General features: G+C 44.4%; 3 protein-coding genes and 1 long non-coding RNA gene across 7 annotated transcripts; 3 read left to right on the top strand and 1 right to left on the bottom strand.

Moving 5' to 3' along the window:
* Positions 1-10,408: 10,408 nt before the first annotated feature.
* On the top strand, positions 10,409-16,736 carry LOC115776428 (histone-binding protein RBBP7). Its single transcript, XM_030724102.1, has 12 exons — positions 10,409-10,551; positions 12,010-12,154; positions 12,277-12,422; positions 12,730-12,906; positions 12,986-13,101; positions 13,636-13,796; positions 13,878-14,004; positions 14,104-14,181; positions 14,275-14,351; positions 14,591-14,648; positions 14,949-15,059; positions 16,255-16,736. Exons 1-12 carry the CDS (start codon positions 10,536-10,538, stop codon positions 16,324-16,326), a joined length of 1,284 nt encoding a protein of 427 aa, XP_030579962.1. The 5' UTR covers positions 10,409-10,535; the 3' UTR covers positions 16,327-16,736.
* A 400-nt stretch (positions 16,737-17,136) lies between these two features.
* Positions 17,137-28,251, bottom strand: txlng (taxilin gamma). Of its 4 annotated transcripts, none has more exons than XM_030724098.1 (12): positions 28,119-28,251; positions 25,959-26,067; positions 25,460-25,607; positions 24,101-24,192; positions 23,002-23,172; positions 22,722-22,916; positions 22,040-22,159; positions 21,873-21,947; positions 21,709-21,801; positions 21,537-21,632; positions 19,815-20,177; positions 17,142-17,291 (listed from the first exon to the last, which is right to left on the bottom strand). In XM_030724098.1, exons 2-11 carry the CDS (start codon positions 26,049-26,051, stop codon positions 19,839-19,841), a joined length of 1,422 nt encoding a protein of 473 aa, XP_030579958.1. In that variant the 5' UTR covers positions 26,052-26,067; positions 28,119-28,251; the 3' UTR covers positions 17,142-17,291; positions 19,815-19,838. The 4 variants fall into 4 exon arrangements, with proteins under 4 accessions (XP_030579961.1, XP_030579959.1, XP_030579958.1 ...); XM_030724100.1 differs by having other exon boundaries at positions 17,164-17,266; XM_030724101.1 differs by having other exon boundaries at positions 17,137-20,177; positions 22,722-22,913; positions 23,104-23,172.
* Positions 28,252-68,655: 40,404 nt separating this feature from the next.
* Positions 68,656-120,439, top strand: ccdc102a (coiled-coil domain containing 102A). Its single transcript, XM_030724085.1, is given in 14 exon segments — positions 68,656-68,800; positions 68,953-69,137; positions 69,139-69,171; positions 69,173-69,220; positions 69,222-69,377; positions 70,453-70,845; positions 78,937-79,178; positions 80,477-80,587; positions 82,910-83,034; positions 85,205-85,410; positions 110,730-110,870; positions 110,873-110,902; positions 113,589-113,692; positions 117,966-120,439. Coding segments are annotated over 14 exon segments (2,052 nt in total). The 3' UTR covers positions 118,099-120,439.
* On the top strand, positions 98,003-103,623 carry LOC115776485 (uncharacterized). The gene is made up of 4 exons (XR_004019461.1): positions 98,003-98,326; positions 99,620-99,726; positions 101,775-101,871; positions 103,474-103,623. It is a non-coding gene; the product is annotated as an uncharacterized LOC115776485 (long non-coding RNA).
* Positions 120,440-127,783: the final 7,344 nt, after the last annotated feature.

Here is a 127,783-nt window from a genome sequence, read left to right as displayed (position 1 = left end):
CCCCCTTTAAGACAGTTTTCATCTGATTGGCTGCCCCTCAAAAGCAAACAGATTTAAACAGCAGGTGGATGGGGCTTCTGTGATCAGCATATGGTAAATGGACTGGTTCTTATATAGCGCTTTTCTGCTCTACTTTGAGTAGTCAAAGTGCTTTATACAACATGCCTCATTCACACCCATTTATACAAGCTTCTGCAGCTAAGTGCTTTCTATCTAACATTCACACACATTCATACTCCGACGCTGCATCGGAGAGCAACGTGGGGTTCAGTATCTTGCCCAAGGATACTGGCACGCAGACTGTAGTAGCCAGGAACTGAACCACCAACCTTCCAGTTAAGAGGTGACCTGCTCTACCTCCTGAGCTGTGAGGACATCACCTTAACCGGTAGAGCAGAAGGAGCTGTGATAAACTGAGTGTTTGGAGCAGCTTCTGTCTCACAGGGATTACTGTACATACACTGACCTCATTATTAGAAGCTTTGTTTAATATGAACGCCCACCACTGGAACAGGAGATATACTGTAAAGCAGACGACATGAGCGAGGGGATCTAACCTAGAGACCCCGGGGGCGCTGCACTTCTCAGCCACTTTCTGCTTCCTGTTCCTTTCTGACTCGTAATCTCCAAGTTTTATTCAATAAGACCCGAAGTCAGCGATTGAGACAATAAGCACATCAGCAAAGAGTTTACTGACATCACAGATCAGCTGAGCAGGAGGCTCATTTTCTCATAGACTTCATTACAATCAGCCTTCAGAGGGGTCGCCCCCTGGTGGTCATGTTTTCTGTCCAGTACTCTTGAAACCCTCTGAATTAAAGCCAGAGCCCACTGTGGTGTGTTTAGAGGTAAAACCACAGAGCTTGTGTCCAAAAACTTACGGCCCTAACTGTAACCTTTGGAGCAGGAAATAACGACTGTCCACTGCCTCCTCACTTACTGCTGAAAAATGACTGCTTAAATGTACTACTGACTGTAGTTTGTAACATACAGTATTGGTGCATCTCTGCTTGCTCTGTGACTTGTCATCAAAAGGTTCTGAGAGCGGGTCCACGAGAATCAGAAACCTCACCTGAGTTCAGTTTGGCTGATCTGATCCAGGATCATCTTCCTGAGAAATCCTGAACTGTTTCCAGCACGGCTGATATTTTTGGATCTCTGTAGAAGTCCCGTTATGTCCTTTTGTGCTTGGGCCTCTGGGATGTGCTGGATCTCCTGCAGTGTGTCCAAACTGTGCTCCTACAGCCGGATTTTGGTCACGGTGGTGAGTGAAGATTGTGTTGTGAGCGCTGGTAATATCCGGCATGCCTGAGAAGATGATCCTGAACATAAAATCAGTCGACTGTTTAGGTCAGGCGAGGTTTCTTATTTTTATCCTCTTGCTGAGGTATCGACCTGTGTCTGGTCCACGTGTCTTCTGCGTTGGACGAGGCTCTGGTCTGTTTAACTTTGTCTCTTGTCGCGGTGTAAATGCAGCCCACGGCCTCACCAAATATTTGGACAGGTCAGAGAGGAATCCCTCTCAGTGTGGACGCTAAGCTGAGGATCAGCGGGTAATCCAAACCACGCAGTGGCGCGTTAACGACTAGCCTCCTGCTGTGAGTGGATCATCTCAGACGTCCTCTTGGCTGAAGTTTGGTCTGTTTTCATCATCTTCTTCCTGTCACGTGATGCTGTTTGTCTCCGCCCATCAGGGCCCCTCAACATGAACTGTGATTGAGAACGTTGATCCTTCTGTAAGACACTTTCATTGGGGGGGTGAGAGCTTCTGAAGGAGCATTTGGACCCAGAAACAGTGAATGATGTCAGACTGGACCAACAGGTGGACCCATCCTCAGAACCTTCTAATCACACCTTGTATGACAGGTCAGGTGTGTTCCTCCAGTACACGTCATACTCACACAGTGTAGATAGCCATCAGACAGTATTTATACAGACCTACCTGTACGCATCACTCATGATCCCCTGTCACTGTGTATAAATGCATTTGATAAGACCCATACTCCTAGCGTCTATGATGTATGTTGGGTATTGCGGTGTACTGATCACTCTAGTTGTAGCTTGAAATAGGTTTCTGTTTTTTTACCTGGATAATTATGGGAGTGATTTATGGAATATTCAGTGTCAAACATTATCATCGCACTATATGTTACTCTTTTGTGTAACCAGAAAAAGATGAATGGAAATACATAGATAAATGTATGGAGTGTTGTGCACAACCGGGTTACACATTGTAACTCTGTATTAACTCTTATCTGTATATTTGACTTTGGTTGTAGAGTATAGGAGCACTATTCTATCAGACTGCTCTAGGTATCAGCTCATCTTTTTATGGAGAAGTGACACATCTGTTCCTCTGTGTATCTGTGAAATAGATCACTGTATATTTCAAAGCTTTTTATAGTGGCATGCTCTGCTGTTGTTCTCACACCTATAAAGTGTCCATTGATTCTTTGTTTAACCTCTGAACATCCATCAGGTCAGCAGTGACCTTCGCTTCACGTCTGCCCTGAGTTTGACCTGAAAGGAAACTTCTGTTTTCCCCTGAGTGTTTGTGGGTTTGTTTGAGCTACACAGGAACATTTTCAGAAACTAGAAGGTGTTACCTTTCAAATGAGGTCTCACACATTTTGGCACTGGAGTTTCTTTGCTTTTAAATTTGTGTGCTCCAAATAGGTGAAGATCCATCCCTGACCTGCAGCTGAACTTGCAGCTGGTTTCAGGGCCTGAAACTCTTTGAGCCATTTTTTGCAGATTTAGAAGGGAAACCTCTGAAAACCACCAACAGCTCCTCTGGACAGAGATCAGGACTCAGAGATCTGGGTAACAAACGCAGAGTAGATGTCCCTGAAAGCAGCAGGTTTGCTCACAGTGGCTCAGCTGTAGTGCAGTGAACCACGGCTAACAGACAACAGCACCGTGCAGGGAGCAGCAGCACTCAAATCCAGTCAGAGCCTGTAACACTAAAACTACATTTCACACAGCCTTCCTCTGTCCTCACCACACCAATAGACCTCTTCTTCTTCTTCTTTCAGCTGCTCCCTTTAGGGGGCGCCACAGTGGATCATCTGCCTCGATCTCACTCTATCCCAGCATCCTCCTCTGTCACACCAACCCTCTGCATGTCCTCCTACATCCATGAACCTCCTCTGAGGTCTTCCTCTTTTCCTCCATATATCCACCATCCCTCCTCTGCACATGTGCAGACCATCTCAGCCTCGCCTCTCTGACTTTGTCTTCAAACCTGAGCTGAACCTTCACCTCTCCAGTTCCTTTATAAGCAAACTATAAAAAGGTGGAGGAGGAGCAGACTGACAGATTCATGCTGGGAAACAGTTTTTATGATTAAAAATAAACAGCTGAAGTTATAAAAAGTAACCCTAACCACTCAGTTTTAAACTAAACCCCGGGTTAAACTAGAGCGTTTTTAACCCTGTGAGGTCTGAGTGGTCCATTGGTGACGACTCAGACGTCATGCTGTGAAAAATAGGAGCTTATTTTTTCAAGCCAGATAACCCCAAGATGGGTCCCAGATGACCTGGTGGATGTTGAGAGGTCAAAGTCACGTCTCTGTTAGTGAGTGAATTTGAAGGAAACAGAATCCTCTGTTGTCTGTAACCCTGAAGGTAACCTGGACCCCGTTGGTCGTTTTCATACTGGACTGTGTGATATTTCGTTTTGAAGTTGCCAAATCCTCCTTTGTCCCGTGAGTTCACAGCGACTGAATTAAAGAAGACGGCTGACAGCTCGGTCTTTTAACTCTGTGCCCGTTGCCTTTACTTTGCTTCCACTCTTGTTGTCAAAGATACAGACTTTATTTATTTTTTCATAGCTGATGGAGACGTCCTCTCTGCATAAACTTGTCTTTTCTCTGTCGGTGTTTCTTTCAAATCTTTGTTAATGCTCGTATTTGGAACATGTTTTGCATTTTAAAGGTTTGTAATTTACTGTAAACCGTTTTTGCTGTTTATGGAGAAACTTTTACAAAATAAACTCATTGGAATGCAGAGTGAGGCTGTTTCCTGTTTACACCCCCAAATAAAACACCTTACTGTGAAAACCCGTCCTGGATGTGGCGTCACACTAAAGGCCGAGTTACAGGTTTGTCTTTGATTCCACTTTTTTCAGTTTGGCTCCAGAGTAGATTCACTTGTTTCAGTTTAATCGGCCAATCTTTATGAGGCACCCAGGGCTCCAAAATGAAAACATAAATAAATGTGATTGTCCTGCAGTGAAAGCTGTGCCCGTCTCCACAGCAGGGATTAGCCCACAGTGATTTCTTTTTCACAGGCTTTCAGCTGCAGATCAATATTTATGGGCATAAAAATCCACCGTGACCCCCTCAGTCAGCTCATTTTCTTACGTTAGCATGTTTAAGGAAGCCATGCAAACTTTTACCTTCTTGCTAAAAATATTTTGAGTTTCAGGTCCTCAAAGTGCACACAGGTGGGTCCAGATTCTTTTTCCAGCATATTTGATCCTCATAAGTTCAGCAGATGTCCACGTGAATTTTTCAGGGCTGAAAAAGATGTTTAAGCTCTGCTAAAAACTGCAACTGAATCAATTTTACACCCACTGCAAGAGTCAGAATTTGAAGAAAAAGAATATGATGGGATCTGTGATAGTCTGAATAATCTGCAGCAGAAACCAGCGTTGGTACCTGGATGTTTGATTATTTGCTGGAGAAGTGCATTCTGGGTAAACTTTGAAGGCTTGTGGGATAGGTGGCTGGTCAGAGCAGGTGAGAGAGGATGAAATGCCTCCTTTTTACCTTTATTTGATACCAGGACCGTCTTCTAGCTGTGATTTTTGCATGGCTTCATTAAACAGAGGTGGCAAAAGTACTGACATTCTGTACTTAAGTAGAAGTACAAGTACTTGTGTTAAAAAATACTTTGGTAAAAGTCGAAGTACTGGTTCAAGTTCTTTACTTAAGTAAAAGTAAAAAAGTACAGGCTCTGAAATTTACTCAAAGTAAGAAAGTAAAAGTAGCTCTTTGGAGGACGTTTCTACCTGCTATTTTTGTGTAAAGCTAACTGAACCTTATTATATATTATTGTAATAATATAAAATAATACATGAGAACACAAACGTTATTCCAATCTAAATTTTAATTCTAATGAATGTACTCAGCTTGAATCACAAACTGTGAAAGTGAATTTAAACACAGCTCTATTCTCTGTGTCCTCCAGAGGGTGACTGTGCCTCCACCTAAACACCAACATGAGGATACTCAGGGGTTACAGTGGGATTCAGAAGGTGGAGGAACCCTAAGATCAGGTGTAGTGGCTCTGCATGGGGAGAAGAATCACAGCTTTCTATTGTAGCTGCAGTAAATGATGTTGGTGTGCAGGCTGTGATCAGCTGACCTGCTGCTGCTGCTGCTGCTCTGAGGTTTACTGCTCTGTGTGGATGAACTGAACTCACAAAGATGTAACCCAGTATTTCACAGCTCTCTGAGCTGATCTCCATCCCCTACACTGACAGCATACAGGCTGTAGAAATGTTGGATTCAGTGAATGAATCTCAGCATCAGCAGCTTTGATTCAAACTCATCTCTGCTGCACTGATGTAAGCTGTAACTCTGACCATGAACACAGCCTCTGTGCACCAACACAGAGCTTTACTGTAAATACAGTACAACAAGCTAACCTGTTTATTACGTACTAAACTGCAGTATTTTCATACAATCTTTGAATTACACAAAGTCAGCATACTTCAGTTTATTTTCCAGTCCTTACCTTTAACTCTAACCTCTCTTCTTCCTCTCCTGTCCTCTTTCTCCATCTCTGAGTGAACTTCTCTCTCTTTGCTCTCCCTGAAATACAGCAGCTCTTCTTTTAGCTAGCAGACACACTGTGTGACAAACTGCACACACTTTGTGTGTTTGCTGATATTTGTTGAGCATTTAGAAACGTTGCATTTACCTGCCACACGTTACTCCCTTCATGCTCGCTCCTCTTCAGTAGCGCTAGAGCTGTTTATGTCCCGCGAGCACAACTTACGGCTTCGGTCCGGCCCGCTGTGACCCCTGATTATAGCGCTATAAATGATACATTAATTACATGGGTTTGTGTATTTAATCCCTTTGTACCCGATAAGCCGGTGATGGAGGATACGCAGTACGATTGTCTCTTATCTGTTAATATTCCTCCGTTTAGGCTCAGATCGTTTGATGACTGACGGCGCACTGACCGGAAACGCAAACTTCTCCCTGACGTGTTAAAAAGTAACGAGTCTGTTTGAAAATGTAAGAAGTAGAAAGTACCGATACTTATGTAAAAATGTAGGGAGTAAAAGTAAAAAGTACTCAGAAAAATAAATACTCAAGTAAAGTACAGATACCTAAAAAATCTACTTAAGTACAGTACTTCGTTACTTCCCACCTCTGCCCTAAAAAGAGGAGACTGTGAGGGGGTGGGTGGGGCTTGATTTTATGTAGAATGAGATTTCTTAACACTGGATTTCAGGTTTCATCTCAGTCTCGTGGGTACTCACAGCATCATCAGGAGCTTCAAGCTGCGTTTCTGTACAGAAGAGAAGCAAACAGGTGTTAAATGTACTCTTTTTTTTTCACACCTCAGAGTTGCAGGTAGCTAAGCTGCTTCTCAGTTTCAGGATTCAGATTTATGAGAAATTGTGAAGATTATGTTTGCAGTTCAATATTAAAGCATGTCAAACCTGCAGAAACTGCAGCAGCACTCTGGGACCAAACCCCCAACAACACCTGAGCCACCTGCAAACCTTTTTTTAGTTTTCTCTTGTAAATTTTACACATACATATATATGTATGTGTGTGTGTGTGTGTGTGTGTGTGTGTGTGTGTGTGTGTGTGTGTGTGTGTGTGTGTGTGTGTGTTGGGCCTTGGTGAGGGCCCCAGGCACTGATGGAGACCTTCCTGCATGTCTCTGCCTCAGCACACAGCTGTCCACTGCTTCTTGGCCTCTGGTGTAGGTTGCAGCCACTTGGGCCCACTGACCTCTGGTCACTTGGCTTCTTATCACCATCCTGTGTTGTGATGTTTGGACTCTGGGGACACAGACTGCCTGGTCTGGTTTCTGCTAATCTCTTTATCCTTGTTTATGGGTCTGGATGCTGACTTTCTGCATTTTGCTGGTGACTTTCTCTAAAAACATTTTCTCTCATAATGAGTCAAGTTCAGCACTTTCAATTTGGGAAAGATCACATGCACATCTACATGGATACAGGCATGTATGCAGATGCGCACACACAAACACCAAAAAAATAAATAAATAATAATAAGGGGCTAATGTATCAAAACAATGCCAGGTCACAGGTATCTCAACCTGTAGCTGAGTGCACATATGGTATTTCAGTTTCCTACCTGTTCCAGCTACATGACCAGGTACCTGTTAATATTTTTCTGAGGCCCTAAAAAAAACAAAAAGACTACATGAACTACTCTGAAGTACTGTGGACAATCCCTACTTCGCCCATCACTGAAACCAATCAGTTGATCTATACCACGGCAGCAGTGATCCTTAAGATGCTTGGCTATAAGATGAAGAGCCACAAGGAGCAGTACCCTCCATGGAAAAGACAGCTAGAGGGTAAGATCAAGGCAGCACGGAGGGAAGTTAGCCAACTCTCAGAGCTGCAGAAAGGTGAGATGAAGAAAGTGGTGCCTAAGAAATACAACAGGCTGTCCATACCTGAGGCCTTAGAGACTGCCAAGCAAAGACTCACAGCCTCGGCTAATCGCCTGAAGAGGTATACCAGAGAGACAGAAGCCAGGAGAATAAAGCAGATGTTCTCCACTGAACCATCCAAAGTGTACTCTCAGTGGCAGGGGAACAATATGAGAACAGCAGCCCCACCAAGGCTGGAGATGGAGCAATACTTGAAGAGCATATGGGAGAAGGATGTGTCACACATCACCAGTGATCAGTGGCCAGTGGATCTAAGAGCAGACCACAGCAGGCTCCAGTAACCATCACAGTGGCAGACATCCAGGAAAGAGTCTCACATATGAAGAGCTGGACAGCACCAGGCCCTGACATGATACACACCTTCTGGCTAAAGAAGCTAACTGCGCTCCACGAGCTCCTGGCAGCACAAATCAATCAGCTGCTAGAGGCTAAGACACACCCAGAATGGCTGACTGAAGGCCAGACGGTCCTGATCCCCAAGGACCCCCAGAAGGGATAGCAAATGTATAGTCTTGCAGATCCACCTTTCCCTCACAGACAGCAGCCTCCCTGAAGACCTGCCAGTCTGTACATTGAAAACAGTCCTGCAGTACGGAGGCAGCATCACTGGGCCACACAGTGATGGTCATCTGTGTTGATCTGGAGCATCTCAGCAAGGAATGATAGCCCGGGACCAGCGTGATGGAGCTGTGGTCAGGGAGGCCGAGGTGGGGGCCTCTCTATGTGTCTTGTTTGCTGGTGTAAACACGGTCCAGTATGTTATTTCCCCGTGACATGCTGGTGAAACTTTGGCAGAATGTCTGTCAGGTTTACATGGTCAAAGTCCCCCGCTACCACAGCTAATGGTGTTCTGAGCGGGGCCCAGAAAGGAATCGGCAGAGATACCAGGGGAACAAAACACCAGCTACTGGTAGATAGAGCAGTCACTCGAGACTAAGACCAGACTGACCAACCCTTGCACCACCTGGACTGATTACAAGAATGCCTATGACTCAATGCTGCACACATGGATCCTGGAATGCCTAGAACTATACAAGATCAACAGGACCCTAAGAGCCTTCATCAAGAATTCAGTGGGAATGTGGAGAACAACACTAGAGGCCAACTTCAAGCCAATTGCACAAGTTATCAGTTATCAGTTATCAGTTGCGGGATTTACCAAGGAGATGCCCTGTCAGCACTGCTGTTCTGCATAGGTCTGAACCCCTCAGCCAGATCATCAACAAGACTGGCTACGGATACGGACTACAGAATGGAGCAAACATCAGCCACCTCCTGTACATGGATGACATCAAGCTGTATGTAGGAGTGAATGAGATATAAATTTACTGATCCATACCACTAGGAACTACAGCAATGACATTGGAATGTTATTCGGACTGGATAAGTGTAGTTGGATGTTAACAAAGAGGGAAAGTAGTCAGAACTGAAGGGATTACGCTACCAGAAGGCAACATTGCAGACACTGAAGACAGCTACAAGTACTTTGGAATCCCACAGGCAAATGGGAACCATGAAGAGGCCACAGGAGGAAACAGGAGTGAGAAAGAAGAGGAGGAAGAACAGAACCCATCATGGAAGGACAGGCCTCTGCACAGCATGTACCACAGGCAGATAGAATAAGTGGCTGATATAGAAAAATCCTACCAATGGCTGGACAAAGCTGGACTGACAGACAGCACAGAGGCACTAATCATGGCAGCACAGCAACAAGCTCTGAGCACAAGAGCAATAGAGGCAGGGGTCTACCACACAAGGCAAGACCCCCAGGTGCAGGCTGTGCAGAGATGCCCCTGAGACAATCCAACGCATAACAGCAGGGTGCAAGATGCTAGCAGGCAGGGCATACATGGAACGCCATAACCAAGTGGCTGGCATAGTATACAGGAACATCTGTGCTGAGTATGACATGGAAGTCCCGAGGTCAAAATGTGATACATCCCCATGGGTGGTCGAGAATCACAGAGCTAAGATCCTGTGGGACTTCCAGATACAGACAGAAAAATTTGTGATGGCTAACCAGCCGGACATCGTAGTGGACAAACAAAGGAAGAAAGCCGTAGTGGTAGACGCTGCAATACCAAGTTATGGCAACATCAAGAATAAAGAACACCAAGTGCTCGGAGAAGAGCCAGAAAGGATATGGAAGGTGAAGGTAACAGTGGTCCCCGTGGTAATCGGATCACTCGGGGCAGTGACCCCCAAACTGGGAGAGTGGCTCCAACAGATTCCAGGAATGACATCCGAGATCTCTGTCCAGAAGAGCAAAGTCCTGGGAACAGCTAAGATACTGTGCAGGATCCTAAAGCTCCCAGACCTCTGGTAGAGGACCCCAGCTTGGAGGACAAAGACTGCCCACAGGGCGAGCTGGGACTTTTTTTTTTAATAAAAAAAAATTTATAGTAGGATATATAATAAAAGAATATGTGCGTGTATGTGGAGTGTGTGCGAATGGGTGAATGTTTGTAAGTACGAGGGTAAAAATACAATAAAAAGCAGTATTCACAAAGCAAGTATATTTACATTTTCACATATACTCAGGGAGGGTGCCTGTTAAATATGTATTAATAAAATATACGAATTGTATTGCACATGGGTTTGAAGAAAAAGATGACGATGATGGTGATGAGGATGAGGAGGGCGCCTTCGTTTAGCATGCGCAGGCTTTGTCTGCGCAGTTTGTGTGCAGCTCTGATCCTCGCTGCTATGAGCGCGCTCACGCATGCGCAGCACTCCTCCATAATCCGGCGCTGAGAGGGAAGGTTCTGGGTTTCCAGCAGCTCTTCCGAGCAGCAGTTTAAGCACAATTCCCGCCTTCCTGGATCCTCTGCCGTCCGGCTCCGAGTCGTGGGCAGAGCGTGGACCATGGCTGATAAAGAGGGTACGTTTAATCACCGCTTCTCGGCGCTCAAAATGAGCTTTGGCCTGTTTTCCGAGCGCGCCGCTTTGTGCGCGCAGACTCTGTCAGGATCTCGTGTTAGCATCACATGCTAATCTCGGAGCTGTCAGCTCGAGCTTTCCCGTGCTTAAATCCTCTGATGTTAACACGAGAGCATTTGAACACCTGCTCTCTGAGTTCGGTGTGACGTCAGAGCTCCAAACTCACCTGGTTTAACCGTAATGAGCTGTTTACCTGTCGGTTTGCTTCTCCAGCTAGCAGCAGCTCCTCTGTCAGTCACACACAGCTGGAGGCTGATCGGGACAAATCACTCTGGCCGAAGCCTAAACTGCGCAGTCCCCACTGGGAACGCACCTGTGAGGCACGTTCCAGGCAGGTGTGCCTGTGAGCGGTTCACGGTGACAGATAATAAAATGCAGTAATAAGCTATTTAAAATTAATTAAAAAGACAAAACAGAAATTTACAGTGGTGTATGAATGAAGAGTCCAGTAAAAATGAATGTCTGGGTAAAAACGGGGCTGGCTGTAATTACACCAAAGCGTTGGCAGCATCATAAAAACACAGCAACAGATAAATATTAAAACTGCTTAAAAACCAAAACAACAATATTAAATATTAAACCTCGGGAGGAAAAGCCTGAACAGGTTCTAGTTTCAAGATTTCAGCACCTCCAGATATCAAAATCTCCAAAGGTGTTAGTCCTACACCTGCGCAGTCAGCATGTGACCGCATCAGCTCCTCAGAGCGGCTCCCGCCCTCCTTTCGGGTGAGGACATGAAGCTCCTCACCTGGGAGGTTCCATGAGGCACCTGGTCACTGCTCCTCCTCAGCTGGCTCCTTTGATGCAGAAGAGACGGAGTCTGCTCTGAGCTCCTCATCCCATCCCTAACCCCGAGCCCAGACACCTTCAGATGAAGCTCCTTTCTTCTGCTTGTATCCTCAATGATATTCTTTCTGTGACTATCTGCAGCTCGCGGTCACAGGTGAGAGTAGATCAACCGTAAATCGACAGCTTTGCATTCATGCTCAGGTCTCTCTTCCTTGCTGCAGACTGGTCATCACTCAGCAGAGATGCAACATGTTTTAACTCCTTTACTTCTCCAGCCCAGAGGGAGCGATCCAGCATTTTCCCACAGAGGGGAAAAAAATCCCAAACAGCATCCCGCTGGGATTTAGGGTTTTGTAAAGATTTAACAGAACATCTGTCTGAACAGCTGATTCTTATAAACGTGCAGTGTTCGGCCTGTTGTACGCTCTGAATGGACAAAAAAACTTTTTTTTTCTCCTATATTTGCACTTATTTTATTGCTCTTTTCATTAATGTTTTTAAAGCCATCCTAAAAATATAATTGAAAACGAAAGCCTTGGTATGGGTGCAGACGGCTACGCCCTCAGTGCCAGTCGGGATGAGATGATCGGTATCTGTGCTTTCTCTGAAGTGTACGACGATGCGGTGGAGGAGCGCGTCATCAATGAAGAGTACAAGATCTGGAAGAAGAACACGCCCTTCCTGTACGACCTGGTGATGACTCACGCGCTGGAGTGGCCCAGCCTGACCGTGCAGTGGCTCCCAGATGTCAGCAGGTAAAAAACTGCTCAGGTGTTTTTCAGGCTGCTGCTCCTGAAGCGACTTCCTGTTTAGCAGAGGAATCGCGTGAGAGTTTCTCACAGAGCTGTGCGAAGGTTAAACTCCACGCTGTCCACAGGCCAGAGGGGAAGGACTACGCCATCCACCGGCTGGTTTTAGGGACCCACACGTCAGATGAGCAGAACCACCTCGTGATCGCGAGCGTCCAGGTTCCAAATGACGACGCCCAGTTTGACGCTTCGCACTACGACAGCGAGAAAGGAGGTAAGTGAGGACGTGTTCATGCATTTCCTCATCTGTACCGTTACTTCCTGTCTGAAACATGTTAGTAGGTGAGGTTCGTGAGTCAGTCAGCTGAGTTCTACCTGATCTGTGCGCTCATACTGTGTCATTGTGTCTTCCAGCAGGTACGTTGATGGTGTGTTCAGGTGTGCTGAAGGTGCGCTGCTCCCACAGGTAGTATTAGTGTGTTAGCGTGACCACTGAGCAGTTTTAAGGTACCGTAAGTCAGCACGCACGGTCCTGCTGCCATCAGCTGTTTCCTGCCGTCTGAGTGTTGCTCTTCTTCTTTCAGAGTTTGGTGGCTTCGGTTCAGTCAGCGGGAAAATCGAGATTGAGATCAAGATCAACCACGAGGGCGAGGTGAACCGAGCACGCTACATGCCCCAGAACCCCTGCATCATCGCCACCAAGACTCCGACCTCCGACGTGCTCGTCTTCGACTACACTAAACACCCATCTAAGCCAGGTGGGGTCGCCGCCGGGCTGCTCGTAGTGACCTGAAACCAAACGCTCGCATCATGATGAAAAATGTTTTTGTGTTTCAGATCCTAGCGGGGAGTGTAATCCTGACCTAAGGCTCAAAGGTCACCAGAAAGAAGGATACGGCCTTTCCTGGAATCCAAACCTCAGCGGCAACCTGCTCAGCGCCTCCGACGACCACGTAAGTGACGAGAAACAAAACTTGACGTCATCGTTTAGCTTCAGGGTCAAGGTTAAAGTTCAGCATTTACACACTGAGACAGCAGGGAGACAAATGTTTGGGTAAAACTACAGGATGTTACTGGGATGCTTGGATGCCAGATTTTCAAACTAAAAGCTCCCTTACAATAGCTGTCAGATTTCAAAATAAAATTTAAATTTTTTTTTAACGGGCCAGTTTTTCAAAATAAAAGCTTACAATTTCTTATCACAAACTCTGGGAATTTTGAAATAAATGCCCATACTTTGTAAAAGTTTGTCAGAATGCTCAGAAGTAGTTGTCAGAATTTCCAAATTCTCCATGGAAAATATTCCAGAGGAAACTGGAATTGTGCAAAATTTCATCTCCCTGCTGTGGTCATTGGCTTTCTAAAGAAAAAATAAAATCATCGTACCTCAGACAGTGAAAACAGTCGCAGCGACTCCATCAGTTTTAATTCCTTTGTGTTTAATGATTGTATCGAGTTCATAAAAATGAGCCTCCTCTTCCTCTCAGACCATCTGCCTGTGGGACATCGGGGCTGGCCCGAAAGAAGGGAAGATATTGGATGCGAAGACCATCTTCACAGGCCACACAGCAGTGGTGGAGGACGTTTCCTGGCATCTGCTCCACGAATCGCTGTTCGGCTCCGTCGCCGACGACCAGAAACTGATGATGTAAGCCATTAGTAAAGGTGGTTATTCTTTCTAACCATACAATACCCCTGCCGGCTCTGACCCGCCTCCGTCCTCCCTCAGATGGGACACGCGCTCGAACAACACATCCAAAGCGAGCCACTCAGTGGACGCTCACACCGCCGAGGTCAACTGTCTGAGCTTCAACCCCTACAGCGAGTTCATTCTGGCCACTGGCTCTGCTGATAAGGTGAAGAAGACTCACCTGTTTGTGTCCATCGTATAAATAAAGGTTTTTTTTATTACTCTCATATGTTAACAAAGGTATGTGTGCGTTTCGTCCTCTCAGACTGTTGCATTGTGGGATCTGAGGAACCTCAAACTGAAGCTTCACTCCTTTGAGTCCCACAAAGATGAAATTTTCCAGGTAAGACCTCAAAGTGTTTGAGAGCGAGGCTTTGCCTGTGATTCTCACAGGTGAGGAAGAATGACGGCGAGTCCTTCCTGTCCTGTTTATTAGGTACAGTGGTCTCCTCACAACGAGACGATCCTGGCGTCCAGTGGCACCGACCGACGCCTCAACGTCTGGGACCTCAGGTAACGCCGCACCATCCAACTGTGGGTCACTGAGGCTTCTGAGTAGGTGGAGCTTCTGATCAGTAAGGGAAGGGGTGGGGCTTCAGTAAACAAAGGGGAGGTGCTTGTGGGGCAGAGCGCTACAACCAACACATCTTCACCTAAGAGTCAAACCATTAAATAAATGAAGGATGTAGTCGCTGTCTTCTGAAATGATGTTGATGTATTTTTTTCAACATTGATATCTCGACTTGTTCTAGTAAAATTGGAGAGGAGCAGTCTGCAGAGGACGCTGAAGACGGCCCGCCAGAGCTCCTGGTAGGTGACGGCAGCGCCACGTCTTTAATTCAAACCTAAAATGCTTTTATTCTTGTAGTTAGCCTAAAACAAACAAACATGTTTCAGCAGGAAAATGTTTTATAGGTTAAAAAAAAGAATAAAGACAGATACTCTTCATGTGTGTGTGATGTAAGCAGAAGGTTGGGTGTTTCAGGTGTGTTCAGCTTGTGAATATCAGCAGGCTGCCGTGTGCCATTGTTCCTGTCAGAATCAAACCCCGCCTCTGTGATGTCACTGCTCAGTTTTAAAGCTCTCTAACTTATCACTGATCTCCATCAGTTCATCCACGGCGGCCACACAGCGAAGATCTCAGACTTCTCCTGGAACCCCAACGAACCCTGGATCATCTGCTCCGTGTCCGAGGACAACATCATGCAAGTCTGGCAGATGGTGAGCGCGTGCACACGCACACACGCAGAGTGTGACACTAACAGATGAGGTGGTGCAGCAGGTTTTTCCTGTTCAAACTCTGGATCCACAGTGAAAGCAGCAGCTCTGAGTTCCATAATTAAAATGTAATTTCCTGTTATTTCAAAGCAGAAAACTGAAAATATAATTTTGTGTGTACGAAAGCCAAAAACATCACGAAGCTCGTTGGGAAAGATTTTAGAAGCGAGAAGCTGTACGGTGAGTTACGCCACTGCTCGGTAACCATTCAGGTTTCATTGAAGATCATCGCATTTGGACGATCATTGATTTCCTCACAGTTGGAACCTTCAACAGTTTAAATTCAGTTCAGTTTTATTTCTATAGCTCCAGTTCACAGCAGTCACCTCGAGGTGATATAAACTGCAAGGTAAAGAACATTGGAGCCTCGAAACACAAAGATTTCAGCTGAGTGTTTCCAGATGTCCTCCAGCTGCTGTGATGGTATCAGATGTTTCGGACGGGGGCTGCAGGGTTTTTGTTGAACATTAACGGACAAGGTGAATGTTTAAGGACACGTTTTCCACGTTTGGGCTTTTAAGTCACCTAAAATATGAAATCTTCACTGACTTGAGCCGTCTACGTTTTTGAGGCAGGGTTGAATTAATGTGCACGTATTGACGTGGCATGAACACGCGCTTTGCAGCACAAACACAAGAAACTTGACTTCAGCATGAAGTCAAAGTAGCACAGGCCTCACCTGCAGCAGTACGGTCTGTCACGAATGACAGTTTCAGACTCTCAAGGAATCTGTGGTTGATTCCTGACGGTGCTTTTCCTGTTTGGAACTGTGTGCAGAGTAGGAGTACGATGTCTTTGAACTGTATTTTGGAGGGCCGTCACCAAACTTTTGGTTTTGACCATTAAAGTTGGAGTTCTGACTCTCCCGCTATCGTTTTTGGAAGGGGCTTTAAATACCTGCCCAGGTTTGAGCTGAGTTGGCTCTCAGAGGAACTTTGGTTTTTATGCCATGAGGCCCAGCTGACCATCAGGAGAAAAGGACGAGGTCAGTTAATCAATCCAAACTCTCTGGGCTGACGTTCCAAACTGATCATCATCCAGAGCCGTGCGAAGGGGGTACGCTCGTGCGAGCGTTCCCGTATTGAGGCAGGAACTGCAGCTGCTGCTTTCTCTAACAGTCATTTCCTGTTTCTTCCAGGCGGAGAACATCTACAACGACGAGGAGCCCGACAACACGCCTGCGTCGGAGCTGGAGGCTCAGGGATCGTAACCCTGCCCTGGCTCCACTCTCCACCCCCCCTTACCCCACCTGTCCTCTCCCTGATTCATCTCAGTGCAAAACGAACAGTGTGGCGCGTTGGAAGCATCTCGGCCTCCGGCGCCATCTTGCTTTGCTTCACCGCTGCCCGGGTAACTGAAAGCACTGATGCACCTGGAAAAGATTAGAACTGATATCCTGCTCAGGTGGGCGGAGCGCCGACAGGTTGGCTTTGTGTGCACGCTGCTGCTGTGAATCCAGGTGATTTTAAAGGGCTGATGGAAGGAAAATGCAGCGCTACGGCACAGCACAGCAGACAGCTCCTTCTTTGTTCCTCCACCCTTCAGCTCCTGTTCAGATAATCTTGAGTTTGAACAAACATTCCTGCTGCGTTTGCCTCCTGTTCCTTCGGTACTTCAGCACCTCCGTATTCAGCTAATTTCCTGCCTGAGGGAAACTGTTCTCTGTTGTTACATGATGTGAAACTTTAGTTTTTGGTTCCTGCACCTCTGATTGCAATAAAGCTTTTGTAACTTTTACAGAAAAAAAGTCTATTATTTAATATTCTGCTTTATTCCCAACATTCTCACTTAGGATTTAAATCTTTGAAGAACTTCTGTTCAAAGTTAAACGTAAGAAATCCAAATTTTATTTCCCTTGATATCCTGATCCTGGCCTCAATCCAAACTGAAGCTGTGAGAGGATTCACTCCCTTATAACTTGCAGTGTTACGGAAGTAACAGCTGATCAGCATGACGAATAACAGCCACAGACAGACTGAGAAACCACAGTGAGGAAAGAAGCCCAGCGTTTCTGCAAATTCTACAAAATGTTTATTGAAAAGCAAGACAGGATTTTAAGAACATTGTTGGATCAACGAGGGGACGTGGGCTCATCGTTAGTAAAAATAAAGCTCTCCAAAGCTGCGGCGCCTCTTCTTTCACAGTTTCACCTGCAGAGGTAGATTCTGACATTACCTGAGAGTCAGAAACAGGAAACATGCTTCAACTTTTGTCCTCAGCATCACCACCACCACTCCCACAGTCTTTTACAGGTCACAGATGAAATCATAATCACATAATTGTTATCTGACAGATGCAAACATTGATCTGGTCCCGTCGTCGTTACATGGGTGAGGATAAGTAAGAACATCCTGAGCCTGTGATTTTCCGCTTGTTAAATCTGACACCGTTCCCGAGTCTCTTTCAGACTCTGTTTAAAAACGGTCCAAATTCTTTCAGCCCCGATGAAATGATCAGATTATTGTAGCAGCTGTAAGAACAGCCGAAGTTTAATGTTCTCAATGTTGAGGGTCCGTGATGGGCAAACGCCACTGTATGACAGGGAGATGTGAAAAATGGACCAAACTCCAGCCAAGAGGACTGAAATGATCCACCTACAGTACGAGGTTAGTCATTAATGCGCTGCTGCGTGGTTTGGATTACTCGCTGTGACTCAGCTTCACGTCCACACAGAGGACTCGTTTCTGAAGCTTTCAGGTATGTGGTGTCAGGACACCGTGCTGACAGAAAGCTGAAGCATTTTTGGGGTTCGTGCCTGTTAAAATAACTGCAGCACGTCAAAAACACGGGAACCTCGTCCCAACGCTGGAGACGCTCGGAAGCACGGTCGATACGTCAGCAGAAACAAGCGGATAATCCAGGCTGAAGCTGATTTAAAGTGGAACTATCCGGCTGGTGGACCGTCATGTTGAACAGTTTCTAATAATGAGCTCAGTGTACGTGCAGTAACTCCAAAGCTCAGACTGCTCTACACACTCAGTTTATCAGTTTTTTTTTTTTACTCTTGGGTCTGAATGATGTCACAGAGGGAGGATGTTTCAGAGAGGGCATGTCCCTATACGTCGTCATCTGTTTGCGAGGAGCAGCCAATCAGAAAAAAAAGCTATCTTAGACCAGCTTGTTTCAGCTACAGAGGCCCAGTGAGATACAGACGGACTCACGCAGAGCTGCTTTGGTCCCAGAACAAAACCAAGGAGCAGAATAGATCCACTTTAACGATCTGATCAAAGAAAACTGCTGAACGGCCTAAAAGTTAAAAGGGATGTGAGTTTTTTTCTTTTGATGACTTAATCCTACAGAATAACCCGAGATCCAGACCTGGATTTGAACCCTGCTGCGATTTCCTGAACAGGACACACTGAAGGAGGTGTTCCTAATAATATGCATCACTGACAAAAACCAACATTTCTGTTTTTATTCAGATTCATTAAAAAAGAAAAATCACATTCAGCTTTTCTTCCAGTATAAAGGTCAAAGATGACAAAGCCCATCGTTCTGTGATTTTCAAACATAATTTACATCAAATCACCTTTCAGAGGACGAAGGCCTTTGATTCATCCTCACACATTCGGTTTCAATCCGTTCGCCACACAAACCACGTTTGCGCGTTCCCGAAGAATTACTCCAAGAACACGTTTAATGGTTTTTAAAGGACAGGAAACGTGTTGCTTCATAAGCACACTGATCGATCGCGGGGGCAGCGAACAGCGAGGGCGGGAGAGCACAGCCGTCATCACGGCGAGTTAACGTTGGTGGATGAAGCGTGACGATGGCTGATGATTCAGAAATTCTCACAAAAATCATCCACTGCATTTGTGCCATCAATAGAAATGCAGCATGCACACTGAGCAGGTGTGTATAATATACGTGAAGATGGTGAGCGGCCGCAAAAAAAAAGTGACAGTACACGCAGAGGACCGAGGCCAGGACAGCACACGTCACTTCCTGTGTCACAGGACCCCTCGATGCCTGCAGCCTGGACGTCCATCCAAGAGAACAGCGCCATCTATAATCGATTTACTCTTTTCTCTACCAGCCTAGTTAATGATCAGACTCTGTCCTCCATGTTGGACTGCAGGCTGATGGTAACCCTGGTTCTCCTCTGGAGGGTCGCTCTAAGCAGAACCTGCAGCAGGTGGAGACCGTGTTGATGGGGTGCTACCTGAAGCAGAATCAGGACTACCACCTGCAGACCAACATGGAGGAGAGAGCCACTTGCTGGAGACCTAGCAAGTTATTAATTAATAATCAGAAAGCATGGCTGCTGCTCCTTTGGCGCTGCTGCAACAAGCCGTCCAGATGACCTCTGACCCCGATCCCATTTCCTCAGATCACGCCCTGACCATCAGGCTGTGTTCTCAGTGAGCCATGACATCAAATCTGATGACTCTAATCAAAGTAAACACTCAGATGTGTGAAGAGATGAATCAGAGGCCTGCCTGGAGGTTCCCTATGAAAATAAAGATCGAGTAGAAAACGAGGAGTACGAAGAAGTGCTGATTATTAAGTTTTAGAGAATCTGATACAATCATTTATCACACAAAGAGACACAGCTTCAGTTTCTGTGTAGAAATCTGAGGAGGTCTACTGTTAAAAAAAAGAAAAAGAAAAAAATCTCTCTCCACTGAAGATGGTTTTCTGGCTAGTTGTGGAACTAGGCTGGAGCTGCGTGAAACCCCTCCCACCACGCCCTCTCACCTCCACGCAGGCTGTGAGGCGAGCTCAGTCCTGTGGCGTGCTCGCCATCTTTGCGGGCTCACTGTCATCAGGACACGCCGTCGGACCCAATTCAGGTGGTCTGGGAGCTTCCTGGACGTCTCCGGTTTCCAGCCCGTCACCCTGCGCCAAATCCTCTGAATCCTCCTCCTCTTCATCCTCCTCAGCCGGAGCCTCCCGTGGCTTAGCCTGAGGCGGGGCAGCGCTCCCTTTGTCCCCCTGCTCCTGGAGGAGGCTGAGCCGGTTGTTGAGGTCGTTCCTCTCCTTCTGCAGAGCTCTGCACAGCCTCTCCAGCAGCTCCAGCTTCCCCTGCAGGGCCTTGAAGTGGCCGTCACGCAGCGTTTTCTACAGAACAACAAATTTCAGTCTGATTTCATTTTGGAGGAAGACTCAAATGGATGAAGCTCCTATTAACAAACCTTTTGGCCACCATTATGGTGGTTTTCTAGAGCCAGAAGTGACCATATTTGGTCGGGAGAGTGCAAAATAATCAGCTAATGTAAGCTTGCTTAGTTATCAATCTTCATTCAGACTGAATGGGAGTAACACACACGCGCACACACACACACACACACACACACCTTCAGTGCTCAGTACCATCCAAATAAAATCCTAGAATTTCCTTCAGCAGAACTGAACAGAGATTAATAATAACTAGTGATTAAATACAGGGTGGAATATAAACAGATTAAATAAGGTGAATAAAAAGAAACACTCAGTGCATCATGGGAACCCCCCCCAGCAGCCTAGGCCTATAGCAGCATAGCTAAGGGAGGGTCACCTGATCCAGCCCTAACTATAAGCTTGATCATAAAGGAAAGTTTTAAGCCTAATCTTAAAAATAGAGAGGGTGTCTGTCTCCTGAATCCAAGCTGGGAGCTGGTTCCACAGAAGAGGGGCCTGAAAGCTGAAGGCTCTGCCTCCCATTCTACTCTTAAGTATCCTAGGAACCACAAGTAAGCCAGCAGTCTGAGAGCGAAGTGCTCTGTTGGGGTGATATGGTACTATGAGGTCTTTGAGATAAGATGGGGCCTGATTATTCAAGACCTTGTATTGTTAGTACAATTAACTGCACAGCAGCCGTATTATTGGTCAGATAATTGTATTAAAAATGCTCCAAAAGGCTCCAACAGCACAAACACGGTCCAGAGGTCGAGTTCAGGGAGTCCGGTTAGCTGAGCTGAACCCAGCAGAATATTAAAACATCCTCCCCCCGTACAGCTGTTATGAAGGGGGAAATTATCCAGAGACCAAAGCAGTTTCTGTATCAGCTGTAAACATGTTTATTTCTGCTGGAAAGGTTTAACTTGGGAGTCTATGGGGACTGACTCACTGTGGCGCCTCTGCTGGCCTGCAGAGGAACTGCAGCTTTGGTGTGTCACTGCTGGCTTAATTTCTGAACCCCTAAGTTCTGATGAGCTTTGTTTTGCTCTGTTTTAAAGATGGCAACAAGGAAACGGTGGCAGTACTGGAGGAATTAGAGGCTGGCTGTGAAGGTTTTTTTTTTTTTTTTTAAAGGATTCACTCAAAAATGGCGTCTGTGCTCCAACCTGTTAACTTATCTGTAAAAACGTCTCTTTAGCCAAAGCTGACTCCACATCCTGACTCCTGCTCTGCCCTCCATATTTTTACCTCATTAACTGATTTTTTTATTGATTTTTTTCTGCTACCAAAGCAGCCAAACACAAACAGAAGAACCATCACCTCCTCTGCCATCTGCAGCAGGGCCTGGTTGTTACTCTCCCATTTGGTCCTCCACTGAGTTGTTTCCTTCTCCAGCTTCTTGATCTTCTTAGTCATCTGCAGACACACACAGAGAGAGTTTAGAGACAGACAGGTTAACAAGTAACCGCACACTGACACACAGGTGACTCACCTTCTCCATCTCTTGTCTGAAGGTGGTGAAGACCTCGTTGCTTTTAGCCAGAGTGCTCTGAAACTCCTCAAACTTGTCCATGTACAGAGAGAGCTGAGAGACAAGAGCAGTGAGACACCGACACAGAAACCATCCAGCTGAGCTGATGATCTGTGAGCGTTTACCTGCTGCTTCAGCTGGGTTTCCTGCTCCTTCATCAGCTCACACTTGCGTCTGGACTCGGTGGCGTCCTTCAGCAGCTGCAACAGCACAGTCAGTCAGTCTTACGTCTCTCATAGACACGTTAGCTTATTTACTGCTGCGACAAAAACCAGAACAAAGACGTTCTCACAAAGTCTCTCTCGCGCTGCTGCTTCTCCTCCACTTCCTTCATCATCTCAGTGATTCTCTGCAGTTTGGCATCCATCAGCTGCTGCTGCAGCTCCTTGTGTTTGAACACTTTGTCGATGTGCTGCAGGAAAAAATAAAAAAAGGGAGGCACAAACACATTTCCATAAGGCTGTGAGCATTAGAGGTTTTTGGAGACCTCAGGTTCCTGAGACTGCAAAGGAGTGAAAACCTCAGTATTGTCTGACTGTGAAGCAATTAATGACATTCACATGACAGACGACTCCTCCATCCTGGACAACAGCTGCTGACGACAGTCCTGGTTCTGCTCTGGAGATCCAGAACCAGAACCTGCAGCAGGTGGAGAGCTGGTTCATGAGCAGCTATGCTGAGGAGAGCCAGGACCGCCTGCTGCTGAAAAGCACGAAGGACACGGAGTGTGCCCACTCACTGGAGAATGCTCCAACACTTCTGGTCTCTGTGTTCTTATTAAGCTCTTTCACAAAGTGTGGGTGCACCAGCTTTGGCATGCCCTGTTCCACCTCTGCTGCCACTAATATAATCCAAGTCTGTGGGAAACACAGACTACCAGAATCTGTGTTTCTGGCAGAGGCTCAAACACTGACTTCTGCTTTTTTGGTTTTGTGCCACAGCCAACATGACTCAAACTCGGACGGTTTGCTCACCTCCTCTCGGAGTTCATACTGCTCAATGAGCTTCTTGAGCTTCTCGGCCAGCTCCATGTTCTCCTGCCTCAGCTTAGTGTTGTGGGCACTGTGCTGCTCCATCTGCACCTCGATGTCGCTCAAGGTCATCTGGAAGTGCAGCATGGCCTCCTTCCGCTGTTCATCGTACTCCCTGGACCGCTGGGCATTCTCCTCCTGCGGGTGAGGGGAGGAGTGAAACCTGCACAAACTAAAAACCATCCTTTGTCAGATGTTTGACAGCTGCAGAAGGCTGAACTACCTTCAGGGTTTTGTTGTGTCTCTGCAGCTCCCGACAGAGACTCTCCAGCTTGCTGCGGGCCAGGATGGCCTTGCTGTGTTCCCCCTGCAGGTGGACTTTCTCCTTCACGATCTGAGACTGCTTCTTCTGCAGAGCCTTCAGCTGCTTCTGCATGCAGCGGCTCTCCTCCAGCTGCAAGACACAACCACCAACAAAACAATCAAACCGGGTCATTTTTAATCTTTCTTGGAAACATACAGGAAACTGATTTAACCTCTTACCATCTGCCTGTGTTTTTTTTCCTGACATGTTCATATGGAAGCTTAAATGCTTCTATGAGGCTTCATCTGACAGGTCACATCTAAGTTCAAATATCACTCAAAAATGTCCAGTTGTATCTAAAAACTAGATCAAGATTTAAGCCAGGACTCTGAAAATCTCACTTTCTTTATGAGATGTTTCTGTGGTCTGCATCTAATCTTGAGATTTGGAATCAAAAACATCTCCAATTGTTCTCCAATGACCAGCTTATTGGTTTTATTTACTTCTATAGCACTGAAAACACAAACTGAAGCATTTTGTTGACTTTCAAACTTTTTTCAGCATCATTAACTCTGAGCTTCTCCTGCTGATAATTACTCAGTGTGTGTCCACTGAGTAAGATGAGGGAATTCCCTATGATACACTCAAAGCGCTCTGCTGAAACCAAACTGCCCACGGTTACTGCTGAGGGAGGGAAAATGATCGGCTATGACCACGACTGAGTTGAAAGCTGCTGCTGTTTTTCTGTGTGTTCTGTTTACTGTGCCGGTAAATCTGAATGAATTTGGCATTTGTGATTTCTGTAAAATAAACTAAATGACTGAGTTGTGGAGAACAGATCTAACTGTGTGCAGCAGCTCAGACTGAGAAAACAAGTGGCTACTGAACGCCAAACCCCATCAGACCAACTGTTGGTCTAAAGGAACACATGATCACAGAGTTTCTACATTTTCTGACTGATGTAATGGGTTACCTGCTCTGCCTGTGGAATAAATCTCATGGCTCAGGGCAGACTGTCACTCATGAACATAAACCGAGGTTATCTGCTCTGTGTCCGTGTGTCAGATATTTGGCTCACCAGGTCGGCGTATTTCTTGCACAGGGCAGCCAGCTTCTCCTCAGGAGTTGTGAGCGAGTTCAGGGCCTGCATCAGAAGGACCACCTCCTTCCCTGAAACCACACAGAAGCAAAATACTGTCAGCTCCCCCTCAGCTTCCTGACAGCAGAACATTTGGTTGTCCCCTGAAGGACAAACTCTAGAACAAAATTACAGGTCTCAGTAGATCTGAATGAGGAGCACATGACCATCAGTGCCTTTATTCACCACATCAACTCAAAAGCAGATGGCTGAGTAAGAACCAGGAGTGAGTAATGCTAAAATCATAATGAACATAAACCACTTAGAATACTGTCACGGTCTGCCATTGGTATTATTATGGTAAGAACTACAGTTGGACATCATGACCGATTATGACATTCAATAACATGTTAGCCTTTGTGTGTTATCTGCCCCGGAAATAACACAGAGCTGCGTTACCAGAGTGACTGATCGGATGAGCTATTACACACATCCAGCAAATTCTTGGACCCATTTTATCCCCAAAGGCTGTTTGTCACCTGTCTGATGCCATTTTTGCTGGATGGTCATAAAATGAAGACACATTACTGGTATATTAGCTGCAGCATGGTCTTCTTCATCACAAAAAATACTGAAGAAATGTTTTCAGGCTGAAAATCAAAGGTTGGAGGTGATGGAGGTGACGGGGCTGTGTGCAGTAACTGACACCACAGTGCTCCGTGGACTCGAAATGACCAAGCAGTGATTTTTGCTCCCGTTTCTTTCACCTTTCATCAGGTAGGTCAAGATCACCAAAATTCAAACTCGCCTGAGATTTTCAGTAGATGCCCCTGCGGGGTTAGGGTGACTTCTTTTTTGAGTTATCACAAGATTTTCAGAAAACTTGACCTCTGACCTTGAGGTCACATTTGCTGAGATTCAAACTCATGAGAGACTTTTAGTAGATGCACCTGTGGTGTGAATTTGAACATCCTAGGTCACATTGTTTGAGTGATTGCATTCACAAAGTTGGCTGCCCCACCCCACCCCCCCAATCGGCCTTTTTAGGCTGAGGGGTTTTAAAAAAAAAAAAAAAAAAAAGAGAAGAAACCGCACCCGAGAGGGAACAAACTTATTTCTGATTTTTTAACGTTGACATGAAAGAGAAAAAAGTCCTGCTTGGTAAATTCCTCTGATCTAAATATAGAAAGAACTCTAAATACAGATGAATGGATTTTTATTTGATTCTAAACACGTGTAAAAACATCTCCATTACTGGACTGTGTGAAACTTCGTGTGTCTGCTGACTGCATTTAAACAGAAAAATCTGATTCCTGAGATTAGACATGTGTCCTGACTCGGATTTACAGCTGTTCATACCAAAAGCTTTGTCCTCTCTGCTCTTGACATCTCCTCCGGGATCGAGGTCTGCCTCCACCAGATCGCTGGGACTGTCCTCTCGGCCTGGAGTCTCCCCCCTCTCCTCGTTGGTACAGGACAGCCCCAAACCAAACTCAGACACCTCCTCCTGACAAAACAAGTTCATCCATTAGATGAAATCCTTTTGAAAGCCTTTGAACAGGTTCTCTCACCAGTTCTCTTTTTCAGGAGAGAAGTGTGTACAAAAGACACCCCCCTCCTAAAGGACAACTTGGAGGAGAGGAAGTCTGTCCACTCACTGGAGAAGCAGCTGATTATATTGGTGCATTATTTACTGTCATAAAGTATACGTGGGATTATTTATCAGTTCATTTAAGAAAACGCTGGGCGTCTCCTTTGACATCTCACTGCTGCCCTGAATACGATCGACCTCTGCGGGAAACACTGGATGAAGAAACAGGACAAGCAGCAAGACAAATGATGAGCCGTCAGTGCTCACCTGAGATGGGCTGTCCAGGTCGGGCGGAGAATCGTTGCCTCCTACGATTCGTCTCGTTGCAACATCGAGCTCACAAACTCCCGACGTCTCCATCAGTGTTGGTCACAAGCTGGAAGTTCAGAGCAAATATGAGATTACCATGTAATGGATGCAGAACTCAAAGCACTGAAAAACAAATACAACTATCTGACCCAGAAACTCAGTCTGAATGATGCATCTGTACAGCTTATCAAACATTATTTTACACTTCTGGGAGGTTATAAACTGCAGTCATTTTGATCACTGAAGACATCGGTGTGGCCAATATTTAGTCAGTAAGGAGGATAAAGTGGAGTTTTACATGCTGGTAATCCTCGTGTCTCTAATTCTGGCTGAGTGTCAGTCATTTCAGATTAGGTCTGCTTCAGTGAGTCCAATATAGTGTCATCTCTCTTTCGATGGCATCGTCTTCCTGCTGAGAACATCTTTACTTCAGTGACCTCAAATGCTTCATTTAATGTGAAGACAGCAGATTTCCTCTGTGGTGGAGTTCACCTGTCTCAGGTGTAGAAAAGTAGGCTGTGATTTACGGTCAGGCTGTGACTGGTCTGTTGTTCACAGTCAGTCTCTTACACACGTCTGTTTAAGCTTTAACTGGCGTTCTCAGATGTTTATGGACCCGTGTTGGCGCCTCATGTTAAGACTAAAAAGGTTGTTTTATCCCATCAGTTTTTAAATCATGGAGTACTGGCTTTGATCCTTCCCCTTATTTAAAGTGTTGTTCTACAGATACAGCAGCCTGCCACAGATCAGCCTGCTGTCAGTGTCATCATGTAACAACCCCCACTAAGAAACGCGCAGATTTTCAGCCCGGCTACAGCCTCATGGCTCACATGGCATGAAGAGGACGAGGAGGATGAAGAGTTCCTCCTACTCCAAAAAGCAACAAGACTCTATTCACAGCCGAAGTGAACCACATGTGTCCAGCTGCAGCAGCCCGACCTGTGAGCTCAATAACAGCCTGGTTTCAGTCGCATGTTGTGCAGTCCCAACCTCACCGAGTACAACCGAAACTCGGGCCTACAAACACAGACCATTTCGGTAGCACTTTTCCACTAAAACCAACAGCCTATAGTTTGGAAGCCCGAAAACATTCAGGTGAACTCGTTTAAGAAGGTTAAAAATCCCTAAAATTCCCACTACAAAGTGTTTCAGCAGCGCAGAGACAAACTCACGGAAGTTTACCACAGGCTAGCAGGCTAGCACAACCAGCTAGCTGCTGTGCAGCAGAGAGGAGCAGTTAGCTTTTAACTGACCGAGGCAGAGTGAGTGAACCTCAGTGAGGAGGCGACGCCTTCGACCTCTCTCCCAACATCACAGCCAACACTCCTGTTGGCTAACCGCGGCTGACAAGCGTGCAGCTAACGCAGAAACATTAGCGGCTACAGCGTTAGCTGCTCTGGTGCAGCACGACGCGAAATACCTGAGAGACTCCCGCTCAACAGCCCCCGAGCACCCACACACAGCCTACCTGCTCCGTTTAATGCCCGCTATTCAACAATACCTCCTGTTTCTCCCCGCTCGGCTAAAGTGTGTACAGTAAATACTGCGCGCTAACTAACTTAATCAAAGTCTGAAAAACACCACGATAACATGTTAATTCAAGTATAACACCAGAGCCGGAATACAGAAGATCATATTAGGTATTACAAGCCGTCCGAACAGATTTATTATCAGCAGTGTGGCGATCCGGACCAGCACGGTAACCGTAAACCGCACAGATTTTAAGGGGAGTCTGGTGTGACGTCCATCGGCGCGGACGGCATCCTGCTCATGCTAAGTGCTAAGCTAGCATCTGATTCTGTCTGTGACTAACCGCATCCTTCAGCTGTCAGGTGTCACCTCGTGGATCAAAGAGCTCAGGTGCTGAACTAACACCGCGCGGACGCGTAACGCACCTTTGAAAATTAGAGCCAGCGTCAGTTTACTCCTGTTAGCACGGCTAACCTGTGGTAGTAGCTAGTGCTGCCAGCTAACAGTACAGCACAAACTTTACTCCGCCAAATGCTGAATGTTTCTCTCTGCTCGTTAAAACTACACAATCAGGTTAATAATGACACACCACACACGAGTTTAAGTCCGCTCAGAATGGTAATATTTAGGTGAATGTCGCTGAAATACCTGGAGCGGCTACCTGTGCGTCCTCACTGGAGATGAAAGCAGGAATAAAGCTAGCAACAAAGGGCAAGCTCAATGTCCGGTTAAATATTTTCAAAATAAAACCGTCCAACGATTAAGCGTTCTGCGGGCAGTCAGCACACCTTCACCTTGCTTCATCAGATCTGCTGTCCCTGTGGCACAAAAGCTCACAACTGTCCTTAGCCGTCTCAAGATGGCTGTCGACTGGCAAAACTTGCTTTAGAACCACTTTGGTGCTTTTTTTTTGGGGGGGGGGGGGGGGGGGGGGGGGGCTGCTAAAACGCCACTTTTCTCAAGAGTTTTTCACATCACATTTTAATTATAAATAACAAAATATCAAATCAATCATGGTCTCCTCTATTGTTTCTTTTCTCATGTAGTTTTATAGTTCACAAGAGTTTTTAAATTAAGTGCACAAATGTCAAATCTTTAATTTGAATGTGAGGGTGGCGGTTTCCGGTTTTAATTCAATTCAACTTGATGCGCTGAAGTCGAAACCAAAAGCAAAAACCCCGAGAGATTTTTCTTTTCCATGGAGGGAGGAATCCAGAGCTAAAAACACAAATCACAACAGGAAGCTGAAAACTCTTTACAGCAACATTTTATACAAATAAAATAAGAAAAACTCTCTTCTTGTTAATTAAAACCAGTTTTTATGTTGGAGTTTTTCACTGTTGACTTTTTTTTAAACCTTCCTCCTCTAAACATAAAACCCATTTTTCATTCACAAAACCTCAAAAAGCAGCAAAACACTTTAATCTCTGATTTTAAAAAAAAACTGTGTCTTTACATCATCCGTCCATCCATCCATCCATCCGTCCGTCTTTTTAATCAGTTTTAGTGGGTGGGTGTGTGTGGGGTTACACAGAAATAACCATTCACACTCACATCTACACTTAAGACCAGTTTAGAATCACCTGTTAACATACACGAACTGTGGGAGGAAGCCGAAGAACACGGCAAGAACCCATGCAGACACGAGCAGCACATGGAAACTCAATCCAGATCCTACAGTGCCAACCGCTGCACGCCTGCGCTGTCCAAACACTCACCCAACCAGTCAGAACATTAACAGCACTCAGCATTTATTACACACAAGTGTGTGCAGCCCCGTATATGGCTGCTTTATATAAAACTGTCCACAGCCTCCTTTATATTCACACAAAGCTCCACAGACATGAGGGCAACTTGTTCACTTTGTCCTGCTTCCCTCCTTCGCACGACACACAAATATAACAAAACTGTATTATATGTGTTATAAATCTTATCAGGCTTATGCTTCCCACAAATTACAATTTCACATTTTTCTTTTCTATATCCAGAGACGTATATCCAATATTTTTCCTTCAAATATGACACAATTTCACAAAACTATAATTTGGTATTGGTTATTATTGACAGTAGTAGTGAAGCTTCAGCTCAGGTGTGCACTCTGAAGCAGCTTTGATCACTTTATGAGCAGCCAGCGTGAACACTTTGCTGTGTTAAAGTAACCGAGCCTGTGCTGTAACACAGGGTTTGTGTCTCCTGTGGTTGGATCTATGCAGCACGAGCAAATCAGTGTTTCAGTGAGATCTGTAGATTTTCTCTGGTTTTCTCTTAAAGACGTACAGATTCAATAAATGAGCTTAGGACACTGCAGGTTTGGTCCAGAGAAAGGGAGTCAGTGTTTTACCTATTCAATAAAACTCTAACTGTGGGATTTATTTTCTCAAATTTACTAAAAAACTCATTGAGGACAGGAAATCTCCTGACTGAGCACGTGCAGAGTAAGTTCACCCCTGCAGCTTGTTTCTGATTGGTGTGTCTACCGCTCTACTGTTTTAGAGTTGGAGGAGTTGGGGGCTTATCAGCTGCCGCTTTGACATTAAAGCAGAGGTGAAACCAACTGTTTACATGTGAGGATCAGTCAATGGGCTCACCATCAGGGGGCGCTACTGCTGTTCTAGTGTCCTCATAGTTCACACAGTCTCATGTGACTTATTTAGGCTGATGATGTTAGTCCACTGCAGTTTTTCTGAGATAAGGTTCTGTTTTTATGACCTTCATCTGCTGCTTTGTCAGGGAGACTGATTCAAACTGTAAAAATGTAAAAGGACATGCAAACACACTGACTGATATTCCACTAAATCCTGCTCTCTGAATCAAATCTTCAGTTTCCCAAATCTGTTACTCCTCCAGCAAAACCTCAAACTCTTTACATCTAGTGACTTGGGCAGTAATTTCAGGTTACATTCCAGCTGTTTAGTTCATGGACTTAAAACCCAGAAGAAAATGGAACAGAAAAAAAGTAAAAGTATTTTCTGTCCTGATGTCAGACCTCCACCTCCTCCACCTTAATGTCCATGGTAATATGCGATGCCTGCATTCAGAGGGCAGAGGAGAGGCGGAGATGCTGCTGGCTGAGAGCTCACCACTGTGTTTAAAACGAGTTTCCATCTGATCACTCAGAGGTGGTCTGAGCACATAATTCATGATCATGTTGTGGATGTTCACAGGAAGCCCAAATGACACCAAAGCACACAATAACTGCCCGCGAGGCTTCAGACACTTCAGTTCACAAGTGTTTTTTCTACTCCTTGCTCTGTATGATGTCACAGACAGAGGATATCCTTATGTGGTCATGTGACGCACACAGATCCTCTGCATGGAAAGGAGCCAGTTGAGGTGGTTCAGCGTGCGATGCCTCCTGGACTCCTCCCAGATGTGGTGTTTCACATTAAGCTGAGACCTGAGGCAGACCCAGGATAGGCTGGAGAGGTGATCTCCCTCAGCTGGAGGAGGTGGCTGCAAAAGGGAGGTCTGAGCATCTCTGCTTAGATGAGACTGGACCTGGATAGACGGTAGAAAATGGATAAAAAGCAATAATATTAGTAAAGTTTTAGTTGTTTTATTGTTCTAAATAAAATCGACGCTATTACAGGTCGTGATTGTAAATGAGAACTTGCTCTTAAACATTTTTCCTGGTAAAATTAAGTTTTTTTTTTAAAAGCATGATTAGCAGAGCATGATTTATACTTATAATATTAGGCCGTTGTTTACAGTACTGTATAGAAACCCCTCCTGCGTGTGTTCTGGGTGTTTTCCGACGTTTCTGGTATTTCTCTGCTTTGTTGTGCATCTCTGACTGAACTGAACTCCTCTCGCTTTCAACCAGGAGAGCGTTCTGCTCAGGCAGCCAATGAGCGCACGGCTGGGACCCGGGCGCGCGATCCGATTGGCTCAGCGCTGTGCATTGTTGTGATCCCCATGGCTGATTGGCCGGCCCGGTGACGACCCGCCCCTTCTCTTCCCTCAGAGCTTTCCATCCAGCAGAAGAAGAAAAACGGGAGAAAGACGCGGAAAGCTTCCCGGGGCTCGGCTGCAATAAAGGGGGACCGCGGAGCTTCTTCAGCGGCATTTAGAGATCTGTTCAGGGGGATAACGGCGACGCTCACGGGCTCACCTTCACGGTACGTCCTCCTGTGCTGCTCCTCTTCCTCAGGCTGAGTTTGACTCTGAGCGCCGCTGGTGTCAGATATCAGAAAGCAGAGCTGCTCCTCCCGTCTGCTTCCACTGTGGAGCCACTTTCAGGGTGTTGATGAGCGGATATCAGATCCGTGCACTGTTCTCTGTGTCTGTGATACATTGTTACTAAAAGATCAGGTCGCTCTCTGACTGCTCTGCCTAACTTCTGACTGCCCGCGCTGGCAGCGGGGTCTGTGGCTCCCTGCAGGGTAGGTGACTCCCGGACCTTGCTGAGCACAGCTGGGTTTCTGGATGTTCACTGTGATCCTGACCTAGATCTGCAGAAATAATCGTACCTGCAGCAATTAAGAATGAAGCCTTCACTCGGAGCTGCAGGAGGGGATTTAGTGGAAAAATCCCAGAAGGTGGTAGCCTACTTGAGTGGTAACCTGAAGATGGAGTCACACTCTGTAGGCTCGGCAGACCACCTGTAATGATCAATATATTTATGAAGGTATTCAGCTGTGGTTTGCGACCAGCTTCATGTCAGATGTCTGCACATCCAGGTCACAGAGTTAAGAAGACCTTTAAAGTAGACCTGTTCTTCTTTCCTATCATGTATCTCCTGTTGATTCTCATATTAATTTTCTAAAATGGAGCTCAGTGTATGTTCAGGAATCCTTGTGAGCCCAAACTCAGGCTGCTCCAAACACTCAGTTTATTACTGCTTTTTTCTACTCTTGGCTCTTTAAGAATCAAGAATCAAGAATCAAGAATGCCTTTATTAGTCCCACAAATGGGGAAATGATGTCACAGATGGGATAGAAGCTCCACCCACCTGCTGTTCAGCCCTTCTGATTTAGTGAAACTTTTCTTAATGTGGAAGGAGTTAAAGCGGCTTGTTTCAGACAGAGGATGAGCCGAGGGGCTGCACAGAATCAGATACAGAGGGATTATTTTGAACTGTAACATGCGCTATAGTAGAGTTCAGGAATGGAAATATGGAATTGAATAGAATATATCCTGCTTTAAAAGCAAAGCTGCTCGGTTACAAGTGTGAACGTTTTCAAAAATGTGTTTTGAGTCTGTTTCCTCACCAAACAGAGATGATTGGTGGGTAAGAATCTGCAGCTTTCCTGATTTGTTCTACCAGAGCTTAAAAATGTCACGTTTGCTTTGTTATTGAATATTAATAATCAGTGTATGTGTGTGTTTACATTTAAGTGATGATATCTGGCTCAAAGACTGGGAAACTTATTACTGCTCTTACATGCGTGATGAATGCAGTCAGGTATTTTCGGAGCCTTTGGAGTTACCTGTGAAGGAAAGGTTTGCACCTGTAGAGCCAGGTGTTTAATCAGATTAAATTTTCTAGCAATTATGAAAACAAGTCCAGGATTAAAACAGTTAGTTATGTTTATTATTACTACAGAGATCTTGGTTTTTTGTGTGTTATAAATCTAGCACGCCCCTTTCCTTTGCAGAAGTGCGTTTGCATCCCTCCGTTCAAACTCATGCTCACTCGCTGTTTAGTTCAACTCGAGCCAAAATGATAGAAAGAGGGAGTTTTGTTGACAGGATGTATCTAGAAGAAGTAAAACGCACACGTTTCAGTTGGTGAAGGTGGTTATAAACAGCTGCCTGCAGCTGACTTCATCTTCATCTGTCTCTCAGCTGGTCCACCTTTGGCTTGAGCTCCCTGTGCTCACCCTGCCGTCCTGCACCTGCAGATATCCCGCAGCAGTGGAGCTGATTGGCGGTTGCCCTTTTGAGACTTGTGATCGAATGCAGCAGCTAGTGTGGACTGAAATGTCGAGTAGCTTATAGTTGTGCTTCTATGGGAATCTTTTGGCTTCATAAATCCTTCATTCAGACACGCGTAACGTTGCCGTCGCCATCAGTCTGTTAATGTGACGGCATTCAGTCATTCAGGTATTGATCCCTTTCCTTCAGGCAGACGCTCGCCTGTGACGGATCCCTGCAGGAAGAGCTGCTCATGTTTCTGACGTGAGGACAGCTGATTGTGCTGAGAGCTGCTGTCTGGACCGCTGTGAGGCTTTCTGCTGTTAACAGGTTTTCTTGATGTTCACAGCTCTTCTTGGAAGTAATGACTCAGTGCAAACCCGTAAAGCTGTAGTAGGTGTAAAAACTGGTGTCTGCTGTGTTACTCTGTGCAGCTGAGTGAGCCTCAACCAGACAGGAAGCCGGCATGCTCAGATCCATTAGGATGGGATTATTTTATTTTTATTTTATGATAATTTGTGTTTTACATTTTTTCTGAGACAGCTATCTGGCGACATGTGCAGCACTTAATTTGATTTTGCTTTGAAGGAGGCTCAGGAATGGATGTTCAGGGTGTTTAAAGGAGAATATTAGATGTGAAGGTGTGAGGCATCATGGGATGTCCCTGCCTTTCTCTCCCTGAGTGTCACCGTGATGTGTTCGGCGCTTTCACGCAGCAGACGGCGCCATCTGTTCGGCTGCTTCCACCCTCTGCTCTCTTTGCGTTTCTACCTCAGGCATCCCCTCACAACCGCTCCTGCATCTCTGCACCTTCCATCCGCCCGTTTTCTGCCTCTGGACGATGAATCCGATCCATCCATCTCTCCTGTAAACACTCCCAGAGATCAGACACGCTGTCTGAACCAGCGGCACGTGGCCCTCCTTCTTCCCTTTTGCCTTTTTGTTTCCATGACAACCACACACAGAAATCACCCTTCAGTTTGTAGTGTGTGTGTGTGTGTGTGTGTGTGTGTGTGTGTGTGTGTGTGTGTGTGTGTGTGTGTGTGTGTGTGTGTGTGCAGTTTTAGCCATTGATGGCTGGCTCTCTGTCATGCCTTACAGGGATGCTTAACTGTGATAGAGCCATGATTACAGTTGTTTGAAACATCTGCACATTTCCTGATGAGAAGGAAAAAGACCGACCTGCACAAAATGTTTTCAGAGATCAAGTATCTCCCAAATAATCCTTCTTTATGCTTTGTGATCAGCTGTCTACATCCTGGGTGGGAACATCTCAATACCTGCAGTTCCTCTGCCGTCCAGCAGAGGCGCCACAGTGAGTCAGTCCTCATAGACTCCATGTTAAAACTTTGCAGCAGAAATAAAAATGTTTACAGTTTCATTGGACTTTTGATGAGTGTGTGTGTGCGCGTGTGTGTGTGTGCAGCTTCATAACAGAACAAGATAGCATTAGCTGGTCATCTGTGGCTCCTAAAAACCAGCATCAATGCTCACGTTGAGGCTTCAGAATCGTTTGTGCTGACACGATGTTATTAAAATGATTCTTGAACGCAGTGATGTCAGCGACTCCACCCAGCCGACCACACGGGGAAAACTGTTGGCCAGACTCTGGGTCATTATTGTGTATTGTTTGCTTTAATTTTAATATAAAATATTGTCACTGTTTATTGTTTTTATTCAGATTTGAACTGTAGTTTTTCTCGTGAAAACGATGGCAGGCTTTAGAGCACCGACACTCAGAATCAGCCAGCGTTTTCAGTTTGTGGCTTTGACGCTTTGCAGCTGGGGGGGGGGGTAAACAGTGCAGAGCTTCATGTGGAATCTGGTTTGGTTGTTTCTTTCCAGTGCATGGCCTTGCTCCATCCTGCAGATCTTTTGTTTGTCGGTCTTCCTGTGTGGAATATCAACATCCTCTCATTTGTCGCTCCACCCGCGAACGTCAGGCCAAACCAGAGGAGCCGAGTCTCAGTCTGCTTCAGCACATCTCTGCCTGCTCGCACTTCTTCTTCCTCTGTGAGATAGCTGCTCCGGCAGCAGCTCTGTGCTAATAACGCCGCTGTTTGCTCTTGTTGGTCTGTGTGCCCGACTGACGGCGTACCTTCTCTCCCCAAACGCATTCCAGCTTCCTCGCACTGTTTACTTTCCTCTCCATCTCCCTCAGACCGCTGCTTTCTTTCTTTTTTAAACTCTCTCAGTCCACTCTGCCCTTTCTGTCTTTACTTCATCCATCACTCTCTGCTCTGCTCTCCCTCTCCAGCTCTCTGGCTGTTTCCCTCTCCTAGAAGTTACTTTAATGCCACAACAAGTCAAATTGGATTTGTACAGCCCAGCGTCACCTGTAAAGGTTTAAAGGGGCAATAACAAGTAAGAAAATCACAACATATTCAAAACAGACAAATGATATCAAAGACAGAGATGGAAAGAAAACACATTTGGAAACGATAGAAGCAGAAGAAAATGTGCATCTGCTCTGGATCTGCCTCCATTACCAAAAGTGGCTGACCCTGGCGGTTAGTAATTTGTCTGTTTTAAATCTGAATTATTATTAAAAAAGACACTGTGCCTTTAAAGGTTCCCATAAAGTTTGCCTCCTTAATAATTGGAGGTCCTGCTCCAAAGTTTGGAGGCAAAAAAGGCAAAAAGCTGCATCCCATCTTCTCTGTGAGGAGCATTAGTCTGGGGGTGGAGGGGGATCCAAGACTGCGAGCTGGGACGGAAAGTGACAGGCTGTCAGAAACGTAAGACGCTCCAAGATTTTCCAAGGCTTGGAAGTAAAGCGTTCCTGCTACTTTTCTGCCTGGGATCGATTACAGTGATGCTCTGCGTATGCACGCCGCCTCCTCAGTTTCACTGAGGCTCGATTCAGTGAAGCGTCTCTGACTCACTGCTGATCACTGACCGGAAGCAGACTGATGTATCTTTGATGTCTAAAGTGATTTTGAGGAAACTTCTGAGCACCAATAGTTTCCAGGTGCGCTCCTCCAAACAGCTGCTTTTTACGAGCGCGGGCTGTGACACATTTTTCTTACTCTGCACCTCGGACGTTTCATACTCTGCAGAAAGCTCTGAATAAGCATGATTATATCTGCAGTTTAAATGGCATTTCAAACACAGAAGAGGCTACAGATTAATCAGCTACAGATTTCTATAAAGACTGCTGCATAAAGCCAGTAACATTATTAAAGGGGCAGAGTGACAGGAAAAACAAAGCCTCTCTGACACTGAAGGAGGGGCTCTGAATGCAGCCACATAAGCTGATGATGGTGATGCTTTTCATGAGAGCCCACTGGTGTTTTCTCTTGTGTGTTTTTATATTTTGTACATTTATATTGTAAATGCATATTCTTTGTATATCGCACATCATGTTGCATTTTCAGTATGCTTTGAGTTTGTGTGGCGGCTTCATTAGCCACGCCTCCCTCGTGAAAGGGGTTTGACCTCGTTGGGACTTCCAGGTTAAATAAAGGTGCAGGTCCCTCTGTGGGACACTGGAAGCCAGTGTAACTCTGTTAAACTGCAGTGATCTGCAGGGACGTTTAGCTGCAGCTAAGACCTGCTAGTTGTGGTTTTAACATTTGAATGAGCTGCTCAGAGTTTCTTTCAGAGCAAAGTGAAAGAATTTTGTCCTCACATCCAGACAGCCGTGGAAATGGCGCCGCCTTTCATTCTGCAGTCCATCGAGCCCTCTGCTCCTTCACTTGTTCGATACTGGGACAGATCATCACTTCAGCACCGCTCTGAGTGGAGATTATTTCACTCCACCCAGCACTCTGCACACTGCTCGTGCATTTTGGGTGACAGAGTGTGCAGCAGGTGTGTGATCAGTGTGTGCCGGTCATTTTATCCATTTTCAACTGTCAACTGTAGATAAAAGATGGATGTAGCCACTGTGACGTCACACATCGGTTTGTGGATATCTGTTCTGAAGCTTGAACTTGCCAACTCTGACCGTCGTCGTCCTGGTGTTTTAAAACAGACGTGTCTGTTGAGATGGCTGAGACACAGAGGCACACGTGGCCAGAATCCTCCCCTGGTTTCTGCTCCTTCCTGACCCTAACAGGACCGTCATTTTCAGAATTAACTTCATGTTTTATTCAGTGAGACCTGAAACTAGTGACTGAGACCACAAACCCATCAGGAAGGTGTTTACTGAGCTCAGAGATCAGGTGAGCAGGCGGCTCATTTTCTCACAGACTTCTGTACAATCGGACTGCTTTTTACAACCAGAGGAGTCGCCCCCTGCTGGACATTAGAAAGAATTCAGGTTTAAGACACTCCTCACAACCAGAAGCTGCCTTAAACTTTTATAAACTTTGTCCTCCTTCTCATGTTGAAATATTACTTGTAATGCAGCTTTCATAGTTGATGAAATTAACACGGGATCGAGAGGTCGTTCCTTTGCTGTGTGATGACATTTAGCTCTGTCAGGGTGATGGTGAGTTCAGCGCAGAGCTACGTCGCATGAATGTGGATGTAGAAAACGCTGCGAAGCAGCTTAAAATCCAGAGTCTTCTGTCTGCAGGGTGAAAGTATCACAACCAGCGATTCACCTCAACACACCATCAGCAGCTACATGTTAATTACTCTGTGCATAAAAGCTTATCAGACTCCAAACAGGAGCAGAGCAGAGCTGTGTGTGATTGTAGGCAGTGTTTTATTCTTGGAGGGAGTGTGTTTCCATCACAGTGTGTGTGTCTATGTTTAGCTGTGTTTGTTTAGGGCTCAGTAATTATGGCTGGCAGCAGAGTTTCAGTTCCAGCAGGCGGAGGAATGCCTTTGGTCTGCGCCTGTCCCTGAAACCAACTCCAGAGACTCAACCTGCATGTTTGTGCGAATGCATTTTGTGACATTCTCTGCATGGGTTTGTGTTTGAACTATCGATGTCTCAAAATTAGTCAATCCATTTTAGTATGAAGACTTTAGGGTTAGGCGCTCCTTGGAATGAATGTAGGTCAGTGTCATTTCATTTATGTGTGTGATGTTTTTGCCAAAGGAAGTGTTGACCTCTGAAATTTTCTCTTTCCTGGCTCCTGACGTGTCCCATAACACACACACGCACACACACACACACACGCACACAAGCACACAACCTTCCTGTTTGGGTGAAACCTCAGCATGTCGTCAGTGACCGCCTCTGGTGGCCTTTAGGTGATCTGTCTTCCAGATGTGGTGAGTTGAAGGAGGAGCCGTGTGCAGAGTGCTGGGTGGAGTCTGGGGACTCCTCTGATTCCTCTCGCTGACAGTCGGGGGTCACAGCGATCACTCTGAGAACAACTTGGTCATTTTTACAATCAAGTCGAGGGAATTACTAAAATTGATGAGATGAAAATATTTTATTTATCTCATATTTGAGAAATTCTGTTGTTACAGCAGTTGAAAATTTTTTTATGTGTGTGTGTGTGTGTGTGTGTGTGTGTGTGTGTGTGTGTGTGTGTGTGTGTGTGTGTGTGTGTGTGTGTGTGTGTCTGTGTGTGTGTAGAGGTGTAACGTCTGCAGTATAGAAGCCACGGTTTGGAATGAATCATTTGGTTATTGTATCGAAGATAAAATAAATTTGAGTTCTGTCTGTTTTAACTCTCTGTATCCCATAACGGCCACAGCCGGTGTTTCTGCCACTGTTTGTGTGTACAAATGTTTTTGTCCTGTTAGCTGCTGTTAGCTGCTGTTAGCCACTGTTAGCTGCTAGACTGCTGAAACTTTCTTCGAGGTGGATCTAACGACTCGGACACTTGGCAAATAATCTCTCACATGATGTGAGAATGTAATCAAACTGTTTAATAGGGAAAAGTGGGATTTTAGGACGCTCCAGCCTAACATTAGCTGACATAATGTTAACTTGTAAACCAGCTGCTGCAGGTCTGATCTGCTGAAAATCAGGAACTGCCACAATATTGGGAATAAATAAGCATGAAGAAATGATAAGGTGATATGTAGATACTGTAGATCATGAATCTCATTAGAAGAGGATTATTTTGTCAGCTTTATTTTCTGAGGAATGTTTTAGTAGTGAAACAGTAACACCTCTCAGGTGATCTGTAGCAGATGCTGATCAGTTGATCAGCTGTTTTTTTGTTTTGTTTTTTTTACTCAATTGTTTTCTAGTCAAATGTGGCTTTTGTGTTCATTTTGTATCCATCCATCCATCCATCCATCCATCCATCCATCCATCCATCCATCCATCCATCCTTCCATCCATCCATCCATCCATCCATCCATCCATCCTTCCATCCATCCATCCATCCATCCATCCATCCTTCCATCCATCCATCCATCCATCCATCCATCCATCCATCCATCCATCCATCCAGGAAGTGTTCCAGGAATAAAGAAGTTCTAATTTATCCATTTGTTATAGTAACATAAATCATCATTTGATCCATAAATAACTATTTCATGCAATATGAACTGAGCCATTGAATTTGGTACCGTTACACCCCCAGTATGTGTGTGTATATGTATATATTGAAATACAGCATATAAGGCAAAAACAGAGTCAGTGCACGTCTGTTGTGTGATGTGGCATACCCCAGCCTTTCCTCCCTGTTTCCCTGCCTTAAGAATGGCTTCTTTTGATTTCTGATGAGGCTTCAGTGAACAGTAGATGGATCAGCTGAATGTCCAGAGTCATTTCTCAGGAAATAATAAAGACCTGACGCATGACCTGTTTCTTAAGGACGAGACTTTCAGATACTGTTTGTCTGCTGTAGGTTGTTTTCTTTTGGGCCTCACACTCTTCGTTTTTCCTCCACCTGTCCATTTCTCTCTCCTTACTGTTTTATGCTGTCAAACTGTGTTTTGCATTTTTCATAGATTAAAAAAATGATGCGTTTTTCGTGACAGGCTGCAAATAACAAAGAGCCTAATGATGCAGTTTAAAACTGGTTCTTTGCTAAGTTGTCTGTTATGTGCAGACCCAGCACTGGGTCATGCCTTGAGTTCGGAGCCTTTTTATGCTTGAATGAAATGGCTTAAGAGGCGCACTGAAAATGAGTGAAAAAGCAGCCGATGTCCAGAGAAAAGCCCGGAGAGCTATTGCTCAAGAGCACTTTAAAATCAGAAGAAAGTCTGACTCCTTGGAAGAAAAAATATAAAGAAATGAGGGTGGTTTAAGATTTTTGCACAGCAGTATGAATCAAAACCGCTGCAACAAATCTGCTTTGCTGTGTGACTTTTTGTTTTGGTGGTGAAGTTCAGCCAAAATGATGATAACAACAGGGAGAGCAGATCCTTAACTGACAAAGAGGCGGCTGAAACAGCAGTTGTAGACAGACTAAAGCGCCTTAAATTGCACCCCCTATATGACACTTGGTGATCAGAAGGGTAACAACTGAGCGGTCAGCTGATGTGGGCTGATACTGAGATCAGCTGAGCTGCAGAGACTGTGGGTTGAGGATGACCTTGTGGCCTGCATGAAACTTCTGCTTGAAACGCCCATCGGGGGAGTTCTAGCTCCAGCAGGAACTTTCTGTTGTAATAAAGTTTCCCCTGAACTTAATTAGGTGGACACACTGAGTTCCACCAAAGCTTCCTGCTGCCTGCTGATGAAGGCTCCTGTGGTGGAAATGTGGTGTTAAAGATTCGTGTGGCTGCGGTTGGGCAGATTTGAGCTTTTCTTTATCATTCAGATCCATGAGCGGTCAGGAGCCTGTGCTGCCTTTTAAATGAATTTATTTCTGGACCCTTTATTGGAGTCCACTCCCCGTCAGCAGCCGGCTTTGCCATCGGCCTCAACCAGATACTAATATTTGGCGCCAGCATGGCTGATCCTGCCATTAAAACCAAGCCTGTAAAACTGCTCTGTTTCCTTTTTACAGTATCCATACATGTTTAATGTGTACATTAAAGAGATGTGCATGCATGTAAAGAGGTTGTGTAGGACTGCTGTGTTTTCAATGTACTTTTTCCTTTAATTTTACTGTGGAGGCCGGCGGCTGATGCAGGCGTGTTGGAATGGATTGGTGCCTGCAAAAATGTGGGTACTTTGTCTTTTTGGACTGAATGATGTGGAAAAATGAAAGGATTCATGTTCTTCTGCACTAACTACATTTAGAAAACGGTGCTGAAGCATTCAGGCAGCCGCTCACTGTTAAAAAGATGAATGAATCTAATAGATCTGCAGAACACTGACGTAAAGATGCCTGTTGTCTGCAGTCTGCAGCAGGTGTCTGCACTGCTGGAACGCTGCTGTACAATCAGTGTTTCTGAGTGTGAAGGTGAAGCTGTGTTCCTACCCTCACCTGGCCATGAGCTGCAGGAGGTCGACCTTCATGGCTGGGCGTCAGACACATTCATGGGCTGGATTAGACTTGGTATCACCTGGAATTAAGAAGAGTCTCTTTGATTTATTAAAACCTACGGTACCTTCCTTATCTCTATGCACAGTGTGTGTGTGTGTGTGTGTGTGTGTGTGTGTGTGTGTGTGTGTGTGTGTGTGTGTGTGTGTGTGTGTGTGATCCCCGCGGTGTGGTCGCAGACAGATTTACTTGGCTTTAACACTCGGCTGCCTCTGCTGCTCCCACAGCTCGAGCCCTCATGTTTCCAGAGTATCTGCCTCAGAAATCACACACAGTCTTATCGACTCCTGTTTAACACGTTTCTATCCTTATCTCAGTCTGCGTGTCTTTCGAGCGCCCTCACACACAGTCTTTACACCTGTCTCTCTCCTGTCTTGTAGCCTCATAAACAGTCTGGATTTTAAGGACATGCTCTGGGATCCTGGATTAAGATTGTAATGGGACTTTAGATTAGCAGCCATGCCTGCTGAGTAAGCTGCCATGTTACGTGATGCAGGGCTGTCTCTGGTTACCAGCATCTTTTCTCACTGCTTTTATGAGTTACTGTTTGAAAAATTCAGAACAGGACTGTAATGATGAGATGCAGACAGACAGGATGAACAATGAACTTTGTGCTTTTGCAGCTTTTTAATGACCCTGACAATAATCTGTGATTCATTTCATCCAATCCAGCTTCTTTTTGAACCGTGTCGAAGGCTGTTTGTTCGCCCGGGCAGCTTACATCACCGCCAGTATGTCCCTGCGGTTGAATAAATGAATTTTAAATGTTCTCAGTGGGGCATTAGTGTTTCTCTTCTGCCCTCTTCTGTCAGCACCTATCACATTTGGTATTCATTGTTTCCACAAAGGTGCATGAGCCCGGTCCTTCAGCCTGCTCTGGCAGCTTTGCTGTCCTGAGGTTGTTGACTCACCATCCAAAATTTTATTCCTCGTTTCCAGAGTAGCCTCATCATCCTCATCTCTGCTATAGCTGCTGTAACTCAGACTTCATTGGATTCATTGCCACTCATATATTATACTCGTTTCTCAACCCTGCTTATTTCCATCTGCTTCGAATGTTATTTTCCCTTTTTTTTTCCTTGCTTTGATTTCACCATCACAGAATCCAGAAGAACAGTTTGCTCTTAGATTTCCACAGACGTAAAAGTCAGAATTTGCTGTAGAGTATACGTCTTACTAGGCAGCTGCTGTAACCACAAGTCAGTCCATCCTTCAGTCCGTCCGTCCATCCACTCATCCATCCATCCGCCCGTCCGTCCGTCCATCCACTCATCCATCCATCCGTCCGTCCGTCCAGCCACTCATCCATCCATCCATCCATCCATCCACCTATCCCTCCATCCATCCGTTCGTCCGTCCATCCTTCTGCCACTTAGGAACCCAGACCTCCCTCTCCCTGCCACCACCTCAAGCTCATCTAGGGGGACACCGAGGCATTCCCAAGCTATCCAAGAGATCTAATCTTTCCATTGTGTCCTGGATCTGCCCCGGGGTCTCCTCCTGGTAGGACATGCTTGAAACCCCTCACCTAGGTGCCAGGAGGCCAGGTGCTGAACCACCTCAGCTGGCTCCTGCTGCTTGTAGCTCCTTCTTTCGGTAACTAGCGTGTGGTCATAGGTGAAGCTGAATGTGTCAGATAAATAAAGACCATGCTTTGAGACAAGTAAAAGCATTTTTAATGTCTGAGTTTGGGCTGAGATAAGAGGAACCGTGTTTGTGAAGTCTTTAATTTCTGTTAAATGGAGCTCGAGGAGAAACAGGCTGGACAAAAAAAGAGGTGCACCCTGAACTCAAAGTTCTCTTCACATTACAGCAGAGTAAACACACCGCTCAGCATCCTAGTGTTATATACACTGTTGCATTCACACTGTGTTAGAGTTTCCATAAATATGCAGCTACACTCATAAAAGCTCAGTCATCATCCTGGTGCTGAGTGAGTGTAAAACACGAGCTCTGTTTCCTCTCTCATGAAATAAAAGTGCATCTGTTTTATAGTGACTGCTGTGAGCATCACTTTCTTCCACTTTGGAGATGAACCAACCAGAGAAGTCAGAGCTGGACCCAGGAGGATCCTGCAGGTCTTTCAGGGAGTCGGCTCATGGTTTTAGTCAGTATGATAAAAATCAAGAGCAAAGACAAACACGAGCTGCAAAGAAACATAGTTAATATTCAGAAGAGACGGCCTGATGTTAACAGTGGGTGGAATAAAGAGGAAGTGTTTCTTGTGATGTGCGGCTCCTGTGACCTTTCTGCCTCACCTACTCGAACGCTTAATTAACCTTGAAGCAGAGTGTAATTCATAGCTCCTCAGAGGGCCTTCACGCACTCAGCACGACAGCAGTTTAAGTGTTTACAGCTCAGCCGTCTGTAAACTCCTCTGTCTGCAGAGCTCTCCGTGCCTTGGCTCTCAGAGCTCCAGCTTTGGGTGGATGATGTTTTTGTCTGTAGCTCTGGTTCCCTCGACACAAAGCCAACTGGACTTTTCCACAAGCTTTTGGGATATCACAGAAAAACAACTAAAAGTTTATGACGGTTACACGTTTTGTTCAGCATGAAAATCTTCAGACTGACACCACGTCTACCATTCTTGAAGTGTAAATGTAATTGTAAGGAGTAAAACATTACCTTTGGGCCATAAATGAATGACCCCACGGTGTTCAGCATGGGGTCAAGTCCACTGTAAAGTTCCCTAACTCTAACCAGGAGGTGTGCGTGTTGTGTTAGTGGGGACTGACCGAGTGGGAGAAGCTAAGCTGTTGGTGGTAATAGTGCATTGCACTGCACCTTTAAAAGCAGGGGAAATATATTCAGATTTGATTTCTGCATAACTTAATGACTGGTTTGAAAATCATCACCTGAAGTGTGTTTTATACTTAGGCTCATTTCACAGCTGCTTGCAGCTATACCAGCATCGTTCCCCTTCTGATTTGCCATCTTCACAGCTGTTTAAGGCTCGGCTGAATCTCTCTGTGCTCCTGTTGGAAGACTCAAAAAATCCTAACCGGCTCGTCTTTCTGAGGGGAAGTCATGCAGCGTGGGTTTGTGCCCACTGTGAAACACAACCAGCGCTTTACGTAGACCCAGCCGGGCCATACAGTGGGGGAAATAAGTATTTGCTCACTTACACTTAACCCTGGCTTTACTCAAGAAGCACGCATTCTTTAGCTGGTTTTACGGTGACGTTAAACCAAGCGTGCGGATTTGGTAGCAAAGTGCATCCTTCATTTAGAGCCTTTTTGTGAGTTAAAGAGGGAACTCCAGTCTTGTGTTAAATATTTAACTGTTCTGTAAATGTTAGTTTACCTGTGGAGGGTTTAAAAACTCTGAAGAAGGAGTGTTACGCTGCACTTCTGCTGTTGTCACAGAACTTTTGTATCTGTGATGTTCACATGTATGAGACACACACGGGCTGCTTTTTATAAATAACAAGGATGTCTTTGACATGTAGCATTGTTCAGATTTTTCCTTTCCTCTTTGTCTCTGAGGTTACTTCCATGTTTTGACTGAAGCAGCCTTGTCGCCTACACAGTTACTAGAAAGCCCACTGTGGTGGAGAATATAACTCGGCTAACTCAGAGGAGATGTTTTGTGCTGAAGGCCACAGCGATGCAGCGAGTGTGGGGACTCAAACGACCTTTTTACGTTGTACCTCATAATATCGGTGTGTCTGTGTGTTGCAGTGTGAGTCTGTCGGGCTTTGATCCCCATTAGGGCGCGTTAACTCCTTCCAGCCCTCAGCGCCCGGCTGCCCGCCAAGCTTTGTGTCACACCGGCTGTGAACTCCGCCGTCTGTGTGGGAAAAGATTAGAGGCAGACAAATTCCTGGTCACCTGAGGCTGTTCAGACAGTATTAGAGCGCAGCGCCGTGCCCTACTGCTACGACTCCAGCCCAGTTTATCTCATCCACCCACTGTCGCACTATTCATCTGTAAAATCATTCTCCACCCATGAAAAAGTTTTATAATTTCAGATTTCAGGCCCAAAGGTGTAAAAAGGAGGACTCCCATTTTGGCAGTCGGTATGGAAGATGTAATGTTTTATTGTGAAGGTGTAACCTCCTTTTTACCGGCTTGGCCTCGGTATCTTTCCATCTCCGACCTGGGATTTCATCATCTTCCTCACTAATGAAGCCTCCATCTATTTACCTAATTGTGCATGTTATGCAAATCCCTGTCAGCTTTTTGGAGTGGGAGAAGCTTTGAAGCTGCTCAGCCCTGCAGTGATGCACCTTTTTAGCTCTCCTGAGCCGCGGCATGCTCAGAATGCTTCAGCAACCTTACATAATGAGGAGGAGGATGATGAAGATGATAGTGAGGTCAAACGGGATGAAATATGAATGAAACTTTCGTATTTGGGGTACATTTAATCATGTGAAAAATGCGTTTCAGCCATGCTTCAGTGACACAGATGGATCTGTGCTTCCAGAAAAGTCGGTTACAGCTGGTGCAGGAGGACAGATCATCTTCCTCCTGATTTTAAGATGATTTTTAAAACATTTCATGGTCACGCCTGCTCTGCCTCATGTCCTCTGTGGCATTTCAAACCTTCATCTCAGTCCAAAGACTGTGCTGCAGTCAGATTGAGGACCTGGCAGCAGGTCAAAGAGCTGATATCAAAGCCAACGCTGAAGCACCAGAAGCTGCAGTTCCTCTGATGGTCTCTAGAAAGTGGCTCCAAGAAGGTGCACGAGAACCAGCGCGGCAGCCAAAAAGCTAACGTCAAAGCTGCGAAGTGAGACCTCACAGACAAATTTATCTTTCATTAGAATCTTTTCTGGCCATTAGTGTCTCACGTTTGGATAATCTTTATATTGTCTTTCAGCCATTTCACAGTTTTATCTTTTTAAACCAGTTGCTCTTTCTCAGGTTCTGGTTTTATTACATTTTGCTTTCAGCACCTAAGTAAAAATTCAGAGGTTGCAGGGTCGATTAAGAGATCACCAAAACCTGAAAGGTCTGTTAAAGCCGTTAAGAGCTTCGTGTTTACTGTTCAGAGTGATTTGATATTTAAATCTGTCTCCAGGGTAACTTTCTCCAACCTTTTCTGTGGTGTGTTTATAAACATTATGACTTTAAATTGTTCCTCAGCTGAGCTGAAATGTGTCAGTGTGACTGCGTATCTTTGTGTGAACGTCACACTGGTCCACATGAACGTCTGATCCCGTGAGCACGCTGGGTGGAAGCTAACAGTGCTGAAGGCGTTAAATCCTATGAAGCAATCACAGCCAAAGTGCCTCCCTCTGTTCCATCCATCCATCCTCCTCTTCCTCTACCACGCCATCCATCGCTCCCCCCTGCTCCTCTCTGTCCTGCTGAATAAATGATGGCTCCGGCCTGTGCCGAGCTGGACATCGACCCCCCTCACCTGGGAGCACGATGGCAATTGAATCTGGACTCTGTCCTTGACTTCACTCGCTGCTGCTCATGTTGGCTGATTTTAACTCTTTGTAGCATTAGTAAGCCGAGCCTGTGTGAGACTGTGTGTGTTGGCATGCAGGGCGTATGCTGCGTGGGACCGCAGTGTGTGTGAGTGTGAGTGTGTGTGTGTGTGTGTGTGTGTGTGTGAGAGTCATGGTTCAGGAATGTGGTGTATAATTTACTACAGTGGAAACCTCTCCCTGCAGTAACACCTGGGGCCCCATGGGACATGAAGTTCTCCTGTTTGATAGTTTTGCAGAGGCGTAGGAGAACTGGTGGAACCGTTTTATCCAGAGCGGTTGTGTCTGTAACCCCTTCCACCCTGGAGGTTCCTCTTACCCCAGTCTGGCTGGTTCACTGAATTTAAGGGTGTTTGTGTCAGGCGGCAGTTTGAAATAACTGCTTTGAGTTTGAGGACTTAAATTCTGTGTTGAGTCTTAAACAGAGTTAATAAAGTTATCTAGAGCAGCCGTTTGCAGTGAAAAGTCTTTGATCCGTTAGATTTCCCCCAGTTTAACCGTCGTCTTAATTCGCATCATCGTTCAGATTTAATCACGTGTAAACACAGTACACAGCATCGTGTCATCGATTATTTCTGTCCATTTGGTCTGTAAGGATGCTCTGAGTAAAAGAGAAAAATGAGTTTTTCTTTGAATTATTCCAAGTTGTAAATATTTTTCATCAACATAAAAGTATTTTCTGGGCCTCCTGGGTTCTTCTCGGGTGAGTTAGTATCTGTTAGTTTGGAAGTGTGCAGGAGGGCTGCGCCATCTATCATAATAATGCCAGTATAAATTTTTATGTGATTAAAAGCGTGTCATATTGTGATATCAGTGATGGAGCAGCACCATGCACTTACTTGGACAATGAAACTGAAACACCTGGTTTTAGACCACAATAATTTATTAGTATGGTGTAGAGCCTCCTTTTGCGGCCAATACCGCGTCAGTTCTTCTTGGGAATGACATATACAAGTCCTGCACAGTGATCAGAGGGATTTTAAGCCATTCTTCTTGCAGGATAGTGGCCAGGTCACGATGTGATGCTGGTGGAGGAAAACGTTTCCTGACTCGCTCCTCCAAAACACCCCAAAGTGGCTCAATAATATTTAGATCTGGTGACTGTGCAGGCCATGGGAGATGTTCAACTTCACTTTCATGTTCATCAAACCAATCTTTCACCAGTCTTGCTGTGTGTATTGGTGCATTGTCATCCTGATACACGGCACCGCATTCAGGATACAATGTTTGAACCATTGGATGCACATGGTCCTCCAGAATGGTTCAGTAGTCCTTGGCAGTGACGCGCCCATCTAGCACAAGTATTGGGCGAAGGGAATGCCATGATATGGCAGCCCAAACCATCACTGATCCACCCCCATGCTTCAACAGTCTGGGTGGTACGCTTCTTTGGGGCTTCTCCACACCGGAACTCTCCCGGATGTGGGGAAAACAGTAAAGGTGGACTCATCAGAGAACAATACATGTTTCACATTGTCCACAGCCCAAGATTTGCGCTCCTTGCACCATTGAAACCGACATTTGCCATTGGCACGAGTGACCAAAGGTTTGGCTATAGCAGCCCGGCCGTGTATATTGACCCTGTGGAGCTCCCGACAGACAGTTTTGGTGGAAACAGGAGAGTTGAGGTGCACATTTAATTCTGCTGTGATTTGGGCAGCCGTGGTTTTATGTTTTTTGGATACAATCCGGGTTAGCACCCGAACATCCCTTTCAGACAGCTTCCTCTTGCGTCCACAGTTAATCCTGTTGGATGTGGTTCGTCCTTCTTGGTGGTATGCTGACATTAACCTGGATACTGTGGCTCTTGATACATCACAAAGACTTGCTGTCTTGGTCACAGATGCGCCAGCAAGATGTGCACCAACAATTTGTCCTCTTTTGAACTCTGGTATGTCACCCATAATGTTGTGTGCATTGCAATATTTTGAGCAAAACTGTGCTCTTACCCTGCTAATTGAACCTTCACACTCTGCTCTTACTGGTGCAATGTGCAATTAATGAAGATTGGCCACCAGGCTGGTCCAATTTAGCCATGAAACCTTCCACACTAAAATGACAGGTGTTTCAGTTTCATTGTCCAACCCCTGTATGTTCCCTGGTGCTTACGAGACAAGCCCGGACATGTCTGACAGTGAGAGCGGCGCGTCGGCCTCCGATGAAAAGGAGCGACTCCATCATCCTCCACCGAAGAACAGCGCTCTGCAAACGAAGCCCGAAAACTGTTTCTGCTGAACGTGGAAACAACACGCCTGTTTCATCAAGTTCAACCAGGCTGCAAAGGAGGAGATGCTATCAGCTGGTGACGAGTGACCCCAAAGTCTCGACTCCGCCGAGCGTCGTCGTGAGTTACACTGTGGGGTTACATAAACGGTTAAAATGTTTGAGCCAACATAAAACATCCCAGGTAGAAAATATTGTGCACTCTGATTCTACTGCAGAGTTACAGGCTCAGTTACTTCAATTACTGCTAAACTGAAGTGGTAAGCAGTTATTTTATACTTCTAAATTCCAGGGAAACATTACCCCAGCTACGTTTGGGCTCACATTTGACTTACACTCTGCCACCTAGTTTCAGTATTATTTATATATTATATTTAGCAGTATTATTTCAGTAGTTTGAATCAGGTAGAAGGATGAAAAATGACCTCATTTGTTTGCACTAATAAATGCTGCTGCCTCCAATCACCGATGAAACATTTTTCACTATTTTTTTTTAGATATTGCCATAAATATCATTATTGCAAATGATAAATATCATTATTGCAAATTTTCTTGAACTACTGTAAAACAATTTTGAGGCCCAGCCTCAGTGTCCAGTATTTATCGGCTTTCCAGCAGCAGCAATCGATTTCAGCCGAGCCGCGTGACTCACATCACGGGAACTCCTCAGTTTGATTTTTCAGTATCGTGTAAGTGATGGAAGTTTGGTCATTCCAGCGACATTAAAGAACAGCACAGACTTACAGCGGCTCTCTCACACGAGGTTATCGGTAACGTCACCCAGGTTTGGATGACAAAGCTGATAATAGGTGAGTGAGTGATGCTGTGCTCAACAGTTCCTGGAGACTACAAGATGTTACCTCTCTAATGAAGTCTCATGCAGACATTTTGGCCTCACGGTTCTTCTGTTGTGAGCTTTTTGGGTGAACAGTAGAAGGTTTTTATTGAGCCAACAGGAAAGCTTTGGCGGGTAAACAGCAGCTCGTGTGACTGATGGCTGTAATAACAGTTGGCAGGGCTGACCACACCAGCTGCTCACCATGGCACTGCTGCTTCCTTGACTCCACCACCTCTTCGCTGACTGTACTCTCTTTAAAACAGATTTTTATTGTCCTCGTTTCAGAGGCTCAGCTCACAGGAGGCTGGATTCAGGCACACCTGATGGACTTTCTTAGATGGTCAGTAAATACGGAGGAACAAAGACATGCACAGAATAAAAATGTTAAGGCATGCAGTCAGTAATAAAGATAAAAGCCTCTTTGTTGAGCCGGTGGGAGCCATTTGATTTAACCAGATATGCAGTTAACAAATTAGTGGTGAGGACATCTTTAGCCAATTAGACAAGCGTAAGGACATATCCCTCCCAGACCTGATACCATAACTGACCCTCGGCCCAGAGAGCTGCTCGCTGTGCTGGAAGCACTGACATGCTGCCATCAGATCGGTGAGAGTGGGTTCACACCTTTTAACCAAAGTGTCTTACAGTGAAGCCGTGAGTCAGGCACATTACACAACAAACATGCTGCTGGATTTACCGTAAATTATTGAATAAGGGCCAGATTAAGACGTCTGATGTGACTTTGTAACCAGATACTTGGTGTATGAAACTTTTCAGATGACTTTTTCAGACAAAGGGAAAAAGCTTTGGCTGCTGTCCATGGATTATGAGTCTCTCTGGAAAGGACAGACCTCAGTACTGCAGCCAAGTAAATGCAGTTTCACAGCTGCTGTCTGCATCCACAGCTCTGCACTATCAACATGTACAAACAAAGCACTACGCTTCGAATTACTGTCCTCAAAAAGGAAACGGCCAGATCAGCGTGTGCCTGTAAAATATGATGTTATACCGTGCTGAGAGAGGTGGACGCTGAGCCATTACCTCATACATGACATGGACAAAAGTAAGCAAAAGAACAAAGCAGTTAAATATGAGCCTGCAGATAAATCTGTAAACACACACACACACACACACACACACACACAAGCCCCTGTGCCAAAAAATGTGATAGCTAAATATACAACACAACCTGGATATGAACCCAGAGTGTGGATGGTGTCACTGCAGCTCCTGTCAGGAACTTTCAGATCAACTCTTTTGCTTCTGTTATAACATTTTCCTTTGAATATGCAGTATAGATGAAATTCAATATGTGAATCCAACTTGAACCCTTAAACGGGTCACTGGTGACCTGGTGGGGGTTAAAGAGGTTAAATGATGAGCTGATTTAATTTTGGTGGTTAATTAAGTGGCTGCGGTGGCAGATTATTGAGAAAAATGAGAGTAAATTCAACACTTTTGGGTTCTAACTAATCTCTGGGCAAAACCAACTTCCAGGTGTCGCTGTGGGCTCTGCGAGCTGAGATGGTATCTTCCATTTTTTTGTTAAAAAAACACCCAAAATTTCTTAAACTGCGGCGCCACTGCAGGTGGAGCGTGGACGACCATGTGAAAAATACGAAGCCAAACTAAATTAAACGAATGTGATTCTTTTCTTTTTTTTTAAGGGAAGATAAACGAGAGTCTCGTGATGCTGTTGGACAGACTGTTAAAGTTTGCTGGTAATTGTTGAGCACGGGGGGAGATCTTTTCTTTTGTATTCTCAAGTGCAGGGAACCGAAAAACTTTGAGAAACACTGTTTTAAATCAATGGATTAATTGAATTAACAGATAATGTAGCACTCCACCTTCTTGTCCAAACATGGCCACTTACAGCTGCAGAAAAGCAAAGGCGGCGGCAGCCATGAAGATGACGTTGATGTTTCAGAACGTCCATAAACCAGCCGGTGATGTGTGCCTACGTGCTTTCACACCAGGACATCAGTTATTACAGTTGGGGTTAGATCACACCAGTTCTCTGTGAAAGCTCAAATTAGTCTGCTCTTTTTCTTTGGTGGTGCATTTTAGATGACTCTGCTGAATGATGAGTCTCACACAGAAGACTCTGAGATGATCTGTTTTTTCAGTTGGAGGCAAAAATAGGAGAGAAAAAAATTTGAAGCTCTGCTTTGAAGTCTGGAAATCTCCCACTGGCTCCATTTCAGGAACTCTGCGACTCCAAGTGGGAAAAGGTTTGATGCAGGAGTCTGGAGCTGAAGCTGAAATGATTAGTGCTGCCTCAGAGCCAGAGAATCGCACCGTCAGCCATTTTTAATACAATGGGAGAACTTCTCGCGGCTTTTTTCTGTTTATTTAAAGAAATAGACTGCTCAGAGAAATGAAAGGAACCCTTTAATCAGAGTTCAGCATCACTCAGTAAACCTCTGTGATATTGATGAGGTCAGTAAGTATCAGAGGGGGTCGTTAATCAGTTTCAGCTGCTTTGGTGTTCATCAAATTACCAACAGGTGCACTAGAGGGGCAACAATGAGACACCCCCCAAAACAGGAATGTTTCACAGGTGGAGGATGCTCACATTTTCCCCTCCTCATCTTTTCTGACTGTTTTTCACTAGTTGTGCATTTGGCTAGGGTCAGACTCACTGCTGGTAGCATGAGGTCATACCTGGACCCTACAGAGGCTGCACAGGTAGTCCAACTCCTCCAGGATGGCACATCAATACGTGCCATTGGCAGAAGGTTTGCTGTGCCTCCCAGCACAGTCTCAGAGCATGGAGGACCTAAATCCAATCGAACATCTCTGGGACATCATGTTCCGGTCCATCCAGACGCCACCAGGCTGCACCTCAGACTGTCCAGGAGCTCAGTGATGCCCTGGTCCAGATTCTGGGAGGAGATCCTCCAGGACACCATCTGTCATCTCATTAGGAGCCCCAACATCGTCAGGCATGCATACAAACACGTTTCATTCCTAACATATTTCCCAGTCCATATCGGGATAGATATCCAGCAGGATTTTGATTTTGATGTGTTTTCAAAGTGTTCCTCTAAGTTTTTTGAGCATTGCATTAAGATGGTGTTACTCTCTGTGATGCTTCCTCTGATATGACAGAAATCAGTGGATTCATCTTTGTGCTCAGTTCACAGACACGTGGATGCATCAGTGATTCGAGGTGAATTCAAGTGTGAAATCTTCAGAGTGGATTTTTATTTCCTCAGACTGATCCAAATATGAGCCCTGAAAGTTTATCCAGCATTTTTGCAGCGTTTCCTCCAGTGAATCAGCAGAAAACAGATCAAACACTCGGGGTTATAGAGGGCCAGGAGTGCCCAAATGAAATAAACAATAAACTAATTAATTATTTTGTGGTTCCTGTGCTGCAGTGCATCATGACATAACCACCATATGACTGACACTGCGTCAGTCTGGGATCAATCTGTCCTGACTTGCTGTGCGGAGTAACCAATCAGATGTTAGGGTTTGTTAACGAGCTGCAAGTTTAAATTCTTTCATGATCTACTGCTTTTATGAAGTTATTATGGATCAATAATAATAAAAAAAGCCAAATTTGGACCCACATATGTGGACTTCTGTGACCTGTAACTCTGAAGGTAAAACTTTGCATGGTTTCATTAAAATTACTGACGTCATTGTACATAGATGACCAGCTGATTGTGAGGGGGTCGGGTGGGAGGCACCGATTGGTTTTTCATAGCCGCTGATGCTCTCGGGCCTCTGTTCCTCACACTGAGACGTGCATTCCCTTCTCCTTGTATCATCCACACTGATGCAACTCAGCAGCCTTCAGACAGAAGCACGAGGGAGGAGCAGGAAGAGGGGCGCCCCACCTTTCATGTGCAGGACGATGACGAGCAGCCACATTCGATTTGCAACTTGTACTTTAGAGTTTAAGTCACAGCAGGAGCTTTCAGTTTGTGCCTCTCGTGTTGAAATCACGATGAGAGAGGACAAGTGAATGAAGCCTGTGAGCGTGATCCCAGCACGCTTCTTCTTCTTCTCTTCTTTCGGAGCGCGGTTTCAGGGCCAGAGAGCTCTGGTTCTCATTAGAAAAAAGAGCATACGCGCTGACTCACTGCAGAAACTTTGGCGAGCACTGGGGGAAATCCTTTGTAGCGGCGTGCTGTATCTTTTTACGGTCACATTCACATAAATCAGCTCAGTGAACACACAACCCCCTCCACCCCCAAATTCCTCTGTCGCCTCAGGCTCGTTTGACTTCTTCTGCCGGCTGTGACCTCCTCAGCCCTCAGCCTGACTTCTGCTGGTTTCAGAAAGATAAGCAGACGTGGAATAAATGGAGGTCAGTCAGACACAGAAGTTCAGCCTGATTGTTTGTTTATAGTGTTGAGGTTGTACATCAGTCAGGGTTGGATTGTGTAGCATATGGTCAACGAGGACAGATGCTCTGTCAAAGAGTTTATTACCCTGTGGTCTCACCCTCTGGCTGGCTGTTTTATGGGCTCTGTGATGACAGAGGGTGGGGTTCACATGGAGGTTGGGCAGAGAAGGAGGCAAACACAGAGTCCGGAGGACAGTAACGAGCTGGGAGAAACGCAGACTAAAAGGGAGAAAAGTGAGAACAGTTTGGAGTGCCAGCAATAGGTGTGTTTTTCTGAGCTGTCTGCCGCTGTAACAAGTCTCAGAGGCTTCTCAGAGGGACGAATGAAGGTGGCCTCACATGGGTCCCATGTGGAAACTGCAGCCCGAGTTTAACCTCCAATCTTGTGGGTAAACTGGAACTAAATGAGGTTTGTGGAACTGGCTGCCAGATGACAATGCATTTAGTTTTGGGAAGGTCTGGTCCTTTTAATTTTGGAGTATAGTCACTTATTAACATGCAGATGTGTCTGTTTCTGTGATGGCGTATTGATTCCTCTGTACTTTATTACGTACGGTCTAAAACCTTTGTTGTCTTGACGCGCTGCAGTACCATGATCATTGTTTTCTCATTGGTCACTCTTACTCCCCTCCATTCATTTTCTGCTGCGTATCCAGGTACAGGGCACGGGGGACTAAAGTGGTGATTATTCTGTGTTACAGACAGCTGAAGGCACCACGGCCATGTTGTCATTCCTTTTACGCTTTAATTTTTCCTGAAGGGTGCACTCAAAACTGGCAAGAACATGGACAAGTGCTCAGAACCTCACTCGGAAGTCGCTTGGAACCACGTGGGGTTATCCTGTGCACGAGAAAGAGGGTCAGACACCAACTAGGGAGAACGGAAATGACAAAAGGAACAACGCTGTCATTCCTTATGTGGCAGGCTTGGCAGAGAAACTCAGGAGAATTTTCTCCAAGCATGAAGCATGGTGTGCTTCAGACCCAGCCACACTCCAAGGCAAAAACTGGTTCATCCCAAATGCAAGCTAAGCAACATAGTTTATGCTGTGCAGTGCAGCGAGGAGTACTCGGACCGCTACACCGGAGAAACCAGCTAGTTTACAAACACACGGACAGGACAGGACTCAGCTGTACATCTGCACCTAAAGGTTAAAGGTCACTCTTTGAGGACTGTGAAGGCAGATGGTTTGAAAGAGGAGTTAAGGAAGCATCTATGTCCACTGTAAATGACCATCACTGACCAGAGGAGGTGGATTACGGCACCAACTGTCAGCCACCTCCAATGCAGTCTTGAGATCCATTCCCAGGCAACTCAACCTCCACCCACACCTTACTTCAGGTGACCCCGATAGGTCACATGATAGGGTGGGACGAGGTCTCACAGCAGCTTCACTTGAAACCCCTGATGGTAATGACCCACACCTTGGCTCATGTGATGATGCACATGATTGATATTGGGTCACAACCGGGGACGACCCCCAATAGGGTTTAAATGAGACTGAGACTCTCCACCTTTTGGTTTTAGAACTGAAGAAGGCTTTTGGATGAGAGGTGAAACAGCTTGAGAAAAATTTAAGTCCAGTCACCTTTTTTTCAAGCTCCAGAGACTTCTATAGATCGTCTGGCTGCACAGATACCTGCAGGAACTCACTGTACACATGGGCATGAGTCCAGTTTTAGCAGGCGTGGGAACATGTGGTCTCACTGATGTTCTTCTAATGTTTGGGGACTCATGAGAAACACATTAGTAATCAAATAGTCCAGATTCATCCATCATCACCCAAAATCTCCCATGATGCAACATCTCAGTAAGATTTCTAATTATTTTTAATTCAGCACATTTCAGTGAAAGTAATGTGGCTCTTGCTGTGTTTGTGCTGCGGTGCTGGTTGCCTCCTCCATCTCTGAGTGGGTCGCACAGATGAAAACGCTCCAATTGGCTGCAGCTCAGCTTTGTGTACCGCGGTCCCATCCATCAGCTTAACGATCAGCTGATCCAAAATAAACGGAGACTTGATTACTCAGTCAGAGACATTCGTCATCTGCTGGCTGGAGAAGGTGACAGCGCCAGAAACAGGGAGACAATTTATAGGAAGTGTTGATGCTGCTAATGATGGGGTCCATAATAACGTCTCCTTTAAATCGAGGAGAGACATCCAGTAAGAAGAGACATTGAAAGTCTTTTCTTACTGGACATAATGTAACTCTATGATAATCAGATTTATTAGAGTGCGTTTGCAGCTTAGAAGAAGCCCCGTCACTTCAGCCAGCCAGTGTCTCTGATGGGAATGCAGATGTTTGTGCTAATAAGCAAAGTCAGCTGGTTGCAATTAAAGTCTGAAATATTCTCAAACCTAAGTAATAATTACTGCTGGGAACATTTAGTATTATTTAACACCTCCTTGTATATAAATCTACAGACCAAGTGTACAAGTTTAAAGATGAGTTATCCCGTTATCATGGGGCTGATTTCTCCCTGCTCGGCTCGCTGTCAGACCCTCTATATGAGTGTTTTATTGACAGAGCAGAAATCAGCCAGTTTTTGTTTTTGAAGCCTAAAAATGGAGAAAAAGTAAAACAGCAGAAATGCCAAACATGCTCTGGTCCCAGCTTCTCAAACGAGGATTTGCTCTTTTCTGTATTTACAAGGTGAAGATATTTGGATGGTCAGTTTTTTAAGTTTATAGACTGAACATATTATTAGAAAAAACATATTGAAAGGCTCACTGTTTGACCCCCTCTTGACCCTAGCTATTGCTAGCTTTCATCTGCAGACTGTATGTATCCAGACAGATATCTGCTAATTAGTAACATGAATCTCACTCAGCAAACTGGAGCGCCACCTTCTTGTACAGTCTGTTAGTCCAATGAAGCGACAGCAGCCATATTATTGGTCAGATAATTGCATTAAAAATGCTCCAAAAGGCTCCAACAGCACAAACACGGTCCAGAGGTCCAGTTCAGGGACTCCAGTTAGCTGAGGTGAAGCCTAGCAGACAGCTAGCAGCTACAGCCGCCTGTGTCACCATCCACCTGTCAGTCAAATAGGCCACACCCCTAATAATGCAAATTTTATTTAAACAGGTGAATTATAGAAACATTGAGGCTTCCATGAGCTACCCTGGGTTGGTTTTCTCTGCTTGTAAAACAGATGTATTACGTCTTCTGTGTCTCCTGCAGAGCTGTGGGATGTCACTGTGGTGAGCTGTTATTCAGTCTTTGTTCAGTTGTTAAGACTTAATGAGGAATCCTGAACAACAGATCACGAAGGGCTGAAATCATGTTTCATTTAAACCAGAACACTTGGATCCTTTCAGTGAGATACAGACGCTGGGACTGAACTATGGTGGACAGAAACACGTCCTGAACTTGGCGTTTGGTTGTATAGATAAAGGACTTCATTGCACACAGGGGTAGAAAATAGTTGTAGCAGGGTGGTGAAAGGACGGAGCTCCACCACAAGTCAGTACAGGCCACCAGTGAGCGGCACAAAGTCTGGCGCATGGATGGAAACAGATCGATGTGCTCATTCCTGTCAGCTGTACACACAAAGGTGCGCTCCTCCTCTATGCTCCTCCTTCATCGAGGAGCTGAATATAAATCGGGTGTGTGTGTTTGTGTGTACACAGGGTTTTTCCTGCATGGAGGAATGTTTGCACCCCCACCCAAAGAGGTTTTAACCAGCTCCAAGTCCAATGGAAAAAGCAGCACCAAATAGTGCCAGGTGATATGGACCAAAAGACATCTCGATACATTCTTAGATTGATGGTGATGCATGTCATCTGTCTCTGGATATTCTGATAAAGCAGCACATTAGAGCTTGCATGCAGTTTTATGAAGAACAATGAAATGGCTCTTCATATGTGGTGTTTAAAAGCAGTTGGTTTGCATTTTCAGGGAAGCTTATAGCTATTTTCCATCTTTCTTCCTGCTGGTTTTACTCAGTTTGGGATTGTTCAGTTCCTTTGAAGCTTGCCTGAGGTTCTGATCCACAGTCAGTGTGTTACCGGCAGCAGGTGACAGAAAGCCACGCCCTCAGATATCACAACTCCTGGCACTCACTGTGCTCTGGTATATTTTTGGCATGTCAGTTTTTGTAACCTGGTGCACAGAGCGGGGCCGGCTCGGCCTCAGATTAGACTTTACACTTCATCAAAATCCATTGATAGAAACAGCAGCTTTACAGCTGCGAGTTTCGGGTCCACTTCTGTCTTAGCTGATTGGCTGGTTTGTGTGACTTTGGTGTTTTAATACATTAGTTTGGATCATTTTCTGTGAGGCAAAAATCAGGGTTTTTTTTTGTTGATGATGCTTTGAAAGGAGCAGATTCTTTACTATCATGATGTTTGTGCAAACAGCCCCAAACTCTGGTGGTCTTCAGAGGTAGAGTGGGAGCGTTGAAGGTAATGTGGGAGGAATGGTTCAGAGGGAGATGCAGCTGTCACTGACTCTCACAGAGGCCTGAACTCTGCAGAAGGATGTTCAGATTTCAGTGTTTGGCCTGCACTGTGCGCTTGCTGTGTGCACTTACTGTGTGTGTGTGATGCTGACTGTTTTTTGTTAATGATGGACTCCTGTTTGTGGTGACCCTGCTCAGTTCTCTCATTGAAATGACTGAGTGGGTGCTGTGTGGTTCCTCACTGAGGGCGAGTTTGTGATGAGAAAGCCAGATCGAGCCAACTGACTGACATGAAATTCTGATCCTGCTGCTGCTTTGCCTCTTGAAAAATTCATGACTCTTTCTCACCGTCTCCTTTCTCTCTGTCCTGCAGCCGGGCAGCTGCTTCATCCCCACCATCTCTCATTACTGATGACACAACATTACAGCAGCACAGGCACACAGTCACACACGTCTGCTTTCAGCTGTTTCCATGCTTTCACAGATTAAAGCTGCTCTCACGCTTGTACTCAGCCCTGAACCTTCCAGGTATTACCTGACAAAGGTACGTATGAAATTGGACATCAGCTGAACTTTAACCTGCCAGCTCACTGGTCCAAAGTCAGACTCGGCTGATGTGCTGTGGAGATGATTCGATTTGTCATCGTTTGATTTGATAAGGTGGGAGGATCTAAACTGTCTGCAGAGATTTGATTAGTTTGGTTTGGGAGAGACTGATGAGGTGAGACACTTTGGTAAAGAGCTGTTTTTAATTCTTGACTTGGTGATTTTTTTATTTTTACTTTTTATTGGCCTGAAGAGAACATTTGCTTTGTGTTTGTGGCTCTAATGTGTTTTTATTGAATTTTGACATGTGTGCATTTTCACTCAGTTTATTGTTCAGGGACTTTTATTTTGGTGGTTTGGAGCATGTGGCTTCATGCTGGAGTGGAACTCCATGAATCCATGTGAGGCACTGACCCTGTAATGCAGTGTTAACTTTGGTGGGTTTTACCCCAAAAAGGCAAACAGTGCAGCTGATATTCTGGTGCACTGACTGTGTGTGAGTGGTCATCAGGTGTGCTGCCACCTGCAGGTTGTATCCAGGCAGCTCCCTCGTCTAATACCTCCTTGGAGAGAATAATCCAACCTGAAAATGTTTCGGAGCATCGTCACAGCGGCACGCCTCTGTCATTTTGTCCAGATCAGTCTTCTCAGCACTATAATATGAATATGTTGTCCCTTCAGACTTGTGAATGATTTTTTTACATTATGTGCCTCCTGTATGAGTCTGTATTTCACCTGTCATGTGCATCTTTGTAGCACGTTTTTATCATCAGATTTCAGGTATTGAAAAACCACTTCTCCAACATGCTCGTCTCTTTTCAGAGCTTTCCCCTGCACTAATATTTACCCTCTCTGTGTGTTCACTTCACCCCAAGCAGGTGATCTCCTGGCCTCAGACCTCCATGAAGAGGCTTCTTTTTGAAGCCCTCACAGAAGTTAGTTTGCATGACTGCACTGAAGCGTGACGTTTGCACCGAAGACCTTTGCTGCTGCTGAATTTCTCACTTCAGATAATCTGACTTAAAAAATGCCACCCTTGTTCTTGGTGGTGCAGCAGACTGCAGTGCTTATATGACTGAAGTCAGGATGTACATGATTGGATGTCTTTTGTGTTGAAAGCACACCAGAGGAAGCCAAGAAATTCAGGGCACACCTCATTTGTACTTCTGTCTGCCTCTGTGTTATTTGATCTTCTTATTTGGATTCTGTTGTCTGAGGCAATTTTCACAACTCATTGATGGCATCTGGAACTGCCACACAGCTGGATTTTATTTATTAATTTTTTTTGGCAAATGTAGCCACCCCATTAACATATACCTGAGGGATAAACTACGAAGCTAGTTCAACATATCCAGGCCTTATTTGCCTCAGCCGGCTTGACAAACCTAAGACCCCAGACAGAGATAACAGGTATTATCAGCTTACTTTGGTAAGCCAGGCTTTCTGCTTCAGGCTCTGAGAAAAAGGGACGTTTCATGAACCATATAACCCTTTTTCCACACAAAATGAGTGCCACCTACTCCAATCAGAGACCTCATCAAGTGATGATGATAAAAATCTATGAAGAACATAAAAATATAACAGTAAATTGCAACACTGCTGCAAATAACACAGTTCAATTGAATTTCAGTACTGTTCTATTTATATAGTGCCAGTTCACAACAAACAGTCACCTCAGTGCATCATGGGAACCCCCCAGCAACCTAGGCCTATAGCAGCATAACTAAGGGAGGGTTCAGGGTCGCCTGATCCAGCCCTAACTATAAGCCTGCCATGGTGATTTAGCCAGGTAAAAAGACAACCACTTTTACGACAGAGCAAATTGACTTTAACCTCATCATAGCTCACCATCTCATTAATCTAGCTTCGTAATGCACCCTTCTGCCTTTAGCTCAGATCCAGGACTCTTTTGAAAGGATTTTTGGTTTCCAAGTGCATTTTCAGCTCACCTGGCATCATCTTAGTATATATTATTAATATATTTTAGTATTTATGATTGTCAGAAGAAAACATGAAGCTCCAAAAGCTGCAGTTCCTCTGCCGTCCAGCAGAGGCAGCAGTGAGTCAGTCCCCATAGGCTCCCATGTTAAAACTTTCCAGCGGAAATAAACATGTTTACAGCTGATACAGAAACTGCTTTAGTCTCTGTAGATAATTTCCCCCTTCATAATAACTTAGAACTCACCTGTTTAAATTTGATAAAAGTTTTCATTATAAGGGGCGTGGCCTCTTTGACAGTTTGTGCTGTTGGAGCTTTTTGGAGCATTTTTATTGAATTATCTGACCAATAATAGGGCTATGGGGGCTTCATTGGACTAAAAGACCATCCAAGAGGGCTGAGCTCCAGTTTTGCTGAGTGAAATTCAGGTATTTGTTTTTTTTTTGTTGCTGAACACTGATTAGCAGGTATCTGTGTCTGTGTGGAGCCCCCATACAGTCTGTGGATGCTGCTTGCAAGTGTCGATAATATTCAATAGAGAGAGAGTCCAGAAGCCAGCGGCTTTTTACAGTCTTTGTTTTGTGCTGAGAGTACCTACTCAGTCTCAGCTCAAGAGATCACTCAAGCAAGAACCAAAAAGAACCGATGAACCAGGTTACAAGAAGTTAGAGTTAGCTCCTGCAGTGCAGACACACGGAGAACGAGGGCCGTCCTCCAGAAGTTTATTAGAACAACAAAAAGGATCCTAAAAGTGCTAATGCTTCATAAATAGATCTCCTCCTTTCAAAGTCCTCATCAGCTGCCAGCTTCTGGAATTCATCTTCTGTCGTGTCCTGCTTCAGGTTCTTAAATTTTTTGAGATTCAAACAACATGTTGACGTGGTGGTGTGTGTTTCTCCTGCAGGAAGTTTTCATCAGTATGCTTTCAGCTCACTCCTCATGTTTAATCTGTGCTCGGCGGCCCGTGTCACCACTCTCTCAGCTTTGATTGTGTTGAAATCCAAACACATCAGCGTTTGATTTTTCTTCCCTTTTCATTCGATGGTTTGTCTTCCTGACCCTCGTCGCCCCCTCATTCTTCTTTCTCTCCCACACTTCGACCCAGATTTGGGTTTGTCCTGAATACACTGCTGGGTTTTGGTGTTTGACTGGGAGATGAACTGGGGGATGAGATTTGGAACTGGAGGCGCTGGATCAGAGTCAGTGAGGGATTTTGGCTTTTCACATGGATTTAGAAATGCAGCTTATCGGGGGCAGAGATGGGAACATGCCGCGGCTTTTCTGCTTTGCTGCTCTTTGTTTATTTTGCGGTTTGGATGGAAATTTTGGATTCATCTTTAGCCAGCGTGCTGCGGTTCTAACTGTTGATCTCTTTTTTGTTTACGCCTCGTTTTAAGAGGATTGTTAGTGAAATACTAAAATCTGCTCAGTTTTCAGTGTTGTGTTTCTTGTACTTGGACAGAACATAGAGCACTGCCAGTGTGGATGATTGAGCGATAAATGAACTGCTTTTTGTTCTCTTTGGCATTTTTTTTCTTCTTCCACAAGAAAAAAAAGTCATGCATTTGATATTTTTGTTCGAAAGTCCAGCAAAGCTGGCCGGCCAAAGTTGGGAGGTAGGGGTTATTGCAAACATCATAATCACAGTATTGAGATCAAATTTATTTGTGTATTTCCCCCTACTCTTTCATTGAGCTTAGTCCCTTCAGTGTATACTTTCATTTGTTCAAGCCCTGTCCAGGACTGGTGGTTCCACTTCCTCCATCCTGCTCCCTGACTGCCACCATGGCTCATTGGACTGGTACAATCAGGCTGCACCATCAGTCACACCACCTCCTCAACAATCAGCTAAACAGGTAGTCAGAGCAGTTTGTGGTGCACTGGGTTTGTGTGGCGTTAACCACACACACCTGTGGTTCATTATGAAGCGTTTGCTGTACCGCATTAATGTACAAGTTTCTCTTTTGACTGGTGAGCTTCCCAGTGTACCTGGAGACTCGGCCGAGGAGTTCTCAGTTTTCTGGTTTTGGCACTTTATTTTTATTTTTTCACAAATATTTTTATTGGAATTTTCTTCTATTATAATGACAAACAAAACAAAACAAGAAGTAAAAACAAAATTAAAAACAAAAGGAGCTCACATTGTTAACAAAATTATATAATTAAGATTGCGTGTCACTTTGTTTAACAAAATTTAGAAAGGGCAACCAGATATCTTTGAAGTCTTCAAGTGTCCCTTTGGCTATGTAAGTTAGTTTTTCCAGTGCCAGGTTATTACACATTAGTTTAATCCATTGATTTAACTTAGGTCTTTCTGAGTCCTTCCAGTTTAGAGCAATCACAAAAACTAACAAGCTTCCTTCTCTTTGTATGTCCTTTAAAACCTTCAGGAAAAATGTGTAATAAACAAAGTTTACAGTCCATTAGCACAACCTGTTCAGTCAAACGAGAAATAAACATAGTGACGTCCTTCCAAAAGGTTTGAAGAACTGTACATTGCCACATACAATGAAAAAGAGTACCCTTATCTGCATTACATTTAATACAAACATCAGAATTATTTGAGTTGAAGTGGTGAAGTTTTACAGGAGTGATATAAGTTTTAATAACCATTTGTATTGTAGTATTCTGAACCTTGTGTTAATAGTTTGTGTTTGTGCCAGTAGACATGAGTTGTTCCATTCATCCTCAGAGATTTCTGTTTGCATATCCATTTTCCATACTTGTAGATATGAGAGGCTATTGTCTTTTAAGGCTAACAGTAAGATATTGTAAAATTTGGAAAGTAGGCCTCTACTGTGGTGATGGTGAACAGCTAAGTACTCTATGGCAGAAAGTGGAGGTTCAGCTGTAGATTTCAGTGAGGTAGTGATAAAGCTTTTAATCTGTAGGTATTTAAAAAAAATGATTTTTGGGCAAATTGTATTTGCTAACCAATTGTTCAAAGGACATTAAAACTTCTTCACTATAAAGGTCTCCTATTGTATTCAAGCCTTTATTCAACCACATTTTGAACCCCCTGTCTGCTCTTCCTGGTTTTAAAACTGTTATTTCCCCAAATGGGTGACAGACAGGAGATCTTGGATACTTCGCTTAAGACTGTATGTGAATGGTGCTGTTTTGGCACTTTAAGGTTTTTAGATTGATGCTGTGTTTGAGAATAGTGGTTTGAGTCTACACATCACTGAAAAGACAAGAAAACTCACTCACCAAATTTACTACAGCACATCCTGCTGTTTTCAGTTAAGAGAATAATCCGACGCCCAAAGGCACTGTTGTTAATTTTTTGAATATTCATATTCAGGCAGAATTCAGACGCACTCAGCACTGAGGATGAGAGCTCATGTCCTTCTGTCACAGCCACAGCAGAGCTGCTCTGAACATGGACTGTTTAGACCTGCACCGTCCATCTTGCACCCTCCTCTGGGATAAAACCATGGTGCACTTTGGTATGGGGTCTTCTGTTAGGAGTGTGATAGATGTGGTGTGTTTTATTGAGGCCATCACAGAAGGGGAGTGAATTCAAAGTTTTATAGAGGAAAAGAAAGGAAAGAGATGGGCTGGAGGGAAAAGCAAGAGAATTATTGCACAACTGTGTGGCAAAATAATCAAATATCTCAGTTATCTTGTTTTGATAATCAGCTGAAGCCTAACATTAGGTCTCTCTCTTCTAAGTCCCTGTTAGTGAATATTTAATAATTGATCAACATATTGATTTATTCTGCCTTACAGAAACCTGGTTACAGCAGGATGAATATGTTAGTTTAAATGAATCAACACCCCCGAGTCACAGTAACTGTCAGAATGCTCGAAGCACAGGTCGAGGAGGAGGAGTAGCTGCAATCTTCAATTCCAGCTTATTAATTAATCAAAGACCCAGACAAAGTTTTAATTCTTTTGAAAGCCTGACTCTTAGTCTTGTCCATCCTAATTGGGAAAATCAAAAACCTGTTTTATTTGTTATTATCTATCGTCCACCTGGTCCCTACTCAGAGTTTCTGTCTGATTTCTCAGACTTTTTATCTGATTTAGTGCTCAGTTCAGATAAAAAAATTATAGTGGATGATTTTTACATCCATGTAGATGCAGCCTCAACACTATATTTAATCTACTGTTAGATTCAATCGGCTTCTCTCAAAATGTAAAGGAGCCCACCCACCACTTTAATCATACTCTGGATCTTGTCCTGACATATGACACAGAAACTGAAGACTTAACAGTATTCCCTGAAAGCCCCCTCCTGTCTGATCATTTCTTAGTAACATTTACATTTACTTTAATGGATTACACAGCAGTGGGGAATAAGTTTTATTACAGTAGAAGTCTTTCTGAAAGTGCTGTAACTAAGTTTAAGGATCTAATTCCTTCATTGTTATGCTCTTCAGTGCCAACACAGTGCAGAGCAGCTACCTAAACTCTGCTCCCAGTGAGGTCGATTATCTCGTCAATAGTTTTACATCCTCACTGCGTATAACTTTGGATACTGTGGCTCCTCTGAAAAGGAAAGCTTCAAATCAGTAGTGCCTGACTCCGTGGTATAATTCACAAACGCACAGCTTAAAGCAGATAACCCGAAAGCTGGAGAGGGAATGGCGTCTCACTAAATTAGAAGATGCTCATTTAGCCTGGAAAAAGAATTTGTTGCTCTATTAAAAAAAAGCCCTCCGTAAAGCTAGGACATCTTACTACTCATCATTAATTGAAGAAAATAAGAACAACCCCAGGTTTGTTTTCAGCACCGTAGCCAGGCTGACAAAGAGTCAGAGCTCTGTTGAGATACCAGCACTGCTGGTATTTGTTTCGACTCTCTCTGATTGATCTTTTTGGAGTTAACTTCAATAGTTATTTCCTCCAAATCATCAATGTGTCTATTAGACCCCATTCCTACTAGAGTACTCAACGAAGTCCTACCATTAATGTGTTGATCTTAAATATGACCAATCTTTCTATAATAATGGGCTATTTACCACAGGCCTTCAAGGTGGCTGTAATTAAACCGCTACTTAAAAAGCCATCACTGACCCAGCTGTCTTAGCTAATTATAGGCCAATCTCCAACCTTCCTTTTCTCTCAAAGACTCTTGAAAGAGTAGTTGTAAAACAGCTAACTGATCATCTGCAGAGGAACGGTTTATTTGAAGAGTTTCAGTCAGGTTTCAGAATTCATCACAGTACAGAAACAGCATTAGTGAAGGTTACCAATGATCTTCTCACAGCCTCTGACAGTGGACTTAACTCTGTGCTTGTCCTGTTGGACCTCAGTGCAGCTTTTGATACTGTTGACCATAATATTTTGTTACAGAGATTAGAGCATACTATAGTTATTAAAGGTACTGCATTGCAGTGGTTTGAATCATGTCTATCTAACAAACTCCAATTTGTTCATGTAAATGGGAAGTCTTTTTCACGCTCTAAAGTTAATTATGGAGTTCCACAGGGTTCTGTGCTAGGACCAATTTTATTTACATTATACATGCTTCCCTTAGGCAGTATTATTAGAAAGCATTGCATCAATTTTCATTGTTATGCAGATGATACTCAGCTTTACCTATCAATGAAGCCAGATGACACACATCAATTAGTTAAGCTGCAGGAATGTCTTAAAGACATTAAGGCCTGGATGACCTCTAATTTCCTGCTTCTAAATTCCGATCAAACTGAAGTTCTTGTACTCGGCCCCACAAATCTTAGAAACATGGTGTCTAACCAGATACTTACTCTGGATGGCATTACTTTGGCCTCCAGTAACACTGTGAGAAATCTTGGAGTCATTTTTGACCAGGATATGTCCTTCAATGCACATATTAAACAAATATGTAGGACTGCTTCAGGGTTATAGCCAGAAAAATTTAACAGGTCGACACTATTGGACCGGGGGGAGGGGGTCCCCTTTTAGTACTGACCGACTGCTTGCTAGTGCTAATGGCTGTGCTGCTGTGGCAGCCATCTGTTCCGATAGCTAACAGCTAAAATTGAGCCTGGCGGGACGGCACCTGGAACCCTGAGCTTTCTTCCATTTCTGCAATTTCTCTAAAATTAGAAACATCCTGTCTCAGTGATGCTGAAAAACTAGTCCATACATTTATTATTTCTAGGCTGGACTACTGTAATTCATTGTTAACAGGCTGTCCTCAGGTTTAAAAAAACCCCTAGCCTGACTGATGATGATGGAGTAAGAGAAGCCAAACAAGGGAACAATATCCTGGATAGGTGAATATCCAGGATATGTCTTTAATGTAGCAGTTCATTTGAGACATGATGACGTGTCAGTTGGTTTTTGCCCAGTTAGATATTTTCAGACTAAGTGCAGTATGTCATTAACTTCATGCGACCAACAGCTTGCCTGATGTAGCACAGTGACTGTGGGGAAATATGGGATACTACTCTGCTGTCACTTTGTGACCTTTACCTTTAAAGGTCCACCATGTTACCTGTTTACACCGGGGGCAACAGAGGCAGAAGAAGAGTTTGCATTAGTGGTTTTACCCTCCACTAAGTCCCCAGCTGCTAATGCTAAACCTGCTTCATTTCCTCTCCTCCTCTGCTGCTTCGCTGCGAGTTGTTCCCACAGTCCCACAGCTCCTCAGGAACTTCCTCTGGAGGAGGGAGGGCGGCAGAGGCAGGGGGCTGAGCGAGGGGGCAGGAAGGACTGGAGCTTTTCTTGGCCCACAGTCTTAGAGGCCAGCTTCACCACAGCCAAAGACGGTGTGTTTTTAAAAAGATTTTTTCTTCACGATTTCTCAACCCAACCTGGCACTGACAGCGGAGATAAGATCACAGTTCAACATCGGCTCCCTGAAGGGAGATTCAGACGTTACAGCACTAATGTGTTTTATTAAGATCCACCAAAGAAATATACTGAGAGCCATTGGATATCTACAAGTGATTATTGGAACATCAGGAGTAAAAAAATATGAATCTATCCTCAGAGCCCTGATCTGAATGCAGTGGAGTCACTATGGGTATCAGTGAAGACACTGAAGAGTTGTGACCACATATGCAAGTAACTTTGCACCTCCCGGCACCTCCTGCTAAGTTTACTAAAAATTAAAGGGGAGGATTGTTTCACCCTATGTAGGTGCTGCATCTCTCATTAGATGAACTTATATCCTTAGGCTTCTGCTGTGGAACAGTACCATCCAAAGATTTTTCATTAGGAGCTCAGAGCAGTGAAAGGCTGCTAAGTGGAGATGATGGCTCTGCGAGGATCACTGCTGTGAATGAGAGAGCCGTCAGGCTGAGGTATCCAAGTACAGCCTCATAAAGCCGAGCTTTAAAAATGACTCGTGTCCATGTGGATCGGGGCTCCGTCGTCCCTGTGGGGGTTTCTGGTTGAGATCTCGTGGCCGTTTGTTGTTCTTCATGAATGGAAGCAGCAGAGTGAGGCTCAGTCTTGTGCACCAGTTCCAGCCTCTCTGGATGTCCATAGGTTTGAATGTAGGTTTGGGCTTTTCCTCTGCAGGGTGCACTGCGCGACTGATGTTTCTCCTGATCAGCCCAGCAGTGATTTATTCTCAGATGAAGCTCATTTTCAAATCGCAGATGAACTGACTCATCTGTTTCTGTGTTTCTGTCTCCAGGTTGATCAGGGCTTGCAGAAGATGATGCTCTCCTGATTCTCTGTGTCCTTGTCCACCCCATTGTCTCCATCATGAACCACACTCCCAGCCCCCACCTGTCCGAAGGCGGGAAGTCTGCCGGAGGCGGCCTGCTGTGCAGCTTGGGTCTGGGATCCGACAGGGGGATCCGCTCCCCGGACAGCCTCACCCACACTCCCAGCCCCACAGGAGGAACGCCGAGCTCCAGCCCCCCGCTGCTGCTTTCGCCTGGGCTGGGGGGCCTCGGGCTCGGCTCCCTTGGAGCCATGGGCGAGGGAGCCGGAGCCGACTGGGAGAGCAGGGAGGAGCTGAGGCTCAGAGAGCTAGAGGAGGCTCGGGCCAGAGCTGCCCAGATGGAGAAGACTATGAGGTGGTGGTCGGACTGCACCGCCAACTGGAGGGAGAAGTGGAGCAAGGTGGGATAAAATGAGCTCTGTAAGGGTGCTCTGAGCATGCAGTGTCTGGTTTTTGGCCCCGGTTTCATAAAGCAGACCAGGCTAGGGTCTTTTTTTCATACCTTCCTGGCATTTCTCGGGGATGAGCTTAAATATTTGTGTTTAAAAAAGATTTTAAACCATCAGTCGGTGACAGAAGCTACAGATGGACGGGATTAGCCGGCTAAACTGAAACTTTGCTTCCCTCAGTATTTGAGAGCAGAACTATTAATTCGTTTTACTAATTTAGCCTCCCAATGTACTAGTTACACATTTAGTCTCTCAGCTCTCGTTCCTCCGTGCTCACAGCTCACAGCTTTTTTCTTTTTGATGTTAAAACGGTTTTATTACTTCGCCCAACGACAGATGGAGGGAAGTCGTGTTTTTACCCCGTTTATTCGTTTCTCTGTCTGTTAACAATATAACTCCAAAGGGTTTGAACCAAAACTGATGAAACTTTCTTAGCAGCCCAAGAACATATTATTTCATTTTCAAGGTCAAAGGTCAAGGTCACCAAAAATGTTCAAAAACGTAAAAAATCCCTCTCATCGTTGGCAAAATTTAAAATTCATATCTCTGTGAATTTTACGATGAGATTTGGTACTCAGGTATAAACAATTACTGCGCATAATTCAGTATCTTTATCTATTTTGAATTAAAATACTCACAATAATGCAACGTGAACTACAAACCCTACAGAAAAATCACACACACACACATATACAATTCATATCTCAGCAGATGTTTGTTTTTTCTCCTTCTTGTTTGATTTTAGAGGATGCTATTAGGGTGCATAAACTGCGTAACATAAATCCAGACTGTATATTATCTGCTCATGTGGATCTCATTTTTAAATACAAATATAACATCATATTTTACAGTGCTTTTTACTACTTGCAGTCACCATGTTTTACAGCTCACTGAGCTCATTTGGGCTCCTCATTTATAAACCTACCATTTTCAGAAGTCACCAGACCTCCTCTTTAACACAAGATTGTGTATTTGTGACTTGTAGAGGTTTAGCAACCGTTGTCCGATCTTTGTCTTCATTTTCCAGGTTCGTGCGGAGCGAAACCGAGCGCGTGACGAGGTCCGTCAGCTCAGGCAGCGGCTGGACACCCTCACTAAGGAGTTGACCAGCGTCCGGCGCGAGCGGCAGGAGCTCGCCTCGGAGAACGAGACACTACGGCAGGAGACGCTGCGTCTGCGTGGCGACGCGGCCCCTCCTCTGTCCGCCACGTCTCCCTCCTCTTCACCTGCACACCCTCGCGGTGCTTCCTCCTCATCCTCTCCATCCATCCCCCCGTCCTCCCCAGCTTCCTCCTCCTCTTCCTCTCAGGTCCACGCTGACAGCAAGCTGGACAGGGTGGCAGAGGGACCACCAGGATCTCCAGAACCAGAACCAGTGAGGGATGTGGACTTGGACAGGCAGAAGATGGGTCAACAAAAGGTGAGCGTGCATTCAGATGAGATTTTATTGTATCAGCTGGTGTTTTTCTTCTATATACACCTGCAGAATTAAATTGGTCAACTTTCTGCTAAGAGTTCCCATTATGCTTTTTATCTGTACGAGCTTGAGCTGCTCGCCCTCTGACATTTTATTTCTCCTTTACAGAGCCGCTGATCCTTAGTCTCATGCAAACTTTAGATTCACATTTGCTGTTTTAAATGAAACATCTTGGATGGATTTCCATGCAATTTTGTACACATCTCTGGTGCTGCTGAGCAGATGTTAACCTGTTGACCTCTTGGCCTAAAATAAATGTTCTAAATGTCAGTGAACAGTTTGCTTTTGCTTTTATGTTCTGGCATTTTGCTGCGAAGCGCTTTGTGATGTTCATCTTGAAAAATGAAAAGTAAAGTAAAATGAAAATGAACTTTTACTTTACTTCGATCCCGTGTAAACAGACCTGGGCATTATGCGGGCCGCGGGCCACATGTTTGTTGTCACTGACCAGCTTCTGAGAGATCAGTGGGAAATTAGGATTCAAATGTAAACAAGTATAAATCATGCAGTTTGTCCCATTTCAGCCACCAAACACTCTGTTGGGATCATTCACTCTATTTTTCTTTATTAAATTTTCACGCAGACAGCGAATGCAGCTTCTCTTCTTTTACGAGAGATGTGAGTTTGAGAGCCCTGAAAGACGTCAGCTCACATTAAAGGTCTTTTTTGGCCTTTCTGTGTGTAGTGAAGAGCGACAGGAAAGTAGGGAGAGAGATTGGGGAAGACGTGCAGCAAAAGGTCACGGGTCAGGCCTGCACCACGATTGCCTGTTCGCCCACTGAGCCACTGTGGCACCCAACATCAGCTCACATTAACAAAAAAGGCAATATAGTTATTAACAAGACATGGACTTGTAAGCAGTTATTTACTGAAGCCGGAGGTAAATCCTTGTGCTTTGTTTATGGGGAACAGATTGCTGTTTTTATGGATTAGAGTTTGGATCCCGAGAAATGCAAGAACTGACTCAGAGTGGGAACCTCTGCAAAAGGAACAAGGACTTTGTTACTAAGCTTTACGTCCAGGTTGGTTCTCTTTGATCCACCTTCATGTGTGAACAAACACCCTCAGTGATGAAGTTTAACACAGATCCTCTCTCAGTGACGCTCGCTGTCCTTTGGGGTTTCCACCTCAGACATGACTTTAATGCACTTGTTGAAGCCCAAACAGGCTTGATTTCTCTCTGAACAAGAGAAAAGTCAGGCCGTTAGAGGTGACAGTGCGCTAAGCTGAATGCAGGTGCAGATAAAGAAAGGTGGGGAAGCGCTGATGTAGATCTGAAACAGAGTGTCCCTGTTCCTCCTATCAGTGAGCTCCAATCCTCGCATGTGATCTGAGCCTCAGTGAATGTAGGCCACTCCAGCTGCTGTGTCTCCACTATGATAAAATACACCCCTGTTATAGCACCAGAACTCTGTGTGTGTGTGTGTGTGTGTGTGTGTGTGTGTGTGTGTGTGTGTGTGTGTGTGTGTGTGTGTGTGTGTGTGTGTGTGTGTGTGTGTGTGTGTTAGGATGTCCTATTTAAGAGACACTTGGAGTATGGGTACCCTCTGGCTGTGTACATGAACACTAATCATGCCCGCTTTTCCCAGAGGGCTCAATGATACTGCAGTACTTCTTCTCTCTCAGCCCATTGATACAGAATATCTCAATCTAAAGCAAAGAGCTGACTTCACCCTCATGAAGAATTAAAGCATTAAACATCACAGGATGAAATTCACCCTTTCATTCACTCTGAAATGCTCCATGGAGCCGCTCTGTACTAAAAACCTCTGATCTCTCAAATAACATAAACTTCTGCAGTTATGATATGTTGCTGTTTTTGGGGACTGATGTAATGTTCAGGCTTTAGTGGTGTTGTAACCCAGTCAAAACAGAAGAATACATGCACGGCCTCACCAAAAAACTGAGACAAGTAATGGTCCAAAAAACAAGTCAGCACTGCACGTCAAAGGATCCACAGCTCAGACACTGCAGGACTCCAGTTTTGTCTCTTTATTGCACCGTGAAACCTAAAAACACCGGCTCACAAACCCTAACCCTCAATATCCAATGTTGTTCTTTAGCTTTGGTAATTGTAAAATTACTTCTAAGTGGCATTAAAACATCCCGATTTGGCTTATTCTATCAGACTTTGCTCATATCATACAGAAATTGAAATTCTTCATATTTGATAGTATGTTGCCAAAGGCGCTCCACACTGTGAGACTGGCTCTGTCCTGGCTGCTGTTCATTGTTTGATAAACAGAGTGTTTTCCTGTCTATCCAAAAACATTTCCCTTTTGAATTTCACAGCATGATTTCTTGTTTCAAACTGAATTATTGCAAAGCTCTCCCTCTGATCTCGTGCAGTCAAAGTGCTGCAGGCTGGGAATCCATTGAAGACTCGTCTCTTAGGAGATTTGCACCCATGTGGAGTGCATCCAACCAGCTGTCACTTGTTACAGTGAAATCCAGAAGCAGGAACAGAGATCCCAGAGAAGAATTTTTAATCAGCAAACAGAAGCAACTGTAGTGTGAGGAGGAGGAACAAAGGAAATCTGTATGCCTGTGTAATGTACTGTTACCATCCATCCATCCACTTCCTCTTATTCAAAGATGGCAGCAGTCTAAGCAGGTATTCCAAACATTCTTCTACCAAGAAGCATCTTTTAGTTGGTCCCGGGGGATCCTGACGTCCTTCCAGAGCTGATCAGATGAACCGTCTCTCCGGTGAGTTCTGGGTATGCCTTGAGGTCTCCTTTGAATTAGGAATACCTGTAAAACCTCCAGGCATCAGATGCCAGAGCAACCTCAGCTGGCTCCTTTTAACATGAAGGAGTAGAGACTTTACTCCGAGCTCCCTCCAGATTCAGAGCTCTTCACATTATTCCTCATCCTGAGCTGGTACTGTAACTGACTCGCTTTGGGGAACAACATTTCCCTAACCTAGAGGGAACAGTGCACTGAAATCCATGAAGTTTCCATCACTCAAACCTCAGCAGACCTTCAGAGACTCAGGGATGGTGATAGTACAACACTGACTTTAAAGATGGGTGAGAAGCTCAGATATTTAGTGAGAGCTCAAAGTACCTTCTTCTTCATGGTGGAAGGAACCATTTGAAGTGGGACTCATGGGCACCTTCCTTTGGAGGTTTTCCAAACACATCCTGCTGGGCAGTGGCTCCAGAGTAAACCCAGAACAGGCAGGGATTCCTTTAAATGAGTATGCGTGTCCTGCTGGCCTGGCATCACCTCCAGATTCCTAACAGAGACTGTAAAATGTTGCTGGAAAGAGGGACGTCTGGATCATCCCGTGACCCTACCTGATATAAGTGGAAGAAATGGATGGATGTCCTTTAACCCCAAATGTCATCGTGTTCCATATACAGATGCAGAGAGGTCCTGCAGCATCACGTGGAGGTTTTGTTTTCTTTGATATAAACCTTGGGTGATTTTAGGGTCTAATCGGTGATGAGGGTCCGATTTTCACTGAGGACAACAGTAACCTTCACCTTCACCTTCACTCACATTTTGTCCCACGTCCCACTGCAACATGCGACCGAATTAAAAAGGCTGTCCCATCCATCCACTCACACATCTCTCATTTATAACTTGATTTCTTTGTTTTCATATGGGACAGAATCATCAAACCTGGGGGTCTAAATCAGTTTTACTAAAGGCCGCAGTGAGAAGCTGGGACCACATCAAGGTCTGGACAATATCTCAGATGGTGTTGCATAAAGTTGCTTTGCAGTTATGCCTGCACGGTTCCTGGCAATGTGGGGGCAAATAATCAATCTTTGATTTAAGGTTTTCACCTGCACCATACAGCTGACCTTTCTGGTGTGAAACTGGCTGCACATAAAAACCTGCAGGTCGCTAACAAACTGCAGTGTTTGAGAACCTGAAATGATCGGTGGGACAGGTTTGGCCTTGAGTTTGAAACGTGGTGTAAGGGATGATTTTTGGCCTCCTTCGGCCTCCTTAGTATCATCAGAGCATCATTTAAGCACCGCAGCCTTCCTGAGTGTTGTTGCATCCATGCGTGTAGGTTTGAGTTCATTAAACTTGGATCTAAGTTGATCGTGAAAAAACTGAAGGCTGCAATCAAACGCAAGATTTCTGCGGTTTGTCTGCTGTTTATGGCGGCGGTGGGTCCCTCTGTTTCTTTGCGCACACACACACACACATGTTTGGGCTGTAGGGTTGCATGTAAACCATGATTATGTGTCTGTCAGCAGGCAGCAGAGGTGGTCTTGGAACAGTGGCTCACTGTTGCTCACACACAGCTCAGCCTCATTTCCTGTCTCCCTCCATTGTTCTGCTGCTCTCACTCACTGAGTGCTTCCACATGTGAGGCAGTGGCTTTGTCTTACAGACATGTGCTGCACAGTGGGGCCCTCTGTTGGGAATCACCTGTCACGGCAGCAGCAGCATCACAGCTCTGTTTTCCATTTGGCTGAACTCGTCTTTCAGAATTGATAACATGTAGTCTGGAAAGAGCGTGCTCCAGGATGTTCTGTCGCTTTTCGCTACACAGTTTATGTGTGACGCTGTTTGTGTATGGTCATCCACACTGGATTGTTTGTCATCATCTTAAATAGTCCAAACTGTAGCTCTTAGTGGATGTGAAAATATTCCAAAGGTGTATAACCGTCATATCCGAAGCGTCTTTTCTGTCTGCGGCTGTTCAGTGAGTCTTCCTCGATGGATTTGTGGTGCTTTCTTTCCAGAGTTTGACCTTTGATCAAAGGGCGGTGCTGTCAAACATGTGGCCCCGGGGCTCAGCAAAGAGTCTAATTTGGGCCCCAGGTGGCTCTGCAAAGTGTGAAACCTGCACTGAGGTTGCTAACTGCTCTTTGTTTTTTAAGGTAAAGTCTACTGTTGGTCCTTTTTGTGGTGATGCTACATTGCTGCACAGAAGTTAAAATGCATGGAAAGTGAAAAGCTTTTCTAGTTGTTGATAAATTAAATAGTGTTTAGTTATAAAAACTCTAGATGTCAAGCTTGTGTGCTTTTCCTCTGTGGTGTGTAAATCAGTGAATGCAGAAAAATATTGTGGTTGCAGTTTTTCTCAGACGCGTTCATTTAGAGGCCGTCTGGGGAAAACGCCTCCATTAGTCAGATGATTTGAGTTTTGAAGCACATGCAGCTCCTGCCAGAGGACAACAGGTCAAACAGGTGGTGGTTACAGTGTGAGTTATGCACACATGCATCAGCTTTATGTGGGAAATGTATTCAACTTTGTACAGTACATATACCATAATTAAACTGTGATAATTAGTGTTTTGTGCCCAGAGCTCTCTGTCTAAAACATGGATCTATGCAGAGTGGGTGGGTGTGCTACTTCGGTGCATACCAGGTTGACCTGTTGAGGTCCTGTTGAGCAGATTTTAGCATTGCTACAATTTCCATTTTTCAGTATTTGCGGTTCATGGTACGGGTTTGCAGTACTGACAATTTGGAGAAGAGGAGGGAGGGTGGATATACTGGACAAAGGATGAGGAAGATGGAGCTGCCAGGCAGGAGGAAAAGAGGAAGACCTCAGAGGAGGTTGATGGATGTAGAGAAGGAGGACATGCAGAGGGTTGGTGTGACAGAGGAGGATCATGGGATAGGGTGGGATGGAGGCATATGATCTACTGTGCTCCCTAAAGGGAGCAGCTGAAAGAAGAGGAAGATGCCGTGTATATATACAGATATTAAAATTATATTGTCTCTGTATGAAAAGTAACTCTTACAATACAAATTCACAAACATTTTGATCCTGATTTTGTTAAACAAAAAGGCTGGGGTGCCCGGGTGGCGCAGTGGTGGAGCAGGCGACCACAAGCATATGCTGCGTTGCGGTGCAGGCGGCGCGGGTTTGAGTCCCGGCCTGTTGCCAATCTGCTTGCGTGTCTTCCCCTGCATCTTTCCCCCGTTTCCTGTCTTCCTCCACTGCCGATAAAAGCTTCTTTGCTTCTTTCATTTTCTTAAACAACTTCTCCTCCTTTCATTGGTTTGGGATGTTACTGCACTGTCTCCACCTAGCTAGGCCTTACCCTCAGCAGGGTGAGGGAGAAATGAGCGCAGGTAAGGACTCTAAATCATTTTACTTTGAAAAATATATAGGCACGTTTTTAGTAATATGTGGTTTCAAGACTAAAAGGTTAAGAAATTGTATTGAGGTCATTTATTTGCTTGATTGGTTTGTTTCCTGCTTCTTGGGTGGCCCCCGACTGTGTGTGGGCTCCTGGTCCCGTGCCCTGAATGCCCATCGGATGATCAGGTCCAGTTCCAGCACAGTACTGTACAGTTCATCTTTTCTCTTTCAGTAGCTACTGCAGCCTCAGTCTTTATGCGGGACTAAAGGAAGGTGACACCTGCTTAAAGCGTTCAGTTCCTGTGTTTCATGAACCAGGAGAAACTGCTGGGCTGGATAGGGGAGAGGGAGGGTACACCTGTACAGGTCGCCAGCCTGTCGCAGGGCTAACACAGAGAGACAGACAGCCACTCACATTCACACTTATGGGCAGTTTAGAGTCACCAGTTGATCTGACCCCACTAACTGCAGTGTTTGGACTGTGGGAGGAAGCTGGAGTACCCACACAGACACGGGGAGAACTCCACACAGAAAGGCCCGGGCCAAGGTGGATTCAAACACGGGACCTTCTAGCTTCTAGCTCTGCATATATCAGTGACAGTTATTCTTACCGGTGAAGCTGGGTTACCGTCTGCCTTTGCAGGAGCAATACTGAATTCAGCAAATAAACAAAGTTGAGGAGATATATCTTGTGATATTATTAATAATCAAGAATATTTTTGTCCCTGATAACTATGTTGTGACCTGATATTGTGACTAAAAACAGTTTTTAGCTGATGAATTAAAATCTTAAGCTCAAAAGATGAATGACTGGAAATGACGTCTGGTTATTGATAAATCACACAGATGGAGGCTGAATTATCATCTGTTTAATGGCTTAGAAAGTAGTTTCATAGAGACATTCCTGGTCTCCTGTATCCAGCTGATTCGGGTAATCCCCTCTTTTCTTCAGTGCTGCCACCGCCTGGTCTAATGGTTCTATCAGTTTGATTGATTGGCACTGATTCAATAAATCTTAGCTGATTCAATTTATGGCCGAATACCTGCAATGCTCTTGGCTTTCATGCCAGAATTTCCTTACTTTTGAGGAGCTCCTGAAGGTAGCGTGATGGATATCTTAAAGAAACACGCAGAGTTATGAAGCCTGTGGGAGACGTGCAGTTTTATTTTACATCTGGCAGATGCTGTGAAGGATACGGGGAGGAGAAACATTCAGATCTTTACTGTTTGAGTGCCAAAGGGGACAGATTTACTGTGCGGGGAGGAGGAAAAGCCCCACGCTTCCAAATTAATTTCTGTTCAGGTCATTAAAAAGTCCGCTGTGAAAATGTTTGGCCAGGAGAATCCAGTCAGAGCTGTGCTGTGAGAGCATGCCGGCAGCGACCTCAGAAAACCGTCCAGTGAAACGGTTCGATTCGGGGCGACAGAGGAATAACACGACCGCCTGAGCGTCAGCTGATCTGTGTTTAGTGTTTTTAATGAAGCCAGACAAAATTTGACCTTCGTACTGTGACTTCTTTCAGTTACAGATTTGCTGCTTTTTTCGTGTTATTTTCCATCATAGCTTCATAAAAAACACATTTAAGCTCCGTTTAAAACTGCAGCCGAATCAGTTTCACAGCAGACTGCAGAGATGCTCCACAGAGAGACAGCTCCTTCATGAAAAGCTAACACAACAGACAAACATCAGTGAACGGTATATTAGATTCTGCATCCCTCTTATTTTTCCATCCAAAGTGTCTCTTTCATGAATTGTGATACTAAAACCACTTTTCCTGCCAGTGTGTATTTCCCTGCAGTATCTGTGTGGATTAGAGGATGAACTGAATGATATCGCTGCAAAGACACAATTGTTGTCTTTCTCTGGGTTTTGTAGCCTGTCAGTATTAAATCTGTGTGTAGTTCAGCCTTTTGACCACCAAACTGGCCTCCTCGTCTCATTTTCTCCTCTGTCTTTGTCTCTCTGTCAGGACCTGGAGCTGCTCGACTCAGTCCTGCGCTCCCGAGCTCCGGGCGCCGACGCTCAGGAGGCCTGGGACGGCCGCGGCGGCATCAACCCGGCCGGCTCGCGCTCGTCTTCCTGTCTGAGCCGGCAGGAACGCAGCCGGCAGCTGTGGGAGGACATGGGGACAGCGGAGGAGGACTCAAGCAAACTGAACGCCCTGCAGCTTCGCCTGGATGAGTCCCAGAAAGTCCTGCTGAAAGAGCGAGAGTAAGAGACGGGAAGTCCCGAGCGATGCAGAAGCATCAGTATGAAGGCTGAAAAAACACAACTTCCATTTATAATGTTGTCATCAGGGAAGCTTTGTGTTTACATGCAGTTACATTCTCTCAGATTAAACTGCCTCAGTGTGTGCATAGAAGGTAAATGCAGCTGCGGCACTTCCTGCTCTAAATACATTGCTCCATGCATCACAAATGGTTATATAGTTATATTACGTTCTTACTCCGAGCCTCATTCACCCATTGGAGATAACTCAGGGTTCAGTTTCTTGCCCAAGGGTGCTTTGGCATGCATGTTGGAGGAGCCAGGGATCAAACTACCAACCTTACAATTAATGGGCGAGCCACAGCTGTACTGATAGTAATGTACTTCAAAATAACATAAGTCTGAATAATGAAGACTTTTATTTGAAGGACGTTTCAGTGACAGTGCTGAAGTCACATCAGTCAAGTCTTCATTCTCTTGTCTCCTCTGGAAAAAATAAGCATAAAGAAGCTCTCACGTCAAAACACCAGCCGAACGTGTTCGATCGGTCACACTGGCTGTGGTACCTTCCCCCAGAATTATTAGGCTGCTCTGTCTTTATAGTTGTATTTTTATATCCGACACCGGGTCCCGTATTCCTGGGTCGACTCCTCTGAAAGTTGGTATGAGTGTTGACTGGGTGAAGCTTTACAGGATGCTGCAGACAGATTTCAAATTCTCCTGCAGAGGAATTAAAATCTGGGTCTGGGTTTTTCTACATGATGAAGAAATCGGCACGATTCTTTGGGCTTAAATTGTGAGAAATAAATGCGTACAATGATGGGAGAGGCTCTGGTAGGTCATTGACTGGCAGAAAATGCCTCTTTATTTTTTTACTGTGGAAAACACAGTTTGGTAAAAACACAAACACTAAAAACATTATTTATGTGCTATGTCATTACTTTGGTGTAGTATGAATGGGGAGGTCTTTATCAGCAGGAAAAGCTGTAAAACATGAAAACACAGTTAAAAAAACTGATGCCCTCCTTCACTCCACAGATCGGCCCATTCTGGCCCCCGGGCCTTTGGTTTGAGCTCAGTTTGGGAGACATCAGCCTTCTCGTGGCCCTGATGGGCGCTCGGCCCCGTTAGATAAACTAACCCCGTTGTGAGCAGTTTTCTGTGGGGACTATTTTCTTTCTACCGTCTGCATCCACCAAATGAAGCATGCAGCTGGCAGACCTTACAGCTCAGCCGAGGTGGGGCATAAATAATGGGAAATGTAGTGTGACTTATTCATGCTGTCTGTGGTTCCTCTGCAGAGACAAGCTGGCTCTGAGTAAGAGCATCGAGAGACTGGAGGCTGAACTCAGTCAGTGGAAAGTGAAATATGAGGAGCTGAGCAAGAGCAAACAGGAGGCTCTCAAACAGGTGAGACACACCTGGGGCAGGCTGAACACAGCGGGCCCCGGTTTCACCGACAACCATCCCGTGTTTGAGGGAACATGTGCGCTCTGATTTTTCTGCTAACAGACGACTCCAGAGGTTTTTGCTTTAAACACAGGAACATGTGAGCTCTGCGGTTCTGCTCATTAATCACTGTAATCACTAATCTGGCATTTTACAAAAGAGGCATTTTTCACTGCTGTCCTTCTTTATTTTATGTAACAAGAAAGCAAATAAAGAGAAAACCAGTGGAGCAACAGCCGATCCACATTCACAACGAGCAAGATTAGAAAAACAGGAAATTATTCAAACACAAAACAAACTGCACGGTTTGATTATTCTGGTGGTCTTCCTGTGAGATGAGGGCTCAGCGTCGCTGTGGGCCCACGCCAGGACCTGCACGGTTTACTGACTGCTTTAATCACGCTCTCATTTCACCTTTTTACCTCCAGCACGGTCAACATAAAGCCTCCGAACAGTCCACGAATAACTTCATTAGCCTTTATCACATTTAGTCAGGCAGATGAATCCAAACAGCCTGTTTCACAGCGTGAGTATGAGAGCGGCTGGCAGTATGAGGCATTTAATGAAGCATCCTGAACAGCAAAATAATAAATCTTTCATTTTGTTCTTTTACATAAATCTGCACTTTTTACCTCGCAGGCGGTGCAGTTAATCAGATTTTAATTTCATTTACAATTTTGGCTCCCGGTGATTATTAAAACAACAAAATTAAGATTAAAAAAAGATTATTTTGCATTCTGTTTATCTGCAGTAATTCTCTCACTTTGCCTCTCAGCGTCCTTCTTCTGAGTCTGAACACCTCCATCTGCAGCAGCTTCACTTCATTTATTTATTCATTCGGTTTTGTTATTTGAATTCAAATTAAAGCTGAAAGAAATAGTTTTTTATGGTTTAGTAAGTCCACAGTGTTTCTGAGTTCTGTGTTTAAAAGGTTGCTTCTGTCAGGAGTTGTTCCACTTTCATACCTGAAGTTGCACCTTTATTGCTGTGGTGGGAGATGTGAGCACATCTGTACCATCTAACCTCACGCACCGATCACACTGAACCAAGCCGGTCACTCTGGGGACCGCGCAGCCTGTTCGGTGCAGTCGCTCGACATTGTTCCTGAACCCGGCGGTACCGGCCCGAAAGCACCTGTACCGCCTGCCCAGCAGCACGACCGTGTGAAAAGCCAGAGAGCACAAATACCAGCAGAGGAACGTAATCAGCTACCCTAAACCCTGCAGCCACGCTCACACCCACAGACACACACACCATAAAACCTTTGTATGTTTCAGAGTCCTCACAAAGAAATAAATGTATTCAACTAAAAATACATTAAAAAAAAAAAACGCTTTTAAAAACTTTGGAATTGACTGAAAGACAGAAAGTAGGATTTTATAAATCATTTCGGCAACATTTATTAAAAAGTAATTTATCAGACAGGCTTTAAAGCAGGTGCCAGATGCCTCAATGGCCCCCCCTGCCAGTGAAATTTTTCTGATATTTATTTGGGAGTGAGCTGCAGCAGCCCTGCTGTATACACATCCCTCATTGATCGGATCAATGTATAAGCACAGTATGAAAATCAGGATGATTATAGGTACGTTACAGGTGTGATTAATGCTGAGGAGAACTAATCAGTGCTTTGTCTTTGTTCAACCACTTGGGGGCAGTGCAGGCCTGAAGAGAGCAGGTCTCATGAAACAACTTCACAGTGACAAAATGATTTTGATAAAAGCACTAAAGGGAGAATAGACGGGGGTGGGGGTGGGCCAGAAGATGTGAGAGAGGTGTAGATGATGATGAAGATGACGGGGTTTGAAGATAAGCAGGTTCGAAGATGCAGACTGAAGCGGGATAGGGTGAAGTGCTGCAGGTTGGAGGAGGCGGATGAGATGAGGCGCAGGCAGAGATGAGGAGATAGGACTGAGGAGGGATGAGAGGGGATGGTGGAGGAGATTGGGTCACGCTTATCTCCACACATGTTGTTTCAGATCCCTCAAGATCACAGGAGGCGTCTCAAGAAGTGTCCGCATTTAAAGAAACGCGTCTCCTCCTAAAAGTTTACAGATAACACCAAATGTCAGACGGCTTAAAGATGAGCCATCGACTGATGACGTTTTATGTTTCACTGTTTCCACCAATGGATGATTTATTTCAACACCACTTTCTAACATCCGTTTGAATGATGGGACGCTTAGAGGGTTTAATTCCTGAAAATCACTAAAAGACAAAATGATAGAGGTGAAAGACCCAGGCCTCTGATTGCTGTTTTCTGTCCTCTGTCTGACATCCTGCAGCTGAAACCTGCTGAAGGAGATGCACCAGGATGAACTCGGCCGCATCTCCGAGGACTTAGAGGATGAGCTGGGAGCTCGAACCAACATGGACAAGAAGCTGGCTGAACTACGAGCTGAGGTGAGGAGACGCGGGTAACCCTGACAGAAGTGGAAAGCCAATAAAGACGACTTTTTCCGATTTGATCACAGAGACACAGACAGACAGCCTCCACGTCTAAATGTGGTGTAGAAGTGAAAGGACTTCTCCTGCTCTGCAACATCTGCAGACTCCTCATACAGAAACAGCACAGACTTGCTGTTTAGATTTTAAAAAAATGGCCCCGACAGTAAACCACACACTGTGTAGATGTGTGATCAGAGCCACTTCACAACCAGCTGGAAAACACACGAGTTCACCCAAACTCACGGGACCGATCAGAACCTTTTAGAGCTGCTTTGTAGGGACTCAGGCTGGATTCAGGTCTTTGTAACATCATCTTTCTGATGGCTGGAGCTGGCTGATCAGCGTCCTCGGGTGTCCGCTCTTTGGTGGGTAGTTTATCGAACAGGTTTGAGGAGTTGTCCTTTCATATGACCACTCAAGCTGCTTTTGCTTCTCTGTTTATAAAACTGACCATTTAGAGGTTTTTCCTTTGGTTAGCATGACTGGTTCAAGAGGTTCAGGCTCTGAGTCTGTGTTGCCTAACCTTACAGCTTATGGTGTGTTACAGTGTTGGTGACTCAGCTGGAGTCTGAGTGACATCAGCCGGTGAGTGCGAGGGTCTGTGTGGACTCATCCATGGAGACTCAACACTAAAGTGCACCAACTATGCAAGCACCCTTCTACTCCACCGTGGTGCCTGCAGTATAGTCTGTCTTACTCCACAGAAGGCTATTTTATGGCTAAATAAATAAAAGCAATCTTTGTGTATTCCTTTGGGGGAAGAAAACCCTCTTTGTGAGGATTTAGAGGTATAAGAGAGATGGGATATAAAGTTTCTGCAGCTCAGTTCAATCCTTCAGAGTTTGAGAGACAAATTCTCTCTTTGTGTTGGCCTTGTTTGATCAGACGCTAACAAAGCCTTACGATCACGACTGGCTCATGAATCAGCCTGAACCTAAACCACACACCACTTCATTAACAGGCATAGAGCGCTACATGGCTAACTGGTATATGCCTACATAATGTACTTACTTCTGAGCCTGTAATTCTGCACATGCTGTTAACACCAACACAGAATGTGAAGCGAGGGAGCCGATACTGGAGCTGCTATTTATCAGAGAGCATCGTCACTGAAATCAGCCAAATGTTATTCTCAGACTGGCAACTCAGATTATTTTGAATTAAATTTTAAAAGCTTCTTCTGCATTGAATATCTGCCACAGTACACACCGAGGACTACACTGTTTGTGACATGCTCCTCTACAGAAATGAAATTAGCAAGTTTAAATTCAGTTCACTTGTATTTAAGTGCTTTATATTGTAAGGTAAACACCCTACAATAATCACAGAGAAAACCCAACAGCCAAAATCACCAATCAAGCACTTGGTGACAGTGGGAAGGAAAAACTCCCTTTTAACAGGAAGAACCCCCCAGCAGCCTAGGCCTATAGCAGCATAACTAAGGGAGGGTTCAGGGTCACCTGATCCAGCCCTAACTATAAGCTTGATCATAAAGGAAAGTTTTAAGCCTAATCTTAAAAATAGAGAGGGTGTCTGTCTCCTGAATCCAAGCTGGAAGCTGGTTCCACAGAAGAGGGGCCTGAAAGCTGAAGGCTCTGCCTCCCATTCTACTCTGAAGTGTCCTAGGAACCACAAGTAAGCCAGCAGTCTGAGAGTGAAGTGCTCTGTTAGGGTGATATGGTACTATGAGGTCCAACCTTGGGCTAAAAAAATAGAGCCAAAAACTGGAGCACCAAGCTGCAGTTCCCCTGCAGTCCAGCAGAGGCAGCAGTGAGTCAGTCCCCATAGACTCTTTCCAGCAGAAATAAACATGTTTACAGCTGATACAGAAACTGCTTTGGCCTCTGTGGATAATTTCCCCCTTCATAACAGCTGTACGGGGGCGGTGGGGGTGGGGGGGGGGTGTCTATGACTCACCTGTTTAAATTGGATAAGGCTTAAAGCTTGCATTATGAGGGTCGTGGCCTCTATGACTGACAGGTGGATGGTGACACAGGTGTGTCTGCGTCACCACCCACCTGTAGAAGTCTATGGGTGCAGCTTGCTATGGAGCCATCAGTGTCCATTCTGCTTCCACCACCGTTTGTTTGTGAAATCTAATGGTGTTGGTCGCTGCGTGTCTCGGGCAGATGGAGCGGCTCTGCAGGTGGAGAACGCTGCAGAGTGGGGGCGTAGAGAGCGCCTGGAGACGGAGAAACTGGGTCTGGAGAGGGACAACAAGAAACTCCGAGCTCAAGTTGAAGACCTGGAGGAGCAATTAGCCAAGCAACGCCGGCAGGCCGCCTCTGCGCTTGACACCGACCTCAAGGCCATCCAGAGCGAGCTGTTCGAGAGGAACAAGGTGGGTGGGACATCACGGTGTCATGGCCTTGTGCTCTTATAGGACTCCTGAGTGTCTTCCTTTTCCATGTGCCTCCTATGTCCAACGTGACTGCATCCCACTTCTGTCTGTGTCTGAACTTCCTGCTTTTTGTTCCTCATGGGGCTTTCAGTGTGTTAACTTCCCTCTGTGTTTCCTTTTCCCTTGCTTTGTGCCAGGGCTGAGTTCACCTGTGCTGCACACATCCAGGTGTGTGAGATCTGAGTTAGCGGTGTCGTGTTTTCCATCTATCTCTGTGCAGAACTTTCTGTGGGAGTTTTCACTATTTATTTCAGGTCATTTATGTTTCTCTACCACTGTGGAAATCCACACCACAGATGTAAAAATAGATGAGTCATCTATTTTAAGGTGTGTGTGTGTGTGTGTGTGTGTGTGTGTGTGTGTGTGTGTGGTTCTTTTACACAGAAATGGTGCATAAAATAATTTTTTTTCAGTTTGTTTTTCAGAGATTTTATAGTTATAGCCTTGATTTCTTGTCTTTAATAATGCTGAGAAGAGAAATAACAGACTGAAAACAAAAATCATAAAACTAAAGAAAATAAAATAATAGTTGATCAAAGCTTAATGACTTCATGACCCTCCAAGAAGTCTGTGCTCCAGTTTTTCTGAGTGAATTGGGAGATAAAACAGAGTTTAGTGAAAAATTCATGACTTTCTGAGACATCAGTTTGTCTTTTAAGGGATGATTATTGTCCATCATGGAATACATGGAGGTTAACCTGTCGCCCTCTAAAGGAAATCCATTAGCAGGCAGAAGAGCAGCTGCAGGACCATTTAATGGTTTTCAAAGGTTTGGAGATAGAAAGAAAATGAAATTCATGTTTGTAAGAAGACAAAGAAATTTCAGCTGCCTTTCATTTATTTCAAGAAGAAGATGGAAGGTCGCAGTGAGATAAAATACCGTACCCGTAATGGGTACCCTTTGGTCCGGGGGTCTTTAAAGGCAGACAAACAGTCATCCGTTTTCTGCCACATTTTCCTTTGTTGGTCGCCTCAAATACAGCTGATTAATTAAGTGATCAATGAAAAAGAGGAAAGATTTCTTTGACGGTCGAGCCTCAGGTCAGAGTTCATCTGGGTCTGCTGCGACGGTTGATGCGATGCGGCCGCCTCATCCGGTTGATTCTCTTGAGTAGCTAAAAAGAGGACAAGTGCCTTCCTCCTGTAAGGATTAAAATGTGTTGCCTACATCCAGAACGAGTCTGGAGATGTTACTTAGGCAGACTGTGGGTCAGGAAAAAACTGGAGGCACAACACAGTGGAAAAATCTCACAGTTGTGTTTCCCCTGTGGCTGACGCAGGTCACATGCAGCCACTGGCTTTCTTCTGTGTTTGGTAGGAACATTTTACCCACCGCGGGGGATTTATTTCCACCGCCAGCAGCTGCCTTTTCCCGTCTTCAATCCTTTCAGCGACTACAACAAAATTCCCACCTCAACCGGCCTTTCGGAGTTTCCGGTTCTCGGAGTTTTGTTCTCTCGAAGTTTTCTGAATTACAATAAACCAGAAACGAGGATTAAAATTCCACACCAGCGAATGCACACTGATACGATCTGTGTGTGTGTGGTGTGTGTGTGTGTGTGTGTGGGTGTGTGTGTGTGTGTGTGTGTGTGTGGGTGTCTTTTCAAAAAAAGAAAGATTGCTTGTGTTTTGTGTTAAAACCACAGTATTGATCCAGACAGCGAATTAGAACGAACACACACACACACACACACACACAGATAGATAGCAGAATCGTTTTCAACCACAGTCAAGGCTGTGGGCATCACTACTACAGTGCAGATTGATGTTCACTGTCACTACTGCAACACACACACACACACACACACGAATAATGGGGTTGAGAGGGCAGAACTGTATTTGTTGTGTGGACAGTGTGTGTTGATTATCATTTCAGCTGTGTGTGTGTTTAATCTCCTGTGTGGTGTGTGATGCTGAGACTCTTCTACTTCTTTGTGTGACTGCTGCAGCGCACACACACACACACACACACACACACACACACACACACACACACAGATTTGGGTGCAGGGACGCTTCGTTTCACAGGTCAAAGTGTAACAAACCTGACTGAAAAACACCCAGAGTCAACAGGATCGTCCCATCGCAGATCGTGTTCGTTAGCTGTCGTGTTTTTTCACCTTCTCCACGGTGAGGCGGACAGATGAGCAGGAGGTAGGTTGAGGTGCAATGGAGGAAACATCCTTTAAGGTCAGAACGTATCAGCAACCAGGCAAGCAGGAGAGCTTGGCCGATTTCATTCCAGGTAAAATGTGCTGCACAGAGTGTAGGCGACCACTGAGGCTGCAGCCACGGCGTTATACAGATGATCCACACAGGAAGCAGCAGCGTCGTTGAGACCAGAGACCTTCAGATGTCAATGACTTCAGTGACTTCGACACTGGTGATCCAAAGTGGGCGACTACCAGCAGGCGTGTAGAATCGCACTGATTTACAGAGGGAATTGCTTCCTCGTCTGACAGATGTAAGCAAGTGAGTTAGTAAAATAATTAAGAAAAGCAATCACCAATAAAAAACCCAAACAAACAAAACACAGTAAAGATGGTAAAAAAAAAATAATCATTTAAATAATGAAGTAGAAATCCAGTAAGAAGGCAGCTAACACCAACAGTAGGTCTGTAAAAATGATAAAACCCAGGAATTAAAACCACTAAATAACACAAAATAATAATTAAGAGAAAATCATTAAACCCACCAAACAGAACTCAATAAAAGAAGCAGGAATGAAATAAAACAGTAATTAAGGTGAGAGACTTTTGAAGCTTTTTGTTGGTTATGATTCAGCCGGCTTTATCTGTGGAGGGGCCGGGGCTGACCCGAGGGCTCGAGCTGCTTCTCAGCTTATCTGAGCTCTCAGACCACGCAGGGCCTTAAAGACGAACATTAAAATATTAAAATTAACTAACTGGCAGCCGGTGTAAAGACCTCTGTACAGAGTACACAGCTGAAATAGATTAAGGTGATTCTTGTGAGCACTGTGTGATACTGGATGAAAAGACAATTCTTGAGTCAGTCTGAGGTGTGAAACAATCCAATCAATGATCGATCACAGCTGAACCTTTATCTGATCACACCTGGTCTATTCCCAAGGGCGTGAAACACTCACTTTGTCAACATGTTTAAATAAGGCCTAAGATGCTGAAAGAAAGTCCAGTTTGAGTCAGAATGTGTTATGATTGTGGCCAGTATGGCCCAAATGCAGGATTTAACAAAAAACAACCTTTACGTGGAACCAACTGAAGTCCAAACTCTTCCTGAGCTCCAGAGGAACAAATCAGCAGGAAAGCTCACCAGAGTGCAGACTAAGAGACCAATAAACAGGCTGGAGACACAGACACAGGAAGCTTATATACTCAGAAGGTAATGAGGGCAGAGTGGAAACACCTGGGGAACAAAACACACCTGAACTAGATCAGATAACGAGACATGTGGAAGTAAACTAAAAACAAGGCACAAGAGACAAATGACTATCAAAATAAAGCAGGAAGTAATGTGAAAGAGAAACAATATGGAGACAAATGCTTGACAAGATACGAGAGGGATACGGGGGAAACGAATAAACTAACACACAAAGACTCACAACTCCAAAGGCTAAGAACTCTGAAGACCTGATACATAACATGAAGAATACAAGATGAAGTCTGACATCATCATCACCACACAGCAGGCCGCCTCCAGCCAACATCTCCCGATGTGTGTAAGTGGTGGGATCAGTGGTCAGGTCGGGCCTCGGGTGTCGATGTCATTTAGAAAAAAGACATGCGCGCATCCCAGAGTTCAGCTGGATGGATGGTCTGCTCAAAGAAACATCTGGAAGATAGAAAATAGATCAGCTGATACACCAAACAGCTCCCACGAGAGTTTATTTAGGTTTTCCTCAAAATTTCACAGCAAATAAACCCTGATACAGTCTGCGAGTGTAAGCCACGTGTGAAGGGAAAGATCCGCTTATTTAGAGTTCAAATTTGATTTAAAGAACAAGTCTGCAGTGACTCACGATGGCTTGGTAACAAAAATAATGCTAATCAAAGAGGTTTAACCAGTCAGCTAAAACAGGAAGACAGAGAATACGGAGGAATAATCAGCAGTGGTTTTAAATGGTTGAAATGCAGTCAGGTGAAAAAAAGTTTCACCTTGCAGTCACTGAGTGGACCGTGAACTCCTCTGTGTAACCTAATTCACAGCAGTGAAAATCGCTTCGCTTTTCTCCTGTAATACACCTGTAAATATGGTAGAAAACTTGATGTTGAGATGGCAGAGTCACGCCCTTCTGCCGCTTGCGTCACGCATTCTCGGTTCCAGACATAGGCGTAGAGAAACCGGTGCAACATAGCTTCATGCCACTGCGCTCCCCCGCCCCCTCTGAACGGCTCCGAGTGTTTGGGAGCCGGAGAACAGCAGCAGGAGTCAGAAACAAGAAGTCAATTGAATGAATTTCAAATGAAAGGCAGAAAAATCATTTTGGCTCTTCTGCTTAGACCAATGTTTTTAACCTTTTGTTTGGCTGAATGCAGGGCTGTAAAGAGGCACACAGCTTGTCTATTAAATGTGAGAGGTATCACTTTTATTTATTTCTTTTGGTTATTATTATTTTTATTATATTTATTTGATTTATTAGAGTTTCAAACTGAATAGGCATATTTTAATAGCTGTTTTTTTTTAACTTAAGGTTGATATTAAAAAGTTAAAAAGTGAATAATTAGTTTCATTACATTATCTGTGAGGATTCCTTCATGTCAGAACGTTGTTTAATTAAAGAACCAGCTCTGTTGCCAGGCAGCCTACATAATGCATTTTTGACCATTATTAAATGTTTTCGACCAATAAACATATCAAACTTTGCACTTCTGTGCGTTACTAAATTGTTTTTGTGCTACTGAAATATTTAGCTTGCTAGTATATGAAGGAGTGTGAGGGCCACATTGAGAAAAAAGAAATCATTTTGTGCATTTTTGAGAATAAAGTCAAATAGTCAAAGTCGTCATTTTAAGTCAAATAACGGGCACAGCTGCTACTCTCTACAAAATGCCCTTTGGGTAGAAACAGCTTGATCAGCTGTGTATTGTGTCTTGTGGTTCTACATGTCCCCTCTGTGCTGTACGAAGGTGCAGCCGTCCTTCCATCTAACCGTTGCAGATGCAGCTTTCTGCACTCTCTCTTTAACGTCCTCATACTTATCACTACATCGTGTTCATGTACTAAAGAGAAATCATTTCCTTGTTACTAAAACCAATTCTAAAGTGTAGTTTCACTAACTCATAGTACAAGACATCCTGGAGGGGATGACAGACGTGCTTGTGCAGGTGTTTGACTTGAAACAACTTTAATCTGCATATTTCGACTTTTTTCTCAAAATGTTGAATTTATTCTCAAAATGCACAATTTATTTTTTTTCTCAATGTGTCCCTAATACTCCTTTGTACTAGTACCAGTGCGGCCAGCTGATAAAGTAAGCCCTACAGCCTGGAATGACATGGTCATACGCTTCATAAAAGACTCAAGCCATTTTGGTTGGTGGTTTGTCCACGTCTTATGATTATAAAACATATATGTGTGTGTGTGTGTGTGTGTGGTGTGTGTGTGTGTGTGTGTGTGTGTGTGTGTGTGTGTGTGTAAATTATACATGCAATAATATAGGTGTACACAACACTATTTTTCCAAGAAACATTTGAAAAAGAAGAAAGTAAAAGATCAAATAGCATTTTTTATGCTTTGCTCCGAGTATTTAACAATCTGTCAGGTTTCCGATATGTGTCCCCCCCCATTAGTAAACTCCTTCCTACGCCCTTGGTTCCAGACCAGCTAGCTTGCGGACGATCACTGGGTGTGTTCGCGGTGGAAAAAACGCTAAACGGTTCGAGCACTGGCACCCGGGTCGGTGGAAAAAAGGCCTCCGTGTCTCCTGTTACTGACTCTGATGCTTTGGACTTCATGTTTCTTCCTGTGGCTATTCTAGGCATTGAAAACTCTGTGTGTGTGTGTGTGTGGTGTGTGTGTGTGTGTGTGTGTGTGTGTGTGTGTGTGTGTGTGTGTGTGTGTGTGTGTGTGTGTTGACTTAGACTAAAATAGGGGACATTTTTCAGAATACACACCAGTTGATTGGGGACGGCTTTCCAATTGGGACAAAAATCACCGTCCCCAATCTGATTCCATTATAATCGTATTCTACAAGCTCCAACATGCATTTCGCCTCTAAAATCTCCATTGTCCCAAAAAGTGACTTTTTTCAGATTCTTTGTGTAAAAGTGTGTACACCCCCCCACCCCTCACTACCCCCCCACTCAATTTGTGTATAATCTGACACAGTGCCCCTTGTGGAAGTGTATGGAACTACATAATTCATGTCCCCGATTTGACTATAAATTTTCTGACAAAAATGTGTTACCTCCTCCTTTGGTAAAATATAACAAACCTGTAGTTTTTAAAAGTTGTCAGTCAAGGAAAATACAATCTAATATATAATAGATTTGAATTTATTTGTAACTTTGAGTGTACAATCGAAAACTAGCGGACTACTTTTATTTCTTAGGAACTGTATCACAAACAATAACATTAGCATTTAGCTAAGTTAGCATTTAGCTAAGTTAGCATTCAGCTAGGGTTAACATACATATAGAACATGTCCCCAATATGACTATAATTTTTCTGTCAAAAATGTGTACCTCCTCTTTTTTTGTTAAATATAACAAATCTGTTGCTTTAAAGGCTGTCAGTCAGGCAAAATGCAATCTAATATATAATAGATGTGTATCAATTAGTAACTTTAGTTTGTGTGTTCAACTGAATGCCAGTAGACTACTTTCATTTATTAGGAATTTCATCACAAGCAACAAAGTTAGCATTTAGCTAAGTTAGCATTTAGCTAGGGTTAACATACAAATTGAGCATAGCGTTCTTTATTATTTGCTGGCTATTAAAATTTACTTTATTAATTTGTTATATATTGAATATTGTATTTTATAGTAACAGTATTGAAAATTAGGGTTCAATTTCTATATTCCAAGATTTGTTTGAGGGGTTTTTTTTTTTTTTTTTAGGTTATTTAAACAAAAAATAGAGGGCTTGTATATAAAAAAAAGAGCATACCATTAAAAATTTTATAATTGCCAAATACAAATAATCAGTGTTAGTGTTGTCTACAAATATGTCCAAAATCCTTCATTTTCAAATGAAAGGTACAAGAAAGTAGTCAGCTTTACCAGCTTCCTAATCACAGGATATGTTAAAAAAAGTAAAAAATACAAAGAGGCATACATACTAGATTTTTTTTAATAGATTGTTTACTATGTAGAATTTGTACCAAGTGTTGCTATGTGATGCCTGCTACGGCTGCCTGCCGTTTTGTTTGTCTCTCTCTCTCTCTCTCCCTCCCGCAGGGGTGTCTCCTCCTAATCAGGCTGCAGGATAAAGGGAGGCAATGTAGGAGGCGGCACGGGGAGAGAGGAGTGTGGTGGCGAAGCAGTCTGCGGAGTTGGTGGTTTGAGCAGCTGTAGAGTCCGTGTGTCTGTGGTTGACTGCAGACGTCCTCCGTGGGTTCTGGAGGTGTTAGAATGGTTGCTTTGGCGGCCAGGGGCCAGTGTGCTCCACACGTTCAATCCTCGAAAGGAGTATTCCAGCGCTTAACAGATGCTTCTCTAACACTCAACTTCACAAAGTGTGAGTTTGGCAAAGCCACCATAACCTACCTAGGCAAGGTGGTCGGGCGGGGACAAGTGCGCCCCCTGGACGGTAAGTGGTTGCCATTCTCGCATTCCCAGTGCCGAACACTACGCGGCGAGTTGCGGAGGTTTTTAGGCATGGCTAGTTACTACAGAGGCTTCTGTAGAACTTCTCACAGGTGGTTGCCTCCGCTCACCCGCCTGTGCAGCCCGAAGCGATCATTCCTGTGGGATGACAGCTGCCAGCACGCCTTTGAGAGCGTTAAAACTCTTTTATCTAACTCACCTGACTTTAGCCGCCCCTGATTTCGCCAAGCCCTTTGAACTCGAGGTGGATGCTAGTGACGTGGGTGTCGGTGCTGTGCTGCTGCAGGATGATGAGCATGGGATTAGTCATCCTGTTTGCTACTTTTCGCGGAAGTTTAATAAACACCAAGCCAGGTATTCTACCATCGAGAAGGAAACTCTTGCCCTGCTGTTAGCATTACAAACAATTCGAGGTGTATGTTGGTTCCACCCACAACCTGTCGTAGTGCATACCGACCACAACCCGTTGGTTTTTTTTATCCCGCATGTACACCATAACCAGCGGTTGATGAGGTGGGCCCTCTTGTAAAACACAAGAAAGGGGTGTGACAATGTGGTGGCCGATGCCCTCTCCAGAGCCTAGGGACGGTGTTTACCTGCCTATGTGGTGTTTATTTTTATGGGTGGGGGCCTCCCCGAATAAATAAGTTTATTTAAGCGAAATAAACTGAAAACCACTACAACTCAAAACAATCTCCAAACGGGAGATGAGAAACCTACAAGGGAAAAACACAAAACAATCTCCAAACGGGAGACGCCACAAACTTGTTAGGGGACCAGAAAAAAAACAGGAACGTGTTGGAGCACACTGGCCCTGGCCGCCAAAGCAACCACCCTAACACCTCCAGAACCCCGGAGTACGTCTGCAGTCAACCCACAGACACACGACTCTACAGCTGCTCAAACCACCAACTCCGCAGACTGCTTCGCCACCACACTCCTCTCTCCTGCCACCTCCTACATTGCCTCCCTTTATCCTGCAGCCCTGATTAGGAGGAGACGCCCCTGCGGGAGGGAGAGAGAGAGAGAGAGAGAGAGAAACTAAACGGCAGGCACCCGTAACATGTCAGAAAACTCATTAAAGACAAAGAAAAAATTTTTCCCCTAAGAGTTTCTGAGTAAAAACTCTAATTTGAGTGACATTTAAAAATCCTGAATTCCAAGCTGCCTGGAGCTTCAGCAAGTTCAGATCTCAAGGTAAGTTTACAATAATTACATTTTAAATTAACTATTAATTATTAACTATTCCTGCTAATTGCAGGAATAGAATAATCCTGATATCTAACTGGATAAATTCTCAGCCCAGCCCAGCGCAGGACAGCATCAGCATTGTGCACTGCTAGGTGATCAACTGCTAGCTAGAACCCTGGAGTGTCAAAGTGAGCTACTGATATACAGGTGGTGATCATAAAATTAAAATATCATGAAAAAGTTGATTTATTTCAGTAGTTTCCATTCAAAAAGTAAAATTTGTATGTTATATTCATTCATTTCACAGACGGATATTTTCAAATGTTTGTTTCTTTTAATTTTGATTATTATAACTGACAATTAATAAAAAAACAAAAAAACAAATTCAGTATTCAATATTATGAAAAAGTTCAATATTGAAAACACCTGGTGCCATACTCCAAACAGCTAATTAACTCAAAACAACCTGCAAAGGCCTTTAAATGGTCTCTCAGTCTAATTCTGTAAGCTACACAATCATGGGGAAGACTGCTGACTTGACAGTTGTCCAAAAGATGACCTTTGACACTTTGCACAAGGAGGGCAAGACACAAAAGGTCATTGCTAAAGAGGCTGGCTGTTCACAAAGCTCTGTGTACAAGCACATTAATAGAGAAACGAAGGGAAGGAAAAAATGTGGAAGAAAAAAAGTGTATAAGCAACAGTGATAACCGCACCCTGGAGAGGATTGTGGAACAAACCCATTCAAAAATGAGGGGGAGATTCACAAAGAGTGGACTGCAGCTGGAGTCAGTGCTTCAAGAACCACCAAACACAGACGTATGCAGACATGGTTTCAGCTGTCGCAGTCCTCGTGTCAAGCCACTCTTGAACAAGAGACGGCGTCAGAAGCCTCTCGCCTGGGCTAAAGACAAAAGGACTGGACCTGCTGCTGAGTGCTCCAAAGTTATGTTCTCTGATCAAAGTCCATGTTGCATTTCCTTTGGAAATCAAGGTCCCAGAGTCTGGAGGAAGAGAAGAGAGGCACAGAATCCATGTTGTTTGTGGTCCAGTGTAAAGTTTCCACAGTCAGTGATGGTTTGGGGTGCCATGTCATCTGCTGCTGTTGGTCCACTGTGTTTTTCTGAGGTCAAAGGTCAATGCAGCCGTCTACCAGGAAGTTTTAGAGCACTTCGTGCTTCCTGCTGCTGACCAACTTTATGGAGATGCAGATTTCATTTTCCAACAGGACTTGGCACCTGCACACAGTGCCAAAGCTACCAGTACCTGCTTTAAGGACCATGGTATCCCTGCTCTTAATTGGCCAGTAAACTTGCCTAAACTTAACCCCATTCGCTTAAACCCCATCTATGGGCAATTGTGAAGAGGAAGATGTGATACGCCAGACCCAACAATTCAGAAGAGCTGAAGGCCACTATCAGAGCAACCTGGGCTCTCATAACACCTGAGCAGTGCCACAGACTGATCGACTCCATGCCAGGCCGCATTGCTGCAGTAATCCAGACAAAAGGAGCCCCAACTAAGTGTTGCATGTTGTACATGCTCATACTTTTCATGTTCATACATTTCAGTTGGCCAACATTTCTAAAAATCCTTTTTTGTATTGGTGTTAATATTCTAATTTTCTGAGATACTGACATGGCACACGTCAAGACCACAAACAGCAGTCATGACCCTTAAAAGCTCAATGTCACAAATGCGCAGTATGCCAACTGTTCAATGACTGATTTTGATAAAAATGATTTCATTAGACTGGCATAGCACCCAGTTATTAAATATGTGGCAAGATTTATGTTAAAAAAAAAAAAAATAGACATCATGTAGAATTAAAGTACATAATGTCCACTCCATATAAACAGTCAATAGAGCAGCACTTCTACATAACATAAGCTAACACATATCTTGCATATTAACAACTTACTGTTTGATGATGTCATGTCTTGACAATGCTGGTGCTGAAAATCCCTTTAAAGTTCTGTTTCTGCTTCAAATTAATATCATAATCCTTTCTGTGTAGGCGTTTATTTGCAGAAAAACTTCAAGGCTTCATAAAAATTAATCCAAAAAAACAGCAACGTCAGAAGTGTGCTGCTGAATCCTCTTCGGTAATCCTAATAGACTGGCTTCAGGCCTGGGAGAAACTTAGCAGGCAACTCCAAGACTGGAGCTTGTGATTGGTTCCATCAAGGAAAAGACAAGCTCCACCATGAATGCATTTTTTTTTTTTAAATGTCCTACTTTCTTTTTTTTCTTTTTTAGCATAATGTGTTTTAATATGCATTATTAATTCATAATATTTAAAGTCAATGAATCTTATACAAATATTTAAAAAAAAATATAGACATCATGCCATCCACCCCCCTCCTCCCATACGTGGTTTGATCCAGAAGATCGGGACACACCACAGCACTACAACACGGACTACAGCTGAACATGACAGGTAATTGTGTTTGAAATAATTATTGAAGTCATTTTGATTTTGTTCAATTAAATTTAACGAGTTATAAATAATTTTTACCTGATATTCTTTGCTGAATTACCTGTTAATTATATTCACATTTTCACTCAGTGTGGTTTTTGGGAAGTGAGCTTAGCTTAGCTCTTAGCCAAGTCACTAGCAGCATAGCTTCTTCTCCCGTCCCTCCTGCACTTTCCTGCTCTGTGTCAGATGTTTAGTTACTCCCACGGCCTCCTTTACAAGAAAAGATACTTGTAATACATGTAGCTTCGAAGGCCAGGCTCAGTAAATTGGAGACTCAGCTCAGCACTCTGAAAATTCGGTAGCTAGTGAGGCCCCTGTAGTCGGTGAAGACCAAGGTAGCTTAAACACTGTTAGCTTCCCCAGCAGATCCTGAGCAGCTGGGAAAGCAGGCTGGCTGGGTGACTAACCCATTCTCTATCCGTTTTCTACACTTGGCAACACACCCACCGAGGAACAAACTCTTGTTGTTGGTGACTCTGAGAAACGTGAACCTAGCGACACCAGCAGCCATAGTGTACACCCAGGGGTGTTAGCAGGCCACATTCAAGGAAATGTGAAATTTGATTTTAATAGCAATATTGACTCCAAACGATCACAAACACATTATAATCGACAAAAACCCCCGATTATTATTAAAATGATTTAGTCACTTTCCATATTAGCCCTGATTTATTGTGCAACTGTCTTTGCGGCCTTAAAACGTTACGTAAGTGGCTGGCAACATGCCAGCACTTATGCTTGAGCATTGTGTTAATTACCATTAATTATCAAGCGGGAAATCTACACTGTAACCTGACCTGCACCTCCCGTGAAACATCAAATGACGTCTGTTATGTCCCTACCAATCACGGGGCATGATTAGAAGGGAAATATCCCTACCAGTATTTGCTCCACAGGTGCTCAGCGCCACACAAGACCCCTGATTGCAACCATCTTGGAAACACTAAGGGGCTTGACACACAGGGAGTGACATCGCGCCCGCTCCATTCATTTCCTATGGAACTTGTGTGATGAGGCGACAATTGCTTGGCACAAGTTCCATAGTAAATGAATGGAGAGCGAGCGACGTCACTCCCCGTGTGTCGAGCCCCTAACAAGAACGTGTCAGCTGTCATTTATGCTTGGTACAAAAACAGTATAGTGTTCACATTATAGTGCATCTTTCTTTTGATGTTTGGAGCTTACAGTATGCTGTCATTTTAGGGTACCTTCACTCACGTAGTCACAGAGCATCCTTTACAGAACCGATCGATGAGACTTTAATCATGTGTACGTCTTTACTGGTTTTTGGTAGGAGTGTGTCTTCATGCTATCCCTTTGTTGAACTGCAGGTTTCTGCTTCAAATGTGGACATGACATTGCTGATGTCTCAGGCGCCACCGACCAGTCACTACTTCCTGCCTCGCACTTGATACCACTGCCCTCCACTGCAAATAAGGTACGTGACATTGCAACTACAAAGACAAACAGTTTATGTACTTACATATACTTTGGTCAGATGCCAACAAAATACATTCTCAGTACAAGCGTAGTTATTGTCCTCTTATTCATATTCATAGCAGAAATTCAGACATCTGAACTACAGAAATCATCCATGTGGCAAACGCCTCAGGATACAAAACTAGTACAATTATTACCTCTTCTAGCAGGCACAGTTCTTGGCCTGCTTCTGAATGTATGAATTCTTCAGTGTTCAAGTTGAATGCTGTTAATTGTAACTTATGGATCATAGTTGATCATTTTGTTTTGTCCCTTAGTTTATGCTGAGGTCACCGCCTGAACAGTGAATGTATGAGTGCACGTTGTAACCCAGTGGGTTTCTCGTGCCCACGTAGCAATATCCTGACATGATCTGATATTATAGACTTCTGAATATGGATGGCAAAGAGGTTCAGTCACACAAACGTCCCCATTTTGGATCATGGACTTTGTGTGTGTGTGTCGAGTGTCCCCGGTTGTATGGACAGGATTATTCATTTTGATAAAGCAGTTCAGTCACACAAACGTCCCCATTTTGGATCATGGACTTGTGTGTGTGTGTGTGTCGAGTGTCCCGTTGTATGGACAGGATTATTCATTTTTGATAGAGCGGCCCAATCATGTAAACATCCCGATTTTGGATCATGGGCTTTGTGTGTGTGTGTGTGTCGAGTGTCCCGTTGTATGGACTGCTTTATGGCTTAGTGTTTGAGCATGTTTAACTCTAAGGGGCTCGACACACGGGGAGTGAGCGACGTCACTCCCCGTGTGTCGAGCCCCTAACAGGAGCATGTCAGCTGTCATTTATGCTTGGTACAAAAACAGTATAGTGTTCACATTATAGTGCATCTTTCTTTTGATGTTTGGAGCTTACAGTATGCCAGGGGTCTTCAACTCCAGGCCTCGAGAGCTGGTGTCCTGCAGGTTTTAGATGTGTCCCTGATCCAACACACCTGAATCAAATGGCTGAATTACCTCCTCAGTATGCAGTCAAGTTCTCCAGAGTCCTGCTAATGACTTCTATATTTGACTCAGATGTGTTGAAGCAGAGACACATCTAAAACCTGCAGGACACCGGCTCTCGAGGCCTGGAGTTGAAGACCCCTGCAGTATGCTGTCATTTTAGGCTACCTTCACTCACTAGTCACAGAGCATCTTTTACAGAACTGATCGATGAGACTTTAATCATGTGTACGTCTTTACTGGTTTTTGGTAGGAGTGTGTCTTCATGTTATCCCTTGTTGAACTGCAGGTTTCTGCTTCAAATGTGGACATGACATGGCTGATGTCTCAAACGCCACCGACCAGTCACTACTTTCTGTCTCACACTTGATACCACTGCCCTCCACTGCAAATAAGGTACGTGACATTGCAACTACAAAGACAAACAGTTTATGTACTTATATATACTTCGGTCAGATGCCAACAAAACACATTCTTAGTACAGGGCAGTCATTGTCCTCTTATTCATATTCATAGCAGAGATTCAGACATCTGAACTACAGAAATCATCCATGTGGCAAACGCCTCAGGATACAAAACTAGTACAATTATTACCTGTTCTAGCAGCACAGTCCTTGGCCTGCTTCTGAATGTATGAATTCTTCAGTGTTCAAGTTGAATGCTGTTAATTGTAACTTATGGATCATAGTTGATCATTTTGTTTTGTCCTTTGGTTTATGCTGAGGTCACCACCTGATCAGTGGATGTATGAGTGCATGTTGTAACCCAGTGGGTTTCTCGTGCCCACGTAGCAATATCCTGACATGATCTGATATTATAGACTTTTAAATATGGATGGCAACGAGGTCCAATCACACAACGTCCCCATTTGGATCATGGACTTTGTGTGTGTGTGTGTCGAGTGTCCCCGGTTGTATGGACAGGATTATTCATTTTTGATAAAGCAGTTCAGTCACACAGACATCCCCATTTTGGATCATGGACTTTGTGTGTGTGTGTCGAGTGTCCCCGGTTGTATGGACAGGATTATTCATTTTTGATAAAGCAGTTCAGTCACACAGACGTCCCCATTTTGGATCATGGACTTTGTGTGTGTGTGTGTCGAGTTTCCCCGGTTGTATGGACAGGATTATTCATTTTTGATAAAGCAGTTCAGTCACACAGACGTCCCCATTTTGGATCATGGACTTTGTGTGTGTGTGTGTCGAGTGTCCCCGGTTGTATGGACAGGATTATTCATTTTGATAAAGCAGTTCAGTCACACAGAAGTCCCCATTTTGGATCATCAACTTTGTATGTGTGTGTCGAGTTTCCCCGGCTGTATGGACCGCTTTATGGATTAGTGTTTCAGCATGTTTAACTCTAAGGGGCTCGACACACGGGGAGTGACGTCGCTCCCACTCCATTCATTTCCTATGGAAATTGTGCCAAGCGATTGCCGCCTCATCACACAAGTTCCATAGGAAACTAGAAGCACTCAGAGAGCACAAACCTCCGCCAAGACCATAGGGTCACTGACGCTGCAATACGTGTATCTGAATACTGTGAAATAATCTTTCATCTTTCCCAGACAACAATAACCCCCTATGCCGCATAGTGTGTTACCCTCGACCAGATCGCGGCTCCCAACCGTAGTAGGGAGACCTCTGGTTTCTACTTCGCTTGGCTCGTGGCTGGTAACTATCTTGCTCATCCATGTGGGTCAGCTTCAGCAAGGCGGAGAAATGCAGCAAGTCGAAGGATTTTAGCAACAGAACTTTTATTCCTTTTTCCACCGCCACCGAACACACTTTTTCCCTCGTGCTTGTCTACCGCGCTAGCCCGCATACACACACATACACGGAGCAGAGAAAAGTGGGCGGTGTCTCTCAGCCTACAACATACAACCTGTGCCTTGAAATACATTTCCCATAAGGCTACATTCTTAAAGGGGAAGGCTCTGCCTGTATCCCGCAATAGTGAAGAATCTTTAAAAAAATTCCTGGATCCAGATCGTGATCCGGATCACACGCCAAAATTTAATCACTTCTTCCTCTTGTCATTTCCAACCACTCCACAAAATTTCAGCGAAATCCATTCATAACTTTTGGAGTAATCCTGCTGACAAACAGACAGACAAACAAACCAACGCGACCGAAAACATAACCTCCTTGGTGGAGGTAATGAATGGAGATCGAGCGACGTCACTCCCCATGTGTCGAGCCCCTAACAGGAGCATGTCAGCTGTCATTTATGCTTGGTACAAAAACAGTATAGTGTTCACATTATAGTGCATCTTTCTTTTGATGTTTGGAGCTTACAGTATGCTGTCATTTTAGGCTACCTTCACTCACTAGTCACAGAGCATCCTTTACAGAACCGATCGATGAGACTTTAATCATGTGTGCGTCTTACTGGTTTTTGGTAGGAGTGTGTCTTCATGTTATCCCTTTGTTGAACTGCAGGTTTCTGCTTCAAATGTGGACATGACATGGCTGATGTCTCAAGCGCCACCGACCAGTCACTACTTCCTGTCTCACACTTGGTACCACTGCAAATAAGGTACGTGACATTGCAACTACAAAGACAAACAGTTATGTACTTATGTATACTTCGGTCAGATGCCAACAAAACACATTCTCAGTACAGGGCAGTCATTGTCCTCTTATTCATATTCATAGCAGAGATTCAGACATCTGAACTACAGAAATCATCCATGTGGCAACGCCTCAGGATACAAAACTAGTACAATTATTACCTGTTCTAGCAGCACAGTCCTTGGCCTGCTTCTGAATGTATGAATTCTTCAGTGTTCAAGTTGAATGCTGTTAATTGTAACTTATGGATCATAGTTGATCATTTTGTTTTGTCCTTTGGTTTATGCTGAGGTCACCACCTGATCAGTGGATGTATGAGTGCATGTTGTAACCCAGTGGGTTTCTCGTGCCCACGAAGCAATATCCTGACATGATCTGATATTATAGACTTCTAAATATGGATGACAAAGTGGTCCAATCACACAAACGTCCCCATTTTAGATCATGGACTTTGTGTGTGTGTGTGTCCAGTGTTGAGTGTCCCCATTGTATGGACCACTTTATGTATTAGTATTTGTGCTTGGTACAAAACAGTATAGTGTCCTTGCCGTTCACAGACTTTCAGCAACAATTACTTTAATAAGCCTATGTTGGGTGAAGCACAATTTCTCAGCTTTCAGAAAACGTTTGGATGTTTCAGATTGGAGAAACATTCGTGTAATTACCATAATTCAAATTACGCTTGCTCTGACATCTAAGCCGTGATATGATCAGTGTTAACCAGCTGTTCACTGCAATTAAGAGCAGGTAACAGGTTAATTGGCGGTGATCACCTTTGGTTAGAGGGTCAATCTGTTGAACTGATAAAATGAGTTTTTGTGCTGGACTGAATTCTAATACAGCGCCTGTTTTTGTCCATTGTGCACTAATTGGTTGTGTGTGGCTGAGGCTCGGGAAGTAGAGCAGGTCACCTAGGTTGAAGGTTGGTGGTTCAAAATCTGGCTGCTCCGGGCAGCCAGGAAAAGGAATTGCAGTCAGGAATTGAAAGTATAAGTTGCTCTCGCAAGCGTTGGAGTATGAATGTGTGTGAATGTTAGACAATTAAAAAATAAAAGCCCTTAGCTTAGTTACATAGGGAAGTGCTTGTACGAATGGGTGTGAATGGGTAAATGTAAAACGTGTTGTATAAGCGCTTTGAGTGCTCAGAGTAGAAAAGCGCTATATAAGAACTAGTCCATTTACCATTTATATAGTGGGTCACTTGATGCTTTATGTTGTTTTCCTCTTTATCTGCCCTGTGTCCACAAAGCTGCACTAATGCTATGACTGTAAGCACATGCTCAAAGTAAATCTGGCCCTACAGCTGTCATCTCAGGGTGACATACAGTTCATCCACACTTTGGCAATCACCCGCAAAATACTTTCTCTGGATAAATGTTCCTCTTTCTCCCTGAAATAACGTTTCTTTGAGATTACTGTCAATACCATGATATTCCAATACAATAGATCCCATTTTTATTGGCCAATTTTATGGTTACATCTGTAATTCTGTGTTTATTGATAATGGCTTTATCTGCATGTGTTACAGATTTATTATATAAAGCTGCATTTATTTTCTTCTTTACAGAATGAGTAGAAAAGCCCAGACACAAATGGACGTAGGAGAAGTGAATGCGGTTGAGAAACACCTGATGAAGTTCATCAGAACATTCATGGTTCTAGGCAAGAGCGACTGCATGGGTTTTTACAAACGGAAACACTGGCATTAAAGGATCGAACATGGGCGGATGTCAAAAACTATGTCAGAACAGGATCACTACCCTAAAAAGACAGACAAGCCTCTAAGTAAGGACTTTGCTATCTCTGCTGTCTCCCATGTTCATAGTATTAATGTTCTAAACTAAGTTCAGTTAAGCATCACAATGATTTCTTGATGTTTAAAACAAAGTTTATGTAAGTTATTACATCACACATGTTCAAATTGTTTTGGCTTACAGGCTTCTTTTGTCTTTTTCTCAGTTTATTTTGTAGTTTGTTTTGCCTTTTGTCAATAAAAGACAAGTGAGGCTGCAACAAAGATCATTCTCCTCAAACCTTATTCTCAGTGTATCTGCATGTATGTCACCTTCTTTTTGGGTGTAACATTTACTTGTCATAGTGCAACGGTTTGCTTTAAAGTAAGGTGCCACCCAGGTCTCCCTACTGATGTAAGATTTTACAAACCTGACAAAGCATGTAAGTAACATAAGGACTTAACAACCTTAAATACAGAATTAAAAACAATCTAATTCAGTCAGTTCAAACAAAGCGACCCAAAAAAGAACCTCCAATCTGTGTTTCCCAGTCAAAGCAGGCTCAAAACGAGAATGTGTGCCCAGCACTTCCAAACAACTTGTGCTAAAATTCCAACAACAAACAGCCAGCCATCCAGATCCACCAGGTTTAGCCAGCTGGTCTGACTTACTACACCAGGGTTAGTTTTAGGGTTTTCCACTTCAGGGAATCCTCGTCCTGGCAGTTTCTTCTCCCGGCTGGGTTCCTGACATGAGGTTAAACTACCTGTGGAATTACTGAGTGAGGAGGATAAGTATGCCACATGTCAGGCTGAAATATGCTGTAAAGGACAGTTCTTTCAACTCCTATACTGGTATTTTTGTATGGCCCATAAGACAAGCAATACAGGGGCTGAACTCGAAGTGCCAAATCCATGGAATCCCACTGGTCTTCACATGGCAGGATGTGGGGGTAAGCTATAAAAAACAAACAAAACAAAACAAAAAAAAAAAAAACCCATGCATGTCTTAAAGAAGGGCCATTGGGCTGTCACAATAGATTAAACTGTCATCACGTTTTGTATATATTCAGTTAGTTCAGTTAAAATGATATCAGGTATATTTGTCCCCTGCAGTTCAAATAATTCCTCTTTGGGGAGGTAAGACCAAGCTCAAGGTATTGATTCTCTGAATTGCAAAGCACAAGACCCCAAAGATGAGTTGTGTCAGATTTGTGTATGACCCAAGTCCCCTAAGGTTGCTTAAATATCATATGTCCCCAATCTCAGGGTGAAAAATCAGACTGGACAAAACAAGCTCTAATCAAAAAACTAGTGTGATTTTTGTAATTGTCACATTCATTTACATGGGGTAAAGTTGTCAGTTTCTCTCTAAACCATGTAGAAATAGGTGCATCCCCAAAGGTGGGGTGTTGTGTCAGGTGACCCCTAAGGTGGCCAAAGTACGTATGTGTGTGTGTGTGTGTGTGTGTGTGTGTGTGTGTAATGATCTCTGGTCTTCTTAAATGGCCTCATTAAGCTGAAGGTTGGGTGGCAGAACAAAAACCACCTGTGAGTGTGTGTGGAAGTGTTTGTCAATGTAAATGGCCTCCATTACCACCCATCCCACAAGGTTATTTATGAAGATGTCAGGTTTATTTAATGTTGCATTTAACACACAGACACACACACACACTCACACACTCACACACACACACACACACACACACACACACACACACACACACACACACAGAGTAGAAATTCGACATAATGAATCAAAGGAAGTCAGAGAGAGAACAATAATTACAGACATTATGTTTGAGCAGAACAACAGCTTGAATGAGCTCATAGTTTCAGAGGTGAGAGGATGACTGCGGTGATGAAGAGGAATATTAAAGAAGAAGAGGGAGAGGAGGAAAAGACGGGAGAAGAATAAAGAGTCTGCTCTTTTGTGAAATGAGTGTTTTTCTGAAAGTAAAAATTAAATCTAAGGTTTAGTAACATCAGTCAATTTGTGTTTTTTCCAGTTGAACTTCTGCTGGTTTGGTGCATAATTTAAGAGTGAGAGGTGGCGCTGTGCTGCGTTAGGCAAACCTGGTTTGGCCAGAATTGATCGAGTTAAGCCACAGAGGCCAGATGAAGGTCAGCGGCTTAAATGAACCATACAGCCTGTTGGCAAAGACATGAACTGATATCTTAACAAAGAGCTTTAATTCAACCTGAATCAGTCATAAATTAGACCAACATTAGAAAAACTGTACACACACTCATTACTGACCCTGACAAAAAGCAGTGGTGGGACACATTTCAATCCATGTATTTAAACCTGAAAACTCCACAATTATACTGAGGAAACAGATAAATGGTCAACACAAAATGATACATGGTTAAATGATACACAAATACAATTAACTATTGACACAAGATCCAAATATAAAGAAGCAAATCAATGAAAACGGGTTCAGACCAGCCATCAGCCTCCAAAAATGAAACCAGTACTGAAGCACCACTTTCAGCGTTTCTTCCACTGCGAACTCACTCAGTGCTCGACCAAAAAACGGTTACAACTCCAGCACCGCAAGCTAGCCGGTCTGGAACCAAGAACACGTGACAAAAGCGGCAGAAGGGCGTGACTCTGCCATCTCAACGCAAAGTTTTCTATCACTATTTCACTGCATGGTGTCTATTACACAAGAAAAGTGATGCGATTTTCACGGCTGTGAATTAGGTTGGGCTCTAAGGCTGAACTTGTCTCGCTCTTTACTGAGACTACATGGCTGAGCTGCTGTGGTTCCTGAATGCTTCCACTTTGCAATAACACCACCACGCTGATCCAGGAGGGAAGAAATTTCACAAACTGACTTCCTGCAGCGGCGGCATCCAGTCACAGCACCCCCTCGGTCACAGCACCCCCTCGGTCACAGCCCCACCCTCGGTCACAGCACCCCCTCTTTAGAGCGACCCATTCTTTCATATGTATTTGTAAAGGCAGACTGCAGGCTGGGTGACTGATTTTATACACCTGTGGCACTGGGACTGAACACTTTTGCTGAGATAGACTTTTGTGAAGGACCTGGTCAGCAAGCCAACTGATGGAGAAAACATGGGACAGGAAAGGCCGGTGCGTGCTGGTTAGCAGTAATAGAACTGCTAAATAAGAGCAAGGGGATTGTCTGACTGGTGTGGTTCTCTCAGACCAAATAAATAAATAAAAATTAAAAAATGAGACATATTTGGGCTGCCAGTGTTCCAATCTGTGTATGTCAGTGTTGTGACAGGTAGATTTAGGATATCATAAATCATGTTTATAGATACTAAAAATTGCACCTTTAGAAGCTTATCTCTCTCACTCACTCACTCACTCAGACACACACACACACACACACACACACACACGTGTTTAATTTACAGAAATCTCGGTCTGACAGGATGTGTGAGCTGCTCACTCGTCCTCCATTTGCATGATTGTTCTCATTTTTCTAACCTTTCATGTTATTATTTTTTTCCACCCTCTCTCTGTCTCTTTACATTTTCTTCCTTCATTGAGCTGATATCATCTAACCAATCCTGAGAGCCGCACACAAGCCCCTCCCCCACTGTACGACTCCAGGACAGCCCTCATTATAAAACCAATTCTCCTCTTCATCGTCTGTGTGTGTGTGAGAGAGACTTTACTGTCTAAATTAATGCTAAATTCACCATGACAGAGGGGGAAGGGAGAGCATATCCAGTGTGTGTGTGTGTGTGTGTGTGTGTGTTCACGCCAGTTTAAATGAGCTGTAGTGATTTCTACATCGGGTTCTTTTTCTTTTCCTCTTCACAGTAAAGCAACGTTTTGTTAAGGTGATGCATGTGTAAACACATCTGTGTGTGTGTGTGTGTGTGTGTGTGTGTGTGTGTGTGTGTGTGTGTGTGTGTGTGTGTGTGTGTGTGTGTGTGTGTGTGTGTCTTTGTTTTATGTGAACAGATGTAGCAGCAGACTTCAGGGTCTTTGCAGTCAAGGAGAAACATTTAACAGGCAGTGTGGCGTAACACACAGAAACACACACATTGTGCTTTGATGTTTTGGCACAACACACAACGCACAAAGCAAACATTCCTGCTCGTAGACCGTCCTGTAATCCATGTTTAATGGAGTCAGGGACTCCCAGCCCCTCGCCCCCGCCTCCTCCCCTCTCAGACAGTCATAGTCTGGAAATGATGAGCCTGTGGAGAATATTGAGGTTTCTGACCTGCTACAGATAAAAGCAGAAAATCCTCACACTTCTGTGACTGCAAATATTAAAATTAAATCACCTGCAATAAATTAACTGAGTTCAAATTGAGTACAGGTAACTGAAATAAGCATGGATATTGATAAGATTTTAGTGATGCTGATATCTTTATGGATTCTGCTCATAGGTCCAATTCTTCATTGATTTCAGAGCAGTTTTTGTGAGGAGAGCTGCAGGTCTCAGCAGGTTTTCAGCCTCATTATATTATCTGAACAGAGGGCAGAGAAAAGGCTGCTGGTGACCCAGCAGTGTAAGTGTCTTTGTTCTGCACTTTCAGAAAAACATCACAGAGAAAATTCAATTCGGTTTTATTTAGTTATCATCTTAAGGCTCTTGATATGGTAAGGTAAGCTTCCTGCAGTATTAGCGGGAACCCCGGCAACCAGCCAATCCCCTGTGAGCAGCACTTGGCCAAAGTGGGGGGAAAAAATTGCCTTTTTAACGGGAAGACCTCCAACAGATTCAGGCTCAGGGAGGGGCAGCAATTATGTTTTTGAGTTTGGTTATTCTCCATTTCCAGTTTTATTTTGAAAGTATTTAATACCTCCTGTGTCTTTATTATTTTAATATTAATGTTATTTAATATTTTACTTCTGGTCTTCGTCTGTCTTCCACCTTTTGTAATTTAATCCCTGTTAAAATTGGATCTATTCTGTTTTTCTTCGTATTTCTCCTATACTACTGGTTTTCATATTAAATATGACCAAAGTTTCTAATTGGTTTATGTACAGTAATCTCTACAAGCCAAACGGTCAGGCTGCTCTAAACACTCAGTTTATCACAGTTTTTCTACTCCTGGATCTGGATGAGGTCACAGAGAGGAGATAAAAAAAAAAGATCTACTGGCATATTTTATGTTGGGGAACAAAACATGCAGACGTCTGAAGCTTTATGTCAGGCATTTTGAGATGATGGAACAGGAAGTGCAAACTGCACAGTCTTTTCTGGATTTGTTGCACTGTTTACTTCAGTTTGCTACAGAATAAAGGAAACCGTGCGTTATATTTTATAAGACACTACTTTGTTGTGGCCTCTTTTTAAAGATGCCACAGGGCGGTGCCGTCAGAAAGTTATCCCTTTACGAGTAAAGAGCTCACCAAAGCAGAGCAGTCATGTCAGACGTGTTGCTGACCTCGTGAGTTTCGGCCTTGCCCGACTTCCTCGCCCCCCTCTCCTGCAGACAGGCTGCGCTCTGCCAGTTATCTTTGTTCTTATGCTTCACCTTTCCATCCTGCGAAATACCACCTCTCCAATTACCACCTGCCACCCTCCACTCCTCATCTGCCCCCCCATCCCCATCTCCAGACCCCACCCCCTCTCTTTTAATCATCCCCTCTCCGTTCTCTTTGTTTGATCTGGCTCTGAGCTTGCACTTGTATTTGTGCACCGTTCATCATTTAAATATTCGCTGAGGGGGGGAGGGGAGGAGGACTGTGTGCAGAGTCTGAAGGAATTTGTTATTATTTGAACAACAGATTGATCACAAATTCCTCCTCCAATCAAATAGTCTCCGTGTGCCATCTCAGTGAGAATATATCAGATGGAGGAGATAGAAGTTATTAATAAAATAATAATTTAATACCTAATAAAGCTGTAGAGCAGAAATACAGATCTAAATAAATAAGGATGTTCCCACTCCTCGGTCTTTTATTATTACTGTACGCATCTCATTTCTCTCCATCGTAAGTTCGGAAAAGCTTCTTGGAAGCTGCTCTGTCTGGGGAGCCATTAGCCTGCAGAGAGAGGGGGGGGCTGAGTCCACACCATTGGACTACATGAAAGTGTAATGAGTGACAGTGGTGCATTATTAATCATGCTATTAGCTCCAAGTGCCGACTTTTCCAAGTGGAAGCCAGTCAAGTGGAGCTTTTGTTGTACTAAACCTGACCATGACCACAACTACCTGCAATTACACCCTCACAAAGAGATGATTTTACATTGTGATGCTCCTCACAGATGCTGTGGGCTGCTTCTGCCCGCAGCTGCAAAGCTTCAGAAAGCTGGAGTGTGTGCTGTAGAGCACATGATTAGAAAATTCATGCTTTAAAGTCTTTCAGAGTTTCATGTAATCCTCATGCCAGAGCTTCTGAACTGTTTTTGTAAAGGTGCATCAATACACGGCTGATATTTATTTATTCAAGCACTCATGACTTATAGATTCTTTTAAAATATTCAATAATCAGCACACTCAGCTCAATATGTTTTTTTTTTAAACTAACTGAATTTGATTTTCTTTTTCATTTGGATTTTTTTTGTCTTTTATGACCCTTTATATCACAAGGTCGAGCAGAAACTTCACCATCTATAAAAACCGAAACCACTGCTGATTTAAATTTGGTCAATAATTCCCATTGAGCTCATCTCTCTGTGCAGCTTGACAACATTAATAGATATCCTGCTACACGGGGATGTCCTGTTCTGCCCTCTGAATGCAACTGGATATGCACTCAGCAGGATCACACATAGTGATGCAGATGGATTAAGCTGCAGCAGCTAGATCAGGGGTGGGCAACTCCAGGCCTCGAGGGCCGGTGTCCTGCAGGTTTTAGATGTGTCTCTGCTTCAACACATTTGAGTCAAATATAGAAGTCATTAGCAGGACTCTGGAGAACTTGACTGCATACTGAGGAGGTAATTCAGCCATTTGATTCAGGTGTGTTGGATCAGGGACACATCTAAAACCTGCAGGACACCGGCCCTCGAGGCCTGGAATTGCCCACCCCTGAGCTAGATCATGGTCGTGGTCAATCAATGACAGAAGAGCTGGTGAATCAGCTCTGCGATTCTGTGGTGGAAATGTCAGTCTCTGAGTCTGTCCTCTTTCTTTGTCCACAGGAGCTGGCTGACCTTCGCCACATCCATGCTAAGCTAAAGAAGCAATTCCAGGAGAAGACGGCAGAGCTCGCCCACGCCAACCGGAGAGTTGAGAGCCATGAGGCAGAAGTTAAAAAGTTACGACTGAGGGTGGAGGAGCTTAAAAAAAAGAACTGGGACAGGCTGAGGACGAGGTAGGAACATGGCTGTATGGGTGTTTGTATTTGGGCGGTTCAAAATGAAAGTCACGGATTATTGTTGCTCTTATCTACTTATCCAGCTTCTGACTATTGACCTAGCCCAAATCTCCACGACTCATTCCAAATAGTAAGCCGACCGACTGACAGACCACCCAACCCATCAGATCTTACGCTAACCATCAGACCAATCAACAAACAACTGTCCAACCAATCAACCAACCAGTTGTCACTTCCAACAAACCAATTGAGACCAACCAACCATGTCACTTCCAACAAACCAATTGAGAAACCAACAATACACAAGCCAATCGATCAACCAGCCATCCAACTAACACACCAAGCAAACAGATAACCAACCATCAATGGACCAACAGAACAGACTAGCCAACCAATCAGACCTGAACCCTACTAATCATTCCAAAAAACAACCAACCAGCAGCCAAACATACTAACCAATCAACCAATCATCTGACCTACAGACAACCAATTCAATTCAATTCAGTTTGATTTATATAGCGCCAAATCACAACAACAGTCAGCTCAAGATGCTTTATATTTTAAAGTAAAGACCCTACAATAATACAGAGAAAACCCAACAGTCAGACGACCCCCTATGAGCAACACTGTTAAAACTCCCTTTTAACAGGAAGAAACCTCCAGCAGAACCAGGCTCGGGGGGGCAGTCACCCCCGGCTGGGCATGAGGGAAGAGAGACAGGACAAAAGACACTCTGTGGAAGAGAGCCAGAGATTAATAATACCTAATGATTAAATGTAGAGTGGGGTATAAACAAAGTAAATAAGGTGAATGAAAAGAAACGGTGCATTAGGGGAACCCCCCAGCAGCCTAGGCCTATAGCAGCATAACCAAGGGAGGGTTCAGGGTCATCTGATCCAGCCCTAACTATAAGCTTGATCAAAAAGGAAAGTTTTAAGCCTAATCTTAAAAATAGAGAGGGTGTCTGTCTCCTGAATCCAAGCTGGGAGCTGGTTCCACAGAAGAGGGGCCTGAAAGCTGAAGGCTCTGCCTCCCATTCTACTCTTAAGTATCCTAGGAACCACAAGTAAGCCAGCAGTCTGAGAGTGAAGTGCTCTGTTGGGGTGATATGGTACTATGAGGTCTGTGAGATAAGATGGGGCCTGATTATTCAAGACCTTGTATGTGAGGAGAAGAATTTTAAATTCTGTTGTAGATTTAACAGGGAGCCAATGAAGAGAAGCCAATATGGGAGAAATCTGCTCTCTCTTTCTAGTCCCTGTCAGTACTCTAGCTGCAGCATTTTGGATCAGCTGATTAACCCAGCAGACTAGCCCACTGACAAATCCACTGATCACCCAACCAACATAAATTTCATAATTTTTTGATTAAATTGAATATATGATGATATGATAGAGCATCACAGTTAGAATAACATCTGAAAGCTCTGGGTTCGATTCCACCTTGGCCCAGGCCTCTCCCTCTCTCTGTGTGGAGTTTGCATGTTCTCCCCGTGCTTGCGTGGGTTTCCTCCGGGTATTCCGGTTTCCTCCCACATTCCAAACACATGCACTTACTGGGGTTAGGTTAATTGGCCACTCTAAATTGCCCATAGGTGTGAAAGAGAGCGTGAATGTGAGTGTGAAAGGTTGTTTGTCTCTCTGTGTTAGCCCTGTGACAGGCTGGCAACCTGTTCAGGGTGTACCCTGCCTCGCCCTATGACAGCTGGGATAGGCTCCAGCCCCCCAGGATAAGCGGAAGCGAATGGATGGATGGATTCAGTATAATAAAGATATAAAAATGAAGCATTGGAGATTTAGTTCAAAGGGTTTTCAGAGAGAGATAATCTCTCCAGTGTGTCCTTGGTCTGACCTTGGGCTCTCCACCTGGTAGGAATGAATAGCTCATACCAACAGATCAGACACCCCATACGCCCACAGCACCCCTACAGCATGTCCACAAAACACATGTGGACTAGATGGGCAAACTCCAACGCACACTCAGATATCTTTGAGAGGATAAAGAGCTGGTCCAGTGTTCACGACCAGGACAAAAAACGCATTGTTCCCCTTGAATCCAAGGTTCAACTAACAAACAAACCCTACTTTCCAGCACCTGGCATGGTGGAACATGGTCCATTCAAACTCAGTGTCCTCAGCCTCCCTTAGAATTGAAGTTCTCTCAGAGGTGGGAGTTGAAGATCTCATGGACTGGGACCTCTGCCAGGCAGAACCTCCACTCTCATAGACGTAATTAATTGGACAGTTGATGGATAAATAGTTTCATGACGATGTGGTTTATATTCATCATTTCAGGAAAAATTAAGGTGTTGAAAAAAGGTCTTGTTGAAGTGTTGAACTAGCATTTGGAAACTGTTCATGATGATTCACAATGTACCGTCCTCAGAGATGTTAATGTAAGTGAGGGAGGCTCACAGTTAGATGTCATGTGCAGAATATTTTCAGTGTCTCTGAATGGTTGACCACTCTGTGCTCCTATTGGTCAAACTCACACATGTGAGGGAACTATAGTGGCAGATTTAAAAACACCTAACACGCTAGCTGGCACAAACACGGTTTGCAAGATGAAATGTTGTACACGAGCATTTTTGTTTCGACCCAAAGGAAACAAAAATGTATCCGATCCGGGCTGACATTGTGCAGTCTGAACCCAGGTTTATCCATGTGCTCTTTCGTGTTTCCAGTTGGATGAGTCTCAGAATCAGACCAGGAAGCTGCAGAGGTCTCTGGATGAGCAGGTGGAGCAGACGGAGAATCTGCAGGTGCAGTTGGAACACTTACAGTCAAGGTAAGATAAGCATAATGTGCTTGTACTTTAAAGCTGAATAGAACCTGGTATTACACACCTGTGTGACATTTCTACTTGATATTTCATGTCAGGTCAAGTTGTAATACAAAGTTATTGAATGACTTACTTGTAGTAGATGTTAAAGTAGACTCAGTTCAAACATGGCCGACTGCAGTGCATCATTACAATCTTTGTAATGTTTCCCGGAGCAAAAGGTCCACATGGACGTTTCTGATTTATATTTGTAAGATGTTAGAAAGAAATGACGTAACAAATTCTAACAAATTGTGACTATGAGTCATGTTTTTGTTAACAGCTCTTTAAGGTTGTACAATGACAGTGGTGGAGTTGTTTACTTTAGTCTTTAGTGTGTTTTATCCAAGCAGCAACATCTGGCCTGAAAAATGAAGCCAGTGCTGAAATCCCTGAGCTGGGATGTCAGGGTGCAGAAATCAGCAGGTGACCTCACCTTACGGATACAGCTTACTGTAAAAAAAAGAGAACGAAAACTAGATACTGACAGCCAAAATACCAAACTCAGAGTTTCAAAACCCTACATACATAAAACAATGGGTGATGTCACCGCATGGCAAGATCTGTCTTTTAGTTACAGTTTGTTATCACTCTATTTTGCTGCTACAGCTGCTGCCCCCATTGCCCCCCCCCCCCCCCCCCCATTTCAGTCTTTAAGACAGTGAAAGTGCAGTTTAAGATTTACCACAAAGTGTTCTGGATCTTACAGAGAGACTTGTGCCAAGGAGGATTTTTTTTCTACGCACAGCAAGAGTGGCGTCATGTTTAGCAACAGTTCTCACACTCCTGAAAAGCTCTGAAGGCTCTTACTCAAAACACACCACCTTTAGGAGTGTGTGTGATGTGAAGCTGACAGCCTACTTGTAGCTGCCAGGCTCACTGCGAGGCTCGGTGCTGCCTTCACTTACTGTTTAGAGATTAGCTTCTGCTGCTCTGTGTGTGTGTGTGTGTGTGTGTGTGTGTGTGTGTGTGTGTGTGTGTGTGTGTGTGTGTGTGTGTGTGTGTTGCCTGTCACTCTGCTCAGCGCTCACACTCTATCAGCTTTGCACAGTCCTCTGCTCCTCTCTGCCTCTCCCTCCACGCTCTCTCACTCCATTTTCTCCACGATGTTGCTCCAGCACCCAGCAGCCAATCACTGAGCTCCCAGTCACCGGTTGCCGTAGTAACAGGGAGCTCTCTCTCTCTCATTCCTCTGCTCATGTTGAGGAGTGACAGGCATGTCGGCACGGCAGCAGCTTCAGCAGACTGACACAATCTTTGTGTTTTCTGGGTTTATTTGAGGGTGCAGCTGAAGCTTCTCTTCATTCTGGCTTTCTGTCAGTTTGTCAGAGGCACTGCACACACTGCTGTGTCATCATAGTCCAGGTCTGAAGAGCATCTGAAACCTGCATCATTTCTAATGTCCAGCAGGGGGCGTCTCCTCTGAAGTCTGAGTGTATAGAAGTCTATGAGAGAATGAGCCCCCTGCACAGCTGATCTCCCAGCTCAGTAAACAGTTTCCTGCTGAGTTTACGGTCTCAGTCGCTGGTTTTTGGTCTTACTGAATAAAACGTGAAGTTCATTTTGGAAATGATGACCTCACTAGAGTTACAAAGGAGCAGGAAGCAGGGGAGGATTTACAGCAGGACTACCTTGTAACTGACGAATCACTACCCTCGCTGCAGACATCTGACCAAAATACCGAAAAGTAGTCACACGATCTGTGTTAAAGTCCTTTTCTGAAGGAAGTCTTGCCACTTGGCAGCCATCTTGGTAACGCCTCCAGGAGGGAGCACTGACTTTAATTTCAATGGTCACCAGAACAAACTCCATGAATGAATAACCTCCATTTTCTAAAATGGAAAAATCCTTCTTACCAGCAACGCTTTCCTAAGGTGCTCCTGGGCCAGATGAGATATATCATCTCTCCAGCAATTTCTGGATCTAACCTGAAGTCAGATGTACTCAGTAGACCTCCAAAGTGTGATCATTTTTCTAAAGCTAACAAACAGTAATGGAAACAAAAGGAACTCGAAGGGCGCATGCCTCGCCCACCCCAAACTTTCCACTGCAGTGGGTACCACCAAGTGCTGTCATACTGCATCATAAATGACTGGATCACAAAGACTAGAAATTTATTTTATTGGCTTTTAAAAAACTGTAAAATATGATTTATCTTTAAAAAATGAGATCCATATAAACAGATAATGGCATTCTGAGTATATCTTATTCAGATCTATTTTATTCAGTTTATGTATCCTAATAGCATCATCTAAAAAATGAAATGAAAAAAACAAACATTTGCCATGTGGAAGTTTGTTTCAGCCACTGAAAAAAGAAAAAAAACAATTGATTTAGCTCTGCCAATCAGGAGGCTCCGTGAAGGCACTTCCTTGTTACCTGGAAGCAGCTGTCCAGAAAGGTCGACGTGAACACGTTTAGAAATTTTGACTTAACTCCAAATTTCTAGCTATAGATGGCAATTTTTTTTTTCAGTGGCTACAAACCCTGCACAAAAATCACCCACATGTCTACAATTCATATCTTGGCATGTGGGTGATTTTTGTGTAGGGTTTGTAGTTCACTTTAATTTAAAATAGAAAAACACACTGAATTATCAGCATGAACTGTTTATACCTGGGTACCAAATTTCTGCGCGACAGATGAAAATTCACAGAGATATGAATTTTAAAATTTTGCGAATGATGAGAGAGGGATTTTTTTAAATATTTGAAATGAAATCATATGTTCTTGGCCCCTAAGGAACATTTCCACAAAGTTTCATAAAGTTTTGATCAGGGTTTTATTGTTAACAGACAAAGAAACAAAGGAACAGGGTGAAAACATGACCTCCCTCCACCTGTCGGTGGGCGGGGCTATAATAAAGATATATTTGATTTGCAAATATGAAAACACTTAAACGTGTCCTTGAGAGAGTCGCTGTCAGTCGACCTGTGCTGTGTTTCAGTCTGAGGACGTGCGGCAGTTATCACACACTGTTTACACATGTTGTGGTGATCCATGTTAGGAAATCATTTCTGTATTGATTTCCACACAAACACACGCGCTGCCTCTCAGTCAGCGGGCGCTCGTGTCTCTGTTTGTGCTGCTCAGTCCTGCTTTCAGACCACAAACAGCTGCACTCCATTCTCTACGGCCGGCCGCGGCTCAGACCGAGCGCGCCCGAGAGCCCCGAAAGGCTCTGATCCAGCTCGTGTCGACTTGTAGAAACCAGCCAACAAATAATCACACAGCAGCTGGCTCTGTGCAGACTGTAGGCAGAAAACTGCAAACTTCAGCCATGTTTCACATATTCAAACAAGCAGCATGTAGATTATGCACAGAGACCAAAGAGGTTTCTGTATCAGCTGTAAACATGTTTATTTCTGCTGGACAGTTTTAACATGGGAGTCTATGGGGACTGACTCACTGCTGCCTCTGCTGGACAGCAGAGGAACTGCAGCTTTTAGCACTTCAGCATGTTTTTGGTGCATGGGCGCAGGCCGTGTGAAGGGGGAGAGGACCCAAAAGCAGGACGCAGGAGTAGACAGTTCAAAAATGAACAGAAATTAGCCTTTATTTTGGCAGCAAACATAGAAGACAAAACCGAGGCAAAAAAATGGACCAAAAACCTGAACTGGAGAGACAACTAAAGGATCCGGAGAGCACGGGAAACCACAGCCACAAGATAACAAGCCTCTGACATCAGACAAGGGGAAAACCGAGAGGATAAATACACAGAGGGGACGAGGGGTGAGTGGAAAGAGCTGGGGCAAACAGGTGAACAGAATGACACTAACCAGACTCAGGAAGTAAAACAAAACACAAAGCACAAGAGACAGGGGATGTCAAAATAAAACAGGAAGTGATAAGACAGACACACAAATGCAAACTTGACACCACATAAAGAAGAGGCAGACACTGTGACAGTTAAACAAAAGAAACTGCACACAGAGGGGAAACACTTAGGGATGGAACACAGGAAGAACTAAAGTGTAAAGCAAAGGGAACTAACTAAGAATGCACAAGAGGAACACAACTACAAAAAAACCATAAACTAAGAAACAAGGACCGTGACGCATCACCCTCTTTGTGACAGTGACTGCCAACAACCACTCGCCAGTCAGTCGGGGAGTACAGATGCTGCTATGCAGGTCTCGGCCTGTGTGACTGAGGCCTAATGTGTCTGAAGTTGAACAGTTGTGTTACATTTTCTGTCATTGCAGCATTATTTTAACACTCTGCTCTCGCTTCCTGTCAGACTGCGGCGGCAGCAGCAAAGTCCTGGTCTGTTCGGGAAGATGCGATCGGCTCGCTTCAGTCCCGAAAACCCCGACGGTCCAAGCAGCGACGTGGACGAGGAGGATGAAGAACTGCAGCTCCAGATCCCTTGACACACAGACACACACAGACACACACCAACATCAGCAGTTACATAATAATGGTGAATATTGTTGCTCTCGGGATAAACGTTTTGCAACACAAAGCAAATCCCTTCCAACCAGAGAGCAACATTTGAGCCTGAATCAGATCAATCAATCAGTAGATCACCTTTACAGTGTACCTGTGCATGCGGCCTCGCTGGAAGTTCAAAGCCTCGGCTGACGGGGCGATATCATCGTCCAATCATCATTTACCACAAAACAAAGCAAGCTTCAAATAAAGGACATACGTGTCTCTGCTCAGACAGCAGTGTGATAATTCCACATCTTATCCTTCTAAATACACAAACACACACACAGACACACACACACAGACACACAGCAGCAGGATGAAGCCCGGCCGGAGTTTGACAGGCATGAACAGGAAGTCCGGATCATCTGATCCTGATTAAAAGAACTTTAACTTTGACTGAACGCCAAGAGAAACTGACATGTTTTTATCCTTTCCATGTACTCTCTCATTCTTACCTCATATCATCACCACGAGCATCGCAGCTGCTCCAGCTGTGATGCTGTGTTCACATCTGCAGTATTAGAACTCCACCCAGAGGAAAAACGTTTTGGTGTCCCTCTGAGGTTAGACGAGTGATAAAACAGAGGAAACATGAGTCCCTTTAGGACTTACTAAAATGTTCTGCCTTACTTTAACCAGTATTTCTGAATTAGAGAGTTTTTCTGCCAAATATCAAAGTGTTTAAAGTTCACAGCCGATGCTGAGAGCACCCTGCATCAACGCCGCGCTGCATTCACTCATACAGGAACCAGCCGGGCTCAGAAGTGTGACGCAGCCACGGCGCTCCGCGGTGTTCCACACAGTGACGTTCCATGTAGAAATCACTCTGACTGCATCAGAGGACATCAGAGCTGATGTTAACTTTTCTCCACCCGTTTTAAGTCTCTGCAGATCAGGGGGCGGGGCCAGGCTCTTGGGTTTTTGTTGGATGTCTGAATTAAGGTCTGTGGTCAACACGTGCTTTACACAGCCACCTGTGTCACAGAGAGGACGTTAAAGTCATGTGACTGTGGTGTTTGTTGGTTCTTCCTGGACCAAAATGGGATTTTGGGGGTGGACACTCGGTAAAGTAAAGGTGATGAGACTTCCTGTTTCTCACCATTCAATAAATAAAAATGTATTTTATGCCACCGTTAACAAAAGGGTTTCAGATATTTTTATTGCAGTCCTTTGGGGGAAGGTGAAAACCCGTTTGGTGTGTTTGACTTCCTGACTTGCATTTACGGTACTGTGCAAAAGTTTTGAGTCACCCCACATTTCTTCATGTTTTGTTTCCAAGCAGCCAGACGCGTGTTTTTTCAAGTGCTCTTGAGCAACAGTTCTGCAGCTTTCTGAAAGTCTTCCAAAGTGTTTCTTTAGACATTGGCTGCTTTTTCACTCATTTTCAGTCCAGTCCTCATACCTGACCATTTTCAGAGGGATGTTTGTTTGAATGCTGACCAGTGAATCACTGAGGCATTAAAAAGGCTCCTAACTCAGGGGGTGAAGCATTGTTGTGTTGAGACGTAACAGACAGCTTAGCAAAGAACCAGTTTTAAATTGTGTCTTTAGGCCCTTTCTTACTCGCAGCCTGTCACAAAAACACATCATTTGTTCCCTTTTCTTCAGCTGAATCTATGAAACATGCCAAACACAGTTTGACAGCATAAAATATTATTTTTGCACCAACAAGATGATTCTCAAAAAGCCGTTAGCTGGAAACTTGGCATATCTGTGTGTGGTGTGCATTGTGTGCTTAAAGATTGTGGAGGTAAAAGAAGACGTGTCAGGCCTTAAAACTACAGCAGATGAACAGTATCTGAAAGAAATGGGAAAAAATCCATAAAAGCATCTGGATGTGATCCATCTACTGATGAAGCCTCAACAGAAACGGTCTCAGTGGAAGGGCAGCTGTCTGGAGGCCATTATTAAGGAAGGGAAACATGGAGGAGGTCAGGAGAGGTCCTACAGTGAGCATCTACAGCCATCTGTGAAACATGGGTTGGGCTGCATTTCAGCCAGTGGTGTTGGAGATCTTGTCAAAATTGATGGAATTATGAACACTGAGAAGCACCATCATATTTTCATCCACCATGCAAAACCATCTGGAAGCTTCTGAATGGGAACAACTTCATTTTTCAGCATGACAATGATCCCTAACACACTGCCATACCTGGATATAAAAACACACAGTGGAGCACTATCAGCCATGGATCGGCCTCCCCAGAGCCGGACCTCAGCATCACTGAAGCAGTGTGGGATCATCCTGACAGAGAACAGAACAAAAGGCAGAAACATCCAAAGAAGAGCTCTGAATGTCCTTCAGGAAGCCTGGAGAACTGTTCCTGAAGAACCTACAGGAAGCTGCCTCAGAGAGTTCAGGCTGTGCTGAAGGACAAAGGAGGTCACACCAAATATGGACTTTAGAATTATTCAAACTGATTTTGCCTCATATACTGGATTTTCATGTTGTTTCATGTTTCTCATTTTCCTGCAAAATTTAAAGAAATGAGGGGTGGCTCAAGGCTTTTGCACAATACTGTGTGCTGCAATTATTAAGCGACATTATTTGTAGAAATGATTTTACTGAATATTCAGTGATAAAACGGTTTTTGTTGGGGGAACCAGGGCTGGCTTTAAGCCTGTCACTTCTCTGTAACCCTGACCTGGTTCAGACTGTGAGGACGTCCAGGCTACATCGCTCAGTAGATGGTTACTGATGTCCTTCAGTCGCATTATGGATTTCTAGGCTGAGACATTAACCCTCTGAGTTCTACCAAACCTTCTGACACTCAGGTCGTGAGACGGGTCATAAATTTGGTTTGGAATAACACAGAATTCACAGAATACACCAATCTGACTGTAACTCAGATTAAAGCACGGTGGCCAACCAAGAGGAGAAAGCTTTGCATGAGAAACGCGTTGGCCGTGGCAGGGTGGAGACGCAGCGTTTGGGCTGTTCAGGTGGTGAGCAGGAGAAGCTTTTGTAGCTCAAACTGTGTCATCATTAAGCGTCCCACCGCTGTGGGAGTGTGAAGCGCTCCACTGAGGACGAACTGAGAAAGGACAAATTAACTGAGGTGACTTATCTTCCACGTCGCTGCTTTCCTCTCCCTTTCAGGAAGATCATAATCACTCACGCGAACATGTTTCCAGCTGATGAGCTGTGATTCGCCGTAACGTCACCAAGCCTGCCACCTGCTGCAAAGGTGAATTTCAGGTGTGACTGAGCCTTAAATGTTAGTTCACCCCAGATCAAATGTGCAGGTGTTTCCTGTTGATCCACCTGTGCAGTTTTGCTGAGATATCCAGATGTGTGTCTTGTCTTCAGTACAGAGGAACCAAACGACTCTTTGCCTGTTGGAAAAACTCTGCATCGACGGTCTTCTTCTTTCACAAATCCTAATCCTGCCACAAACCTCACTGCGCAGTTTCATGAAGGAATCTTCACTCTAACCCTTCTTCTGTGCTTCTATTTTATGAGCTATTCTACTTGATTCGAGCTGTTTCTTATAGGTTGGGTTTCACAGCTTTAGGGAACAGCAGTCGATCTTCTCTCATCTTATGGTACCTAGGACACAGGGAGATAAGGGCCTCGGTGGTGGACGCGTTCTGTGTCCTGCTTGGTTCTTATTTGCTGATTAGTTTCATGCACACTCACTTTTTCTGTGAGGTCAGCGCGCTGCACGCTGCGTTTGCTTTGGCGGATGTAGACAGTAGAAAGAAAATAGTTCCTACATGAAACTGCTCACAACAGGATTTTTGGATTTTTTTGAATTTAATTACATTTATTTTTGGAGTAATCAGGTCATGATGTGTGAAGAAAACAATTCCTGATGAGTTTTTTCTGATCTATGCAACTGCAGACAGATCAACAGCAGCACAGGTCAGAGGAAGGGCGTGCGTTTGATTTTGGGATGAAATGTTAAACTGTATCAGTGTCACTGCGCTTTGAGACAAAATTACTCTTTCTATCCATATGTTGTGTGTGAGGATGGAAACGCCTGCAGAGGAGCTGCGATATGAGAACCAAATGCTTTGAATCGACGCGTTCATTAAACAGTCATACTGAGCTCCGGCCCTGCAGTGGATGGATGCAGTTGTGAAAGCAATAAACCATTAATTCATGCATTCATCCGTCTTCCACCAGCTTCTGCCGTCACTCTGCCTCAACTCTGATGCTGGAAGGGGACCAAGATATTTGTACTGATCAATACTCTGTATTCCTGCTATTTATGTTGTTCTGGTTTAGTTTTTATAAATGATCTGTACCACCGTGTTTTCTATTGGCTCTATAAATGTCGACTGTACATACAAACACGAGTCACTGTGTGAGTTTTTCCTCTTCACAGTAATTATTGTATCTGTAAAGCAGCCCCAGCTTATAGCTTCACTAGAAATGTGGAAATAACTCCAAACTGTCACTAATGAGTCTGATTCACAGAGTGGAAATCATAAAGTTTAAACTTGAGTGTAAATCTAATCTTAATTACTTTTCCAGCTCTGGTTCTTTGTACAGGCCATGTACATCCAAGTATTGGAAAAGGTTGGCTGCAACACCTGGACTACACCTGTCTGTGACGGAGCCTTCACAAGCTGCGCTTAGGGCTGTGTGGGGGTCTTTTATTTTGAAAAGATTTATATTCCATTCCTTGGTCTGACTTCCTGAAGTAGATTTTAGAGTCGGACAGCCGTCAGAGCAGGAACGTGGTGACACTGCAGGCCATTTATTCCCATACACACACACACACACACACACACACACACACACACACACACACACAGACAGACAGACAGACAGACAGATTATCTGAATGGGTTTCTGGATCTCCACCAGTGGACAGGATGGAATGAAGATGCGACCTTTAACCCTTCAGTGGTGGCGTTCATGTGTGCTCACTGCTGCACACAAAACGGACACAACAGACTCAAACAAAGATCAAATTTTGTCTGATTTTACTATTTTAATTATTTTTCATGTTTTGGGATAGAATGTCTAACTCATGGCACTAATTCAGCTTTCAGGATGAACATGATTTTAATGCAGTTTCTAAACAGCAGCAGAAAAGCTGTGCGGTGTGTGTCTCACTCACACTGTGCTGCACAGTAATGAGACTGAACCTCATCCTAAACTCCCCACACAGCATGAAGGACCCGCCGCTGCTCCCTCTGAGATCACATTCATTACTGAGCGTGTGCGTCTCAGACGCAAGACGGATAATGACTGTTTTACCCTCCTGTAGGCTGGAGACAGGAAAACACACACACAACTCTCACTCCACACTTTGTGTGTGTGTGTGTGTGTGTGTGTGCTTATTCTGTATAAAACACACAGCTGTATATGAACATTATAGGCATGCAAACTTGTGCACATATTCGCTGTGAAGCCCTGGGATGATAACAAACTCACAGAGCGCCCACACGCTCAGGCAGCGCACTCTGTGTGTGTGTGTGTGTGTGTTTATGCTTAGCTCGGTCCCATAAGTAAAGCAGAGAGGCGATAATACTGAAAACTGTCAGCTAAGCATAACACACACTGTACTGCCAAGTGTGTGTGTGTGTGAGAGAGCTGCTTCATTATGTTAATTTTCTCACTGTCTTTCTCATTAGGGCAGTAATGGCTGACAGCAGGATGGCACAACATTACACTGAGGTCTCTATAATTATTCTATAGCTAGCAGGATCTCCATGTATGCATGCAGTAATCTGTATGTGTGTGTGGCTACAAAACACAAACAATGTGCAGGTTATTCTTCGTGTTGTGCGGGATAATTGAATGGAAGCCTGTCTGATTTCCTGTGTTTTCCTGCTCCGGCTGTGCCTGCTGTTCTCCTCACTTTTATTTTATTGTGTGTCTCTTTGTAAGGAACCTATTTAAGTGTGACTGCATGTGAACGAGGCTGATGAATGAGCCTGACACACACAGGTCATTAAATGCGCGCGGGCCTCCTGTTTGCACGCTCACAGATATTAAAGGATACTTAATGTAAATTTGTGTTTAAAACCTTCCAAAATGAACCAAAGCATCAACAGACGGTGAAGAAATAACTGCTGTGAGTTTATGTCCAAAATACGAGAGAAATAAGCTGAAGTCAATTCGTATTTACAGTGGCGGGCAGGAAAAAAGGAAGGCCAAAACAGCGCCCCACGGTGGTGAAAGAGTTAATGAATTTCTACTGAGGGTAATTACAAAAAGTACCTTTAAAGGACTTTTTTGTGTTTAGTTTTGTATGTGTGAAAGTTTATGATTGATTCTCATAGATAATTTCCTAACTAGAGCTTCACTTTCAGACATTTTATTCCCACCATCATCATCAAAAACAGATAAATAAGCAAAGCCATGGTTACAGCTTTGGTGTCATTTCAGCTTCAGTTCTTCGGACCTGTTCATACTCTCTGTGGATGCTGAAGCTGTCATTAGCTGATCACAGCTGTGGCTGCGACCGTCTTCTATGAGTACAGTGTATGAGCTGTACAGTCTGCAGAGCAGTGCAACTTAAAATAAAATCACTTATTGTTCCGGACATACGAAGAACAGGAAGACCCCGCTGATGGCATGACTGCTGACTGTGGGAGGATCCACTGGTTTTACTGGTTTGGTTGGTGTGGAAAGCAGCGACGCCAGCCACCTGCTCGGTTATGATCCGACACAATTGACGAGTCCGATAAGAGCTTTTCATTAAAGTTCAAATACATATTTCCAAACCAAAGCCTTTCAGTCAGCGTCTCATCACTGCGTACATCCACTGATTCCTCATCTGAAAGTCTGCTTGCTGCAAAGTTAATGTAAGACACAGCTCGGGGGTCATATTTCAAATGTGGGATCATCCCTGTATTTCTGCTTCCTACAGGGGGGATTTATCCAGTTTGTGAGTGTAACTATTGGTTTTCCTCTTCATCGCTCAGCTGGTGTTTTGTCTCCTTAAGCTACAAAATGCTGGAATTTCTCTTCCCGTTCTCATTGTTCCCTGTTACAGATGTGTGTTAAAGTTTGGATCCAGAGACTTCACCTTCCAACGTACCGACCACACAGATTTCAGGACCTGAAAGAACCGTAAGCAGGAATTACACACGGTTGATGACGAAGAAACATCTGCTTTTGTGAAGTCCCTCTGAGGAATGAATACTCAGCCATGGTGTCTCCATCCACGTGTGTCCCCATAAGAGAGCGATTGCTGCTTTGGTGGTCACCTCATCGAGCTGCATCAGGGTCTCCTCCATCTCATCTTCATCTTCTGCTCTGTTCTCTCTGTCCTCTGACACCTCAGCAGCAGATATTTTACAAACCCAGCAGCTCAGTTCAGCCGTTAGAGGCTCGAGCTGCAGATACAATGACAATCAGACTGAAAGTCGTCTTTGGATGGGCACTGCTCTTTAACAACGTCAGCATCGGCTGTGTGAGGATCTTTACTTTGCTGGGACTGATGTCCTTTCTTCATCAGTTGGTGTGGATTTGCATTTTTAGCTCGTCCATGTCTGCACATCTCTGAAGCCTGTCTGCATTCACCAGGAGGCTTCCTGAAACTGCAGAGGAAGCTCGTAGTCTCACAGAGAGGAAGGGAAAGCCATCCAGGTGCTGTCCAGGTTGGAAGTGGGAGCACCTGTGCATCTCCTGGCCAGGTGTTCCTCACATGATTAGTTTGCTGTAACTGTGTGTAGGAACTTTATGGTAATATGATGCATACTAACAACAATCCTGCACCCAAATTGAAGCCTTGAAGCTGCACAGAAAGGACCCAGAGTTTGAATTAGAAGGTCCCAGCAGCGAGCCTGCTTCCACTCCAGGCCTGCGGAGCTTTACTATGCACAAACTTCCTCCACTGTTGTTAACTGCTATGGCCAAAGGCTGAGTGCCTTCAATATGGCTGCCAGAGGCTGTCACTTGAGGCCATTTTATAAAATAAAAATTTGTACACAGGAGAGTGCACGAGGCTTAGAAATGGAGCCGTTCACACACACACACACACACACACACACACACACACACACACACACACACACACACACACACACACACACATACACACACTGCTACGGTGACAGCAAATGTGATCATAAATCATCTTTATAAGCATGGCTCTGGATGAATAATGAGTCGAGACAATACACAGAGGTAGAAGAATCCCATTTTCAGCGGCTCTGATTCCTCAGCAGTCGGAGGAGAGCGTCTGCTGGGATTTCAGCACAGACACCGAGAAGCGATGAAGACAGCAGCGCAGCCAATAAAATAATTGTTCCTTTCAGGGCTGTCGGAGCAGAGAGGACGGAGTATCGACGCTAACAGTCTGATGGGCAGACGAGACAGTAGCAACAAATGCAACCGCTTCTGGCAGCTTGCTCCGTTTCAGAGACGCCATCCTGCAGCACTGCTGTCACACAAGCATGAAACATGAAGCAGGTGATGTGCGTGCAGCTGAGGTGTGTCTGACAGCAGGGTTTCCTCAGGGAAGCTCATCGAGCACACTTCAAATGTCTGCACACACTCTCAGATGCTTGGATTGCCTTCAGACCTGCTCTCACTGATGATGATGATGATGATGTTGGTCTCATCTCAACATCTTTCATTATCTCTACACTCCAGGATTCTGAGAGGGAATTCGTTCCTCAGTGCAGACGCTCAGTCACTCTTTCACATGTCACATGGTGAGAAAACTGAATCAGTCCTGCCTTTCCTTTGAGGTCAGAGGTCAGAGCACAGATCTTTTCTGTCTGTACTGAATTTTTTTGATGTTACTGATATGAATGCATCTCCATAACGCTGCACACTGTCATGGAGAACTGAGACCGAACACAAACCTACCACCATACCAAGCAGGAGCCCAGCTGCAGTTTTCCAGTTTTTATTATAAAATAAGAACGTGTTCACTTTGGATAATCATTAAAAAAATGCTTGATGTGAACGATTAAACAGCAGAGAGAACCCCGGCCCACAGCTCCACCTGAGAATGAGAGAGAGAAACAGTAAGCTCGAGGGATGTGTGCCGTGTCCTGTCAGGGACTCAAACACTGTTACATTTACAGGGTTGTTCTCGGTTCCATTTTATTCACTGACACACGTTCATCCCACAGAAAAATGTAGGAACTTATTGTCTTTGGTCTTAAGATTTATTCCTTCTGTCTGCCCCTGAATGTGGAATCGTAGTGAGTGTTCAGTCTCTGATGAACTCCAGGGGAACATTCGTTTTCAGGTGGACTTCACATCAGCACATCAGCCTTCAGAGTCATGGCTTGCAGGCGTGACCTGGACACAGACTTCCTTACTGATGGGTTTGGAGCACCGTTTCATCTGCACTGAAAGGCTGAAGTGAAACTCAGTGACTGTTATAGGATGGATTTGCACACCAGATGTTGGACTTTTGTCAGGATCATTATGTCCTCTGTAGCTGCCCCGCTGTGGTCTACATCCACCCAAAGACAAATGCCGCCTCTGCTTCCGCAATTTATGATGTGGTCTCTTTCACTGGAGGCACCAAACTTTATACCAGCTGATTTTTATCATGTCTCACTTAAAAAGACACAAACGTTTATCAGTACCCTCCCTGCCCAACCAGGAAAGATAAGATATTAGATCTTTGTTATGGATCAGTAAAGGATGCCTATAAATCACTCCCACCGCCTCCTCCTGGCCCTGCAGATCATAAACGT

This window comes from Archocentrus centrarchus, unplaced genomic scaffold, assembly GCF_007364275.1.
Source record: "Archocentrus centrarchus isolate MPI-CPG fArcCen1 unplaced genomic scaffold, fArcCen1 scaffold_32_ctg1, whole genome shotgun sequence".
Lineage (NCBI taxonomy): Eukaryota > Metazoa > Chordata > Actinopteri > Cichliformes > Cichlidae > Archocentrus > Archocentrus centrarchus.
This window is presented reverse-complemented; position numbering and strand designations above follow the sequence as displayed.

Bases quoted from the DNA above. Each gene is read 5' to 3' on its own strand.
- LOC115776428 (XM_030724102.1), top strand. The intron at 12,155-12,276 runs GTAAAAAACTGC...CGCTGTCCACAG, and splicing joins TGGCTCCCAGATGTCAGCAG to GCCAGAGGGGAAGGACTACG. The intron at 12,907-12,985 runs GTGGGGTCGCCG...TTTGTGTTTCAG, and splicing joins TAAACACCCATCTAAGCCAG to ATCCTAGCGGGGAGTGTAAT.
- txlng (XM_030724098.1), bottom strand. From the start codon at position 26,051: ATGGAGACGTCGGGAGTTTGTGAGCTCGATGTTGCAACGAGACGAATC. The intron at 24,193-25,459 runs GTATGAACAGCT...GTGTGGTTTCAG, and splicing joins CAGAGAGGACAAAGCTTTTG to GGAAGGAGGTGGTCCTTCTG. The intron at 21,802-21,872 runs GTAAACGCTCAC...CTTGTCTCTCAG, and splicing joins AAACCCAGCTGAAGCAGCAG to CTCTCTCTGTACATGGACAA.